This window comes from Alosa pseudoharengus, unplaced genomic scaffold, assembly GCF_046254945.1.
Source record: "Alosa pseudoharengus isolate Yale_2024_CS ecotype anadromous, Long Island Sound unplaced genomic scaffold, YU_APseudo_1.1 YU_APseudo_1.1_scf_1, whole genome shotgun sequence".
Taxonomy (NCBI): Eukaryota; Metazoa; Chordata; class Actinopteri; order Clupeiformes; family Clupeidae; genus Alosa; species Alosa pseudoharengus.
The window spans coordinates 7,022,505-7,141,213 of record NW_027468564.1 but is presented as its reverse complement, the minus strand read 5'-3'; the positions used below and the strand labels follow the sequence as shown (position 1 = coordinate 7,141,213).

General features: G+C 40.6%; 1 protein-coding gene and 1 long non-coding RNA gene across 2 annotated transcripts; one reads left to right on the top strand and one right to left on the bottom strand.

Annotated features, from left to right (window-relative positions):
* Positions 1 to 19,675: 19,675 nt before the first annotated feature.
* LOC143116710 (NACHT, LRR and PYD domains-containing protein 12-like) lies at positions 19,676 to 104,835 on the bottom strand. Its single transcript, XM_076278002.1, has 12 exons — positions 104,769 to 104,835; positions 98,048 to 99,899; positions 93,990 to 94,160; positions 93,398 to 93,568; positions 52,102 to 52,272; positions 51,732 to 51,893; positions 34,672 to 34,842; positions 33,227 to 33,397; positions 32,682 to 32,721; positions 23,128 to 23,261; positions 22,420 to 22,593; positions 19,676 to 19,688 (listed from the first exon to the last, which is right to left on the bottom strand). Exons 2-12 carry the CDS (start codon positions 99,886 to 99,888, stop codon positions 19,676 to 19,678), a joined length of 3,219 nt encoding a protein of 1,072 aa, XP_076134117.1. The 5' UTR covers positions 99,889 to 99,899; positions 104,769 to 104,835.
* Positions 40,281 to 41,681, top strand: LOC143136257 (uncharacterized). Its single transcript, XR_012989283.1, has 3 exons — positions 40,281 to 40,404; positions 41,090 to 41,155; positions 41,565 to 41,681. It is a non-coding gene; the product is annotated as an uncharacterized LOC143136257 (long non-coding RNA).
* Positions 104,836 to 118,709: the final 13,874 nt, after the last annotated feature.

Sequence of the window (118,709 nt, the reverse complement as noted above, 5' to 3'; positions counted from 1 at the left end):
CTTTGTTCATCTAATTGGTTGATTTGGCCCGTCGATAACCAACAAAGGTGGTGATAGACAGATGGTTTATCCAATCAGCTAACCAGTATTTCCGCCCCTTCCGCCCTGAAAAGTTCTTCAATGAAAAGTTCCCAGATGGATATGCAGAGCAAATCCATCTGGCGGAGTCAGGTTAAGCCTTCGCTGGGCCTAGCAAAAAAGCTACTTAGGCTATACCGCGGTGGTCACTCATCTAAACTCTTAAGTAGCCCAGTCTGTAACCTCATACGCTGTGCATCCCATGTTATTAGGCTACCGGCATGCCGACTACAAGGGCAGCGGTAAGTGAAATTTAGTGAAAGTAAGGGGCTGCGATCGCACAGTCCAGGCTAACGAAGTAGGCTAAACAACTTATACAAATAACGAATCCTGATCACCTCTCTCCTGCTGTCTGGGGCTTTTGCTAAATGCATATACAAGCCTTACAGTGAAAGACAGATATCTTCTGATCCTATAACGATAACGAAAGAAATTGTTTATTTTAACACGGTGGAGAAGGATGCATTTGGCGCTGTGTTTGTAACATGTTCATAAAACCAAAATATTTCCATATAACAAACGTGCTTTTCCTTTTAGTCACCAATTCCTCACTATCTTCAGCCATCACGACTTAGCTCCCGCCTCAACACCTAAAACACCACACACCTAAACTGGTAGGGGACGGGCTTCTAAGGCAACATGACGGCATCGGTTTGGTAAAATATGTTGACATTTAGAATGTGAATATACCATAGACTGTATGGAATGCGCACGGCACAGAAAATGTATCGAAATTTATCGAAAATTAAGTAATCTTTGCTGTATGTCCATCGCAAGCGTTGATATCGCGATAACGACAGATTTTAGATATATCGTGCAGCCCTAATTCTTATTGCCTGTACAGTGGGTATCAGTTAAGTTTGGACGGGTTCCTGCATGAATCACGCACCCCATTTTCTCGGCAGAAATGGCACAAACTGCAGTTGACCCAAACAACCACCAGGTGGCTCTTGTGAGTTCTGCCACTACTATTTTTGATGCGACTTGACTTACTGCTTCCATGATGCATCCAGTTTCCAAGTCAGTAGAACAATCAGAGACAGTTGAGCCCATGGAGGTATTATATATAACTGGAGAGAGTGACTAAGTCCCGCCCTCCATACAAATGAATGGTGGAGGCTAGGCTAGTAAATCCGGCCAATTCATAGTCAACGCCATCTTGAACACTGGAGTTCGGATCCAGCGCCAGTCGGATCTGACCATGCGCCAAGTTCCAAAGCTGGAAATGACGCATGGACCAACGTCGATTTTTATTGTATATTCTGTAAAAAGAGTGTCATCCTCCAGTAAGAGGGTGGCGATAATGCACATACATTGCTTGCCACGTAACAAGAAGAAGAAAAAGTTGCTCGGGAACGCATGTGGAGTCCGAGTGGAGTCGCCCTGAAGCGCAACTTAATTTCATTAGTTAACAGTGGCCCTAACTAAGAGCGGTCTGCCGGCCGTCCTGCTGCTGCAAATATGCATTCGAACATTACGTGAAATATCCGTAGTCAAACTATAAATAAACTATTCGGTTTTTAGTGCCATGTGTAGCGCATTTTTACAGTCTATGATTAGTTTTTTATTTTATTGTTTGCCATTTCATAGCGGGTGCTCTAAACGTATTCTAGCTTTGGCCCATGACCAAATCAAGCCAATAATAGCCAGTCGACACAATAATGACGAGCCAGAGCCCTCAATAGCCACCCTGTTTCGAAAAAATGGAAGATAACGCACAGAATGGCCAGCCTGAGTGGACAATTGACCATTTGCAAAAGCCACGCCCCCTAGTTATTGTTACTACGCCCGTCAAACTCAGAGAGTTGTCTAGAAATTCAATCATACAGTAGCATACAGTAGCGGTTAAGACTCTGTAAAAGTCTTAACAGCACAAGAGGCTCTTTTAGAGAGCCACGGACCTAATTCATTTTCAATGATTTACAATCTGTTGAAAGACTGCAGTATTAGTACAGCGGCTAAGGCCAGATTTTTACCTGAATCGTTCAGTTTTTGCAGAAAGCACGAAACTTGGTACAGGTTTAGTACTACCCCTAGTGATCAAAAATTGAAATGGACCCCAACACATAGCGCCCCCTAGTGGCCCCTATCGTGACTTCAAATATGGCCACCAAAATATGCCCTTTTTTTCTACATTTATAATGCTATGCTGCTTTTAACACATAATATGACGTGTCTATAGCATAATTAAAATGGCAGACATGTTGGATTTTAAGGAAGTAGCCATACATTCTGACACTGAGTCAAAAACTGGGGTGCATTTAGGCTGTGTGTGAAGTTTCGACTGTGTGACTAAACCCTGCACTTCCCTGGGCTCAATCCTTCTAATTTGCCCCCTAGAGGCTGGCATGCTAGCAAGGAGGCTAAAACCCATGGATGCTAGTGTCTGTCAAGTCTCTTAAAGAAACATATGCTGCCTTTTGGGAAATTAGCTTTTTTGTCTTCTATCCTAGAGTTAGATAAATTAGTACATACACCCAGTCATAGTTAGATAAATTAGTACATAACCCAGTCCAACACATCCTACTGTTAGCCTAATTCAATTGAGGTGGGTGGGGCCAATTAGCATATGCTAAAGTTTCTTTTAAAGCTTATAGTGATTGTTTGAAAAGGTCCATTTTGTTTTATTGTAGTTTAACATTTTGCATCCCATAAAATGATTATGCCTGTCAATGAAGCTAATTTAAATATGTAATACCTTATGAGTTTAGCTCCCTCCTGACACATTAGGGCTCTTGCTAGTCAGTGAACCAGCACTTTTAGGACACTTGCTAGTCCGTTCAGCGCCCAGTCCTTGGGTGTGCTTTGTGGTGGAAACACCAAAAGCTCAAGACAGGTAAAGTTGAGTATCGTCCGCATAGCAGTGATAATCAAATTCATGGGAGCAAATGGTCTCACCCAAGGAAGTGTGTATATAGAAAAAAGTAGGGGCCCTAATACTGATCCGTGAGGCACACCTGTGGTGAGGTCATGTGCTCTTTAAGGTAGGATTTAAACCAGTCAAGGGCTTTCCTAGACATCCCAGTTCAGATAGTGTAGAAAGGAGAATGTCATGGTTAACAGTATCGAAGGCTGCAGATAAGTCTAGTAGAATGAATACTAATGACTTAGCAACTTATATGAGGACTACTCTCAATGCTTCGGTCACAGACAGAAAAGCAGTTTCAGTAGAATGACTCTTGAAAACAGACTGCATAGGGTCTAGCAGGTTGTTCTGATATAGTAAGTCCAAGACTTGCTTGAAGACCACTTTCTCAAAAAACTTTGACAAGAAAGGAAGAAGGGAGATAGGTCTGTAAAAACAGGAATGGTTTTAGAGGTGGTGGCAAATGATACATTTTCCATCTTTATCCTCCTTTTTTTCACTAGTGTCACTACTGGTAGCACCTGGAGCCTACAAACGTTGCACAGGTAGTCTAACTCCTCCAGAAAGGCACACCAATACATTCCATTGCCAGAAGGATTGCTGTGTCTCCCAGCACAGTCTCAAGAGCATGTAGGAGATTCCAGGAGACAGTTGCTCTAGAAGAGCTGGGCAGGATGGTAGAGGGTCCTTAACCCAGCAGCAGGACCAGTATCTGCTCCTTTGTGCAACAACAAACAGTAAGAGCCCTGGCAGAGCCCTACAAAATGACCTCTCCAGGCCGCTGGTGTGACTGTCTCTGACCACACTGTCAGACTTCATGAAGGTGGCCTGAGGGCCCGATGGCCTCTGGAAGGACCTATGCTCACTGCCCAGCACCGTGCAGCTCAATTGGCATTTGCCATAGAATACAAAATGGGCAGGTTCGCCATTGACGCCCTGTGCTTTTCACAAATGAGACCAGCTTCACCCTGAGCGCGTGACATCATTCAGCATGACCAGTGATGGGCAAGACAACTGCACCCTCACTGCTCTTAGGCATCAGGATGAAAACTTCAGACCCATTGTCTGACCCTGTATTGGTGCAGTGGGCCCTGGGTTCCTCCTGGTGCACAACAATGGCTGGACACATGTAGCGAGAATGTGGAGGCAGTTCCTGGAGGATGAAGGCATTGATACCATTGACTGTCCCCCCACACTCTCCTGATTTAAATCCGATTGAACACCTCTGGGACATTATATTTTGGTCCATACAACACTGCCAGGTTGTACCACCGACTGTCAAGGAGCTCAGTGATGGCCATGTCCACATCTGGGAGCAGATCCCCCAGGACACCATCCGCCGTTTCATTAGGAGCATGCCCCGATGCCATCAAGCAAGGGCCATACGAACTACTGAGCAAAATGGACTAGCTTGCTGAGTCATTTTTTCCACTTAGACTTTCGGGGGGTCTTTGAATTCAGTCCTCTGTGGATTGAACGAAGTGGCATCCTTTTGTTCCTAACATATTACCCAGTCCATATCAGTTTGAATCCTACCTCACAGGATGCTCGTTTAACGCATCATGGCTTGGACAGCTGTCCACACCTCACCATCCCACCACAGGGGTCCCCCAGGGCTCAGTACTAGGCCCCCTTCTCTTTGCTATCCACACCACTTCTTTGGGACAGATTATCCATTCACACAGCTTCTCATACCACTGCTATGCAGATGACACACAGCTTTATCTGTTCTTTCCACCTGATGACCCCTTGGTCTCGGCACGGACCTCGGATTGCCTCCCAGACATATCTACATGGATGAAGGCACACCACCTCCAGCTAAACCTCTAAAAAACCAAACTGCTGGTCCTCCCAGCTAAACCTACTGCTCCCACCTACTCGAATGCCCTCATACAGGCATATGCTACCCCCTGACCGTTGCGCTCTTCAGACAAACATCGTCTAGCTCTGCCACCGGTACGCTCAGGTCAATCCAAACTTTTCATCTGTTGTTCCTCGTTGGTAGAACGCACTACCAGTTCCTACTAGAGCAGAGATATCCCTCTCCGTCTTCCAAAAACTCCTGAAGACCCAGCTCTTCAGAGAATATCTCCTCGTAGCACTACTTACAACTAGCTAATTCTAGCACTTACCACCTGACTTGACTGTATAAAAACAGCACTCACTGGTGCACTTTTCCCTATTGTACTCTACCTTTTTGAATTGTTTTAAATTGTTCTAGAATTGTTGAGAGAATTGTATTAAAAGTGTTAAACTGTTTCCCAGGTTGTAAGTCGCTTTGGCTAAAAATGCGTCAGCCAAATGTAATATAATGTAGATATCCAGCATGATGTTTTTTCCCCATTGAGATCTAATGTTATTTATTTTTTAAAGTGTATAATTTTTTTGAGCAGTGTATAGTAAGAGTTAAGGAAAGAGAAGAAGGTAGAATAATAATTTATTGATGATGGAGGTAGTTACTTTAATTAACCAAGATATAGAATAATTTGCTTATTTTCTTACACATAGTGGCCATATTGGAATCTTACCAGATTATACTTGATGCCTCGTGTATTATTGAGGTTGTCATGTTATAAACTGACTGTTCAAACTTAGAAATAGTTTTTGAATGATATTTCTATCATGAATAACAATAGAGATAGTCTATATTTTCACATTTGGTATCCGCCATATTGGATTTCAAAATGGCCAACATCAAGTTTTTTTGGAAATCATGTCAATAGCTTCCTTGACCCTAAAAATTGAGTGTTAGAACTTAAAAGACTTTTTTATCTGGTTTAATTTTGAAGTTGTATCAACAATTCTATTAAGAATGGTAGCCATATTTTAATTCAACATGGCGGCCACTAGGGGGCGCTATGTGTTGGGGTCCATTTCAATTTTTGATCACTAGGGGTAGTAGTATAACTGTGCCAAGTTTCATGCTTTCTGCAAAAACTGAACGATTCCGGTGCTTAGCCGCTGTACTATATGACATGGAGACACATGTATAAAAACTCATATCTAGCTTTGTTGGGTGACAAACTTAAATGGGAGGCGAGTGTGATTCACTGATATTAATATTAGCTGTGCTAGATAGACTAGCATTCATGATAGGACACTGGGCCATGTCATGTAAGGATGGTGCGTATATAGATGGTGCTGCCAAAAAACGGAAACATAGCCTAAATTGCAGAGCCACTTCAACTTTATTATTATATGGTGAATAAATGTTATACAACTGTGCACAGCCCACTGATCTATAGCACAGCCCCATGCTTCTCTGACGTGATGAAGCTAGCACGTTATTAGCAGCGGTTAGCTAACTATGTTAACGTTAGTTATCTACAATTCTCCTCCAAGTGACAATCATTTTATATAATGCTGGCAATGCTGAAAACAATTAACATCCTTATTTATCTTACTTACATAGAGTTGACTGTGTGGCTTAATCCACAGATGTGATAGAGCACTGTTGTCGTTATGGTTTGCTAAGGAGTAATGCTAACCCTTTGCTTTAAAATAGTGGAGATCTGGGATGAGAGAATTTAATCTAATTTAACATAATTACAGAAAACTTAATCAAGATTAAAAGGCATTTTTCTGTGTATCGTTGTTGTGTTAATCCCACATATGTAATTTGAATACATTTCTATGGAGCCATAAGGTGCAGTTGACAGGCCATGTCTGCCTGCACGGTGCTACTGGACTTGCATTGGCTCATCTTTTCCTGGATCCCAGGATAAATGTTATTCTGTGCATTGTCCCTGCTTCAAATAAATAGATTTCCATTCCATTCCATTCCATCTGCGTTCGATGGGCGGGATTTTGCGAACGGTCAATTACATCCCCAACTCATCTAAAATGTGGTTTCTGGAAATACTTTGGGTTGTACACCGTATATGGTAAAGTAACCGTTAAAGAGAATGTCTGCGCACTCTGCAAAAAAACAGTTTACTTACGCATCCACAACATCCAATTTTCGCGCTCACCTGTCGAGTTACCATCGAAATGAGGCAGCGGAGTCAGAGGCACTGACGGCCGGAGCATCGCCAGGCGTCCATGTATGATTGATTACACACTTTCCGTAAATCCTCAAATTATGTCCGGGGTCTGCTATTTACTTAGGCTTAGGCTGGTATTTGTTTGGGGCGAGGCAGACCTTTATTTCTTACATTGTGTGTTTTATTGTGAGACGTGTGTTTCGTTTGGAGCGACATACCAGGCTATCAAAAGCAGACGATTTTCAGTTTGGTTTGGGATTTAATTTACTTTAGATATATAATAAAACAGTCCTAAATGTTGAGACTGATGGGCACTTAAATATAGGGGGTATTTGATGGCTCACTGTGAGGTTTCATGTAGTTGAAAAAGTGTCGGAATTTCCAGCTGTAGCCTATTGCGAGACAAGGCAGTTGCTTTCACTCATTCATTGAATGTGCGCTGTGCTGTAATGGAAACCTTATTGTGTAGCCTAAGTTGAGTTATTTTTTAATCATGTATGGTGTACTGTTATTAAATTCGTAGGCTGGAATGCCTCGCGGCAACAATTGTGTTTAAATGTAGTAGCATACTGCTTCAGCCTCTGGCTAGCTCAAAAGGGGGCTGCTAGTGATGGGTAGAGAGCAACGTGCTGGAGACAATTAAGGGCTTTATGCCACTGTTGTGCAATTTATTGTCTTTCATCATATTTAGGCTATTTTTGTTCGGGACAAACAACAACGAAACAAGAACAATACAATTCTCTTTATTTGTCATGCATAACCATAATATACATGTCTTCTCATAAGCTCCTCAATTACGCACTGAATAACGTTTGGCTGTAGCCGTCGGATAGGTACCCACCCACCAACATGTACGTGCATGAGAGTTCGTGCCCAACACGGATTTTCGTGCATGGACCTGGTTCCAAATGCTCCATGCAGCGCTATATTTGAAAATGGCGTATGCTAACATGCCGAAGCTAATCTCCACGCTCTTGACCCCCTGGTTGAGCCATTACCAAACATATATGATAATACAATAGCATGAGTTTATATATCTTATCAGGGGGTCGCCAGCCGATTTTGCCGGGGCTTCAGCATCACAGTATGCAAAACATCACAAAACTAACTAAACTAACATGCGCATATTTTTGTATTGCACCATCATGGATTTTTATGCAACGTCACGAAAACATGCGTGTGCAAGAGGCAGAAAGCACCATAGAACAGCAGAGCAGTGCTCTCCATGAAAAGTATAAAATTATTTTTTGTGCTGAAAACTGCACCAATTCGAAATCATGATGGTTAGAGAATGTTCAATATCCCTAACGGAATGCATGTCTTCACCAAAAATGACAAAATGATATATCATTGAGATAGCAGTGGTATACAAAAAATGTGATTGTAGCTTACAGCAGCCGACTATTAGATTAAGTTTATAACGTTGTGGACGCCACCAAGCGTCTTCTGCCCCATATCTGCGCGTGCATCCAGTTTTGTTGATAAACGGTAAAAAATTGTTGGCAATACTAGTTTTCATACATGAGGTTACACTAAACAACGTCACAAACTGCTGCTGCGCTTATCCTCGAAGTGATTTCCCCGATGTATATGCTGTAGGCCTATTCTAGCCTACTGTCAGTGACTGATGCGAGAAGCGGGTTCTGTGTTGCATGCATTTTTCTGACACTTGGCTGCAAGCTCCCCTCCACCACCCCTTCTTTCACAAGCAGTGCAGCTTTCTGAAGCGGTACTTTTTGAAGCTAATGTAACAAATACCACCAATATTGTTGTGTGGCAATAAATGTATCCAGAGTTTGCGCAAGTAGCCTAAATATATAAATACATTAAGGACATAAAATCCTTAACGTGAAAAAGCTTAACGTAGCCTAATGTCCCAAAACGGCAACAAGTCGTTTTTTATGCGCTCATAAAGAAAGTTTCACGTGTCCCAAAAACAGCTATCAATTAATCACCAAACGTTTTATAAACAAGTGTTGCCAGGAGCTGAGCAACACCTGGCAAATTTTTTTATAAAAATAGACCTAGGCCTAATAATGGTTGGAATGGAAAGATGCAAATGATGTTTTTAAAACAAATGCTTCCGTTACGCCGCAGAAGTTTCAAAGTAGTCTACACCCAGCCTAAGCCTAGGCTACTTCAGAACACCTAATCGACTGTCTGTAGTAGGCTACAATTTCAATTCAATAAAAAGATTTCTAAAGGAAAAACGTTGCATCATTACTCCAGCTGGATTCAAACTCAGGACTGCCTGAAAGTTGCAGACCTGTTCTGGAAATACGTGCATTAACCCATTAACCGTCAGACAATGCTAGCTGCTTCGAGTAGGCCTATTGGGTAGGACTGTAGCCTACACTGGTTGCTGTGGCACAGCCTTGAGTGACCGAATTCCTTTTCCTTTGTCATATGAATGCTGTCATTTTGTTAACATAACTGTTAAGGAGATGCTGTAGGCCAGGGGTCTCAAACACCCGGCCCGCGGGCCAAATCCGGCCCGCGTCCTGCCCAATTCCGGCCCGCGACGTATGACAAAATAATTATGTAATCCGGCCCTTGAGGCTATTAATTGCGACAAACAACGATACTGATTAAAATAGACGATAGATCCAGGTACGGTGACAAATCTCATTTGCAGGCCTACTCTGCTCCACTATGTGCAAGACATCCAGAGCTTGATTCAAACCCAAAATCGATGCGCAAAGTTTTCAGGAAATACTACACGCGAGAAACACAAAGACGTGCATATGTAATGACGCGGAAGCGATGCAGGCCATAGTGTTGCAGAAATTGAAGCAGAAATTAAGCAGAAATAGGCCTACACCAAATGTTGAAAAACGTTCACGTGTGATGAAGTCTTAGGTAAGCTATGTTATTCACCTATTCTAATTCTGAAGGAGAATATCCTTTTGGAGATTATGATCGATCGTCTATGACAGTGATAGTCACGGTGCGTCTGTGAATGGAGGTGCGTGTATACAACGGTGTCCACTAAGCATACCATGCTTGTTTTGACCCTCTGCCCAACATAGCTTGGAGGTTGCAGTGGTAATCGTGATGAGTGTCCGTAATGGATGTGGTACAGACAGCAGGGCTAGTAGAAATAGGGCTCTAAAGAACTACAAAGTCACCCGCAATATGATGCAAACTTCTGGGTACTGCAGATTACCCGCGATAGGAACTGTTTAACCAGAATACTTTATTGTAGGCCTATATTGTAGTAATCTATTACTAAACCACAACATCTTAGGTGTTGGTATACATCTTAGGTGTTTTCCTGTTAATTTGTTATGTGGGTAATATGAAAAAAGGAAAGTAAACCTGTCCAGTATTTACTGAAAGGTGCATAATTTGAGGTGCTTGCCATCCAGTGACAAATTAGATGGGTAAATTTACCCCCTTCATAAACTTGTGTTTTACTCAAAGATTTTTACATTTACAGTAGGACTTTATCTGTGACCACTTTCAAGCCATGGCCTTTTGAAATTTTGATATAAAAATCCAATGGTGTTGCTTTCTTAACCCTGATGCCTAGTTTGCCAGGTTTAAAAAAGAGAGGAAATATTTTTATTTGGTGTGAAACACACACACATTCCTGTTTTCATGTTTTTCATTTATTTTATAATTTGTATTAATATTTATTTTATCATTATTTTATTCATAAGCTAAGGTTGCTAGCACAGGTGTCTAAAACTAGATAAAAACACTTGCACTTTCTGTTTGCAGTTTTGTGTGGTATTTGAAAAAAAGAACATTGCATTTTCAGAAATAGCCGGCCCTCCAATCAGATGACGTTGGCAGAATTGGCCCCCAGCTCATTTGAGTTTGAGACCCCTGCTGTAGGCAAAGGCTATATTTCAACCTTGGGTGGGATGTGGGATGGGCCCCTCCCGGGGCGCGAAGATCTACGCCAGATCAAGATGGAGAAGAAGGCCAAAGACCAGACCAGCAAGATGGCGGCGGACCACAGCAACTGTTCCAGTGGTCCTTTTAAGGACTAACCAGCTCGCTGAGCTCGCCACTGCGGAGGATGGAAGACCTTCCGGCCCGGCGCGGGACCTGTGCAGGCGACCAGCGGGACCAGCCCTGCACAGCCGACGAGAGCTGCCAGCGCTGGAGGAAGCGGCCCCGGCTGATGTCGCAGAAGTGTCCGCGGCTGGCAAGAAGTTCCCAGTTCGACGCCGATGTCGATGCTGCCGTCATCCGAGGATCTCATCCATAGAGAGCGCGAACTCTCTGACGACCTTGGAACACCGCCAGCTACGGAAGAACTTCCAGAGCGTCAGCTGCCGGTCGAGAGTGTGATGGAGTCATAGCTGCTAGCAGCTAGTTCGGGAGCTTTCGGTGCTCCAGTTAGTGACCAAGAGGGTAACGTCGACCTGTAGAGCCTTGGGAGCTATCGTTTTGTGGACTGTTGAGATTTGAAGTGCGCACGTTCTGGTTGACGCAAGTCTGCGCAATGTTTTTCATGTTTTGTGTGTGAGTTCCTGTGTGTCCCGAGCCTGCTGAGAGGGTCGGGGTCTCCATTTCCCGCCACAGTGGAGCATCGTTGTGCTCGAGAGACAGCCGACAAAAGTTCTACAAGAGGGCAGCGCGAGGAGGGACCTCGACGTGGACAGCTGACCGCCTGGAGATCGGCACACTGTGGACAGGTGGCAACGGCCACGAGCTGTCACAGTAGCCAGAAGGGGCTACCGAACGTCCAGGGGTTCCAGCGTATCCGGGGGTTCGGCTTGCAGTGGGACTGTTTGCTGCTGTTTGAGGTAGCGCAGCTGCACGGTGGGAAACTGAGGGCCCAAGCGACACCACGACCCACGTCTGGCCGGTTCTGGTGCTTGTTCGGGGGAGAACTGACGTGACAGAGGCAGCCGAGAGCCCTTCCAGTCGGGGGGGGGTTATCGTGCAGCCGGAGGCTTTCCGGTAACTTGGACTAAGCACTGGGACTGACACCGACGCAGCTGCGAGCAGTGAGCTGAGCTGTCATTGCCGGGGACGACAATGGCTCGGGAGGGGGTTATGTAGCGTCAGTGGATGTTCATGTCTAATGTTGAATGAGTGTCTCCCAGAATGCAGTGCGAGTGAATGCTAGAATGTGTAATGTCGGTTATAATAGTTGTAGTTACATTTACCATGTTGTGTATTTGTTAGCGTGTTAGTCTCTTTAGTTGTACCTCATGTGCTTATCCTCGTGTTGATGTGTGTGGTGAACCCTTATTGTGTGTTACATGTGCGGCTGAGACTACCCCTGTGTTGCCCTATGTAGTTGTCTGTGTGCGTCTGAGTCATCCTGTCCAATAAATGGCCGTCCTGGCCAAAGGTGAATCTTGTCTGAGGGTGAGATCGCTACAATATTTATGTTCTGTTAGCAAGTGAACTTCTCATGACTGCCGACAAAGTAGCCTACTGCCAGCTGACGAAACTCTCATTTTAAAACATTACTGAGAGACAGGCACTGTACAATCAAGAAATCTTGCCACTGAATCCAAAACTATGTTTGACATTATATACAAAGCTTATTGGCTACAGTGGACTAGCATGTTGCAGGGGCTGCTAAAAACACAGAGAAACAACACACTGAAAACTCGGCCAATCACAGCCCTTGCTGTCGAACGCTACATACGGTTCGACTGCGGAACGCCACAGCGGACTTATGCTGCCCCCAAGCGGCTGCAGTTGTACTTTTTCACCCAGCTGCGTGAATCACGTTGTTTGTGAATGAAGTGTCCATTCTTAACTACACTGTAGCATTTGCTTATATACAAATGAATGGTTTATTCTTATGGACCAAATAAATCTAAATTGTGTCTAACTTCATTATTAGTTTTTATGCATACTTTTATGTTGTTGGTGAGAAAGAGAATGTGAATTCTGTCAACATTCTAAATCCCGTTTCCTGCATTTTTTTTTACACTGATCACTAAATTTATCATAACTTTTTAAAGGTTAATGATATTCCAATTCAGTTTTTTTGTTAAATAGCCCACAACTTGCTGAACATGTCATACACTCTATATTTTTCTCTATCTTGTAGTTAAATTTTAACGAATTTCGGTATACATTTGGAGAGGATTTTCAAAGACTGTTCATTACTATATCAACATTACCATATGTATTTTACATCATTTGTGACCCTGCAAGGCGAAACCAGTCACTTTGGTAAAATTTACAAAATTAAGTTATTGTGCTCACATGAACGGCCATTAACTAAGCTTTCCAACGATATGCATATCGAGGGTAAAAGTATTGGTAAGATACCCTCATCCAAAGTTGGCATGGTTCTCCTGTCACAATACGCCAGAAATAGCCTGGCCTTAATTGCCTTCTTACGTACTTCCGCTCGATTTTCATCTCCCTCCACGACTCCGTCTGGGATTCCGGCCATTGGCCTCGCTCGCAGCGGTGAATTCGACTCTGCGTCAATCAGCGAGCAGGAGGCGGGAGTTGTGAGAGACGACGTTGAGATTCTGCGCTGTGTTTGAATTGTAGTCCTCGAGGAGTTGGCAATGGCATAAGTTAATGAAGCATTTCAGTCCGTGCTGGCTACGCTTCCAAATATTCAGGAACTGAAGTCCGAACAAAAGGAGTGTTTAACACATTTTATTTCGGGCAAAGATGTCGTGGCCCTACTCCCTATGGGATTTGGGAAACGTTTGATTTGTATCGCGCAGTAGCCTCGATATTAAATTACAGCATGTGTGGCAGACCCGGTATGAATGAAGCGACGTGTTTTCAATGATCACATCTAGCTTTGACAATTGTGATATTGTATCGCCGAGGCTATTTGCCCCCGTGTTGGGCTTTCCCCTGTGTTCCCCTGTGTCTTCTGTGTTCCCAGCGTGTGCGTGTGTGTGTGTGTGTGTGCGTGCGGGTGTTTGTGTCTCCCTCTCCCTCCTGTGTCATAGAATGTTTCAATGAGTTCTGATGTGTTTTGATTGGGGGGAGGTGTCCGGGAGGGAATATTTAGGGGTTCAGATAGGTTAGCGATTGTTAAGGGGAGGGAATAGAATAGGGAGTTCTAAGACGTCTAAATTTGTTTATCGTGGATTTTCTCAAAATAGCACTGTGCGCAAAGTGACTGGTTTCGCCTTGCAGGGTCACATTAAATGTAACTGATACTTCTGATTACAATGGTATGTATATCCCATTGATGGTATGTATTATACTCAAGAAATAAGGTTTTGGTAACACTTTATTTTAATGTGTCTCTGTTACAGTGTACCTACCTAATTAGGTACAGTGGTACAACCTGTGTAACAACATGTACTATCAGATACTATCATTGTACTTGCATTATGTATTCGTGGGTACCTACATATAGTTGTTACATTGTAATACTGAGTGCTTTTACAAAACTTTGCCAATTTGCCTAAATTATCATCAGAGGCAAAGAGCTGACCTGAGACCTGCTGGATGGGGTAAATCTGGTCATGATAGATTTGATATACAAAGCATTCTTAGCTCCAGTCAAGGCCTCATTGTCTTCAGTGTACATGTAACAGCTGTGCTGCTACAACCTTGTTACTCTTTGATACAGTGGAATAAACCTATTAAGTGTACCAGTTAATTTCTTACATGTACATATGACATGTATGTTATGTCTTCAATGTCTTGGAACAGGTCTACTGGTCATTTAACCATCCAAATGATTTCTTTATTGATCTTGAATCTTCATTATTGATGAGATGCTGGAAAATATTGGCCAGAGTGGTTGAAGAACGAATTCTGAAAGAGATCCCTCTGTGGCTATCGGGTTGGAGGTAGACGAGAGCATAGATGTGTTTCTGATAAAAGGCAACTGGATCTGCACATTCGGTATCAGTCAACTGAGAGGACAATAATAAACAACTGACTGGAGTAAACCATATGTCTTTTTTATGTCTTTTTATTTTTCAGATATATGGATGTGAAGGCTGTTACCATTGTGGCAGCAATAAATGAAGTGCTGCAAAAAAAAGAACGTGCCAACTCATAAGCTCTATGGGCTAGGAATGGATGGAGCTGCTGTAATGACTGGTAAGAGTTAACAAAAAGTAATTTTAGTTGCATGAATTTGTTTTAGTTGGCTTGGATATACTATCACACTTAACCCTAGGATATTCCAGAGACAGTCAACTTCCTGGCCATCAAAGAGCAGGTCATTTTAACCTGCATCTCATAATTGTAAAGCAGTACAACTAAATTGTAGGCTGTTCAATCATTGCACATTACAAAACTGCTGAGTATGCAACTGCCTTTATCAGGTTCCAGTAACTATGGCATGCCTGCAGAACCATCTTGTCCTGGTGACTGCCTCAGCCGCTCAAAACACACACACACACACACACACACACACACACACACACACACACACACACACACACACACACACACACACAGAGCCACACACCACAACACAAACATACACACAGGCACACACACACAGACACACACAGACACACACACTGCTATTACCCATACACACATGCAAGCATACCATACTTAAAACATGTAAGTGTGAATGATCACAAATACTAAATAAACAAAAAAACTTACATCTCAGCAAACGTGGTCGTGCTCTGCTTACAGAAGCATGGTAGGTTCTGTAAGAAAAACAAAATGTCACACACATGTTCCATTTGACAGATGTCAACCACTGCTGTTTTTTTCTGTTTGTGCTTTATTATCTGTGAGAAAGTGAACCTCACTTCTCACTGTTATGTACTTCCCCATTGACTATGAACTGCATTACCCGCGAGAGCGGGAGAGTTTTTGGGCATTTGCACATGCACGCACATACAACCGCACGCTCCCTTATAAACATTATGATTGCTTAAACTAATGGTGTTATTTTGTGAAGGTGTATGGCCGGCTTATAAACACAGGGGTGTTGTGTTTAACCCTTTACCTGCCAAAGTCGCAAAATTGCGACAAACAACGTCACTGATTAAAACAGACGATAGATCCATGTACGGTGACAAATCTCATTTGTACTCTCCACCACTAGTTGGCAGACACCCAGAGCTTCGATTCAAGCTCAACTTTTTTTTCTAAATGTTCAGGAAGCATGGGAGAAACACGTGAGAAACACATGAAGAAGGCGTGCATTTCCTCCATAACGCGGAAGCGATGCGGGCCATAGTTTTGCACAAATTGAAGCAGAAATACACCAAATGTTGAAAAAAAAAATCAGTCTCGGGTATTTTATTCATCTATTCTGATTCTAAAGGATAAAATCTGCATTTTGGAGGATATGATCGATCGTCTATTGGCAGTGATAGTCACGGAGCATCTGTGAATGGAGGTGCGTCATTTGCGTCTTTCCGACAGTGTTCACTAAGCATACAATGCATATTTCGACCCTCTGCCCAACATAGCTGTAGGTGCCAGTGGTAATAGTGATGATAGTGTCCGTAATGGACGTGGTATTACACGCGATTACACATGAGAAACACATAAGAAGACGTGCATTTTCTCCATAACACGGAAGCAATGCAGGCCATAGTTTTGCACAAATTGAAGCAGAAATACACCAAATGTTGAAGAAAAAGTTAACATGTGATGAAGTCTTGTGTCTGTTTACCTAGTCTGATTCTGAAGGAGAATATCTGCCTTTTGGAGAATATGAGCGATCGTCTAGTCACGTTGCGTCTTTCCGACAGTGTTCACTAAGCATACCACACTTATGTCGACCCTCTGCCCAACGTAGCTGAAGGTGCCAGTGGTAAAGTGATGATAGTGTCAGTAATGGACGTAGTAAAGACAGCAGGGGTAGTAAAAATAGGGCTCTGAAGAACTACAAAGTCACCCGCGATAGGAACTGATTTGACCAGGCTACTTTATTGTATAGTAGAATAAGGTTTGTGGTTTTAGTAATAGTTTACTATTGTTGGTTTACATGTGACTGCTTTCCTGTTCAGGTGTTATGTGGTTGAAATGACAAAAAAGTAAGCAAAACTGCTCAAATATATGTTCAACATCCAGTATTTACTGAAATGTGCATAATTCGAGGTGGTTGTCATCCAGTGACGTCATAATATGCAAATTAGATGTGTAAATTTACCCCCTTCATGAACTTTTGTTCATACTCAATGATTTTCACATTTACAGTAGGACTTTATCTCTGACCACTTTCAAGCCATGGCCTTTTGAAATTTTGATCGAATGATGTTTTTTTTAAAACCTGGCGCCTAAAGGGTTTTAAAGGGAAGGCCGGCGCGGGGCTAAGTGCCATTAACACATTCGCGTTCATTTTGTTTGTAACGCGGTTAGTCCGCGATTTCATTCACAACACTCAAAACTCATTTGTCACTGCTTATAACTTTATACTTTACCACCTCCATGACATGTAGTGCGGTACCAACTATTTCATGTCCCATTTACTCTCTGTTTCTGTCTAAAATCCTGGTTAACTCATACATACTATTACTCACACATTTCCTGGTTCGCGGTCCAGGTCGACTGTTCCTATGCGGATGCGCGCGGCGCTGTAGGGGCAGTATTTCTCCCCGTCCCAGGGCAGAGGGGGCAGAGGATTGTACACAGGGGTGTTTGGTTTGTAGTAATGTTTCGTATGTATATGTGTGGTGTGAATACAGTAGGTGGTGTAAATGTTGTATAACACGGTTTTTATATAATAAGAATAGTTTGTTTTCATGTAATGTTTATTTTGTATTTAATTAATAGCTTATTTATGGCCTTAGGTTAAAAATAATACCCTGATTGTTGGTATGGTCCAATTAGTCCTGAAGGGGCCAATTTAGCCTAATACTTTGGCCTATTAAAGAGGGCCTCATTCTGCATTAGGGAGGAAGGGTGAGTACTAGCTTGATGTGAGGCTATGTGCAAAGTGTTTTGATTGCTGTGAAGATCGTTTGGAGCTAAAAGCATTGTGCTATTTTGATTTATTTGTATTATTTTGCTTTCTTGAAATTCTGAGTTAAGTATAAATAAACTTTATGATATTTTTTGGACACAAAAGAGCTCTGGTTTCTGTGTTTTCCACCTCCACCACCTAAAGCCAGTGAGCCTACACTAGGGATGGGCGATAAAATGATAGCCATATGTATTGCAATAGACATGTAATCTATATCAATAAAAAATACGTTCGATAGAACATTCGATAATTAAAAGCAACACACACCTCCCGCCTTACGTTGTCCATAAATAAATAGGATAAATATATCTTGCATTGTAGTAGCCTATGTGCAACTCTACCAGAGTAGGGATAGAAGTAGGCCTACCTCAACACAGACTCTCAATGCCCTGTGCACTCTCTCTCACTCTCTCTCTCTCTCTCTCCCTCTCAACAGGCGCATCCCTCCTCAGCATGTAATCCAAACATTCACAATCGTGCAAGACGACTGGCTAAATTGCTATTAAATCCGGTTACCATCATTAGCACACTGCACAAATTTGTTCAAAACTGATGCATTCAAATTGACTGCTAAGTTCTAATCATCTCAATCCCGATGAAAATGGAAAAGTATTTTCCTAGACTCAAACTGGCCTGTCCCAAGGAGAAAAAGTAGCCTATTCATTTGAAACTTTAACACACATGGGGAAACTGAACAGTCTAACCAGTAGACTATGATAAACTAGCAAATTAAGCTACTTTGTTTACAATATTTCCAGGCTTCAACCAGTGCTGCTTTTCATTCAGACATATGTGCACATTTATTTATTTGAGTGTTTTTCATGATTGTGTTGCTATTTGTTTTCCCTGTTTGCTTTGATTGATAACTGAGGTGATTAAAATCAGAGGAAGATTAAGTTTAAAATAAAAGTCTTTAAATGTAACTTTTTTTTTCTTCTGGTCCTTATCTGAAATAGATTAAAAAAAATCAATAATTATCGATATCGACTGATATGAAATACTTATATGGTGATACAGTTTTCAGCCATATCGCCCAGCCCTAGCCTACACATCCCAATACTTGGGGTGACGTTCTGGTGCCTCACATTATCCCACAGAAAATAGTGTGCTGGCGTACATATGTTGCAATAGCGGTGGTAGCTGAGAGTAGAAGCCATCAGGCTGGTGTACTTACAAACTTTCCAATGCCTCGTTTTATGAGTAAAGAACACAGTTGCACTACTGTAGAAGTTTCGTACCATTCTGTGAATTATTAGTGGGGTAATTTACAAGATACTAAGTTGGTTACATTAGCGCCTGCAGACAATCATTAGTTTCTGACAGCGCTACTCGACCAGAGCTCGACCAAGGGAAAACAGGTTCTGGGAGGGTGTTTGGTTTGGGGTCATGGTGCAAAGGACCCTAGAGTGAAATTACTCCGAACCATCGCTTTAATGCATAATCAGGGAACACCTTCACAGACCACCTGTAGGTCACAGACCACATGGACAGTTTAGAGCTAAATCAGTATGTTACAGGGCCCACCCACAACCTTGGCAACACCCTCGATCTAGTCATTTCTAGAGGGATAGAAGTCACAGACTTATCAGTAAATGATATAAATATGTCTGATCATTATTGTGTATCTTTTAATATAGTACTACATACTTAACAAATTCAATCAATTCGAAATTGCAATCAAATCGCGACTATTGGACATTAGAGCAGAACAGCAGTTCATAGCTTTTATAGACTCCATAAATGTAGATATTTTACATCATCCCATTGATCAAATGGTAGAGGCTCTCAATCGCGAACTAGGCGCTCTGCTTGACAGAGTGGCACCCTTAAAGACTAAAAAAAGGCTCTGTAGCAAACTGACACCTTGGATGAACGAAAATATCCATGATCTAAAAAAGATCATGTGGAAAAGCTGAGAGAACATGGAGAAAAACTAAGTTACAGGTTCACCGTGCCATTCTAAAAGAAAAAATAGCAAATTATAATAGAGCTATTCGGAATGAGAGAAGGAACCACTTCTCTAAGGTAATTGCTGAAAACAGTGGAAACTCTAGGGTGTTGTTCTCCACCATTGATAGGCTATTGCATCAAACACCTTTTGATACACTCAGTCAGGCATCCTCTCTAAGATGCGAAGAATTTGCAGACTTCTTCAAAAACAAAGTCATTTCTATAAGGGAGGCTATAACACAAGTAATATGTTTGATAGTACACCCAAAAACAGCCCCCCAAAATTAAGGTTCTTTAGCACTATTACTCAATCTGAGCTTAGTAAAATTATAACTCAAACCGGCTCCTCAACATGTGTTTTGGATCCAATCCCTACTAGATTCCTCAAAAATGTATATGATAGCTTAGCTCCCTTTATTCTCTAATAAATACCTCATTAGAAACAGGTATATTTCCAACTGCTTTTAAAACCGCTGTTGTGAAACCTTTACTTAAAAAGTTGAATCTTTACCATACTAATCTGAGCAACTACAGGCCTATATCAAACCTACCGTTCCTGAGCAAAGTACTTGAAAAAGTAGTTTGTAATCAGTTAAATACCTTCCTCAACGAAAACAGTATCCTTGAAAAATTCCAATCAGGTTTTAGATCAAATCACAGCACAGAAACGGCTCTAGTAAAAATAGTCAATGATCTTAGACTGGCTACTGACTCAAACAAAGTCTCAATCCTTATTCTTCTGGATTTGAGTGCGGCATTTGACACCATTGATCATAGCATCCTAATTCACCGCCTTGCGAAGTGGGTGGGTCTCTCTGATAATGCTCTAAACTGGTTTCAAACCTACATTACTGGCAGAGATTTATATATCAGTCTAGGAGATTATGTGTCTAAAAAACATGACTTGCCTTTTGGTGTGGCCCAGGGGAGCTGCCTTGGTCCCCTGCTATTTTCCCTATATATGCTTCCGTTGGGAAACATCATACGTCAGCACAATGTAAACAGCTACGCAGATGATACCCAATTGTATATTTCTGTGGAGCCAACTAACCCAGATGGCCTTTGCTACCTCACTGCATGCCTAACCTCCATTAATCAGTCGATGAGCAACATTTTTTTGAAACTAAATGACAAAACAGAGGTACTTTTGGTCGGACCAAAACCAAAGAGAGTTGTTCTTAGTAATCTGGGGAACTTGGCGCACCAGGTCAAACCAAAAGTAACAAGCCTCGGTGTCATCTCAGATGCAGAGTTAAGTTTTAAGCCCCATATCAGTAAAGTTACTCAGACAGCCTATTTCCACCTGAGAAACATTGCCAAAGTGCGGCGCTTTTTAACTCAACAAGATGCAGAAAAACTAATTAATGCCTTTATCACTAGCAGGTTAGACTCCTGCAATGCACTTTTCACTGGTCTTCCCAAAAATCATCTAAAGAAATTGGCACTCATACAGAACTCTGCGGCTAGACTTTTAACTAAGACCTAGAAAAGAGAACACATCACCCCTGTGTTGGCTGAACTGCACTGGCTCCCTGTTTCCTATAGAATTGATTTTAAGGTTATGTTAATTACTTACAAAGCTCCTTCATATATCTCTGAGCTTTTAATATCTTATCAACCACAAAGGAAACTTAGATCATCCAATTCTAATCTTTTAATTGTACCCAAAGTGCTCCACAAGCAAAGTGGAGAAGCTGCTTTTATCCATTATGCCCCAAAACTATGGAACACCCTGCCTCTGTACATCAAGCAGGCGAGTTCAGTAAATATTTTTAAAAAAGATCTGAAAACATACCTGTATAGGAAAGCTTTTCGTTAACTCATCTTATCCTGTAGACTACTTTTTCAGATTATTCTACATCTGCTGCCACTGGAGGGTGCAGCCAGCCAGAAGCAGATGGGCTCCCCCTATTAAGTCAGGTTCTGCTCAAGGTTTCTTCCTGGAATATGGGAGTTTTTCCTTGCCACAGTTGCCATATGGCGTGCTTGTGGGGGGTAAAGGGTGCCAGTCTTATGACATGTTATTTTCTATATTTCTGACATGTTGCTGATTGGATCATAAACGGCCCCAGCAATGAAGAAAAGTGAAAGTGATTGATAATGACTGACTGACTATTATTGTGTTACATGCTTCAAATGTAAAGCACTTTAAGCTGCATTCTGTGTATGAAAGGTGCTATACAAATAAAGCTTATTATTATTATTATTATTACTTGTTGGGAACCCTGAATTAATGATTGTTTGTTGTATATCATTCTTTGGTTACTGACAGTGATAATAGGCCTTAAGGATATTAAACTTGGTTAAATTTGATCTACTTCATATAAGTGTCCCGATATACAGAATTAATAGCCCCCTTGTCAGACAATCAGAAAATAGTATTTCTTGTCTCTCGGGGATAAACAGCTCCCTGTCCTTCTGCTCACCACCCTATCTTTATGTTAATCTCCCAGCCTGGAATCTGAACAGTTACAAACAAATAGAAAACTCTTTGCAAAGCTTTCTAAACATTCGACTATGTTTATGACTTGCACAATTGAACCCGGCTCTAAATATTTGCAGTATTGCATGCTGCATCAAAGAGATAATATACTTCAGTGTAAAGCAGCTATTACAATACACATTTGAAAATAGGCCACTACACCCGATATGACATCTAAATCTGCAACACTGGGGTTTATTCCCAAACATACCTAAGTATCACCAGTTTACAGACAGGATCTTCCAGTCTAGCAGATAACAGCTTCAGTCCTGATTCTCCAGGATGATTGTAGCTCAGATCCAGCTCTTTTAGATGGGAGGGGTTTGAAGTTAGAGCTGAAGCCAGAAAACCACAACCCTTCTCTGAGATGAGACAATCAGAGAGCCTGTGAGAGAGAGATTGAGATAGAGAGAGAGAGAGAGAGGGAAATTGTCCTTGTCATTGTTCTGTCCTGCATACAACTGGTGACATTGTTTCAAGCTAAAGTAATTTGTTTATTTTACAACAGATATGTCTGGTTAAAGTATTTATTCATTTCTGATGGGCAGACAATCCTTGAGTGGCCATATCTCAGGACATCCCCACTTGAACATTTTGCTTTTTGCTCTGAATTGTCCAAAGTGAACATTCCATTCATTAACAATGAGAGAGAGGCGATTTCATAACATCACATTTGACAGCTATTGAGTGAGAAAATTGAGTAAATAGAGTAGAAATTACTGTGTGCAAAATCATAGCCTCTCTTATGGATCTTGGCTCTCAAGTGACATGTTGGGTTAATGTAAAGAAATGATAGAAGAAGCAATTCGGCATCTTTCAACTTGACTCATTTGGCTGACCAGTTGATACTCTACTCTTATGTTGTCAAGATTCATCTAACTAATGAGGAAATTTAAGACAAATAAATGTCTGCACCCACCTTAATGTGTATATTTTGCAGTTGGAATGGGACAGTCCCTTAGAGAGAAGCTGGACTCCAGAATCCCCCAGGTCATTGTCACTCAAGTCCAGCTGTTGCAGGGAGTTTGGTGACTGTAGAATTGAAGCCACAATCTCACAATATTTATCTGTGAGTTTACAACCAGTAAACCTGCATAAGAACACAACATCAGATCAGATCACAACTTTCGCCATACTCAGCAGCTGGTCAAATAATTGACTTACACTTATCTATTTTGTGTGTGTATTTCCCCGAGACTAACAACTTTCGTATGTACAATGCACGCCCAACAGGAAGTGAGGTATTTGGGATTTTGTAAAGACTAATATAGCATCAAAGTCCCGCCCCTCCTCCAAGAGAGTTTAGTTTCCGGAAGTAAATTTCCCATTCATTTCTCCCATTGACATTTTGGAAAAATCCATATCTAAAGAGTTTTAGAGCATGTCTTAGGCTAATCAGCTACGGCGTAACTCATAAGCATACAACATATCATTTCAAGTGAAAAAAAAAACGAAGAGAAAGTCCAAAAAAAGTTAAAGGTACAAGACTGTGTACATATTTTCATTTCAGAATGAAGGAACTACTCATTCCATAAACCGCTGCGCCTCACTGAATAATATATAGAAGCAAGGCAGAACTCAACCAGCGCCATTTGAACAACTTCCAACCGACGACAGCACGCAAACCTTTTCCTCCAAACAGTGATTTTTATATAGTGAATGTGCAGTTAATAGCAGTTATTTCAGGAGTAATCGTATAAATAATAGTGTTTTGGTATTGAATGTTATATTTACCATTGCGTATTTTATATGGTGTGTGTGTGAAAGCGGTTAACGTTAACGTTAGCAACATTGTGCAGTGCTTCGTATCTGACTGCCATCCTGATGCATGGCCCGGTGCATGGTCTGCTCTTGGACCACCATATTCAGTTTATTAACTTGCTGTGAATTATTTCACAAAATGTTCATTAAATGTACGAAGAAGTATTTCTAGGTTAACGATTGATGATATGACTCGTACAGTATGAAGGCTACAGTAGCCTAGCTAATGTTAACTAGCATTACCAACCTCCCTGCAAAACTCACCTCACAACTTTGTAGGTCTTGTCCCTCATGCTGGCCCTTACAAAACCCACAAGCTGACCCTCGGACACACAACAGTCAATAATGTGACCCAATTTAAAGTGGTTTTCACCCCTTTGGAGACTCTTGATTTCGTCCTTGAAACAGCGAAATATTCACGGGGGCATGGACGGTTTGCTAACCATTTTACTGCAGTGTCTAGCCGGTGGTAGCATCCAGCTTGGGCTATCAGCTAGCTAGCTAGTTCAAAAGTTTAAGTACTTAATGAGGATATACAGGGCTTTTTATGCCTCGACTAAGTTGATGTTGCCAATAAACAACAATTCATGTTCATAGAAACAACAAGGTCACTAAAACATAATATATTTCATACCTGTGTTGCAGCATGTAGGCTAATGTTATCAGCATAATAATGACATTCTAATGTCTGAAAGGCTAATAATTAGCCTATCGGCTACCTGAAAAGTTAAGTGTTTAAACAGTGTTCTATTTGATGTTGTATTGGCCCTGACTAAGTTTGTGTGATATATAAACCACAATCCTTGTTGATACAAGTACCAATGTTAATCTAGAAAGTTTTTATTCACATTAAGATTTTCGCCATAGGTAGTAAAAGACTCCGCCATCTTGGTCAGGGATTTTCGCTGAGAAAGTTTACGTACTTTCAACCAAAGATTCTAGAGCGGAGCTCTGTTCTAGAATCTTTGCTTTCAACCAATCAGAGGCATCACTGTGGGATTGTGGGATTGGTCAGGATTATGGGTAATGAAGTACTTATCCAAGACATAGCAAATAAAAGACATTTATCTCAAAACAAGGTTGGTGCCCCTTGAATTTTCGCCCTCTATATGAGCATATACAATCGCTTAGTACAGCCGTAGCTTGTTTTAAGTCTACCATGTACGGTTACGTTTTTATGGCTTATACCTCAATTGTCAATGGAGAAATTGTATTGAATTCTTACTTCCGGAATCAGCTGTGGGTGGGACTGTGATACTCTATATGTGATGAAATATGTGATGAATTGTGATGCCAAAAGAGGTTCTTCCCATGGGTGAAAATGCATGAAATTTGGCACACACATCAAGAGGTACAGTGAATACACAGGGATAAAGCCTTGACACTGGGCATGGCCCAGGAACTTCATAGCACCCCCTTATGTCACTGTGACTTGTGATTGGCATATAGTTTTAGATATACACAACACATTTGGTGGGTGTATGTAACTCCTAAAAACAAACAACTTTTGTATTAACATGCCATTAGCCACACCCAAAGGCAGTGAGATAATTGGGATTTAATACCCTTCCACATAAACAATAAATGTGTCTTAATTCACCATGCATGGCTTGAAATGTTTTACATACCACAATTTATTGAATACCATGGTAATGACGATATTCACAAGCCCATAATTTTTCTCTGTATGACATCACAAAGGAGGCTCATTTAGAAGGGTCGTAAAGTAATCAGGTGCGGGTCCACCTGCATACAATCAGGTGCTCCCTAAACTAGTCCTACACATCCTGTAATTAATCGGTTTTGAACCACACTGCTTCCACACTGCTCAATTCTCTTCAAGATAGTGGATTCCATCCACTATAACTATCTTGAAATCTCCTGGCTTCTTCTTCTTATAACCTTTTTCTTTTTACTTTTTTATCAAAAATGAATGCGATTCTAACCGCTTAACGTACAGACATGTTGAAATAACCATTGTGTAGGTCTGGATCGGACAAGAGAGTTATTATTTCAGATTTTTTTTAAAAGTTTATACTTTTTGAGAAATTGGGGATTAAAAATGTTAAAAAGCTCACTTCCCCCCCATAGACTTGAATGGAGGCTGTGATGTCATAATGGCCTAAAGCCAGCTGCGCTCGTTAAGCTCCCAGAGTAGTTCCCGGGCTAATCAGAACACTGGCACAGGTGTCTCAGCTTCTTAGCATACAATCTGGCTCTCCCTGAGCTACATATCCTGTTTAAGTGTTTCCCGTGTGTCAAAATAAAAGTCACAGCCATATCTCATGCTTTGCGCATTATATCTCCAGAACAGCTTGACGCTTATGCTTCAAATTTGGTACAAGTGTTTGTATGGACTCAAAGATGAAATTAATTGATGTTTGTTACGTCCCTCCACTACCTTTGGTGGTGCGGTTTCCTTCATTGTTGCTGGTGCTGTGTCCTAAATTGTGTGCAGGTGTGACCTGTTAGGAGTGGGCGGAGCCACCCCTTTAAATATCTATGCAGCTGTGCAGTCGACGAAGACTTGTAGCTACCACGCCTATTGTTGGTCTTCCTGTGTTGGTCCTATTCTGTTATAGTTAAACTCCCTTTTTCTGTTTTTTGTAATTTACCCCATTGTTTAAATAAACCCCTAGACAAAACGAGCCCAATTGACATTTTTGTCATTCCATGTTGTGGCCAGTGCGCTTGGTCATAACATTTGGGGGCTCATCCGGGAAATGTTATGACCAGGCGCACTGGCCACAACATGGAATGACAAAAATGTCATAGAATCAATGTTGCAGTGTGACGTTGATTCAATGATTTTAATGTTGACAAAGTAATGTTGATTTAACACAGATTCAATGACTATAACGAATGGGTATGAACCCAAAGATTAAGAGATTCAATGTTTCTTTTTCCAGGAATCTCATTAAACATTAAGCTGGCAGCTTTCCATCCACTATTGTAATTCCTCTGGCATTACATTTCTAGTTCAACTTTGTAACGTTTATACTTTTTAAATTATTAATTAAAAACTACTAAAAATTGTCCCATATACTTAACATCGGCCTTTATGACCTCACAATAGGGCTATCAAGCAGTTATGGTTATGGTTATGGATTTAGCAGACGCCTTTGTCCAAAGCGACACATAAATACAAAACAACATAATATTTAAAATTGAACAGGGAACAGATTAGAATGTAGGTCAAATATAGTAAGGAGAATAGTTATAGTACACAATAATATCAATTCAATCAATAGCCTAATAAAAAAAGCAATGGAAAAAAGGGGAAAGGCAATAATAAAACAATAATGTCAATTCAATCAATAATATAAAAACAATGACATGCTAAGACTACATTAAGGAGAATATCAATAATAAACAATAATGTCAAATTAATTAACAGCCCAATTAAAATAAAACAACATAATATAAACCATAACACATAAGCGCTTAAACAACTAAGTATATGTTGAATAGGAATGTCTTTAGACCCCTCTTAAACGACCCAAAACTACCACAGGAGCGGAGAGCACTGGGCAGTTCATTCCACCAACATGGAACCACTGAAGAAAAGAGTCTGGAATTAGACCCAGTTTTCATGACTGGTCGACACAACATACGCTCACCAGAAGACCGCAGTGGGCGGTTGGGGATGTAAGGCTTGATTATTGAATTAAAATAACTAGGAGCAGATCTAGTTAGTGTCTTATAGGCCAAAGTGAGAGATTTAAATTTAATTCTGGCTACTATAGGGAGCCAATAGAGAGTAACTAGGAGAGGAGTTACATGTGTCCTCTTTGGCTGATTGAAGACCAGGCGTGCTCCAGCATTCTGAATCAGCTGTAATGATCTTGTTACACAAGCGGGTAAGCCAGCTAATAGTGAATTACAATAGTCCAGCTTAGAGATGACCATGGTCTGAACAAGAAGTTGTGTGGAATCTTGTGTCAGATAAGGTCTGATCTTCCTAATGTTGTAAAGCATAAACCGACATGATTTTGCAATTACAATCCTATGCCAGGTGTTCAGGCCACCTGCAGCAACTGTCTGTCTCAGGCTTTAAGCATACAATCTGGCTCTCTTAAGACTACACATCCTGTTCAACTGTTTGCTCTGCCCACAACTGTTTCAAAATAAAAGTCCTCACAACAATAATTCCATATTAAATGATTTAACCATTTAAACTATCCACCTATTTAACTGTTCAGCCATTCCAACTATATTAAACCACCAACTACCTAGCAACAGCCTAGCAACCATGTCAAATACCCTAGCGACAGCCTAGCAACCACTTCCAGAGTTACAACATAGCAACCAATATAGCAACCAATGAGTTTAACCTAGCAACCAGCATAGCAACGACCACAACTAAGTTAGCAACAGCCTAGCAACCACCTCAAGTACCATAGCAACAGCCTAGCAACCATGTCAAATACCCTAGCAACAGCCTAGCAACCACTTTTACAATGACAACCTAGCAACCAACATGATTACCCTAGCAACCAGGATAGCAACCACCATAAGCTGGTCATCTACCGCCCTCCAGGCCAACTAGGTGACTTTATGGACGAACTTGACACTCTGCTGTCCTCCATCCCTGAGCATGACTGTCCGCTTCTTGTTCTCGGCGATATGAACATCCACCTTGATGCCCCAGGCTCAGCGGACTTTTTGGCCCTGATCCACTCCTTTGACCTCAAACTGGTTCAAAGCCCACTGACTCACAAAGCTGGCAAAGAGCTTGACTTAATCTTCACTCGGAACTGCAACACAGACACCCTCATGGTGACACCTCTCCATCTTTCTGACCACTTCTTCATCCAGTTCAACGTCAGCCTGACAGAACAGCCTCCGGCCCCTCAGCCAATGGTCACGTTCCGCCGCAACATCCGGAACCTGTCTCCAACGCACTTTTCCTCTGTGGTTGCCTCCGGTCTACCTCCACTTAGCACCTTCTCCTCTCTGGAGGTTAATGAGGCCACAGACACACTGAGCTCGTGTCTAGACGAGCTGTGCCCTCTTACCACAAGGCCAGCTCGATCCAAACACTCTCATCCATGGCTAAATGATACCCTCCGGTCGCAGCGCACCAAACTCAGAGCCGCGGAGAGGAAATGGCACAAATTCAAACTAACTGATGACCTCAAAAACTACCAGACACTCCTGACCTCCTTCTCAGCCAGCATCACTGCTGCTAAGACGGCTTTCTACAATGACAAAATCAACAGCGCTACAGACACTCGAAAACTTTTCTCAACCTTCAAATCGCTACTCAAGCCTCAGCTGCCTCCTCCTTCATCCAGCCTTACTGCGGATACCCTCGCCTCATTTTTCACAAACAAAGTGGCGGCAATCAGCAGTCAATTCTCTACATGCCCACACAACGCATCTGACTCGGATACCGCACTCCTACAACCTCTAGGGGCTGCTGGAACATCTTTTTCAGCATTCGCGCCTCTCTCCGAGAGTGAAGTATCTAGACTCCTGACATGTAGCCGCCCTACCACATGCTCGCTGGACCCTATACCTATGAGCCTACTTCAGTCCATCAGCCCGACCATTGCACCAGCTATCACACATGTGATCAATGCCTTGCTGACCTCCGGCACATTTCCAACAGCGTTCAAAATGGCCCGGGTAACACCGTTACTTAAGAAAGCTTCTCTCAACCCTGCTCAAGTCGAGAACTACCGCCCTGTCTCACTCCTGCCTTTCCTATCCAAAGGCATTGAACGAGCAGTCTCCAAACAGGTCTCTGACTTCCTTTCACAGAACAACCTTCTGGATCCAAATCAGTCGGGATTCAAAAGTGGCCACTCTACCGAAACGGCTCTGCTGTCTGAAACAGAAACCTTAAAAGAAGCCAGGGAGACCGCTCGGTCATCAGTACTCATTCTGCTTGACCTTCTCTCTATACTCGCTAACATGGGAATCTCCGGTTCTGCTCTCTCCTGGTTTGAATCCTACCTCACAGGACGCTCATTTAACGTATCATGGCTTGGTCAACTATCTGCACCTCACCATCTCACCACAGGGGTCCCCCAGGGCTCAGTACTGGGCCCCCTTCTCTTTGCTATCTACACCACCTCCTTGGGACAGATTATCCGTTCGCATGGCTTCTCATACCACTGCTATGCAGACGACACACAGCTCTATCTGTTCTTTCCACCTGATGACCCCTTGGTTTCAGCACGGATCTCGGACTGCCTCTCAGACATAGCTACATGGATGAAGGCACACCACCTCCAGCTGAACCTCTCAAAGACTGAACTGCTGGTCCTCCCAGCTAAACCTACCATACACCACGACATCAACATCAAATTTGACTCCCTGTCTGTTTCACCTACCAGGACTGCAAGAAATCTAGGAGTCGTTCTCGACAACCAACTAAACTTCAGATCATGTTGCCTCAGTCGCCCGGTCATGCTGTTTTGCACTCTACAACATACGGAAAATCAGGACTTACTTGACTCAAGATGCTACCCAACTCCTGGTTCAGGCGATAGTCATCTCACGACTCGACTACTGCAACGCCCTCCTGACAGGTCTCCCAGCCTGTGCAGTGAAACCCCTTCAGATGATCCAGAACGCGGCGGCGCGCCTGGTCTACAACCAACCAAAAAGGGCACATGTTACCCCGCTGCTCATCCAGCTACACTGGCTACCTATGGCGGCCCGCATCAAATTCAAGGCTCTAACCCTTGCCTACAAAGTAGTCCGGTTCTGCTCCCACCTACTTGAATGCCCTCATACAGACATACACTACCACCAGACAGCTGCGCTCCTCAGACGAACGACGTCTAGCTCTACCACCGGTACGCTCAGGCCAATCCAAACTTTTCTCATCTGTTGTTCCTCATTGGTGGAACACACTGCCAGTTCCTACAAGGGCAGGGACATCCTTCTCCATTTTCAAAAAACTCCTGAAGACCCAGCTCTTTAGAGAACATCTCCTCTCATAGCACCACTTACAACAAGTCTTGCTGATCCTAGCACTCACCAGCCGTCTTGAACTGACACGTAACTGTTAAAAACAGCACTCACTGATGCACTTATTCTTACTGTACTCTACTGTTTTTTAAATTGTCCTAAAATTGTTGTGAATTGCTTTAAAACTTAAATTGTTTACCATGTTGTTAGTCGCTTTGGCTAAAAATGCATCAGCCAAATGTAATGTAATGTAATGTAATGTAATAACTACCCTAGCAACCATATGATTTACCCTAGCAACAACCTAGCAATGTCAACCTAGCAACCACCATAGCAACCAACAGGATTACCCTAGCAACGAGCATAGCAACCACTTAATTTGGCATAACAACCATCATATGTACCCTAGCAACACTATTGTAACTATATCTGCATCATATTTTTTGCATTTGCATGCACTGGTAATTCCTTGGGAATTGCATTTCTAGTTATTATTATTATTATTAATATTATTATTATTATATAGTATATATTATATAGCATCATTATAATAAATAAGCAAATGGCTACCATAAATATTGAGTGGGTTATGTGCAAACACTGTATAGATCAGTGGTCACCAACCTTTTTGAGCCCAAGATCCCTGACCTCGCCCTGAACAAAGGCAAGATCTACCTTGAAGCATCAAGAGAATCAAAGCTAAAATACTTCCTATTTAATATATGAGGCCTTTTTTAGGCAAATGTATCAGGTCAAAAATAGGCTATCACATCCTCCACCCCCTTATACAGGCGTCAATGAGATAACAACACTTTAACATAGTCTTTACTTACATGATTTTGGTTTTGATTTTCTAATTGGAGTAAGTGTTTGTGACAACGCGTCATGATAATGTTTGATCGCTGTTTTGATATGAAGCATCTTTCACGTAATGCGCACTAGAAAGTGAAAGTAACCTAGGCCTACAATGCACTCCGTGTCTGTAGCTGTCTGTGCATGTCCGCAATCGATTACATTCTTCAAATGGAGAACAAATTCCTGATCGCTAAACTTTTGTTTTCATTTTCTGTCACTTAGCAGTTGATGTAGAATCACCTAGCATAATTTGACTTCAGCGGTGACAAGTCCTGTTGTGAGACACAGAGAGAGAGAGAGAGAGAGCACCTGCAAAGTGGTGCTGTGCGCAAGTGTGTCTGCATGGGGTTACGTTCGGTTCAAGTCAGAAGTTGGTCCGTCCGGTCCCGCATTCACGCCGCTCCATTATTAGATTAATGTTATCAGACAGCACTTTAAAATGTATGCAGGAATTTCTCGCATTATGATGGCTAGAGTCGCTGGTCTTGAATAAATCATGCGCTATACCCGCAATCCCGCGCTGAACATGTGGGAATTTGGTGACTGTGTTTTTAATTTTGCTGTTATTCTCGGGATCTACTGGGCAAGTCCTAAAGATCTACTGGTTGATCGCGAACGACGGGTTGGCGACCACTGGTCTAGATGTTTTGTCATATCTCCTCCCTGATGAATCAATCAATGTTCGCTTGTAGCTGGTATAATATGGTCTAGCCAAGGAAATTATACTTAGTAGTAAGCTCTGAGACTAATGTTACCTCTCCAAGCAATCTGTGAGTCCTCCAGTGACAATACTTGCACCCACCTTAATGTGTGTATTTTGCTGTTAGAACTGAACAGTCCCTTAGAGAGAAGCAGGACACCAGAATCCCCCAGATCATTGTTACTGAAGTTCAGATGTAGCAGGGAGTTTGGTGACTGTCGAACTGAAGCCACGGTCACACACAATTTATCTGTAAACTTACAGTCATCAAGTCTGCATAAGAACACAACAAAAGATACCATGAATAAATGGAAGATATAGTGTTTACACAGTGCCCTGATAAATAAATAAAAATCAAGAGACCTTTCACCAACTGTGCTGAAATCGTTCACGTGTACACTATGGCCACACCCACCCACAAACACCCACATCCACACACGCAAACATGCACACATGTACAGTGTACACACACACACACACATACACATGTACACACAGTATATTGGCCTTACATCAGCCAATATTTACCTTGTTGACTGGTATCGGCTTATATGTAAATACTATGACAGTACGATGATGGCAGTGGGTGAGGTCTGTAATGTCATATCAATTCTGCACTAGCTAAATGTTGTGTTAAGCAAAGACTGGCAAATTCAGAGTTAATGCTGAAGGGTGAACGATTTGCATATGTTATTGTTTCCCTTCTGTGTTCTCACCATAGCATACAACAACAACAACAAAGTAAACAAATACAAAAAATGCATGGCCTTACACCAACCTTAACGTCTGGAGTTTGCAGTGGGGACTAGACAGTCCATTAGAGAGAAGCTGAACTCCAAAATCTCCCAGGTCATTGTGACTCAAGTCCAGCTCTATCAGGGAGTTAGGTGACTGTAGAACAGCAGCCACAATTCCACAGGACTTCTCTGAGAGTTTGCATTCAGAAAGTCTATATAACAACATGACAAAAGATCAAATATGGCAGAAAGATTTGTAAAGTTATAAGATGACAGTACTGTATATAAGCAATTTATTAACGCAACTTTATGGCACATTATCAACCACAATCCTGTAGTGAAGATGGAATTTCCCACTTCATCAAGATGTGAAAGTGTGCACCATTTTGCATTTTTTAAACACTAGAAACAGTAAAGATACCTATTTTTAATTTAACAAACTGTTTTAAAAAGGACATTACACATCAATGTGCACATCTCTAAAAGGTCTGCCATAAATCAAAACCCTGAAGAAGCTAAACTCCAGAATTTTGCAAGTCATTGTGACTCTGCTCTATCAGGGAGTTTGGTGACTGTAGAACTGGAGCCAGAAATTCACAGGACTTCTCTGAGAGTTTGCATTCAGCAAGTCTACAGAACATGAAAAAAGGTAATAGACAGACTTGTACAGGCTGATATATTTCAAGAGTGACGTGAGTGTAATGAACTGACTGTATCTCTCATGCCAGATAAGAAAGAGGAAAGGATAAGAGAAAAAGGATAGAAACAGTATTGATATAATTATATATATATATATATACATATATAATAAATAAGCAAATGACTGTGACGTAAATATTGGGTGGGTTATGTGCAAACCAGTGTTGCGCGGGTTTGGTAACAAGCGGCCCGAGCTCGCCCGATATTTTAATCAACCCGACCGCAACTCAGACCGCGAATATTAATTAAGACAAAATTATACCCAAGCCGCGATCCGACCTGCTTACCGGAAGTGATGTATAATAAAACCAAACAACCTATTCTCTGTCAAGCATGTGCTAGAGCAGGAGAGCAATCTCCCATCATCCTCAGCTGGGTAAGCATGTTTGTGTGTGTGTGCGCCCAAATGTGCAAGAGTGTCACATGCCACAGCTGTGACGGAACACACACATCACGGATCTGGTGTGAATGTGGCATTAATCTGAATGATTATTTATGGAAATAAAATTCTCTTTTTTGAAAAAACTCTGATTTCTGTCTCAATTTTATGTAGCGGCCTCTGAGCCGGCCGTAACAATAGTCAGGAGACATTATTCTCCTGTAATGACATACATCGGACACACAAATCTGAAAGGTTGTAATACGATGTAGTGCAATGTGTAATGTGGCTAACTTGTAGAGATGTAATGAAAGGAATATCGGCCTAACATCAGACAATATTTGCCTAATTAAACAAACAAATAAACATAATATCCATAATATGCCACACTATAATCCTTATTCCAACCTTAATATCTGCAGTATGCTGTTGGAACTGGACAGTCCCTTAGAGAGGAGCTGAACTCCAGAATCCCCCAGGTCATTGTCACTAACGTCCAGCTGTAGCAGGGAGTTTGGTGACTGTAGAACTGAAGCTACAATCTCACACAATTCTTCTTTGAGCTTACAGTCAGCAAGCCTGCATAAGAACACAACAAAAGATAACATGAATAAATGGAAGATATATTGTTACACAGTGCCCTGATAAATAGATAAACAATTAAGAGCCCTTAACCAAAAGTGCGGAAATCATTCACGTGTAGCCTACATTATGGCCACAACCACCCACAAACACCCACATCGACACAAACACACACACACACACACACACACACGCACACTCACCTGAACTATTTTACTATGCTGTAGTGCTATGTATGATGTAGCTAAATTGTAGGGGGTGCAATGAACAACATATATTGGCCTAACATCGGCATCAGCCAATATTTACCTTGTTGAGTGTATCGGCTTATCTGTACATACTATGACAATACAGTGACAGTGGGTGAGGTCTGTAGTTGAGAGTAATTAACACCCTTTTGAACAATCAAAGCTGTGCTACATCAGAGGGCGGTCTACGCTGATTAATCATTAATGAAATGCGAAACAGCTGCATTCAATTCCAATCATCATAACAATAGGGGTTATTGCTGAAGCGCCAGTGTAAGCGTCAGCACTCGTTTCAGCCATTCTCGTTTAGGACAGACGTGGTCAAGATGAGCAAGTTTACCTGTGCAAGACAAAAATGTGCCGCTCCTGCATATCAGTTATCAACGGCCATCGCAGAAAATGGCATCATGCCAAAAGGGCCAGAAATCTAGCTAACCTCCAGCAACTTAAACGGTCCTCACCTACAGAAACATCCTTCTCCATGGGCTTGTGGAACTGGCAATCCGCAGTCAACAAAGCTGATTTCATTGCTGGCTATGCCAACCACCTTTCTTTGGAACTCCTTGCTCTCACTTTTGACCTTGAACTGGTTCGCAGCCCACCTACTCACAAAGTTGGCAAATTGCTTGATTTGATCCTCACTCGGAACTGCACAGACACCCTCATGATGCCTCTCCATCTTTCCGACCACTTCTTCATGTGGTTCAATGTCAGTCTGACAGAGCAGCCTCCGACTCCTCAGCCGATGGTCACGGTCCGCCGCCAAAATCTGCAACCTGTCTCCAACCCACTTCACCTCTGTGATCGCCTCCGGTCTACCGCCGCTCAGCACCTTCATCTCTGGAGATTAATGATGCCACAGACTCGCTCTGCTCCACACTGAGCTCGTGTCTAGACGAACTGTGCCATCTTACTACAAGGTCAGCTCGATCAAAACACTCTCATCTATGGCTAAATGATACCCTCCGATCGCAGCACACCAAACTCAGAACCGTGGAGAGGAAATGGCACAAATCTAAACTAACTGATGACCTCAAAAACTACCACACACTCCTATCCTCCTTTACAACCAGCTTCACTGCTGCTAAGACGGCCTTCTACAATAACAAAATCAACAGTGCCACAGACACTTGGAAACTTTTCTCAACCTTCAAATCGCTACTATCTTTCACGGAGATTTAATCATCATTTTGCGTCAATAGGTGTAAATCTGTCTAAGATAAGTCAACCTCAGGGTGTCACCTTCAAGCAATTTCTTTCTGGTAGCTACATTCATTCATTCTTCATGAAACCAACAGATGGTACTGAACTCCTCAAGATCATTTTGGACTTGAGGAGCTCATACACCGTATATCATCATGAAAGCCATTGCTAACATCATTGTAGAGCCACTGGTTCATTGTATCAACCTTTTCTCTACTTACTGGCACTGTACCCAAAATGACAAAAATTGCCAAGATTATTCCAATTTTTAAATCTGACAACAGAAATGATATGAGCAATTACCAGCCCATATTAATCCGACCCAGTTTTTTTAAAGTAATGGAGAAAGTAGTATACAATACTCAGTGGCTATCTTGATACACTAGATATCCTTGTTCCCTCTCAATACGGTTTTAGAAAAAAGACTGTATGGCAATACTTGACCTAATAGAACAAATTAATGAATGCACTGAAGCCTTTGATACCATTGACTTTGATATTTTGTTGCATAAATTGCGTCACTATGGTATCAGAGGTAAAGCACTTCAGTGGTTTCGAAGTTACCTATACGAGAGGGAACAGTATGTCCATGTCAATGATCATAACTCTACCTGTAAGCCCATACTCTTTGGGGTCCCCCAGGGTTCAATTTTGGGGCCACTCTTATTCTTTCTATATATAAATGATTTTGTAAATTCCTCCAAAATATTTCATTAAATTATTTTTGCCGACGACACAAATTTGTTCACATCACACAGGAACCCACTTATTGAACAAGATTCAAATCAAACAAAAAGTTTAAAAATATTGATCACTGCCTGATTAAAATGAATGGCCTGGAAATAAAAAGAGTGCATGCCATTAAATTCCTAGGGGTCCACATTGACGACTCTCTCAACTTTAAATGTCATATAGACCATCTTGTAAACAAACTGTCCAAGTATGTTGGCTTGTTCTAGAAGATCAGACATTCCCTTCCTCTGTCTGCCCTTCTCACGTTGTAGAAAACTCTCTTTGAACCTCTTCTTAACTATTGTAATGTGATATAGTGCAACACCTTCACCAGTCATCTTAAAAAACTTGTATCCTTGCAAAAGAAAGTCATACGGGCCCTGTCCTGGTCAGAGATAAATTCCCCCACCCACCCTCTATTTCACCGCTTTGAGTTACTAAGATTGGCTGAGCTAATTGATCATCATAATGCCTGTCTTATGTTTCAAATTGTCAACAGGCTCAACCCTAGATTGTGTAGTCTTATTACCATCTGAAGCCTCCAGCACACATACCAAACGAGAACTAAACCACTCATAGCAGGTAAATGTCATCGATATGTGCACGCCAGTATGAGCGTTGCCTGTAGGGGGCCGCAGATTTGGAACAGGATTGATGATGGCCTCAAGGTGTTGCCCTCTATCTCCAACTTCAAAACACCACTAAAAATAATTTCTTACCAACCTATATCTAATATAAAACTGTTTCCTCATTACATGGACTACTGGGATGTATGTGCATGATTGTATGTGTATGTAATGTTAAGTATGTATGTTATGTTGTTTTGGTGCGCTTCACATGCATTTACTCATCACCATCTGGTCACAGGTGGTAACTGTTTATACCATTGTCTGTACCACTACCCTTTCATGAACCATGGGCCCCCACCTATAAGCTTTCCTAGCTTCTTTGGGGGACCCATTCACTCAACCTGTCTGTCTTTGTACCCCTACTGGTTTATTGTAATGTTTGAAGTGGTATTGTGAATAAATTCAAACTCAGACTCAAACTCAACACACAGCTGTCTCCTCCATCCAGCCTTAATGCGGATACCCTTTCCTCGTTTTTTACAAACAAAATGGTGGCAATCAGCAGTCAATTCTCTACATGCCCACAAGACGCGAAGACTCTGATATTGCGCACGTACAACCTCTGGCGGTTGCTGGAACATCTTTTTCAGCATTTGCGCCTCTCTCAGAGAGTGAGGTATATTAGACTCCTGACATGTAGCAGTCCTACCACATACTCGTTGGACCCTATACCTACAAGCCTACTTCAGTCCATCAGCCCGACCATCACACCAGCTATCACACGTGATCAATGCTTCACTAACCTCTGGCACGTTTCCAACAGCATTAAAAACGGCCCGGGTAACACCGTTACTTAAGAAAATGTCTCTCAACCCTGCTCAAGTTGAGAACTACAGTCCTGTCTCACTCCTACCTTTCTTATCCAAAGGTATGAAACGAGCAGTCTTCAAACAAGTCTCTGAATTCCTTTCACAGAACAAGCTTCTGGATCCAAATCAATCTGGGTTCAAAAGCGGCAACTCTACCGAAACAGCTCTGCTGTCTGTAACAGAAGCCTTAAAGGATGGACCAATGGTAGGTGACCTCCTGTTTGTGTCTCCCACCATGGCTGAGGACCAGAACGATGCTCTCCAGCTACATGAAGCCTGCTCATCTGTCACTGTTCACACGGCTGCACCGACGCTCATGCCTGCTCCTCAGGCTCCGACGGTCCACCCAGATCCTAACCCTGCTAGGACCTTGGAAGCGTTGACGGCTCAGTTATCAGTGTTACTTGATTTGTCTGCAGCTTTTGACACAGTGAACTATGGCATCCTTCTTTCTGTTAGAATTAGGTATTTCCGGATATGCCATTAAATGGTTCAAATCCTACCTTGAGGGGCAGACTTTTAGTGTCTCCTGGCAAGGGCAGCTATCAAAAACTCACAAGCTGCCGACTGGTGTACCACAGGGATCAGTTCTTGCCCCCCTTCTCTTTTCCATTTATATCACCTCACTAGGCAAAATAATTCACCCTCATGGGTTTTCCTATCACTGCTATGCTGACGATACACAACTGTATCTGTCTTTTCCTCCTGAAGACTCCACCATAACCGCCAGGACTGAATGACATTTCTATCTGGATGAAAGGCCGCCATCTGCAGCTTAATTTAGCAAAAACCGAGTTGTTGGTATTTCCAGCCAAACCAACAATTCCCATCAGATAAATGTCCTGTCTGTCTCACTCTCTGTGTCCCCATCTAGTTTTGCATGGAACTTGGGTGTAATAATTGACAATGGACTAACCTTCTCAGAGCATATTACTGCAATAACCAAATCATGCAGATTCAAACTCTACAATATCAGGAAGATTAGACCCTACCTTACACAGTATTCAACACAACTACTAGTAGAAACTGTGCTCCTCTGTACAACTAGACTATTAGTTAGTCTCCCTGCATGTGCTGTGAAAACATAGCAGATGATCCAGAACACAGCAGTCTGTCTTATTTTTTCACAGCCTAAGAGGGTACATGTAACACCTCTTCTAGTATCACTACACTGGCTCCCTATTGAAGCCAGAATTAAATTCAAAACCCTGACTTTGGCCTATATGGTGGTCTCTGGGTCAGCGCCAACTTACCTCAGTGAGTTACTCCAGATATATACTCCCTCTAGATCACTCTGTTCTTCCAATGAGTCACTTTTATGAAGAGTGAATGTCACCATCAGGTCTCAAATGCCAAATGTCATTCGTTCTGCCACTAGTTTGGATTCTTTTAAAGGTCTCATTCACTGAGAAACCACTTAATACTTGTTACTTTCGAAATACTATAGCTCACTCCAAGTTGCATATGCATGCTGCACGTGAAAATTATCTTCTACCCCCATTGCCCGCATTAGCCAATGAAAGAAAATACACGGAAAAACAAGCGAATCAGAAAGAGCCCTTCCCAATGACACCGAAGGGAAACTGATTATTCATGGCCTCGCCCACCTTGGCTTGTGACCGCCTACAGGAAGACTGGAAGATTTTACGGCTAGGGGATTGTCTCTCTGCAGCTAGTAGGAGCTAACAGCAACTCGTGCCTGTGTTATTTGTGGCAATAACACATCAATGTTGCATGTCTTGCCTTAGAAACGAGAGTTGAGGAAGAAATGGTTCGGATTTATCGTTGGAACACCACCACCGAAGTAGTGCAACATTAGTTCTGTGTTCCAATCATTTAGACCAGACTCACTGCCTACAGTTAGAAAGTGGTTTTGCATCGATGTTCTGAAAACCTGGTTCTGTACCGTCATGACGATCGACCACCAGCTCACAGGCTGTAAGTACAAACAAACTTTTCCACCTAACGTCTGTTACAAAATAGCATGTTCATATTCTTCACGTTAGCATGCATGAAAAGGGTACAAGCTAGGCTTAGGCTAGCCTATATTACAGGAGGCTACACCAGGCACGTAACTGAAGTGTTCTGTTGACGTGTAAAATCAGAGAATGTCTAATAGGAAGGGCTCTGGTAAAATCCATTAGAGGAATGGTCTATTTTCCCGAACGTAGCCTACAGGCCACTAACACGCCAGGTGTAGCTACTTCCATTGATTAGGCCTATTGGAAGCTATTGTTGAGTAGCCTACATAACGCGAACGGAATGCTTCAGTTACGTGCCTGGTGTAGCTAACGTTACACTCATAAGAAACTGACCACACTACCCAGAGATTTAGCTTGTTGAACCTATAATCTTCTAACCTAAGCGTTAAACCACAAATAATAATATTAGCAACAATATCTTATGCTCAACTAAGTACAGATATTGTTCTAGTCTAAACAGGGAAAATTAAAAACACAATACCCGTGCACTATTAGGCTAAGTTGCTATCACTAGAGCTCAGGTATTTACACTTCAGTCTAATTTATGTCTTCTTGCCATTATTACATTGACCTTTGTAGGCCTACAATGATGTTTTGTTTGATTACTTGCTGTTTACTTAGTGTTTTGTATTGTCTTCCAGAGCACATCCTCATGTCAGGCTACACAGCTTTCTAGCCTACATTAGGTCATCACGTTAGAAGCAAAGGTTTGTGATCTAACTTTTTTTGTTGTGCTAGTTAGTTTCTAGAAGTCTTTTTCTAGTAGGCTAATACAGGTTCTTATGTGCTTATCAATGTTTGGGAAAGTCAATTCATGGGTTTCTTCAGGTCACTTTCCACAGGTGTATAAAATCAAGCACCTCGATTATGAATGCAGACTGCATGGTGCTTGATTAATACACCTGTGTAAATGGACCTGATGAAACCCATGAATTGCATAACAGATAAAATTGATATTACCGAATGTCTTCTTGTGGGTGTGCTACTTAGTACATCATACACCTTACCGCAGTCACTAAAATATTTTTGTTTCCATTGTGCCAGTACAGTTTTGTGTGAGAGAGTGTACTATTAGTATCTTGTAACTTGACAGTAATACACATTTATTTACTTTAGGTACCCAAACAGAATACTTCATGAAAAGTATGAGTATTGATACAAGCACTTCGGATACACCATGGGCATGGGGGCCTGCTACCTCTACTGCCATCAAGCCTGTTCATCCAAGGCCAGCTAGAACACCTCGGGTTGATCAAGATGAGGAGGAGGATGAAAGTGACATCTCCACAATAACACCTGATGGCTCCACCTATGGCCCAGCGCAATCAAAGAGCAATGTAATAGAATCATCATAGCCAATGAATGTGTTTTGTGTGTTGTCTCGGATCCCCAGGACAATACAAGCCGAAACAACAACTCAGACCTTTTCCCCTAAATAATCCCAGCACCATCTTACAAAGGATCTGTAGGCCAGATGTCTGCATCGTCTGGCAAAAAGAGGACATTGTTAATTCTGTGCATAGTTTGGATGTTCTTGTTTTGTGTTTGCATTATTTTAATAGACTGCATTATTACTATTTGTCAGTGTTTCACAGACCACCTAGCAAAAAGAAAAAAACAGTAGACCTACTTCAACAGTATATTACACAACAGGCCTTCTCACTGAACCACCTTGCTTATTGTCTTTGCACCTTGCTTATGGTGTCAGAGGATTCATATGATTTAAACTGGCATAGGTTACATCAGTGTTGCAGAACTGTTTGGATTTACATACAAGTTGGTTCAATATTGCAAACAACTCATCTATTATATTTTACCACATCTACTTGTGGAACACTGGAGATAGGCCTAGCTTGCAGACCACACTTTGAGTACCACTGCTGTATGTAAATATAATAAAGGTATTTATTGGAAAATTGACCTGTTTTGTATATTTGTTTTAGGAGTTTCATCAGTTTTTGTCCCTTTTAAGCTAAAGGTTTATCTTACCTTTCATATCTTCTATCTCACGGAGGGCCATAGTCGTCATAGTCGAATGTTTAGTGCATTTTGAAGGGAGTATATTATGCTAAGGCAGACTGGTTCTAATCCTGGGTACAGGGTCATACAGACAACAGGGGTACTGGTGTTGCCCATTTTTCTAACCACATGAGCAATCCCCTTACGAAAAAGTAGTATAGGAATATTTGGGACAAAATATTATAGTAATCTTATAGGAATAATTATTATAGGAACTAGATGTACCGCAGAGCGGTACAAAATATGACCGCCGCCCAGTCCAGCACATTTTTTCCACAAAAATAAATCACGCTGAAAGGCCTATATGATTCTAACTGTCTCACTAAATTGCATTATCCACACGTACTCAATTCTCACTGATATCTGCTAGACAACAAGTACCAAAACATGATTAGTTCATAGATTTCACATGTAAAATTAATTTTATACAACCCCACCTCCATCTTGCCTGTTCATAATTCTGAGAAATTCTTGAATTGTGTGCATGTGTGCATGTTCATGTTTATGTTGTGTGTGTGTGTGTGTGTGTGTGCGTGCGTGTGCGTGCGTGCGTGTGAGTGTGCGTGTGCGTGTGCGTGCGCTTGTGTGTGTGCCTGCGTATGTGCCTGTGCAAGCGTACATATGTCTACTGTGTGAGTATGTGTCATACGTATGATTACTGTGAATGTATGTGTGTGTGTGTGTATCTGTTTGTGCACATGTGTGTACATGAAATGGGTTAACATGACCCCTGGAGGCAAACATACGGAAAAAAATGGTCATCCTAGTCCCTACAGTTCTCAAGATATTCACAGAGAACTGTGTCTGCCCTACCCTCCTTTCGGGGGTCCAGTCCAGCGGGGGGGCTACAGATCAAAACGAAAAACGACGGTTCCATGCTATCCATGTGGGGTTACATGCCCACCAAGTTTTGTGTACCCCGGTCTTTCAGTGTCCCGGGAATCATTGTTGGTGTACGTCACTAAATGTACACATAAATTATTTTATTGTAAGGCCCCCCATGAACGAAAGTACACAAAACTTGGCATGCATTCGGAGGGTGTCATAATGATCCTACACTTTTAATTTCGTGCAGTTTTGACCTTGTCAGCCAGAGATATTGTGATGAAAACACCTAATTTTTTGCTTTTTAATTTTTAACTAGGTGGCGCTATTCATGAAATAAGTGGTAATGGGATGGGTTGACATGCCCCGTTAAGACCAACATACATAAAAAAGGTGGACCTCCTAGGCCCTACGGTTCTCGAGATATTCACAGAAAACTGTCTCCGGCCACCTACAGGCCAGTTGGTGTATAGTAACATAAATTAATTTATTGTGTGGCCCCCCATGAACGGAATTCCACAAAATTTGGCGTGCATACAGAGGGTGTCATAATGATCATACACTTCCAATTTCGTGCAGTTTTGACTATGTTAGGTCACAGATACCTTCAATTACAACACCTCATTTTTACTTTTTTGTGTTTAACTAGGTGGCGCTATACATGAAATGAGTGGTTATGGAATGGGTTGACATGGCCCCTTGAGATCAACATACAAAAAAAAAATGGTCCTCCTAAACCCTACGGTTCTCGAGATATTCACAGAAAACTGTGTCTGCCCTACCCTCCTTTCGGGGGGTCCAGTCCAGCAGGGGGGCTACAGATCAAAACGAAAAACGATGGTTCCATGCTATCCATGTGGGGTTACATGCCCACCAAGTTTCGTGTACCCCGGTCTTTCAGTGTCCCGGGACTCATTGACGGAAATTTGGGCATGCGAAAAAGAAAAAAAAAAAAAAAAAAAAAATCTGACTAAAGCTATATGACCGCCGCTTCGCTGTGCGGCGGTCATAATAATTGGGACATACTGTAGAAGTACTACTAATAACTAATATCCTGTAACCGCTATAGTTTTTCTATAGTAGTCTTATAGTACCTATAGTATGTCCAAATACTAGTATTCCTATAAGATTACTGTAATATTTAGTCCCAAAATACTATAGTAGCCTATAAGATTCCTATAGTAGGCTACTTTTTCTGTCATACATGAAAACAACTTGAGTAGGCTAACCTCTGCCAATGTCAGGCTATCAAAGCCATTCTCATTAAGAAGTCTTGCAGCACACATTCTCTGCTTCTGTAGGCATTCTGGTACAATTACAGCAAAATATAGCTAGGTAGGTGTGTTTGCATTTAAATCTATATATATATATTGGGCTATGACCAAGTGGTCTTTCAATGATAGTATCATGGAATTCAAACCATAACTATCTATTCCGATAGCATTAGCAGGCTAGGTCAGTGGCTGAACTGCATTTAGGGTGCTTACCTGTGTTGTGAAGTAAAATATCTACTAGGAAGATTGCAAAGACTTTTGACTGTGTAAAGAAATAGGTCTTTATTTTAAAACGTTTCCAACTGTTTATTACTTGAAAGCAAGATGACGATTGTCACAAACGTTTACCTCTTTTAGGAGAGATTTTAAGCTGACAGGCAATTGTTACCATTCTATTAAACCAACGTTCACCGACAAACGATCGGAAGCGGTTCTTCTTCCTACTCGATACTAGGATCAAACACATGAAGTTGTATCTCCGAAGACATTTTGTGCAACAGTTTTGACTCGAGTTTTAGCCAGGTTTTAGCACTGTAAAGTTGTATATGGAGCATAGCACAGGCAGAATCGGATGAGGACGCACTGGAGGAAGCGTCACAGTACTGTTAGCCAATCAGAGGTGAATTCATTAGCATGTCATTAATATTCATGACTAGAGGCGAAATCCAGTCGTTCCTCCTCGCCCACCTTCCCCACCAAACTAGAACAGCATGAAACAGAGGCAGGACAGCATTTTTTTTACCAAAACCGGCTCACAGGGCATTCATCAATACTACAGACCACTGCAAAATTAATGAAAAAACGATGAGATGAGACCTTTAAAAAACATCTGAAGACACATCTGTCCAGTATTTCTCTGTTTAAACTGTCCTAGCTTTTTTTACGTTTACGTCTGTAGTTGCCTGCACATATATTTTGGCAAATTCATATTTGTCTTTATAGTTTATCTTTTTCTTACTTTGTTTCTTAATGATGGTTATGATGTCTTTTTACTTTTTTAACAATTCTGTACAATTCTGTACTTGGTTGTAAAAAAGTTTGCCAAATTATCATATGTCTTTTATGGGTTGTTTTACTTTTTCTAAATTATTTGTAATGATGATCATGACATGTGTTATGGTGAAATTAATGTCCATCTTCATTTCTTGATATCAAAATCCTGTTTGTACGTTGCCTTGGATAAATGCGTCTGACAAATAAAGTAAAAGTAAAGTAAAAGTAAAAGAAGCCAGTCTCAGTCATCAGTGCTCATTATGCTTGACTTATCGGCTGCCTTTGACACAGTTAATCACCGAATCCTTCTCTCTATACTCTCAAACATGGGAGTCTCTGGCTCTGCTCTCCTGCTTTGAATCCTACCTCACAGGACGTTTGTTTAACGCATCATGGCTTGGACAGCTGTCCGCACCTCATTCTCACCACAGGTATATACCACCTCTTTGGAACAGATTATCTGTTCGCATGGCTTCTCTTACCACTGCTATGCAGACGACACACAGCTCAAACTGTCCTTTACACCTGATGGCCCCTTGGTCTCGGCATGGATCTCGGATTGTCTCTCTTCATATATCTTCATGGATGAAGGCAAACCACCTCCAGCTAAACCTCTCAAACTGAACTGCTGGTCCTCCCAGCTAAACCCACCATACATCATGACATCAACATAAAAATTGATTCCCTGTGTGTTGCACCTACCAGGGCCACAAAAAGTCATTCTCGACAACCAACTAACCTTCTCCGATCATGTCGCCTCGGTCGCCCGGTCGTGTCGCTTCGCACACTAAATCATACGGAAAATCAGGACTTACTTGACTCAAGATGCTACCCAACTCCTGGTACAGGCAATAGTCATCTCACGACTTGACTACTGTAACGCCCTCCTGACAGGTCTCCCAGCCTGTACAGTGAAACCCCTTCAGATGATCCAGCACGCGGCGGCACGCCTGGTCTTCAAACAACCCAAAAGGGCATGTTACCCCGCTGCTCATCCAGCTACGCTGGCTACCTATGGCCGCCGCATCAAATTCAAGTCTCTTAACTCACTGAGTGCCAAAAACGTAATATTACGTTTTTAGCTTTTTTTTTATTACGAAACTAAACACTCTAACACACATTATATGTGATTTTGGGAACTCTGTGATGAATGGAAATAATATATATGACGATCGAAAACTCATGAAAACGCACAATCTGGACATTTTATCTGGACATTTTACATCCGCTTTGGGTCGAATCAGTGACGCATGCACGTCAGCTCAAAACCAGGCCATTTTCGTGGGTCTATGACTAGGTGGCAGTCTCGCCAGGTCTCCTAGGTCACTTCCCGGAAACTTTACAGGCAACACCATATTTCATGAAAGACGTTATATATCGATTTCTAGAAAAAAAACAGCGATTTTGATGAAAACTAGCCACTGTTTAGCTTGGGATTTCTCAGGAACAGAGGCGTGTAGAAATACACGGTTTGCACCCACTGAGAGCTTAAAGTCTCACCTTTCAAACGAGCCATTGTATGTGTTCATAGCTATAACACAGAATATGCTGTGGCTGTACAAAAATCATCAACAATGGTCTAGATTGCTGGCACTCTAGGACAAAGCTTCCGAAAACAGCTTGGCATTCAATGAGTTAACGCTTGCCTACAAAGTAGTCTCCGGTTCTGCTCCCACCTACTTGAATGCCCTCATACAGGCATATGCTACCTCCTGACTGTTGCGCTCCTCAGACAAGCGACGTCTAGCTCTGCCACTGGTATGCTCAGGTCAATCCAAACTTTTTTCATCTGTTGTTCCTCGTTGGTGGAATGCACTACCAGTTCCTATCAGAGCAGGGACATCCCTCTCCCTCTTCAAAAAACTCCTGAAGTCCCAGCTCTTCAGAGAACATCTACAATTCTGCACTAGCTAAATGCTGTGTTAAGCAAAGACTGGCACAGTCAGAGTTAATGAGAGTTATGAAAACCTGAACGACATATATAACGGCATATACAGTGGGTCCCTGTTAAGTTTGGACGGGTTCCTTCAGGAATCACGATCCCCATTTTCTCGGCAGAAATGGCACAAACTGCAGTTGACACAAACAACCACAAGGTGTCACTTTGGTGCCACTACTATTTTTGATGCGACTTGACTTACTGCTTCCATGATGCAGTTTCCAAGTCAGTAGAACAATCAGAGAAAGCTGAGCCATTACCAAACATATATGATAATACAATAGCGTGAGTTTATATATCTTATACCCTATTTGTCACGGTTACTTATAGATTTGATAGTGAAACGATAAGCGCATAAGAGCATAAGAGACTTTCAGCGGGGGCACGGGAACTTAAATTGATCACGGTAGTTTAAAGCTTACACTTGACAAAACATTCTAATATGAAAATGTAGATGCAATTGTTGTAAAATGGTGCAGCTCCTTTAAGAAAGCACCGTGTGCAGGGATGGAGAGAGAGAAAGCGAGAGGGGATAGGCCTATGTGTGTTAGAACTTAGCGTGTGGAAAAAGTACGTGCTGTTGAGACTGGAGCGAGTCATATTCAAAATAATGCAAAAAAAAGCAATTATCCTCATTCATTGCAACCAAAGCATGCCTGCTTGCCGACGTTCAAACGAAAAAAAATATCAAAGCACCTTTTGCGTTTGTATGTAGCACGAAAAAATTTTTAAACAGCTGGACAAATGGTTTAGCTAATTGATTATATAACCTGTACACCAGCAATTGTTGAACATTTACCTGTACAAGTACATTGACAGTAGCCCAGCCTAACAGCATGTTGTAGGCCTACTGTAGAAATTTCACTTAATTTGCAACCGCAACATGCCTGCTTGCCAACGTTCAAACGACAACGAAAAAGATAATAAAACAACAAGAGGGTTGAGTCTGAATGACACTGAGTTTTTAGACACTGAGTTTTTGTAGTTAAGAAATATTTTCGTATAAAAAAATGGTCATTCTTCAATCTCCTTCACTGACGCCTATGGAAAAGGCTTAACGTCCCAAAACAACGATCGATCAATGATCATCAAATTTCTCTCTCACATTGCTCCTCATAACCATCTATAAAAAAGTGTTTTTTCTTTTCTTTTTGAGCACATCCGAATCCCAGGACATAAGGCACTGGACCTTATAATAGGCTCGAGATATAATTCCAAAGGGGGCAGATATGGGCCACTGCACTTAAAACTTAAAAAGATGAAGCTTTCCGAACTTTGAAATTGCGATCAGTGACTGGCATCGGGTGAACGAAGCTTTTCGAAGTTGAACAGGCTATTAAAAACTATTTGCGCACCTCCATGTCAAGGAGATACTGGGCTCTCCCTTCTATGAAAAAGACGTTAGGCTACCTGCAAACTGGCCTATGATTTCATTGCTGAGTTTGCGGCAAAGCAAGAAAATGTTTTTTTTTTCCTGAGTCAGGATATGGCGAGTGTCATTTATTTGTCCAATGTTAGCCTATAGATACAGACCAGTACATCTTATCAATAGTTTGAATGTCGTGTGTGTTTCTGCTCATTGACAAATACCGTTCAGCACAATGATTCATGCCCAATTAATTCCCCCTGTTAAAGTGTTCGCCTTTGTTACACTATTTGGTTTCGTGATGTAGCCTAGCCTATGATAAACACCATATGGCCAAATATGTGACTCAGCTAATGTTATAGGCTAAACAATTGAATTTCCCCTCTTAAAGGCAAGCTGGTGTAGCTTATTAGACTAGGCTACTATTAAAATACACCGACGGTAGCCTTGGCTATGTGTAAAGTAAGCTATCGCATGATTTCATGCACGTAAGTGAAAAGGGCCTTGCATCTGTCAAGTTCGCACATCCCCTTGCGACGGCCCTGCAGCGACGGCCCTGCAGCTCCTCCTAAGACAGCGAGGAAAAAGTTAAAATACGCGATAAACCCGGGAAAAGTTGACAGGTTTGTTTCGGTCGCGGTGATTATTTGTGAAATTGTGCAAACGACAGCCTTTTCAAGGCATTTGAAGGAAGGAGTCGTAGCATGCAAGCTCCCAAATTGACCCAGTAGCCTAAGGCATCAATAAATTGTTGGGACTGGGGAGGGTCATGCGTTTTTTCTCAATCACTTTGGAGGGTCATAGAAAAAATTCTTGCTGGCGAGGGAGGGTCACATCTTTTTTGACTTACGCTCCCAAAACTCCTCCGGTAGCCCCTTAATTAAATAAATAACGAACAGTCCCTAATTGATTAATAGCCTAGGCCTACACCAGCAATTGTTGAACATTGACCTGTACAGGACATTGACAGTAGCCCAGCCTAACAAGCAAATGTTGCAAAATACATCAAAAGACGCAATTAATCAGAAATAAATAATGTAATCTGCATCGCTTTATTTAACAAACTGCAAGCAACAAGTGCATTGAGTTCGCTGTAAGGCCAAACCCAAGAGCAAAGCCTATCTGTTAAGGCAGTCGATAGGCTATATAACAAGCTGTGTGCCTGGAAAGACGATAGATGACGGCTCTGGTCATCCCATACCCTCCCCCCAAGGCCTGTAGCCTAAAACAACTCGTTGCCTTTTTGTGACATTAAGCTTTTTCACGTTAAGCCCCCCTCCCCCATCCCCTTCTTTCACAAGCAGTGGGGGAGCACGGGGCACAAAGTAACACTTTTTGGTAGACAAAGGAGGGTTCTCCGCGCTTCTGTCGTTTGGCCACAATCCGTTGCAACCAGGCCAGGACAGATATTTTAGAGAGAAGGAGAGACGCCGGTGCAGCTCAGATGTCTTCTTAATTTTCTTTATTCTTTAGTAAAATGTGCAGAACATTATTAAACGTTGACTAACATTTCGATGTGTCGATGTTTTTACTAACGAACATCGAAAAGTTAGTCAAAGTTTAATAATGTTCTGCACCTTTTACTAAAGAATAAAGAAAATTAAGAAGACATCTGAGCTGCACCGGCGTCTCTACTTCTCTAACACTTTTTGGCTTTGGCTAAATATTTCTTAAATCATTTGAGTTTCACTAGTCACATGTTTTAACAAGCAACACTTGTTATTGAACTAATAACAGACGTGTGTCGAAAATTGACTTTATTTTCCATACGGAGAAATAACATATCAGAGTCTAACCAAGGTCAATCTTGCCAAAAAAGCCCTCAAACCTGAAAACACATGAGGCAAACGTGCAAAACATCACAAAACTAACTAAACTAACACGCATATTTTTGTATTGCAGTCATTGTAGCCTACAGTTGTAATAGCGCGTAACAGTCGTTTTACTCCCCGGATGCGCTCATTATAAAGAACGTTTAACGTGTCCCAAAAACAGCTATCAATTAATCACCGAATGTCTTATAAACAAGTATTGCCAGGATCAACACCTTGCAAAAAATGATAACAATAGGCCTAGGCCTTTATATGGCTCTGCTCCTGCCTAGATTCGAACTCAGAACTGCCTGAAAGTTGCAGACCTGTTCTGGAAATACGTGCATTAACCCACTCGACCGTCAGACAACGCTATCTGCTTCGAGTAGGCCTATTGGGTAGGATTGTAGCCTACACTGGTTGCTGTGGCACAGTCTTGAGTGACCGAATTCGTTTTTCTTTGTCATATGAATGCTGTCATTTTGTTAACATTACTGTTAAGGAGATGCTGTAGGCAAAGTCTATATTTCAACCTCGTTAGTGTAGTAAAAAAAAAATCAGAACTATTCACAAGGTTTCTGGGCAGCATATTTATGTTCTGTTAGCAAGCGAACTTCTCATGACTACCAACAAAGTAGCCTACTGCCAGCTGACGAAGCTCTCATTTTAAAACATTACTGCGAGACAGACACTGTACAATCAAGAAATCTTGCCACTGAATCCAAAACTATGTTTAACATTATGTACAAGGCTTAGGCTACAGTGGACTAGCATGTTGCAGGGGCTGCTAAAAACACAGAGAAACGCACTAAAAACTCGGCCAATCACAGCCCTTGCTGTCGAATTCGTCTGGTTCGACCGTGGAACTCCACAGCGGACTATGCTGCCCCCAAGCGGCTGCAGTTGTACTTACATTTCACCATTCACCATGATCGTGAATGAAGTGTCAATTTTTAACGGGGACCCACTGTATAATTGTTCCTATCACTATAGCATACAACAACATTCAGTAAACAAATACAAAAATGATCAGGAAATGCATGGCCTTACACCAACCTTAATGTCTGCAGTTTACAGTGTGGACTAGACAGTGCTTTAGAGAGAAGCTGAACTCCCAGGACATTGTGACTCAGGTCCAGCTTTATGAGGGAGTTTGGTGACAGTAGAACAGCAGCCACAATTCCACAGGACTTCCATGAGAGTTTGCATTTAGCAAGTCTACATAACAACATGAAAAAAATAAAACATTACAGAAATGGATAAGTGGAAGGGATACTGTATAAACAGTGCACCACTAAATCACCATAATCAAGAGAGATTATTCCCCTGTAATGACTAATGTACATGTGAATGTACACACACACACACACACACACACACACACACACACATAAAAAGATCAGGACATGCATGGCCTTACACCAACCTTAATGTCTGTAGTTTGCAGTGGGGACTAGACAGTCCCTTAGAGAGAAACTGAACTCCAGAATCTCTTAGGTCAATTTGACTCAGGTCCAGCTCTATCAGAGAGTTTGGTGACTGTAGAACATTAGCCACACTTTCAAAGCACTTATCTGTAAGTGTGCATTCAGCTAGCCTGTAAAACAACATGAAAAAAAAACAGATATTATAGAAATAGATACATGGAAGGCACTGTTTACAAGGTGCACTCAATAAATCAGCACAACCAAGATACATTATTCCCCTATAATGACAGTACAAGGTGTAGTAATAGATGTTGATTTTTACTAGTGCTGTTAGTTAAACGCGTTATTAATGCCGTTAATGCAAACCTATTTTAACAGTGTCAATTTTTTTATCGCGAGATTAACATTATTTTGGTCTAACAAACTTTGTAGTTTTTTCACATGCTGTTGCAACAACTAGTAACGTTAGAACAACTACAACACCACACCAGATCCAGCTAGACCGCAAACTAAACAATACGCACTGACGAATGGAATGGAACGTTGTATGGGCTGCACGTACACGCCCCCTTTTAGGGGAAAGATGACTGTTTGGATATAATGGAGACCTATGCTGCATCGAAGTGGGGAGCGAAAAGGGCTTATATACCTACTAAATCTTGAAACAAACGTGAATAAAAGGCACAAAATAAGGTTGGTGTAAGAGTTATCCTTGTGTTTATGGGATCAATGTGACCATTATGTTCCTATTTGTTGCTCTTGCAGTTTACTAACAGGAGTGTCATGAATGTAGGCAAAGTCAAACTGCCCATGGCTGACTATAACTAAGTTCGGCAAGCTTAACTTTACATGTCATAACATCAACTAAACATAAGTCACACATTCATTTTATCACTTGTAATATGAACGAGCCTAGCTGAATGCACACTTACAGATAAGTGCTTTGAAAGTGTGGCTAATGTTCTACAGTCACCAAACTCTCTGATAGAGCTGGACCTGAGTCAAATTGGCCTAAGAGATTCTGGAGTTCAGTTTCTCTCTAAGGGACTGTCTAGAAATTGGCACTCATACAGAACTCTGCGGCTAGACTTTTAACTAAGACTAAGAAGAGAGAACACATCACCCCTGTGTTGGCTGAACTGCACTGGCTCCCTATTTCCTATATAATTGATTTTAAGGTTATGTTAATTACTTACAAAGCTCTGAATGGCATAGCACCTTCATATATCTCTGAGCTTTTAATATCTTATCAACCACAAAGGAAACTTAGGTCATCCAATTCTAATATTTTAATCGTACCCAAAGTGCTCCACAAACAAAGTGGAGAAGCTGCTTTTATCCATTATGCCCCCAAACTATGGAACACCCTGCCTCTGTACATAAAGCAGGCGAGTTCAGTAAATATACCTGTACAGGAAAGCTTTTAGTTAACTCGTCTTATCCTGTAGACTACTTTTTCAGATTATTCTACATCTGCTGCTATTGGAGGGCGCAGCAAGCCAGAAGCAGATGGGCTCCCCCTATTAAGTCAGGTTCTGCTCAAGGTTTCTTCCTGGAATATGGGAGTTTTTCCTTGCCACAGTTGCCATATGGCGTGCTTGTGGGGGGTAAGAGGGTTAAGGCTGCCAGTCTTATGACATGTCATTTTCTATATTTTTGATATGTTGCTGAGTGGATCATAAACGGCCCCAGCAATGAAGAAATGTGATTGATAATGACTGACTGACTATTATTTTGTTACATGCTTCAAATGTAAAGCACTTTGAGCTGCATTCTGTGTATGAAAGGTGCTATACAAATAAAGCTTATTATTATTTCCTACAACTAGGAGATAATTGGCTATGTTATACTAAAGTTCCACAGTTAACTAGATAGCAAGCTAACCGTTTTACATGGGACATTATGGTAAGTGTAGCTTTGAATGTCCTGTGAATTAACCCTTTAGCCGCCAGAGTTTTAAAAAAATAAATTGGATTTTTACATCAAAATTTCAAAAGGCCATGGCTTGCAAGTGGTCAGAGATAAAGTCCTACTGTAAATGTGAAACTCATTGAGTAAGAACAGAAGTTTATGAAGGGGGTAAATTTACTCATCTAATTTGCATATTATGAAGTCACTGGATAGTAACCACCGTTAATTATGCACATTTCAGTAAATACTAGATGTTGAACATATTTGAGCAGTTTTACTTTATTTTTTGGTCATTTCACCGACATAACAAATGAACAGGAAAACAGTCACATGTAAACCAACAATAGTAAACTATTACTATAATCACAAACCCTATGCTACTATACAATAAAGTAGCCTGGTCAAATCAGTTCCATAACGCGGATGACTTTGTAGTTCTTCAGAGCCCTATTTTTACAACCGCTGCTGTCTATACCACGTCCATTACGGACACCATCATCACTATTGCCACTGGCACCTACAGCTATGTTGGGCAGAGGGTCGAAATAAGCATGGTATGCTTAGTGGACACTGTCGCAAAGACCAGAGGTGGAAAGTAACAAAATACATTTACTCACGTTACTGTATTGAGTAGTTTTTCTGTGTATTTTGTATTTTTTAAGTAGTTTATAAAATCGGTATTTTAAATTTTACTTGATTACATTTTGAGTGAAGTATTGTACTTCGCTACATCAAAAATCCCATCCGTTACTTGAGTAAAAAAAAAGGTTAAGACTAACGAAAACAGAAAGGGAGAGGGAAAAAATCGCGCCCTAAACCACTAGCCTAGTGATAAAGATCAGCATGTAGCCTATACAACAGGACTGAATCAAGCTGGCGCCATGCAGTCTTTCCGAAAGTGATGGAGATGGAGCTGGATCACGAGATGCATCAGATTACATGTGTAGCCTAACCTATGAAAGTGTATTTTCCGCTATTTCAATGGGTTGTCTCAGTTCGTTTTAACACTAATGAAATATTGCGAGGAGATCCTGTGCATGCACTCTAAAAAATACTGGGTTATTTTGTCAACCCAAACGCTGGGTTTAGGCTGTCAGGTCATTTTGTGGGGTTGTTTTTACTCATGTTGGGTTATTTTCTGTAACCCAGCTTGTTGGGTTGATAGTTTGGGACAGTGCCCCTCCTCTCTCCCACCTGACGTGGAGTACACTACCCAGCACAACAGATGATTGGCACGATGTCTTCACAACACACCGCATGATTGGCTCAATGTATTCACAACAAACCACATGATTGGCTCAATGTATTCACATGTCAACGTTTTGCCGTGGAAGGGTTGTGATATGTGTAGACAACTGCGTTACAAACTAACCCCATGCATTACTATGGAGGATTTTTTGAGTGCTGTATCTCCTCATTAGAAAGTCTCTGGTAAAACTAGTTGTTCTGGTACCCCCCCCCCCCCAAAAAAAAAAAAAAAAAAAGTAACTAAGTAACTTTTACTTAAAGTACATTTTAAATGAACTACTTTTTACTTGAGTACATTTTCAGATTGGTATTTTAACTTGTACTTGAGTAATATTTCATCAAAGTATTGGTACTTTTACTTGAGTACAATATTTTCTTACTTTTTCCACCTCTGGCAAAGACGCACCTCCATTCACAGACGCAACGTCACTATCAGTCAATAGACGATCGATCATATTCTCCAAAAAGCAGATATTCTCCTTCAGAATCAGAATAGGTGAATAACAGATCCAAGACTTCATCACACGTGAATTTTTTTTCCAACATTTGGTGTATTTCTGTTTCAATTTGTGCAAAACTATGGCCCGCATCGCTTCCGTGTTATGGAGGAAATGCATGTTTTCTTTGTGTGTTTCTTGTGTGTGGTCAAGAGTACAAATGAGATTTTACACTGTACTCGTGTCTATCGTCTGTTTTATTCAGTAATGACGCTTGTCGCAATATTGCGACATGGGCGGTTAGAGGGTTAATAACTAGATGTAACGTCAACGTGTGATTACTAGCTGTCTTTCCCATTGGAATCAATGATATAATGTTAACTTGTTTTCCGCTAAAATGGGGCGTGATGCAGATTAAATGTATCTTTATGATGATGCGCTGTTAGTAGGCTAGGCTACGTAAAGGCATGCTGCACACACTTGTTTGGGCTTACGAGCCGGCTAAAGAGTAGTAGGCTGACGCATTAAGTGTGCCGCCAAAGATTTTTTCACCGTCACTTGTTCTGTTATCAACAATCCTCTTTGGCTGCTACTATTTTGACTTTTTGGCTTTATGTAGCTTTGATGCACCGTTTCTTGTCCTCAAACTGCCAGACACTTCCTAGTAGCAAATATTCTTTACTTCCTCCTAGTCCTCCTCCTGTAGTCGTGAACTCCCAGCGGTCGGCTGAATGGTGTTTTAAATTGCTGTGGACACTAATGCCGACATGAGTGCGATGCACTCTGCTTTCAACATTAATTTACATTAAATTCCATTCTTTTCAACTGAACTCAAAGATAATGAATATAGTATGAATAAGTTATAGTATTTATACTTATAGTATTTTCTGTTTGTTATGGCCTTTATAATGCATGTACATTTTGTGCATGCACTTCTGCAGTAGCATTTATTTCAGTTTATATCAGCTATATTTCTGAAGGCCTGCTGCACATCTTTTGAAATTTGATTTGAAATAATCAAATAGACCTACGTCTAAAGTTAAGTTAATAAAGTAGGCTAACTTGCTTTGCTTTCATTTGAAGCCCAATCAAGATACACAATAATTGCTTTATATTGTTAATATGGACTCCTTGAAAGTTAAGAAATGCAAAATAATAGAATTTTAATCATGTGATAAAATATGTGATCGTGATTAATTATAGGAATTCAGCGATTAATCGTGATTAAAACATTTAATCGTTTGACAGCACTAATTTTTACTTGATGCTGCATTTAGATTCCCTGACACATTAATGATCCACATATTACCTGTAGGCAAGTAGTACTATTCTTTAATTTATGCAGTTTGTTATGCTTTCATGTTAAAGAATGCATGACAAATATTAACCTTTCCGGATTGGACTTGATTGGATTGAATTGGATTGGACTGGACTGGATTTTAAGGTCACCGAATGTATTGTGTGTCCTCAAGATGTACCCCTAAGTCCACATACAAAGTTTGGTTTAAATCGGTAAAAGTGTTGATAATTATAGCACCCCTAGTGGTCAAAGCACACCAAATTAAGTGTGGGTCCTTAGGATGTGTTCACGAATCAACGTACCAAGTTTGGTGTCGATACGAAAAAGTCTTCCTAATTATAGCGCCCCTAGTGGTCAAAGTACACCAAATGTATTGTGCGTCCTCAGGATCGGGTCCCGAGTCCATATACCAGGTTTGGTTTCAATACGTAAAGGCGTTGCTGAGATATGAGCTAATTTCCTTTATCTCTAGCGACCCCCTAGTGGTAGAAGGTCACCAAATGTATTGTGTGTCCTCAGGATGGGGTCCTATGTCCATATACTAAGTTTGGTTTCTATATGTGAAAGCATTGCTGAGATATGACCCTACTTCTTGTGATTACATCGCCACCCTAGTGGTCAAAAGACTCCAAATGTATTGTGCATCTTCAGGATGGGGTCTCAAGTCCATGTGCCAAGTTTGGTTTCAATATGTGTAAGCATTGCTGATATATGAGCCTACTTCCTGTGATTATAGCGCCTCACAGTGCTCAAAAAGTACCAAATAGTTTGAGCCTCCTCCTAATTGGGTCTTGAGCACATATAGTAAGTTTAGTCTTGATACGAGAAAACCTTGCTTACATATTACTTCACTTCCTGTTTGGTGGCTTTGCCGACAATTTTAATTGGCTGTTACGGGCGAACGGTTTTAGATTTGAAGAAAAAAAGCAATAACTTTTTTGAGGCTTGCTCTGAAGATCATCTGCATCAAGTTTTCGTGAAAATCGGACAAACTTTGTGACCTGTGAAAACTTTTAGGTGTTTTTGATTAAATCCAATATGGTTATGGTTATGGATTTAGCAGACGCCTTTGTCCAAAGCGACACATAAATACAAAACAACATAATAATATTTAAAATTGAACAGGGAACAGATTAGAATGTTGGTCAAATATAATAAGGAGAATAGTTATAATAAACAATAATATCAATTCAATCAATAGCCTAATAAAAAAGCAATGGAAAAAAGGGGAAAGGCAATAATAAAACAATGATGTCCATACAATCAATAATATAAAAACAATGACATGCTAAGACTACATTAAGGAGAATATCAATAATAAACAATAATGTCAAATTAATTAACAGCCCAATTAAAATAAAACAACATTATACAAACCATAACACATAAGTGCTTAACTAAGTATATGTTAAATAGGAATGTCTTTAGACCCCTCTTAAACGACCCAAAACTACCACAGGAACGGAGAGCACTGGACAATTCATTCCACCAACATGGAACCACTGAAGAAAAGAGTCTGGATGGCGGCCATATGGCGGCCGAATCAATTACGATGACATCACAATTTGGCTTGGGTCAGCCTATGGACCAAGTTTGCCATTCTTTTTGGAAATCATGGACTCATATGGGCTAAAAAGGAGAGGGCCTATCCAAGTATCCAACCTATCCAACTTGTTTTAGTGCTCAGTTCCATTCCCGGTGTGGAGGAGCATTAGTGCCTATAGCATGGGCATCTTGCACATTTGGCAAAGCACAATCAATTCTGAATGATGTATACAAGTTTTGAGCAACATATACTGCCATCCAGGCAATGTCTTTTCCAGGGCTACCTTGAATACTTCAGGAAAACAATGCCAAAATGAATTCTGCACATATTTAAATAGTATTTCTCCATAGAGTAAGAGTCCAGGTGCTAAGATGGACTGTCTGCAGTCCAGATTTGTCAAATTAGGTGCATAATGGAATGAAAAACATACCCCATACAGTTGAGCAACTGAAATCCTATATCGGGGAGTAATGAGACAACATTTCATTCTCAAAACTGTAGCAAATGTTCTCCTCAGTTCATAAACATTTACAGAATTTTGTTAAATGAAGAGATGAAGCAGCACAGTGGTAACCATGCTCCCGTCCCAACTTTTTTTGAAACATGTTGCTGGCACCAAATTCAAAATTAACATATTTTACATGAAATAGTCCAAATTTTCATTTTCAACATTTGATATGTTGTCTATGTTGTCTCCTTTTCGCTGCTAAATATGGGTTTACGAGACTTGTATATTATCACATTCTGTTTTTATTTACATTTTACACAATGTCCCAACTTTTTCTGTTTTGGGGTTGTATTCGTGTGCTGAAATTTCTGGCATTATACATGGTCTGAACTACTGCCTCTAGTGGCCTAAAATGAGTTCAAAGTGCCAGAGTGGCACACCTGATATCAATGTCACTATAAGTACAGTTGAATCTGTTACCAACACCCGGATGAAGGTCAGTGGGCCGATACGCATTGGTGTTTTAATGCTTTAGCTCTAAAAAATAATAAAGGCTTTTTAACTTTTGTATCCCACTGAGTGCCTGACATGGATTGTTTCCAATAATTTTTTGATGAACTTTTAACCCTCTAAACGCCCATGTCGCAATATTGCAACAAGCGTCATTACTGAATAAAACAGACGATAGACCCGAGTACAGGGTAAAATCTCATTTGTACTCTTGACCACTAGTTGGCAGACACCCAGAGCTTCGAGTCAAGCTCAACCTTTTTTTCAAAGTTTTCAGGAAGCACGCGAGAAACACGCGAGAAACACACAAAGACGACGTGCATTTCCTCTATAACGCGGAAGCGATGTGGGCCATAGTTTTGCACAAATTGAAGCAGAAATACAGCAAATGTTGAAAAAAAATTCACATGTGATGAATTCTTGGATCTGTTATTCAACTATTCTGATTCTAAATCTGCCTTATGGAGAATATGACCGATCGTCTATTGACTGAGTCACGGTGCGTCTGTGAATGGAGGTGCGTCTTTGCGACAGTGTCCACTAAGAATACCATGTTTATTTCGACCCTCTGCCCAACATAGCTGGAGGTGCCAGTGGCAATAGTGATCATGTCCGTAATGGACGTGGTATAGACAGCAGGGGTTGTAAAAATAGGGCTCTGAAGAACTACAATGTCGATAGGAACTGATTTGAGCAGGCTACTTTATTGTATAGTAGCATAGGATTCGTGATTATAGTAATAGTTTCCTATTGTTGGTTTACATGTGACTGTTTTCCTGTTTATTTGTTATTCAATTCAATTCAATTCAGTTTTATTTATAAAGCGCAAACAGCAATAAAAGGTGCTTAACAACAGCACTTAGAAATAAGATAAAACAAACAAAAAAAATGTGGGTGAAATGACAAAAAAAGAAAGTAAAACTGCGGAAATATGTTCAACATCTAGTATTTACTGAAATGTGCATAATTCACAGTGGTTGCCATCCAGTGACGTCATAATATGCAAATTAGATGAGTAAATTTACCCCGTTCATAAACTTTTGTTCATACTCAATGATTTTCACATTTACAGTAGGACTTTATCTCTTACCACTTGCAAGCCATGACCTTTTGAAATTTTGATGTAAAAATCCAATTAAGTTTTTTTTAAACCCTGGCGGCTAAAGGGTTAACCCTTCCAAGAGGACACAAGGGATAGCAGCAGCGCTCCAGCTCCCCTTTGTCTAGTAACATTTAGAGTTGTTTGTTTACAGCATCTGGTAATAGATTGTATTGTTCTGTGTGGAGAATATAGGAGTAAGGAGCTAATGGAGCTAAGAAGTAGGAGCTAATGGCTAGGGTTGGGCACCGAAACACGGTTCTAATATGGCACCGGTGCCGACACAAACGGTAGTAACTGCATCGAATAACAACGTCAATTTCGGTGCCTCATTTCGGTGCTTAGCGGTTTTTTTCCGAGGCATCACTGCATGTCATGCGCCATCTCTAACGTCTTGCTCTGATAGCAACACATCCAGATAGTTAGCTAACATGATAAACACTGGATGTATTACCAGAGGGGTATTCCAGAAAGCAGGTTTACTTGCTTAACTGGGTATGTTAACCCAGAGTTAGTGGTAAACCTGGGATTTCAGTTCCAGAAAGCTCAAATATGATCAGGCTATGTAAGTAACTATGGTAACATAGGCTCTGAACTTAACTGGGTATGTACACCCAGAGTAAATGGTAAACCTGGGATTTCAGTTCCAGAAAGCTCAAAAATGACCAGGCTATGTAAGTAACTATGATAACATAGGCTCTGAACTTAACCTGGTAGGGGGTAGGTTTTGTTCAGGTTATGTTCAATTATGTTCAGTTATTTCAGTGCATGTTCAACCAGGCCACACTTGTCACACAATGGCGTTTCATTTTGACGAAGGTCCGATTGACAAAGAAGCACAAAATCATGTAGGCTAATATTCATCCGTGCAATTCACCGTGAGAGGGCGATAGACCACGACATCACATGATAGCCTATCCATTCTTTTCTAAACGAGTTTTTCAAGAGCGCTAGAGTTTTTCAGCTGAATCCTAAATATAGGCTATAGGCTTGAAAAGCATTCTCCATCCCTACATTACGCATGGTGGATTATAAAAGAATAAAATAAATCTTTAATGTAGGCTAGCTAGCCTACACCATAGTGGACATTTGTCTTTGGCCCACCAGAGACAGATGGACAAACAACATCTCAGACACATTGAAGATATAATTAAAACAAGTACAGTAGCCTACAAAAAAGGGAAAACATATAGAAAATTAATAAATATGTTTAAATAAAGACTGCATAACAGCTGTCATGCAGGTAGGGCTATGCGTGTTGTCACTAAGTTTGGTTAAGAATGCTGATGGCATTTGGGATAAAATAGTTTTTAATAGGCTACACACGCGCTCTCCGACTGGGAGTTGTTGTAGTGTTGGTAGGTGCGTAAAGTTTGCCTTGCGCTAAAGCAGTTCATTCGTTTTCATGGACACAAACCCACGAGGATCATTAGTACTTAACTGGCAGGTCAGCATCACTTATTAAGTTTTCCAAATGTGCACCGACGATATGCTGTCTTAGCTGGTGAGCTTCAATTAACGGGCTTTGGCTTTTTCAGAATGTCCTTATGGTCGAATGGATAGGTCATAGGCCACTTCTCTTTTTATATGTGATTATGCTTCACATCTTATCACAAACGTGGAGGCGAAATGGCAGGGCCCAGTAGGCCTACACCAGGGATTCCCAAACTGTGGTACTCGTACCCCCGGTGGTACGCAAGCTGCCACTAGGGGGTACGCGAGATGAAAAGGGCAATGGCGGAAAGGAGTTAAAAATGATTAATTAATACTCTAATTAATTCATAAATAATACATAATTTCGAATCAGGTTATAATTATATGGAAAGGAAATAATTTGTAAACTCTATAATAGGGTATGTTTTCATTAAAAAATAAGCTACACACAATAGGCTACACGTGATTTCCTGCGGGTGTTGTGTGCCTTCTGGTTTCTCCACCTACTGGTTTCCTTGCGCGTGCATGCGCTGCAGCAGTTTGTCAGACATTCACAAACAAGTTGTTTTAGGCGGTTTGATGTCGCTTTTCATACGCCATGAGCGCTCGGCTACATTACAGCCACTCGGACAAAAGACATGTAAAAAATATATATGTTTTGAAAACTAGCATTAAACTGGATTCGATCCCGCAAAAGCAACATATGCGTGACTCTCTCCAGCCTGATTCCCTACTCCTTGAGCCAACTCTACCTGGCTATTACGCGATACAATTAACTATTGTAGGCTACCATCAATTAATAACGTAGGCAACACCCAGGTAACATGTCCAGGCTATCTGAAACAAGTGGTTGCCCTTTATCTAAAACAACTGGTTACCTTGGGCTGCTACGGTCGTCAGTGCACTGTGCACAGTATGCTACTCTTTGTGGTTGATCAACTAAAAATAAAAGATGTATTTGGTGATGACGTTATTGTAGGCCTAGTAGACCTAAATTCTGAGAAATTAAATGGTACGAGAGAAGAAACGATCTACATAGCGCACCAGACCGCGATTTCTTCAAGGGTTGAATGAAGGGGGTTTGCAAAAATTAGCATATTTTTCAAGTCAATAAACATTCTTAATTTTCTTATGTCTTTGTCAGGGAACATTTGACTTTTCAAAACCACAGGCCTGGTAGTCGCTCAGACAAGGAGTTAAGGCAATACCATTTGTGTCACCTAATGGAAGACAAAATGTTGCCACGGAGTTGCTTGCGTGGTTAATTGATAGGTGATTTGATGACGATGCTTAGAGAAGCTCAAAGAGATAATGCGCTAAATAGGTCGGTCTGATAGGTGTGCGTATTTATTGCAGGTTCGAATCCAGTGTAATGCTATAAAGTGTGCAAAATTATAGCCTTTATTTTACAAGTATTTTGTACGAGTGGTAGTAGTGTAATGATCATGGGATAGATATGAAATGCGACTTCAAATCCGTCAAAAACAACTTGTTTGTGAATGTTTGACAACTCCTGCAGCTGTGGTGAGCAACGCGAGCACGCGCAAGGAAACCAGTAGGTGGGAAAAACCAGAAGGCACACAACACGGGCAGCCAGAATATCTGGCGCGTTAGTTTCGTTTAAGTATAGGCTAGGTAGAAGGCTGTGTAAACATGGAAAACTGGCTAAAAACAGGGACACTGTCCAAAAGGCCTAATTAAAGCGATCGAAGAGGAGAAGCGAGAGAAACAGAGCAGGACACAGGTAACGATGGAATGGGATGGGGGGCAGACTAATGAAGGTGGAGATGGAGCGCAGGGGGATAAAAGAAAGAACAAGACAGAAAAGACTGCGCGAAGAAAATGAAAGTATGATGAGACATATAGCCCTAGGCTTCACGTGGATTGGGAGACAGACTGCCCAGAGCCACAGTGCGTGGTCTGCAGTGAGATGTTACCTAACCATTCTAATGTGGTTCTCCACACTGTTTTTTTTTAACGTGAGAGCTCATAGACCAGTTGCACATTTTGATTATGTTATCATGTAGGGCGGCTAATTAAACAACGATGCCTGGAATGCGTCAATAGAATGAGTTACTTTTTTTTGTGTTGAATGGTGGGGGTACGCGAGCCGAGTCAGGATGTAGAAGGTGGTCCGCTGGGAAAAAAGTTTGGGAACCGCTGGCCTACACGATGCCAGGAATGATGTAGCCTATCCGGGAGTCTAATTTGAGCGACACATTTCAACAGGGTGCGTTAGGGCAGGCCTACACCTTACTAGAATATTCCACTACAGACTTATTAATGTGTAGGCTGTAACTTAATGTTATATGTGCAATTACAGGAGAACTTGATGGGTATGCTACTGGGGGATAGAGGATAGGCTACCCATGCCTTCCGACATTCATCACCCTTCCGATGCTGGAGCGCAAAGGTTTAACTTGGCCCACAGCTGCAGAACCCGCGTTAAAATAGAAAATTACATTTGTGATTCTCAAGGAGGCTATGGCCCACTCAATCTGTGACAAGGTAGGCTAGTTTAAGAAAGCATCATTCAAAGCAGTCAATACAATACATAATGTCCACTAAATTATTTAATTGTGCTTTTGACACAGGCTATCCTAAACGTACGCATTTACACGGTCAGTTAGGCTATTCTCTGTCAAGGAAGGTCTCGTTCCTTGGCAGACGCTCAAGTATTGCTCTTTTTTTGTTATCACAGTTCTCTCCTCCTCGTAAGCCTCGAGGAGAACTTGCTACTCCGCCTCTGAAAAATACGGTGCTCTTCGTTTCGCCGGTTTCACTCATGGTTTCGACTCTCAATAGATGATGCCTACTTTTCAACAGTAGGCTAGCCTATAGTTACACAATATCCTTGCGCTAACTGACATTTATTTGAAATGGTATCAGCAAAGTTGTAAGGTGAAAACTTTATTTCACGGTGTGTTAAACAACATAATAGCATATTAATCTTTCATGTGCATGAGGCCCATATAGCATCACAATGAATATGAAAATAATGTTAAAAGTAAGCTGGCAAAAACATAAATATGTAGGTTACATACCTGATGTCACTGAGCTGTCAAAGAGGCTACGAAACCATCTCCATACGTTATCGCTAATTAAAATCAGCTGACTGGTGTTAGCGCATAGCCACAGTTGCTGTTAAAATGTCTACTAGGCTAGCGCTGGGAATCTAAACACTTCAACACCGACATGTAGCCTAACATGTTCAAAACTACTGCGTGTTATGGGTTAAGACATGCAATTTCTTGAAGCATTTGGGAACACACTGAATTAATTAGAAAGTAGAGTCCCTGTTAGATTTGCTTGCTTTCAAATGCCGTTGTCCATGACCTGGCAGTTTTATGGCAAGCGGTTTTAACATACCTTATGGCAAACCGCCTACACTGGGTATAATAGGCCTAAACTTGAAAGCAGAGTGTGCATGCATGGCAAGCTGTTTTAACATTTAAATGTATTGTAATGATCTGAGCCTAGCTGTTGATGACTGTGCTCCCATGATGCTGTTCGTTTGATGTGTTATGTTGAATGTTAATGTTAACCATGCAAGTTACCAATGTTGTGCGTCCTGACTGTCGTGTTTATGTTTATAGTTGATTACAGTGTTCATAACCGGGTCTAACTAGTATGTGTTTTAGATACAGCCTAAGATAGATGTTTAGTGCTGGAGCATAAGGGCCAGGTCTGGCCCGGAATTATGTGTTCGTGTGTTTTGGTGCGTAACCAATAAAACCATTCTAAGACAACTTTGCAAGATTGTTACAGTATTATTCGTAGGAGCAATAAGATATTGATAGAAAATTGAATATAACAGTCCAATTTCATGTTCAAATGTGTCTTATTAATAATAAAAAAAGCAATTCATGCTTTAGACCATTTTAATTTAAAACATTTTTAAAACAAAGTACCGGTTCAGGCACCGTTTCGGCACCGGCACCGTTTTAAAAGTATCGATTTAGCACCGGTATCGGATAAAACTAGCCCGGTTAAAACCAGACCCTTCTTAGTCGTAACTGAGAGTGGGTCTGGGGAAGGTTCGTTCACAGCCCATTTCCAAAGGGCGTTCCCAAACGGACGCCGATCAAAATGCCTCGGACGCATGGAGAGGCCAAAAACCAATCAGAGCAACGAAAGAGAGTGAGAGTGACAGAAACACAATTTGCAACACTGTCTGGTTGTAGGGAGAAGCAGGAAGAATTAACCACTTTTTAATTAAACGTAGGCTAATTTACAAAGACATCGTGCCACACTGAAAGCTAATATTTTGTCACTAGCAATTTACATCTGCCCTCTGTCAAACACAATTGCATTTTCAGCTCTGAACAAAACCGTTCACGTTCAAACGAGCATTTTGTTTCATTCGTCCTTTCTGGCTGACCGGGCCATAGCAGGAATGGGGGACGAGAGACTGAAACGTTCAAAGCAATTATGCCGGAATTGTTTCAAGGCAAACACTGAAGTGTAGCATTCGAGTTATGCTTGCATAGCACACCAATTCAAAAGTAGCCTATGTGTTTTTTGTCGGCTACGTGTCCAGCTATAGTCCTATAAATGAACAGAATATCAAACCGTTTTCAGTAGCCTACCACTGTTGCAGATATCACATAGGTATCCCTTTACATACATGTTTGTAATGTTGCATATTCCAACATAAGGAAGCAGTTAAGAAACTTCTAACTCCCTGTCTTAAACCAACGTAATATCAGCTTCAAACAAGCAGCAGTTGTCATGGTTGATGTTTTTTTTTAAAAGCCCCGGCTTCTTCAACTGGGTGCGCTATCGTCATCGTGTAAAGCCCGCCTAAAGGATTCTGATTGGTGCCTCGATCTAGCAAAATTGGAAATGGGCTAGAATGGGTTCTTGGCCAGACGGACTTTCAGAGCGAATCTCGAATTTGCCGGAAGTACGTCTGGGTTTTTCCCAGGCTAGGATAAAACCCAAACGAAACCCAACCCTACTAATGGCTAATGAATACAATTTCATGTATCCTCACTTATGTGAACGGAACCGTCTAAAAAATGAATACATAATAATCCAGACTGCAGGTTGATCAGATTAGGTTTCCATTACTATAGAGTACATACTGAAGTGCTTCAACTTTGCAGTGAGGATCCTCCAGTGTAGCAGATAACAGCTTCTGTGCTGATCCTCCAGGAAGATTGTTGTTCACGTACAGATCTTTCACACAGGAGGGGTTTACCATCAGAGCCAGAGCCAGACAGACATAACCTTCATCTGACATACCACACTTGCTGAGCCTGAGACAAACACAAATACACATATACATGGGTCATTCTTCAATTAGGGGAACTTTTATGTGCCCAGGTTATAAATTCATGTTTGAAATACTCAGTGGTGGGTAGAGTACTGAAAATCTCTACTCAAGTACAAGTACAATTACTTCCTTCAAAATCTACTTAAGTAAAAGTAAATATTCCAATTGGACAAACCTACTCAAGTAAAAGTAAAAAAAAAGTGTAACAGGTGTCCAGTGGAATATTGTTCTGTGGTGTGATATGATTTTGTTTTGGTCTTTTATTTTGGTGTTATGTCTTTGTGTCCTGATTTTATGCTTGAACTCTTCCTTTGCCTTGGTGTTGTAAAATGAATGAACGTTACGTAATGAAGGTGTATGGGAGGTGTGTTGATGAATGCACTTTTTAAAAGGACTGAAGGTGGCAGGCGGCCGCTTTGTCTGGGAAATGCGTGAGTCGGGAGAGCACGCCACGAACGCCATTAACGCCGAGTTGGTGAGCTATTTGAAGTTGGATATCATTGTGTGTAGCCTAGTTAACACAGATCATTTAGCCTAATAATTAGTGCTGCTGTAGTTGGAGAGGCGGCAGGCAGCACAGTTTCCCGACCCTCGCACTTCCCACCTGGGTAAATGTATGCTGTTGCTTATTATTGCAAAAATACTTGTGTTATTTAAAGGATGCGGTTTTAATTGCGTTTGTATGCCATATCGTAAGGGTTTCATTGCCCCCAACCTGCCTTGTTTCACATTTGCAGTGCTGTGTGTATTGTTTGCTCATCGAGATTTCCTACTGGTGTGAGAGACTGGTGTTATTCATAAGCATATTAATGCCGTGATTTATGAGCGTGATTCTTGTGGTGTTGCTTTACTTTTTACACGTTGTCTGCATGGTTGGGGGTGCTTGAACCTTTGGGTTTGTGGTAGTACAAGCCATATGTTTCTAAATGATGTGAATAAATTATATAAATGATATAATCCATTGTCTGCCTTTTTGAAGCCACTGATTTACCAGTTCCAGGTGATATAGCTTAATAGCTGAATTTAATAGCTTTTGATACCTGTGTTACAAAAGTACTTCGTTATTAAGTTACTCAAATTACAAATTACTTTTCATTTTTGTATTGAAGTGCTTTGATCAGTGAAAAAGACATAACGGCCCCTATTTTGGCGATATAAAACACATGGTCACTAGCGAATAGCTTAAATAATAAATAGCTTTGTCCAGTCCATTCGGGGTGGTTTTGTTATCAAATGTCAGGCGCAAAAAGTCGGCTCTTATGTTTCTAAATCAGTCATGGGTGTGTTTTGGGCGTAACATCCTTTAAACCAATCAGAATGACACCTCTCATTCTCTTTAGAACCAAGCAGTGCAACTTCAAACAGTGCATCGTTATTTTGATAGTCAGCGGCGCATTTGAAGGTTAGGGTTAATGCGTGTAATTGAACTTCAGCTCTATGCATATAACAAAAGGCAAGAGCTTTGTAGGAACACAAGTACCAATGAAACATTAACCAGGCTGGCAGAGGGAGGGGGAGTAAGAGAGAGAGAGAGAGAGAGAGAGAGAGAGAGAGAGAGAGAGAGAGAGAGAGAAAAACACCCAGAACATGATAGCTAGAACAAGTTACCAACCATTACATTTGATTAAGCAATCTACAAAATCCCATACAATAATTGCTGCATTTATTCAGCAAGGTACATTCTGTTGTCAACCCTTCCTGAAGCATATATTCTACTAGTTATACCAGTTTTTGGGAATAACCCAAGGAGGACCCAAAATCATATGGAGGGCTACTCATTTGAAACAAACAGACCCTCACTCCTATTTTTGCAAGGGTGATCCTCCTAAATAATAGGCCTATGTGATTTTTACATTTAAGTTATCAATATTATGTAGGCCTACGTGCCTTTATATATTAAGCAACTGTATTTTCATCTGATTTGTCAATACTTCAATATCAATATGCAACACTGCCAACATTTTTGTTCAGTTTGTTTATTTCAAAGTTTCCATGGGGAATCTAATCTAATAAATAATGAAATAGTTACAGTTATCACAAATCTGAAATCTCTCCATGATCTGACAAAAAAGGTTTTGTTTTTCACCAGTTAATAGACAATCCTATTGCCATGCATGCCACAAGATGCATTGAGTCCTTGAACAATCATACACAAACTGTATGGGATGAACACGGAATAGCCACAGAACTTTTGCAAAGATATGCTTCCATTGGCTACACCAGAGGAGCAAGCTTTTTTCTTTTACTGTCTATGTGTGCGTGCAGCGTGTATGTGCTCCGCTTCCGTTGTTATTTAAAGCTGGAATGGAAAGGGATTCTGAGCCAAAGTTTAACCTACCATTTAAGCTACAATTTGCAAGGTATCATCAATATTAATTTAATGTTACAGATGTATGGTCTACAATTAAATTACTATTAAACATTTCCACAATGGAGGATGTTTTGTGATCTGCAGGCAACCTGTTGGCTATTTTCAGAAAGTGTGCAGCGGGCGCCTCATAGTCATTCCGCGGGCACCATTTTTGGAGACCCCCTGAGTTATAGGCTACTGTCAAGGAATAGCCTACTGCTGGGTTTGTTTTAGGTTGAAATGCAGCTAGTACTAGTTCGCTAGGTAGCAATACGAGAACCACTGATAGAAAACAATGCAATTTACCTCAACGTGTTTGCGAAGGTTAGATGTAGAGGTTTTGAAGGCTGATATTGTTGTAAGATTAGGGTGACGCATTAAGCATTTCATTATACTGTTGTCTTCCTTCCTTCGCATCGGATGGAACCATGCGTGGATCTACAGGGTGGCAAAGGGTGGCAGCTGCCACCCCTGGGACACAGTCTTGCCACCCCTGTTGCCACCTCATTTATAAATCAGATAATATTTGTTTAAGTATATTTTATGTTCATACATGTTGGTCTGAGAACTGTGAGAAGATGTGAAACCCGCACCAAACTCCTCTCAAATAGAAATCGCAGATTTAGAATCCCCCGCCCCCTCACAATGGTTTCAACCATCACCATCAGCGCAGTGACCCCCGCGAAATTTCACCATTGGCAGCAAGTTGCACAGTGCATGGAACTAGATGTCAACGTCTGTACAACGAAATTAGTCTACGTTATTTACATCCGCAAGACTTTGTCTTATCGAATTTTTCGATGATGGTCAGGTCAGATAATAAGGGCATGCGTAGCTTGACGTTAGTCTATTTGTGTGTGTCGCTATTTTATAACCTTTGATTGTAAATACTGCTGTCGATGTCAACCCATTAATACACGTGATAATTCAACATGGGTTCTCAAAATTGCCATGCATCCACTTTCCTAGCATCTATGACTATCCAATTTTGCCCGACATGACAAATCAATCTAGGATATCTAATCGGTGTCAAGCTGGTGGCGGTTGCGTTTTTCTTTTTCCTTTCTTTTCATGGTGTAAATCAATCTACACAAGTAAAAGTACATGACTGAAATTCTACTCAATCACAATAAGTAAATGTACTATTTTCAAACAAACCTTACTCAGAGTAGGCTACTACACTAGGCGTTTGATGATGTCAAAGCACATCACATATGAAGCTTAGTGCATGAGATGTAATTGCTTAGATTCCAGTTAACCCTTTAGTCGCCAGGGTTTAAAAAGAATAAATTGGATTTGTACATCAAAATTTCAAAAGGCCATGGCTTGCAAGTGGTAAGAGATAAAGTCCTACTATAAATGTGAAAATCATTTAGTATAAACAGAAGTTTATGAAGGGGGTAAATTTACTCATCTAATTTGCATATTATGACGTCACTGGATGGTAACCACCGTGAATTATGTACATTTCAGTAAATACTAGATGTTGAACATATTTGAGCAGTTATACTTTCTTTTTTTGTAATTTCACTGACATAACAAATGAACAGGAATACAGTCACATGTAAACCAACAATAGTAAACTATTACTATAATCACAAACCCTATGCTACTATACAATAAAGTAGCCTGGTCAAATCAGTTCCATATCGCGGGTGACTTTGTAGTTCTTTAGAGCCCTATTTTTACAACCCCTGCTGTCTATACCACGTCCATTATGGACACTATCATCACTATTGCCACTGGCACCTCCAGCTATGTTGGGCAAAGGGTCGAAATAAGCATGGTATGCTTAGTGGACACTGTCGCAAAGACGTACCTCCATTCACAGACGCACCGTGACTATCAGTCAATAGACGATCGAACATATTCTCCAAAAGGCAGATTTTCTCCTTCAGAATCAGAATAGGTGAATAACAGATCCAAGACTTTATCACACGTGAATTTTTTTTTCAACATTTGGTGTATTTCTGCTTCAATTTGTGCAAAACTAGGGCCCGCATCACTTCCGCGTTATGGAGGAAATGCACGTCTTCTTCGTGTGTTTCTCGCGTGTTTTCGCGAGCTTCCTGAAAACTTTGAAAAAAAAGGTTGAGCTTGAATCGAAGCTCTGGGTGTCTGCCAACTAGTGGTCAAGAGTACAAATGAGATTTTACACTGTACTCGCGTCTATCGTCTGTTTTATTCAGTAATGACGCTTGTCGCAATATTGCGACATGGGCGGTTAGAGGGTTAAATCTTCCAGTTTCATTGGGTGGTAGATTTCAATTATTTGCTGGTAGATGAACCAACAAGCTGAGGCCAGCACAGCAGTTTGTGTCCTCAAGAAATTAACATGTTGCTTGTTCACTCGTGTTTGAGGTTGTTTCTTCATAGGAGATTTATAAAGGTACTTTAATACAGTAACTATACATGTACTTCATTATTCACCACTTTGTGAGTGAGTGAGTAGCCTAGATTGTGAATGGCAAAACATAATTTGGCACTAAAGATCAGGGACTGAAAACAGAATGATTTTCATTTAGGATCGTTCTGAGCAAAAATTATTTGATATCATAATATTATAAAACCTTTTCAATGCCCATTTAATTAACACATCTTAACATGACAAGAAATTGTGTTGGGCCATCTCAAGCTATGCATTTATTTTTTACCATTCACTTATTACATAGAATATTGTAGGATAGTAACAGAACTGATGGTAACAGGACTGATGATTTCATGCTAAATTGCTCCTTTCTAGCTAACAGGTCAAGGTTAGGGAGGCACATGGTATGTAATCTGAAAGGTTATTACTTCTAGATATAGGTAATATCAGTATTGATAAATAATTGTTTATATATACACTTTAAAAAATGGTAACAGGACTGATGTTGTATGCTCGCCCCTCTCTCACAACCCTGATAAAACATGAAAAATAGGACATTTAAGAAGAGAGAAAGTTACCCTTTCTTACACTGTGGAATCTGCTTCTTCTAAATGATGTCACTTCCTTGAAATTATGTCACTTCTAGTTTGTACCATTATTTTATAAGGGGTTTTAATGAAAGTAACAGGACTGAGATAGAAAACATATCTATTTATGTCAAAATCATTGCTTAACAATGAGATTACACTTAAGACTATATAAAACTGTGAAAATTGTATCATTTTACCAACATTTTACAACGGAGAAGTGCTGTTGAAAAAGAAAAAACATAGCGTGGGACGAGCCAAAATCAACCAAAATCCTTACCCATAGCATATATTTATGTGATTTTAATCATTAGGGCCCGAGCACCGAAGGGCGCAAGGCCCTATTGTTTTTGTAAGGATTATTATTAGGGCTCGAGCACCGAAGAGCGCAAGGCCCTATTGTTTTTGTAAGGATTATTATTAGGGCCCGAGCACCGAAGGGCACAAGGCCCTATTGTTTTTGTAAGGATTATTAGGGCCCGAGCACCGAAGGGCGCAAGGCCATATTGTTTTTGTAAGGATTATTATTATTATTATTATTAGGGCCCGAGCACCGAAGGGCGCAAGGCCCTATTGTTTTTGTAAGGATTATTATTATTCATTAGGGCCCGAGCACCGAAGGGCGCAAGGCCCTATTGTTTTTGTAAGGATTATTATTATTATTATTATTATTATTATTAGGGCCCGAGCACCGAAGGGCGCAAGGCCCTATTGTTTTTGTAAGGATTATTATTATTATTATTATAGAGTATTATTATTGTTATTCTACTTTTTTGCTGTCCTGTTTTTGAGGTAGTTAACATGGTCGAATACTCTTGAAATTTGGCACACACGTCAGGTGTCACGCAACGCAGTTAGGTACAAGAGCTTGACCCCGGGCGTGGCCCAGGGACTCGCTAGCGCCCCCTTAGGTGACTGATCCCGTGGTTGGCAAATATTTTGAGGTGGTTAACATGGTTGAAAAGTCTTGAAATTTGACACACACATCAGGTGTCACACAAAGCAGCTAGGTAAAAAAGCTTGGCCCCGGGTATGGCCCAGAGACTCGCTAGCGCCCCCTTACGCCCCCTTAGATGACTGATCCCGTGGTGGGCATATACTTTCAGCTACACACACCAAATTTGGTAGGTGTTTGTATCTCCCCAAGATGAACAACTTTCGAATGTACAATGCATTAGCCACGCCCAACAGGAAGTGAGGTATTTGGGATTTTGTGCAGACTAATATGTGATGAAATATGTGATGAATCATGATGCCAAAGGAGGTGCTTCCCATGGGTGAAAACGCATGAAATTTGGCACACACATCAAGTGATACCAAGATACACCATGCATGGCTTGAAATGTTTTCAATTTCACAGGTCATTGAAGACCATGTTAATGATAATATTTACATGCCCATAATTCATGTTTGGCATAGCGCCACCAACTGGCAACAGAAAGAATGACAATTACACTGATGTCACATGATCAATTTTAACATACTGCTCCTAGACGGTTTGTCAGATTCATGTGAAATTTGGCAAACATTATGCCAAGATGTCGCTGATGTTAAATTGTGAAGGGATTTTTGATATGTTATATTTTTGATATGATTTTAATATCTCACCACATGAAGAGGAAATGTGTCATAAATCACAGTTCATTGAATGAATGGTCTGAAACTTCTCAGGTTAATAGATATCATGATTATGATGATATTCAGACACCCAATGGGCCTGCCTGGCATAGCGCCACCTTCTGGCCAAGCTGGAAATGTGCCAGAAATGCTCTGCTTTGAATAAATGGTCTGAAACTTCTCAGGTTAATAGATATTAGGATTATGATGATATCCAGACACCCAATGGGCCTGCCTGGCATAGCGCCACCACCTGGTCAAGCAGTAAATGTGCCAGAAATGGACAATTCCTTAGTGATTGATCTGAAAGTTTACAAACATTTTGGATATCATTATTGTGATGATATTCACATGTGTAATTTTCATGCCTAACATATGGCCACCATCTGGCCAACCAAAAAGTGTATCAGAAATGTTCTTTGCTTAAAATGAATGGTCTGAAATTTCTCAGGTTAATATATATTATGATTATGATGACACCCAATGGGCCTGCTTTGCATTACGCCCCCACCTGGCCAAGCGAGTAAATGTGGCAGAAAATAAAATACAAAAACAAATAGCACACGCAACAAATATGTACATTTCACAAACGCACCACGTCGGTGCTTTGTTGGATTCCGAAATATCACAGGTTGCGGCCCGGAGGTAATCGGGCCCGCCATTGCCGCTTGCGGCTATATTTTTACATTACCTTTACACTTAGTGCTGGCAAGGCATTGAACTGGGCTTCATTCGAGGATTCCAATGGTACCTCATTCATGAAAATCGGACATACTGGTCAAAAGTTACATGCACACACCTTCATATACACAGACAGCCCAGCCCAGCCCATTAGAGCTCTGCCAGATGCCTCAGAACACTGCCAGGTGCAAGCTTAAGGCGAGACACTACAGGTGAATAGGGTAAAATTTTTAACAAGCAGATATCACTATGAAACTTCCCCAGTTGATTACTTACATTAATATGAGAAAAAAAATGTATTACAAGTTTGCTGTAATTTAATGTTTACATATGCAAATTAGGCATTCTCTAATTAAATATGCGCTAATTTGCAAACATTTTAAGGCACGAAAACTGAGCATTGGATACAGCCAGGTTCAAAATTATGTTTTCATTGTGTTCAGATATTAGATGGGAAAACATTTACAGAGGGATTTATGAAATATCACGAGAAGGCTAGCATCAATACAAGCATCAATACAGTAAAGTCAACAGTAAAGAAGCTGAAGACGCGAGTTAAAATAACTTCAGGAAAAGCGATATAGGCTATGGGAAATATTGGAAAAAGTTCTTAAAGAAGATGACAGTAGTACAAGTTATGGTCTCTGTAGGCCTACTTCTTGCGAAGCCATTTAAAAGTATGACAGCCAAAACGGGCAGCCTGCAGGAATAAATGTTATGGCACAGATTACACAGCCATATCTACCGGTATGTAGCCTATAGGTTCGCGCATGCATAAAAGTTACCTTAGTTCGTTGTGTTTGTGACTTTAAACAGTGGATGTGCTTTAGTAAATGTGCTTTGTGCTTCATTCAGCATTATAATGGTCATATGGGAGGTGAAAAACAGGAATATCTTCATAAAAGGTGAGTGTTACTAGTTAGCTAGCTAACATTACCCGTTTGCTAATGTTTGGATGTTTGTAACGTTAGCTATAAGTTACACAAAGTGACATCTGTTTCATCGTGTGATGAAGTCTTCATCTGAATATGTACACCCTGCCTGCCGGCGAATGACAGCTTGATAAGTAGTTTAAAAAAAAAAAACGTATGCCAACTGTATCATATATGGCTAGCAGGATGCCTACCTGCTTATCCACTCCACATAGCATCAGACAAGAGCAGTTGGGGCAGCGAAATGCGTATAATCCTGTTAGCAATCTGTTAGGTTGTAATGTAGTAGTGATAAGTGTACGACAGTATGCATGCAAAGTAACTGTAAGTAATAAGTAGACGCAGTACAACAGTAACGTGTCATTCATTCACCATGTAATCTTCTTCTCATATCATATCAAATCACGTACAGATGATAACGCGTTCTCGCCACCTACTGGCGAACGTGTAAGCTCGTTTAGATAAGATTACACGATTGACATGAAACATAACATCAGCGAATCATAAATCTGAAATTATCCATTATGTCAACTGTCTCTATGACAGGAGACTTCATGACCGTCACTTAGAAGTGAAACCCAGCTGGACGCACAGCTTGCAGTTCGTCTGATTTGTCTACCCACGTGTTGCCACATGTAAACATATATGGTAACCTAATTTAAAAAAGGAAAGAAATGTGTAGCTTTAAAAAATATCTGTTGTAGGCTACTGTGCTTGTGAATTATATACTTTATCTAACTAATACCTTTTTCTATGTTAGGTACATCATTCCTACAGCTTGAATGAATCGCCTCTGACAACTTTGCTGTGGAAAGGAGGGACTGATTCGATTTGGCCACTGCACCTGTATCGCCGGGTGAAGTGTGCTCACATGTAGTGTACATCAGGAATCTGTAATGCACAGAAGTTGTTTGCAGACTACTGATCTTAGTGTTTTGAATTGGAGGTGCAGTGTCTGCAAACAGGAATTGGCAAAACGCAAGCGTGCACAAAGAAAACAAATGAAAAGTGCTAAATTTTGAATTGCACTGTTAGACAGACAATTACAGATTTATTCCATAAATAAATAAAATGCACATACATAGATAAATAAAACAGATGAATACAAATAAATACAATGCACAAAGGTATTTAAAGTGAAAATGTAATAGCCTACATATATTATTGTAATATATAAAATGTCATATATTCATTATTATTATTATTTACAGTGTGTGTTTGTATAAATAAATCATTGCATATTTACATTGTAGTATTGTAGTATTTAACCAGAAGGAATGATTGAGGGTGCCACATTTGTAACGGCACAACACACATGGACTAGGCTACTTTGTCTAAAACTGTTGTTCGGCCTCCCCATCCCTTAGATATGAATAATATGACTGTTCCTTGTGGGGATATGCCTATTAGGTATTTCATGGTGTGATGATGTTTATAGGTCGAATATGTTTGTGCTCTTGCTTCTAAGTCTTTGGGTTTTTCTATAAACATTTCGAAACAATCAATTATGCAGGCACACAGGCCCGGGGTGGGTAATCGGGAGAATCGGGAGAATTCCCGGTGGGCCGCTTCACTTTTGGGCCGGTCGAGGAAAAAAATATTGACATTTGTCACTTTAGTCTAACTTCTCTTAAAGTAGGCTACACGTTCCGCATTCTGTGCATGGCACCGTTGCCTCTGCATGGGTTGTAGCCTACCGTGTGAGGGAGTTCTCCCCTCCCAAAAAGAGTTGGTTGGGTCCATATAGCCCGTCTTTTCCAAAAAAGTTTTCTCAGATACGGATAGCCGGGCCGGCCCTACAGTAGCCATAAGCGTCAGGAAGGATGGATGGTAGAAAGAGGCCAGGAGGGACTGAAACGGCCAGGCAACTGGTAAAGAGAGATAGCCTATAGGCAATGATTAGGCTATTAGCAGTTATTGGGCTAATATTGGACGTTTGTTACGTTGTCAAGCTATTTGCAAGCAACATATTACATTTCCTAAAATATTAGCCTTTTGTATTCGATTCATAGACTTTGCAGTGTGCAAATATTAATAACAAAACTGAAGTTTGATCTGTGTAGGCCTATGCGGTAAAAATTGTAGCCTCTGAGCAGCAGATCAACCAGTCGACCACTGAAAATGATGAGCCCGAAATTAGTGATGAGGAGGCCATGACTACAGGGACAAGTAGAGAGGATAAATTAAAGTTATTTAATGTAAGAAAGAGCAAAATATGTATGCTACATGATGAACCTATATGCCTTGTTTGCTTAGAAGAGGGTGTAGTAAAGGAGTAGGCTAAATCACCAAACAACAATATAGCCTACCCATGCAAAAAACATGTAGCCTAAACATTAGTTCAATGCCTGGAAGCGTGGGATAGGCTACATTTCAAAGGCTTTCTTTCTTTCTGTCTTTCTTTCTTTCTGTTTTTGTTAACTTGTGGAATAGTGGAATATTTTTAGTTAACTTCTCAGTTGAAGTGAATTAATATAACCTTTACACATTTGTTGAACCATGGTACTAATAAAAACTACAGGATAGTAAGAGCTGAAATGTTGCTTCATTTATCCAATTTCCACCACTATGGATAACGTGGGCCGGTCTTGGGCCTGAAACTCCCGGGCTGAAAAGTGGCTCCACTCCGGCCCTGCACATCTAGGGTAAGTTTGTCTAAATATCATGGGCATTGACAGCCGAAGCTTTTCTCTCTGTGGCCAAAATAAAAATGATGGGACAAGCTTTCCATGTCTTTCTCCCTTTTCCTCCTTTTGGTGGCAGGGGTGTGAGAGAAGACAGACGGAACCCAATCAGGGGAGCGGGTCATCAGATTTGGCACCTGAAATAATAAAATAAGATAATATAAGAGATAAAACACGTTATTGCCACACAAGGTTTTGGGTATTTTCAACATTGAGTCTTGTAAGGTTAGTTCCAGGTCTTTCTAGTAACTATCTGTTAGCAAGCTAGCTGCATAAGGGACTAGGATTAACTAGCTAAATTGTGTGAAGCAGACAAGTTTTTTTTTTTTTTTTTAAATAATCGAGCAGTAATAATTCCTCCGTAAATAATCTAGCTCTACTGTTGGGTCATCTCTGGTTCTCATTGAAAACCATAGATATCACAAACCTCAAAACAACCTATCACACAACTTTTGTTGTTGTTAGCAAAAGACGACAGCTGTTAGCCTAGCTTAGACTCATAACACAAACAGCTGACTCGCGGAACCAGCTGGTGGTGTTGATTGACGAAACTACAGGGTAACTTAAGACACGATTAATTACATGATCATATACCTATTGTATTCAAACAAATGTTGAAATTACCTTTGATGAAATGATCACTGCACAGACGTGTAGGGCCTATACTGTGAAGGTTGCCAGGTCCCATTTCCTGAAACGATTTCACGTCTGATAGCCTGTATCCATAGTTGTCTTCTCTCTGAATTCTCCTTATCAGATCCGGTAAAAACATAACCCCGGCTTATCTCCTCGGCGGTTAGTACATCCAATCGCACAACAACTATCTGGCATGTTATTTACACCTCAAAAAAACAACTTTTGTATAGTAAAACTGGCGACGTCCTGGCCAGATCCTAGACTAATTTACTGGATTTCCTTGCTGGAGAACGACGTTCTTGCCCGCCAGCCAGTGGTTGTGACGTCACGTGCAAAGTATGAATTAGAGCTGTGATGTCACAATCGGAATTAGAATCCTTGAACATTCCGCCATTCATTTCAATGGGGCCCAAAAACGCCGAAAAACGGGAATACCGCGAAAACGACAAGGGCCAGCGACACGAAAGTAACAAGCAAGTTACACCGGTTCGGGCCTGAATTTGAAGTTGAGTTCGAACTGCGTCGATAGCTCAAACGGTCTAGGAGCAGTAGTTCGGCCAAAAAGTGGATGTAACTTTTGTAACTTTTGACCAGTATGTCCGATTTTCATGAATGAGGTACCGTTGGAATCCTCGAATGAAGCCCAGTTCAATGCCTTGCCAGCACTAAGTGTAATGGTAATGTAAAAAAAGATGAGAAAGCGCTGTCTCATCTTTTTTTTAAAGCCAAACCATGTTGATACAGGTCATTAAAAATATATATATATATATATATTCCAAATCCATTCAGCCCAGTTCAATGCCTTGCCAGCACCAGTTGTAAAGGTCATGTAAAAAAAGATGAGACAGCGCAAAGTATTTTCCCAATCCATTCAGCCCAGTCCTATGCCCAGCCAGCTCCACTCAAACCTAGTCATGTGTACAGTTGTATAGATTATTACATTGAGAAACACACTTTCATACAGATATTATGCACATCCACGCATCATTACTATTCAAGTTAAGTTACTCATCATTGCCCGGCAAGAAGTCCACAATCAATTCAATTGTCTTGCCACGATCTGTGGAGCTTACAGACAATGTTATATTACTATAGGTTCTGTATGCTATTTAAAGCCGACCTAACGATGAGTCTCTTCATGACGGTGTGTTGCAATGCATTCTGGGTGCTGTGCTGTGATCCGACGGCTCGTCACCTGACCCACCAAACACAACGATGCTTGAACCAGAGCGCTTGAACTAAACGTAGTAAAAATAAATAGCTACCAAGGCTCCAAATAGCAACACACTTACACCGTAGCATAATGAGGGTATCTACATGTAAACCGAAGCATTCAGAACTGTGTAAGTCTACAGGCAGTTTATTAAAAAGAAAAACAGTACCGTTCACGTCTCGTTCACACAGACGGGCGCAATCTTGAGACAACACAATTCTCTGACACAACTCTCTGGGATGTGGCGTAATCTCGCGTGAAACCTTGTTGCCAGAACAGCAGGAAGAGGTAACAGGATAGCAGCACGAAAGATACACAGGATGCACACGGAATTCGAACGAATTTGAAGACATCGAAGAACGAACCCTTTTAGTTTGATGGACGTCCTTATCAGTCTATGGTCTAACTTATGAACATGTCGGGTCAACGTCAATGATAAGTAAGTTAGGCTAACGTAAACGTTAGCTATTTGCTGTTGTCATATGCTATATGCTTTACGTGATGGCCATTTATCACACTGTTTGCAATGAAGTGAATGGAGTCATTTTAGGTACTACTTTTACGAGGTCTGTAGTTCTGTCGAAATGTATCTTATCGTTGAACAGACTACTATGGTTATCTTCCTTAGACTTCGTAGATGTAGTTACTACAATTTGGAAGCGAAATTTGAAGTGTAAATATGGTTTTAATGTGTAAACAGAACTACCGCGATTTTGCGAGCTAGAAAAAAGGAAGTGCAGTGAATGGAGTCATTTTAGTTACTACTTTCACAATGTCTGTAGTTCTGTCAAAATTTATCTTATCTTGAACAGACTACATGGTTATCTTCCTTAGACTTCATAGATGTAGTTACTACAATTTGGAGTCGAAATTCGAAGTGCAAATATGGTTTAAATGTGTAAACAAGACGCCTGATTAATATATGTTAATGAATGGGCACAGTATTATTGTGTACAGTAATGGGCTATCAGTAGTATGTAAACAGTTCATGTGTTCTGCGATTTACATAAACTAGTAAACAACAGAAATGTTAAAAGCTGGTATTGTGTTTCCTGAATTCTTACATTCAGGCATTCAAATGAAATGTAATTAAATAGCATATATATACTCTATCAGTGTATGATGCTTGCATGAGGGAAGCATCCCAAAACAACGGCACCCATATAATTGCTGTTGTTTTGAGAAGTATTTCTCATGCAAGCATCATGCAACAATGCAAAAACAAAGAAACTAGTGTAGGCCTAATTATATTTTACATTAGTAAAGCAGTACTCTGATGTGCATGCTTTCACAAACTTTTGTGAACAATCTTAGCACTTTAAACATTGACAGTTTTGAAGTGCATGTATAGCAATATAGTATAAAAAGAATAATTGTGATATCATTACAATTTGATAGGGGTTGGGAGGAGGGGGTGGGTTCATGTAGGTGGGCCCTATGACCCCAAAGTATGCCTTGACTGGGCCTCAGGTCAAAGAAGTTTGAGAAATGCTGATGTAGACGACAAAGCAGCAAGGAGGCGTCGTGTGATCATTTAAACAAGTTTTATGACAAGGTCGATGAGGGTGGGAAAAATCGTACATTTCTGTGCAAACTTTGCCCGCACTTCAGTCACATTGTCTTTTAAGGCGAGACACGGCAGGTGAAAACATCTTTTTTTCATGCACTGGTCAATTTCGAGATTTTGGGCTAATTTGCTACCTTAGCATGTATTCTTTCACACTACTACAACAACAAAGCCCGATTTACACATTTAGGTGTTTATTTCATTACATTTTGTCTACTCGCGCCTGTATATTTCTCCTAAATTCACCAAAAGTTAGTCTTCTAACGTTTCATGCTCTACCGCGACCGTGATACAAAACATAACATGTGTAGTACCGTTGGAAAGCTCTGTTTTTCCTGCATGACGTTGTGCTATCCAAATATGGACACTTCCTTTGTAACCGCAACCAATCGCGAAAGTTCAAAGGCGAGTCTAGGCTGAGAACGGAATCTCTTGGCTGTGTTCCAGGCTGTTTTCTCAAATTGAGTTTTTATCATTTTCCAGTAGAAACATCTCAGCCTATGTAGCACCTATGTACACCAAACTTTCCAGATATACACTTAGCAGTATTCTGAAGATATTTACAGAGGGATTTGTTAATAAATCATTCCTGGCCTGATTTATGTGACATTTTAATCAAAAATATAAGGCAAAATCGATTTTTTTAAGGCTATGGACAGTATATTCTGATTTCCTAGGTAATGAAAGCAGATATCCTGAAATCCCTCTGTAATTTTATTTTTATCTTGTATGCAAACAAAATGAAAGAATAATTTTGTACCAGGCTTTATCATATGTTCAGATCTATCTACCGAAAATATATGCAAATGTGCGCATATTTAATGAGATAATGCCTAATTTGCATAATTAAACATTCAAATTTCAAAAACTTGTAATACATTTTTTGTTCATACTTGTGTAAGTAATCAACTGAGGAAGTTTCATGGTGATGTCTATTATTTAAAAATTTTACCCTATTCACCTGTAGTGTCTCGCCTTAAGAAAATGCAGTCCTTTTTTCGGTTCCAGCAGCCAACAACCTCAGAATTGACCCTTCAGGCCTCTCAGGAGTCAGCAGAAATTTGATTGCCTTTAAAAAATCTGACTTCTTAAAAAATCTTAAACTGGCTGCATTACGTGATTATTTCTGAGATTCTGATACGTTTTTAACCATGACCTATACACAGTTCTGGTTTGAAAATGTATCTCTTAAAATAATCACTTTATGCAGTCAGCTTAAGATGGCTTACTAGCAACTAACTAATTACCCTAGCAACAACCTAGAAACCACCCCTGTAATGTCAACCTAGCGACCACCATAGCAACCAGCATAGCAACCATGTTATTTATGCGTTTTAGCTTATTGGATGTTGCGTTAATGCAGATAACTTTTGATCCTTGTGCCCGATTTTCATAAATGAGGTACCGTTGGAATCCTTGGATGAGGCCGAGTTCCATGCCACTGATCAAACCCACTCTTGCAGTTCCTCGGAACCGCAATTCTAGTTTCATTTACACCTTGTATGCAAACAAAATGAAAAAATAATTTTGTACCTGGCTTTATCATATGTTCAGATCTATCTACCGAAAATATATGCAAAATTGCGCATATTTAATGAGATAATGCATAATTTGCATAATTACACATTTGAATTTCAAAAACTTGATTTTTTGCTCATATTTGTGTAAGTAGTCAAATGAGTAAGTTTCATGGTGATGTTTATTATTTTAAAATTTTACCCTATTCCCCTGTTGTGTCTCGCCTTAACCCTTACAAGCCCGACCGTTCTAATTTCGTTAAAATTTCAACTTCCCCGTAATGCTGACAACATAGGCTTTAATTTGATATGACTGGTTAAGAGGTTTATGGCGCGAATGTTTTTGGATACTTGAAGATGAGTCGTGAAAAATAATTTCACTTCAGTCGCTTCATTTGATGTGGACAGCTGCGGACGCCGTCTGTACACTTTGGGAGATTACATCGACTGATACTCATACATCTGGATAAACTGAGGTAAGATATATTTTAAATCAGTTGTAGTTATGGTTAATCTTAATTTATAGTCCTAAAATCATGTTATTTGACAGTAATATGCTTTTCATTAGCATCAACATTATGGCATAGCGGGGCTCACGTTAGTGTACCGGAATGAAAACTTTAGCTAGCTGCATTACTCTGAACGGTTTGTAATATTCTCGTTTGTTTTTGATGTCAGTTGTTTTCATTTAACAATTAATTTAAAAACCTCTAAGTAGCCTATATAACATGTAAGTAAGTTTGTTTTCTAGTACCAATTTGCATGTTAGCTAAGGATAATGTTGACAGGTAAGTACAGCATATCAAAGCTGAATAAATGTGTGGGCTGCATCTAACGTTACAGTAGACATGAAATAAGTTGATCAATATTTTTTACTCCTCGCAATATGTAGTTATAGAAAACATGGTGTGAAATCACATATTCTGTCAGAAATGTTTTAATTGCCTTTTGTCAGGTTGTCACCTCGCTAGGCAGTTTTATCAGTAGTGAACTAGCTTGCTTGCTAACCTCTGACTAAATGACACATCAGATGTGCTTGCTTGGTCGAACATTTTCTAAGATGCATGACATGAAATAGACTAAGCTATTTTTACTCCTCAATATTTAGTTATAGAAATCATGATGTTAAATAATATATTCTCTCAGAAATGTCATCAGTCACTAGGTGAAATGTAATCTTTTTCTAGATGCCAGCCAGGCAATCAGATTTAGGGTAGCTAAACCCTTGTGTAAAGTGTGTAATAAAATTACTTTGCATTTTCAGGTCATGCTATTTTGAGTCCTCCAGAATGCGTCAATAGTTCAGTCTACAGAACATCTTCTTGTGTGTGTGTGTGTGTGTGTATGTGAGTGCACATACACACACGCATCTGTAGTTTTGGGATTTTTTTTTTGTATTACATTTATGGTTTTGTTGTTTCAGATGGAGGATGACAAGTATGCAGACCTTCTTGTCAGCCTGAAGAGAAGGAGGCAGCTGACAGCTGATGAGCTTGAGCTCATAGCAGCTCATCAAGCTGAAAACCATGAGGGAATGGAGGAAGAAGAAGAAGACCTTCTTGACCAGGAGCTGCTGAGTGACGGGGGGGAGGAGGAGGAAAGTGGCCTGCCATCATCCTCAGTCTCGTAAGTATTTGATTGCATGTATTATATAATACTTCTTATGTAAAATGTCAACATTTCTATTAATTAATTTTATTTGGTGGGGTTTGGGGTTGATTAGTCATTCTCCCGTAGGTCCTGTGTCAGGGAGGAAGCGCAGAAGTGTAGATTTAGGTGGTGTACGTAGGGCAGTGCATACTGCCACTAAAACTCTGCGTGAAATAGACTTTTTTATGTTGTTTTTCACTCATGCTGTTGTGTCAGACATATGTGGCTTTACAAACCAGAGGGGGTGGGAGCTTGTGCTTAGTAGGCCGTCGTATGCAAATAGTGCAGGGACATGGGACGAAGTGACCCCATAAGAGTTTCACAGGTTTTTGGGGCTGATCATTTACATGGGCTTCACTTCCCTCCCTAATATACACCGCTACTGGGGAACCAAGTCTTTGCAGGGATTGTGGGCCAAATTGTTCATGTCGCGCAATCGTTTTAAGGCTCTGTTAGCTGCTCTGCATGTAGTAGATCCAGCTACAGAAAACAATCAAGATCGTCTTAGGAAACTGCGTTATTTGATGGACAACCTAAAAAATAAATGTTTGGAGTTATTCCAGCCAGGTCAGCACCTTAGCATAGATGAATGCATGGTAAAATCCAAAGGTCGTTCAGGATTTAAGCAGTTTATGAAAGGGAAAGCAGTTAGGTGGAGTTTTAAACTGTGAGTGATCGCAACATCAGATTCAGGTTATACAGTGGGCATCGCTTTCAAATGGCCACTTCAGTCGTGCATTATGAGGCGTGAAGCTGCGTGAAGCTTTAGTACCACTTTCAGCCACTGTGCGTCGCTCTGCCACTGTACATCGCTCTGCCTGCCGCCACTTCTGAAAAAGCAGGAGGCTACCATTAAACATACTGTAATTGTTGCCGAGAGGAATCCCAGCCTACGAATTCAATAACAAAATAAATCATGCATAATTAAACATTACCTCGATTTAGGCTACTTGGGTATGGCTTAAGGCTTGACTACACGGTGGTAGCGGAAAATCAAAATCGAAATTTGCTGTCTACATTATTGTCAGTGTTGGGGGTAACGCAACTACGCAAATCAAAACAGTGGTGTGATAATTGAGCCAGTAGAGAAATAACTGTTCAGAATTAATCTGTAGCCTTGGGTAGGCTTCTGCAGAAAACAATGTTGGCGATTTAATACTATCTAGCGACGTTTGTAACAGGCTACGATATAGAGGCTTAGACAACTATGACCCACGTTTTGGTTTCGTAAATTAATTTGCCCTACTTCTTGACTGCAATGTAGTCAATTGACTGCTTGACATGTCATTTTTATTTTTCTGTACAATAAACAAATACATCTGCTTTATGCCACAGAATTACATTCATATTTGGAACTTACATAGTCCAATGCATCGTTACACTATGTTAGTGTTTCCCAAAACCATAGTAGCAACGAACAATCTCAAAACCACTATCGTAAAGTTGTGTAGTTACAACTACACCTCTCGACCTGTGGTAGAATGCTAATAGAAGCATAGTTCCGGGGATCTTCATGTCAAAGACGTCACTGACGCCAGCTATTTGTTTGCAAATGAATAATTATAAATATATTTACGTTTTAATTGATATTTACACTTCTAACCACCATACATCCATATTTTATGCCCAAGGCAGAAAATACATAAATTAAAAGTCAATTTGCAGCCATGTGCACGTAAGTAAACCTTACCTGCAGATAATAATAAGGTGGTGCACACTTTTTGATGAGTCAGTTGAGAATATGTAGCCTTTGATTTTCATAGAGGGGGTTCCTTGTTAGTTTACGCAAATCAGGCCAAGGAGGCTGATTCTGATTTTGATAATATGATCTGCACAAAAGATAAACTTAGGTAAACAACGATGTGAATATTGTTGTCAAAATCTTAACCCAGATTCAAACTCTTGGACAGGGGACTGATAACTGCTGCGCAACGGCGGCTGTCATCTGCCGGCCTTAACGCAATGCACCAGAGAATTATGTGCAGGTGCCCTTTCACGTGCTACTAAACGTCATTAACCACCTTAGTCCAGACTACTGAAGTTTGGAAACAATCATGGTCCAAACTTACAAAGTACTATGTAAGTACGACAGTTTTGGGAAACAGTCGTAACTTACATGTTGGTTAGTTGAATGATGCATCCTGTTAGTAAAAAGCTAACTTTTACAACTTTTAAAGCTAATTAAACTGCTTATAGGCTATGCCAAAATAGTTTCAACATTTTGAATATCAGTGTCAGGTGAATTAGGAAATGTTCTCAAAGTAGCCTTATGGCTGAAAGCTGCTTGGGATCCCCCCTGTCAAGCAATAACCATACAAAAAGTTAAAAACAGATGACATGATGCGCGTCACTGACATAATGCGCATAATGAGCCTAGATATTCCAATATATTCAAATATATGTGTTTATTTTAGAAGGGATATTCAAATGTCATTTTTGAGCAATTTTGACAGCCCTAGTCCACTGTAGGCTACCCCAATCGTCTATTAACACCTTCCACCTAACCCCGGTGAGTGGGGGTCGCTATAACGCGTGTGAAATAGCACCATTGAGTAGCCTATGCGAAATAGCCTTAAAATCGTTCTGGTGTTGTGTGCCTTCTGGTTTCTCCACCTACTGGTTTCCTTGCGCGTGCATGCGCTGCAGCAGTTGTCAGACATTCACAAACAAGTTGTTTTAGGCGGTTAGAAGTCGCTTTTCATACGCCATGAGCGCTCGGCTACATTACAGCCACTCGGACAAAAGACATGTAAAAAAATATATGTTTTGAAAACTAGCATTAAATTGGATTCGATCCCGCAAAAGCAACACACGCGTGACTCTCTCCAGCCTGATTCCCTGCTCTTTGAGCCAACTTATACGTTACGCGATACAATTAACTATTGTAGGCTACCATCAATTAATAACGTAGGCAACACCCAGGTAACATGTTGTCCAGGCTATCTGAAACAAGTGGTTGCCCTTCATCTACAACAACTGGTTACCTTGGGCTGCTACAGTCGTCAGTGCACTGTGCACAGTATGCTACTCTTTGTGGTTGATCAAATACAAATAAAAGATGTATTTGGTGATGACGTTATTGTAGGCCTAGTAGACCTAAATTCTGAGAAATTAAATGGTACGAGAAACTATCTACATAGCGCACCAGACTGCGATGTCTTCAAGGGTTGAATGAAGGGAGTTTGCAAAAATTAGCGTATTTTTCAAGTCAATAAACATTCTTAATTTTTGAATGTCTTTGTCAGGGAACATCTGACTTTTCAAAACCATAGGCCTGGTAGTCGCTCAGACAAGGAGTTATAAGATAAAGGCCATACCATTTGTGTCACCTAATGCAGTTCAGTGAATTAGCAAGATACCATCAGAAGCCAACAATCATAAAGCACCTGTGCGCGCGCTCTCTCTCCCCTGCGCATGAAGCTGTCTGCGTGTTGTAGGCTAGATTTGCGTGAGTTCTTTCTATCTGCTTTACTTTTGTGAGTTGCGACCACCTAGGCTATGTTATAGACGTTCTATGAGGTACCAGCTGTGTCACAAAACAATAAGCTTTGTCAGACTACTTTTAAAATGATATTCAGGGCTGAAGACCCGACAAAGCCTTGCGTTAATTCTTCAGGTGGGAAGTGTCAGGAATTTTCATACGAGAGACGCTCTCATTGGTGGTTAGTATATGGAGTAGGGGATTGACAGCAACAAAGCCAATCACATTATGAGAGATGCTGAATTTAACATTAACTGCGATGTTTGATTTTAAATTAATGTAAATTTAGCCGGGACTGTAAGCTGGCACACGTGGGTGCTTGATGTTTTCCGTGGGTGCTCGAGCGACAGAGCATATCGCCGCCTATGACAAGCGTATCTCGCGGTTGCATCCATTACAAACAAACATGCAATGTGAACATCTGGGATTGGGGAGAGTACTAAATGCTCTACTGAATAAGCACGAAGTCAAGCCTTTAAATGAAAAACACTCTTTAATAATCAAAAAAATAAACGCTAATGAAGTAAACTTGTGACCATCAAAAATCGGACCGCGAGGGAAGCTGGCCAAGTCGAAGCACTGCCCACTGTACTTTAGACTTTAATATTTACACAGGTGGTCGTGATGGTCACATCTTGGATTTAGCCTCAAAAGTTGTAGAGGAGCTAATACAGCCATTTAGAGATAGTGGTCAAACCATTTGGTTTGATAACTTCTACACATCACCAACCCTTATGGTTAAACTTAGAAAACGGGGCCTAAATGCATGCAGAACATGTAGGATTAACCGTAAAAAAATTCCGGACGACTTAAAAGATACTAAAAAATGGGAGCGCAGGGCAAGTCGTGAGGACATGAGGTGGTATAGAATAGAGGGTAATGTCTTAGCAGTACAGTGGAAGGACACTCGTGCAGTAACCTGCCTGTCAAATTTCCACAATGCGAATGATTCGACTGATGTATCTAGACTAGAACTAGACTCAAGAGCAATTCGGTTTGGGACAAAAAAGTTGTACGTTTTGTGGTAAGTGATTACAACAAATACATGGGGGGCGTTGGTCGGACCATGGGCGGACTGGCCATCTGGCATACTGAGCATTTTCCCGGTGGGCCGACGCACCTTTTGGGTCGATAGAATAGGCTATATAATTATTATTTTGGCCAACGATCGGCCCAAAGGAAGGACAATCAGCGGCCCTTTGGTTACATTTCTATTGACACTGGACTGATCCAATAACAGCTCACGTCAGGCCCCACCCCTCCCATTTTGGCTCAGAGCCAGGATTCTGTGAGCGCACCAAAAGTTAATCAAAGTTGCCTACACAAAATTGCGGCGGGTGCCTGTAGTGACAATTGTGCAAAATTAACACCAATGTAGAAGCTTCAAAAATGCAATATTGCAAGTAGGCTAGCATATGTCAGCAACATGTTGAAGTTTGTTGAGTTTGAACGAGGATGTAAGCAAGCATACAGAGCAGAGGGACAGTGAGCAGGTGGTGGAGAGTACGAGCCTATTGAGGCTACATGATAAGAACTCACTCACTGGTGGAGCAGGTAGGCTATGTGTGACATGCCATGCTGACGATGATGATTATGATGACTTATTAATTGCGATAATGTAATGATATGGTAATGATAACATAGTAAGGCCGTGCTGTGATTACAATAACAAATAGCGCAACTTAAATTTTCTAAATGAATGATTTGCAAACCCGGACAGCAAAAGAGTGACAAATCGACGTCAATTGTTGGTCAGATTGATCAGTTTCCGTCAGACACCCAAAATTCAACATCGATGGCATGAGTGGTGGTTGGTCTCTCAAAGTAGAGAAGGTTTCTATCTTGGAAGGGTTATCATGGTAACCCATGGGCTAAAAGACTGTAGACTGACGGAAATGTAAGCTACAAAACGTAAAGTCATGCACAAGCCAACTAAGCTATATATAACCTATACGATAGGCTACTGGAACTGGAAGACACTAAAGATAATTAGTTCAGGTAGCATACTGTTCCAAAATGTACCAGCAATGTAGGTAGGTAGTATAGCCTACAGGAATAAAATATTTCCAGCCCTGTTTATTTCGTGTTGTCCTACAGTGATAACTGGTATAAATTATATTAATGTCTACAACAATCTCGGTAATTTAACTCTTTACACATAGGCTTCAGTATTTTTTTGGTGCTGCTGTCAATTAAGCATTGTATAGTTTAAATGTAGCCTATTTAATAATATGAAATTATACTTTGAATTCAAGCAGAAACTGTGTGCGTGTACATGTTTATGTTCATGTGTGTGTGTGTGTGTGTGTGTGTGTGTGTGTGTGTGTGTGTGTGCTTGTGTGTGTGCCTGCATATGTGCCTGTGTTTGTGCATGTGCATGCATGTGTACATATGTCTACTGTGTGAGTATGTGTCATACGTATGATTACTGTGAATGTATGTGTGTGCGTGTGTATCTGAGGCCTACATCACTTTCAGTGCTCCATGACAGTTGAAGGGTAATGCAAAGATTCTGTATTTAATTAGGTGTGCCCGAACAATTTGAAGAGCCGCTTGGGCCAAATATGCCAGGGCCGATTTTTGGTCTCAGTCCGCCCCTGGGTCGGACCAAATGATAAGTACATATTGTGTACTCCAAAAAACAAAGAAGTGGTGGAAAACGCTTTTTCTCCACTTTGTGGACATTGCCGTCGCCAATAGCTTCTTATTATTTCAAGACTGGCAGCGCAATGCAGAATCTAGTGTTGAGCCTAGGTTAGGTAGCTACAGCCAGATAGACTAGAGAAAATCTATCACGACAGCTGCCAGGCATTTCCGTCGATACAGTTTTTCAGCCTCGGCCTTCAGCTCCTCCAACTACTAGTCCGTCATCTTTCCATCAGGTACATGTTCCTGTACAGCAGGAGCCACTGAGAAATTGTTGCCTATGTTATAAAAAACTTAAAAAGCAGCATAAAACTAAAGTAGCTTGTATGGCCCCCCGAGTGTAATGGTAGGCGATTTTGTTTTAACCAATTTTCTTTTGTTTTAAACAAAATTGCTTTCAGATTTGGCATTCTGCAGAAGGGGATGCGTTTCGTGATGAGCCATAGGTCTTCTGTGTTCAACCTTCCGGTTCCCTGCCCCCCCCCCCACCCACCCTTCTCTGTGTAAGTGTGTGTGTGTGAGTTTGTGTGTATGTGTGAGTTTGTGTGTGTACGTGTTTTCTCCACAAGCTTGTTCTACTATGTGATCTACTTTCAAATGTTTAGACTACATTTATTTACATTTATTTTACATTTACATTGAAGTTGATTGTATCTCTAGCTTTTCATTAACTAATATTATTTTATGTACATAGTTTTCATATTACACTGAATTATATAAGAAAGTTTTATCTGTTGAATCACATGTGTTTTATGTCTCTATTCCAAAATGGTCTTAAATAAATACATATTTACTTCCTGTACTAATGGTAATGTTATGTTTATTTGTTTTGGACTGGTGCCAATCTTTTTAAGTCAGTCGGAGTCAGTCTTTTTCTAGTTTTGCCATTACGACAATATCAAACATGTTTGATATTATCCCAAGTCTTTTTAGTCGTGGCTCATGCAAATAGTGACGTGAACAATATAAAAACCAATAGTGAGCTCTCTCCAACACCAAACAGGAAGGGGCAAAGTAGGCGACAGCTGTAGCCTATATGATTATTTGTTATTTAATTTCTTATTAAATTATTAGTCGGCTATTCCACGTGACATAACAACTCTATATCTGTTAGGGATGTCACACATGAAAACAATGCTGCAGAAACACGAAAATATGACTTTGACATGAATAGGCTATCAAATGAGTTCCTGTTGATATAGTGCACGATGGAAATAATTTAAAGGAATCTATAAGCAGTCTTGTAAATAGTGACCCTGCATGATCCCTAGTTGTTGCAAAATCATAGTCTGGGACTAGTCTGGGACTCAACAACTCTATTACTTGTCTTTAGATGTGAGAGGGTATGAGACTGTAGTCTTTCAAAAATCTTTTCCAAATCTTTGGTAAGTCTGTCAGTGTAAGGAGGGCTTTAGGTTACATTGTCTGTGAAATTATAACCAGACTTCTTGCGATGCAAAGCAGAAGAATCAGCTGCAATGTATTGGAAGTGACTGATTTTCAATCCATAGCCACTTAATGCTTACTCTGGCTGTGACAAGACAGCCTACAAAAGTGTGTCAAATAATATTAAAGTATATTAAATAAAATATATTTGAACTGGGCTTTTAAAATATGATTAGCCTACAGAGGGGGGGGAGCATAAACAGGCATAAAGGATACTTTTGTATCCCTTTAACCCATTCGCGCTGGATGCTGCATGACGCAACATTGACCCTCCTGCTGGATGCTGCGTAGCGACACATTGACCCTCCCGCTTGATGCTGCGAAGCGCAGCATGCTTTTTATTTCATGCTTCTAGGTGCTACAGAGGCTTAGATATTACATTTTGGTAGACATTGACAATTTTTAGTATGTTTTCAGAAAACCCTCAGGAAATAAGGTTATTTAGTCTAGAATGCCATAGGATTCTATAGGCGTTTTTAGCAGGCATTTTAGGAGTAAATGGGTTAAAGGGCCATCAAAAATATAAAAATGTACAAAAAAGCAACTTGTTACTTGAGTAATTTATTAGCAAAGTACTTTTTTACTTTTACTTGAGTAGATTTCTTAGTTTGGAATATTTACTTTTACTCAAGTGATTTTTGAAGGGAGCAATTGTACTTTTACTTGAGTGTTGATTTTCAGTATTCTACCCTCTCCTGCTCACACCAACCTTAATATCTGCAGTTTGCAGTTGGGACTAGACAGTCCCTTAGAGAGAAGCTGCACTCCAGAATCCCGCAGGTCGTTGTGACTCAGGTCCAGCTCTATCAGGGAGTTTGGTGACTGTAGAACAGTAGCCACAATTCCACAGGACTTCCCTGAGAGTTTGCATTCAGCAAGTCTGCATAACAACATGAGACAAAATAAAACATTAAATAGGTGGATAAATTGAAGGGATACTGTTTAAATAGTGCACCATTAAATCAACATAATCAAGAAACATTATCCCCCTGTAATGACAGTACACCAATCTATCACATGCACACTATCCCTTCACACACAGACACACACACACCTGAAAAAATTTAGCTTACATGTACGATACTGTATTGACCTATCAGCAAATAATATATGACATACGATAACAGTGGTTGGTGTTTATCTGTTATGTCACATCAATTCTGCACTAGCTAAATGTTTTATAATGCACAGACTGGCACATTGTGAGTTAATGATGTGAAGGGTCAACTAATTGAAAATAGTTTATTTGTTTTGGTATACAAAATTAATGGAAAAAATGTCATTAAATGCCTCACACCAACCTTAATATCTTCAGTTTGCTGTGGAGACTAGACAGTCCCTTAGAGAGAACCTGGACTCCAGAATCCCCCAAGTCATTGTGACTCAGGTCCAGCTCTATCAGGGAGTTTGGTGACTGTAGAACTGAAGCCACAATTCCACAGGACTTCTCTGAGAGTTTACATTCAGCAAGTCTGCATAACAACACAACACCAGAAAAGATAAAATATTGCTGGTGTTATACGGTATCTGGCTATTTGTGATGTTTGTGAGGCTCTACTTTGTTGTTTAATAAAGGTTTACCACATGATTTGTCAGCGTTGGAAGTGTCAGATTGTCTGCTATATGAACTGGATCATGAATATGGCACCAAATAAATAAATAGTTAAAGGTGCTCTAAGCGATGCCACACGTTTTTTAGGCTAAAACATTTTATGTAAAAAAATGTGATCTCTCTGGACAGCCCAGGCTCTCAAAAACGGCAACAAAAACAACCTGGGCAAACCTAGCCCATAAAAACATAACAAACTGTTCCAGCAAATCACAGACGAGATGCACGTTTAGGAGAGTCTCAATTGCACGGAAGCAACACGAGAGGGAGGGGGAGTAAATGGCGAGCTAGCTCTCTGTTTTGTTTGAAACTCAACAGAAGTGACGTTACCCAGCATCACTTAGAGCACCTTTAAATAGATTAATATTAACTCCACGTTGGTCTTGAAGCACTACTAAATTAAACTGCTTTCATGATAACCTATCATCTACCTGCTTCTAACCTATCATCTACCAGCTGACGGCTTGCCATGAAATTTGCTTTATTTTAGGGCTGTCAATCGATTAAAAAAATTAATCGAATTAATTACATACTTAATTAATCTTAATAATGAATATTTTTTGCTGTGAAAGTATTTTAAATATTTAAATTCAAATGAATCATTGAAAAAATCAGCATTAGTGACATTAAAGTTCAAAAACTCTTTTATTATTATTTTCACTGTTTAAATAACGCCCATAATAATCTATGATATGACCTAATATGCTGAGGAAATAAATTAAAAAGTGCTTCGGGAAGAAGTTTTTTTTCACATACAAGGCATTTCAGGCCACAGATATAACCTAGGGGACACAATGAAAATAAATGAACACTCCCCCAAATGTCAACACTATTTCTTTGCATTGATGTGCGACTTATGAGTTGACGAACTCTGGTGATATGCAAATCCCTTGCTGCAGACATTGCAGAGGACTTTATTTTAATCACTTTATTTTTATAAACACCATCAGGCCGTTTTTTACAAATATATGTTTCAATCAATGATCTAGGCAGCACATTTTCTTCTCTCTCTTTCATTTTACAGTCTAATGGATACTGACTAGAACGGCTCGGGGTCAAAGGTCATACGGAATCGATTAATCTGCGCTATTTTTTTCTCAGTTATTTTTTCTCAAATTAATTAATCGAAATTAATCAGTTATTTTGACAGCCCTACTTTATTTATACAGGGTTCGTACACCTATTCCAAGATCAAATTCGAGCACTTTTCAAGCACTTTCAAGGTCAATTTTCAAGCTTTTCCAGCACTTTACAGCGGTGGCAAATGACATATTATACGAATATACTAACTCAAAATGATTTTTACTTTTTTTATAATTTAGAGAAAAATTGTGTTTTTATCATTTAGACAAAATTGTGTTTCTTAATAGCAGGAAAAGAAATTAAAGGAAAACTTAAAAATGTGTCACCTGTCTGGAAGTAGACTTTGCTTGCTATCTAACTGGCAGTGTCAATATACCAAAAAAATAAATGAAATAAATAAATAAAATAAAACAAGAAAATAATCACTCAACAAATAACTATTCTTTGCTGAATATGTGAACTCAAACTAATGTTAAGGCTCACTCTTTCATGACAGTGAAGACTGATTATGTCTCTTTCTTGCTTACAACGGCATGCAGACAAGCCTACATCTTTTATATGCACATATAAAATGCTCTTATATATGCACATATGCATGGTGTTTTAATGTCCTTTCCACTTGTAGGGCCTATAAGCATGAAACCACAAAACTGAGCTGAAGTTTGAGACATGACCAAGGCCGTAACCAGGATTCAAATACTGAGGTCAGGGGTGTTGATAGAAATGTTGCCCCCCGCAAAATACTATGGGGGTCTGGGGGCATGCCCCCAAGGAAGAAAAATGTGAAAAATAACCCCTTAAATGATGACTTATGGTGAATATTGCGGAACTAATAGATACATTGACATAAATATAATTTATACATAACAGGCATATGTTACATTTATAAAAGAGCAAAGTAGCCTTTATATGCCTATGAAAGACTTAACGTAATGTAAAGGCTATCATGATAATTTTGCTGTATGACGTAGAAACATTTGTTCAGTTTATAACATGTTTTGTTTATAACTTAAACCAACACACTTTTCCACAATATTCTACTTTTTTAGATGCACCTGTATATTTCAAGAGCCTTTTCTCCAATTGGTGTTGAGGATAAATACTGATCTCTGCTCCATCTTTAATCAAGAATGCTCTGCTTCTCCTCATCAGAGTAGTGAATGTTGCATTTATAAATTGCAGGGTCAATTATTTCCCTCTTCTCCTAACTCTTTCTCCTCATTTCCACATTTCTGCCTGATTTCCCTTCTCCTGTCTCCTGTGTAAATAACTGACCAATAATCAATATCATGCTTAGATAATATCCATATAAATATCTACTAGTATCTACTATCTCTGCTACTATCTATATGCTACTATTGGTCCAGACTCTGATATCTAATTTGCAGTGCAGGTTAGCTAGCTGCAACTCCACTGAATTTCAGCATAACATTTTGAGTAGGCCTTGAAATTAGCCATTGTTCAGGTCTGACGATTATTTATTTTGGACAATGGATTTGTGGGTATTGAAGTTTATTTGAGCTTCATGAGACATTGTGTTGCGTTCGTTAGTTAGAACATAGCTCCGCGATAGCAGAGTCAACTCTAGCCTACTTTCGTTTTGACATGTCAGATGTATCTACAACTACGTGTTGCGTGACGGTGCGTTGATGCAAGGATATTTGTCTTCTTGGCTATTTTCAGTTAATAAATAAAACGAAATTTGAAGAAAGAAAGGTGACCTCTATGGTAGATACGGTCATACATGACTGGTGCGGTTTTGCATTCACATACCATAAAGTTTTGTCTCCCTCTTCAACCTAACTCTCTCCTTGTCTTGATTGGAGCTAAGTAGCCTATTCAATAATAGCCTATGTTAGCTTTAATGGCGACCTAGCTAGCAATGCATCATGACCCTACATGATTTCTTTTCAGCAGTCCGAAATAGCTGTTTTCTAACCAACGCTCATTAAAACGGCAACCTCACTTCATGTCATCTCCGACTGTGTGCAGGGGGGCGTTGTCACGCATGAAAACAGACTGGCAGATCCATAGACTGGGCAGATCAGTGACACACGCAGAGGCGCAAGCGAGGATCATGGTGGAGAAGTTTTAATTGTAAACTCTCCGACTTTCTGCATCTAATAGGCTAAGCTAACTATTCCGTCAGATAGCTATTTGTGTCATAAGAAATACACTTACAATTTTAAGCATTTTTAAGCACTTTATCCAAAATGCAAGCACTTTTCAAACCTTGAAATTGCAACATTAAAATTCAAGCATTTTCAAGGATTTCAAGCACCCGTATGAACCCTGTTTATACTATTAAAAGAGGTCAGCTAGTATATGTTATTATATTTGTAGGCAGGTTAACACGGCTGATCTGGATAAAGGGACTCAATAAGTAAACAAAGAGACATTATTAACAGGTCATTGATATGGACACTACACATACACCAGAAATATTTGACTAATTTCATGTAAGGTGATAGACTTAAGTATAATTTGATGAACTAATCAACAACAATCATATAGTGAAAACTGAATGTTTTCCCACTTCTTCTAATCAAGACTATTTTGCCTTTAGGCATCTCTAAATGTGTTACACTAGATCAGTAGAAGACAGCACTGTCTTCAACATTATATTTAGTCACAATAGTTAGCACAGTCTCTCCATCACAAACTCACCGTGCCTTTTTGCAGCACCTCACAGCTGGGATCAGTCTTCTGCGTCCCTCATCCGATGTGTTGTATTTCTTCAGGTCAATCTCATCCAGTACCTCCTCAGACATCAGAAGCATGTGGGCCAGTGCTGAACAGTGGGCAGGAGACAACTTCTGTTTGATGTTCTTTGTTGATGACAAGTATTTTTGAATTTCATTGTGCATGGAATCATCCTTCATTTCAAATAAGCAGTGGAAAAGATTGATGCATCGTTCAGGAAAGAGACCTTCTCTGTTGAGCTTCTTCATGTACTGACATGTTTCCTTGATGCTTTTTGAGCTGTTGTGGGTGCGGTTTAGTAGACCTTGCAGAAGTCGGTGATTGCTCTCCAGAGAAATGCCCATGAGGAAGCGAAGGAAGAGATCCAGGTGTCCGTTCTGGCTCTCCAAAGCCTTATCAACTGCACTCTTAAGTAAAACATGTAAATTGTCTTTTAATCCTAGTGCTGATTTAAGAGAAAATAAAAATGATGGTTCATCATGAAGTTCATCTCTCTGCTCATCACTGATGAGGGATTTCAGAGCTTCAAGGTTCTTAGCCAAATACGAGTGAAACACAAACACAGCTGCCAGAAACTCCTGGACACTAAGATGCACAAAGCAGTAGACCTTCTTCTGTTGAAGTTCCACATATTCTGTCTTGAAAATCTCAGTGCACATGCCAGAATACACTGAGGCTTCACTGACATCAATGCCACACTCTCTCAGGTCTTCCTCATAAAACATGAGGTTGCCATTCTCTAGACTCTTGAAAGCCAGTTCTGCCAGTTTAAGTAGAATTTCTTTCTGCGATTCCAAGAGCTTCCTCTTATCTGTTTCTTGTCTTTCTTGATATTTCTGATCCTTTCGAGTTGTCTGGACCAGCAAGAAGTGTATGAACATCTCAGTCAGAGTTGTGGGAATTTCTTGGGTGTTGTCCTGTCCAAGCATCTGCTGAAGTACAGTGGCTGCAATCCAACAGAAGACTGGAATGTGGCACATAATGTGGAGACTCCTGGATGCCTTAATGTGGGATATGATTCTGTTGGCCTGACTTCCATCACTGATTCTCTTCCTGAAGTATTCTTCCTTCTGTGGGTCATTGAAGCCTCGTACTTCTGTTACCTGGTTGATGTACTGAGCAGGAATCTGACTGGCTGCTGCTGGTCGTGAGGTTATCCAGATGAGTGCCAAGGGAAGCAGAGTTCCCTGAATGAGGCTCGTCATCAGAAGATCCACTGATGATGTTTGTTTGACATCAGACAACTTACTGTTCTGTTCCAGATCCAGAGTCAACCGACTCTCATCCAAACCATCAAAGATAAACACAACCTGACAGTCTTTGTATCCTTCACCATCATTCAGCTCCTTCAGCTCAGGGTGGAAGTCCAGCAGGAGCCTGTGAAGACTGTACTGATCATCCCTGACTAAATTAAGCTCACGGAAAGAGAGGGGAAACATAAATTCTATATCCTGATTGGCTACCCCATTTGTCCAGTCAAGAATGAACTTTTGCACTGAGACTGTTTTTCCAATACCAGCAACACCTTTGGTCATCACAGTTCTGATGTGCTTCTCCTGTCCAGGTAAGGGCTTGAAGATGTCATTGCAGTCGATTGGTGTGTCTTCTGTGGTTTGAGATCTGGATGCTGACTCTACCTGCCAAACCTCATGTTCCTTATTCACCCCTTCACTCTCGCCCTCTGTGATGTAGAGCTCTGTGTAGATCTTATTGAGGAGTATCTCAGCTCCTGGTTTGATGATGCCTTCAGATATGTTCTCAAACCTCCTCTTCAGACTGGCTTTGTGATTCTTTATAACTCTCATCAGATCCTCATCTGTTAAAAATGACAAAACAAGTAATTAAAAAGTCACAATAAAAGTCAATAAAACATAATACTGAAATTATTCATACACACATGAACTCAGTGTAAATAGTCCTATTTAAGTATAAGTACAGTGGGCAGTGCTTCGACTTGGCCAGCTTCACTCGCGGTCCGCGCGTGGGATCACGCGACTTTAATTTGTATTTTCCCAGTGAGACGCTGCAACAACCCAAACAACCGGTAGATGGCTCAAGTGAGCAGGGTGTCTCGTAAAAAGAAATGGAGCCTGGAAAACCCTACACAGACTTCACTACAGACTTTAGCAGACTGGTTTAGAAATAATTTAATAGCCAGAAATATGCTTGCCCTGCCCTAATAAAGAAATATTTGGTTAACTGCGAGTGAATCCCGTTTGCAGCCATAGAAGAAACGCAGGACAAATTAAACATTCTGGTTTTCTCCGAGTGCAACGATGACAGACAGACATCATTTGGACAAAATATAGAGCATATTAACCTCCATTGCTCAACCAAATGCCTTCCTGTTACGTCCTGTTATCACGGAGTTACAGGCGATAAACGATTTTTGATGGTCACAAGTTTACTTCATTAGCGGTTTATTTTTTTGATTATTAAAGAGTGTTTTTCATTTAAAGGTTTGACTTCGTGCTTATTCAGTAGAGCATTTAGTGCTCTCCCCAATCCCAGACGTTCACATTGCATGTTTGTTTGTAATGGATGGAACCGCGAGATACGCTTGTCATAGGCGCCGATACCGTGGGTGCTCCGTCTCTCGGGCACCCACTGAAAACATCGAGCACCCAAGTGTGCCAGCTTACAGTCCCGGCTAAATTTACATTCATTTAAAATCAAACATCGCAGTTTATGTTAAATTCAGCATCTCTCATAGAACGTCTATAACATAGCCTAGGTGGTCGCAACTCACAAAAGTAAAGCAGATATACTACAACACGCAGACAGCTTTATGCGCAGGGGAGAGAGAGCGCGCGCGCGGGCACTGAGCATGATTGTTGCCTTCTGATGGTATCTTGCTAATTCACTGAACTGCATTAGGTGACACAAATGGTATTGCCTTTATCTTATAACTCCTTGTCTGAGCGACTACCAGGCCTATGGTTTTTAAAAGTCAGATGTTCCCTGACAAAGACATTCGAAAATTAAGAATGTTTATTGACTTGAAAAATACACTAATTACACTAATTTTTGCAAACTTGATTCGCGTAACATATTAGTTGGCACAAAGAGTAGGGAATCAGGATGGAGAGAGTCACGCGTGTGTTGCTTTTGCGGGATCAAATCCAGTTTAATGCTAATTTTCAAAACATATATTTTTTTACATGTCTTTTGTCCGAGTGGCTGTAATGTAGCCGAGCGTTCATGGCGTATGAAAAGCGACTTCAAACCGCCTAAAACAACTTGTTTGTGAATGTCTGACAACTGCTGCAGCGCATGCACGCGCAAGGAAACCAGTAGAAACCAGAAGGCACACAACACCGGAACGATTTTAAGGCTATTTCGCATAGACTACTCAATGGTGCTATTTCACACACATTATAGCGACCCCCACTCACCGGGGTTAGGTGGAAGGTGTTAATAGACGATTGGCGTAGCCTACAGTGGAGTAGGGCTGTCAAAATTGCTCAAAAATGACGTTTGAATATCCCCTCTAAAATAAACACATGTATTCGAATATATTGGAATATCTAGGCTATATTATTTGCGCATTATGTCAGTGATGCGCATCATGTCATCTGTTTTTAACTTTTTGTATGGTTATTGCTTGACAGGGGGATCCCAAGCAGCTTTCAGCCATAAGGCATTTCCTAATTCACCTGACACTGATATTCAAAATGTTGAAACTATTTCGGCATAGCCTATAAGCAGTTTTATTAAATTTAATGTTAATTGTAAACAAACGGGCTACTTGGTGAGGCTTGGCCTCACAGATGCGCTCGTGCCTTAAATGGCAATACAAATCTTCACGATAGGCTGACCGCCCGATTCACGTTGGCTGGGGGGCGGGGGGGGGGGGAGGGCAGCAATAAGACATTTGTTCCCAATGTTCTATGAATTGTTAATCCCTGCCCCCAACTAAGGCAACTTTCCACCTCTGAGACAACTGAAAAGAAGTCTAGAGGACTCCTAACTCCTAACTCACTAGACCTACTTACTGTAGGCTGCGCAAACCACAAGCCTGCATTCGAGGCAGGCCTTCTGTTGAAGAATTTTATATAAATCCTGCTACCCCCGATACCACAGCTGTGGATAGTGTGGCATGCTCACGTTTTATGTCTCCTTGCAAACTAGGCCTATAGCCCAACCATTTACGTCTTCAAAAAATAACAACTTGCCAGATATGCCTTCATATCTTTGGGCTTCATTCAGCATTTTGTTCTTCCACTGGAAATTACTCTACATTTACTGCCTGCTGCATCCTTTCTGTTTGTATTGTTTAGAAAATGTTTGACGTCTTGAGTTAATGCATTCATTGTTTGCTGGTAACCAGCCACAAATAGCCAACAGATTCTTGCGTGCGTTCTCTCCAAAATGTGCCCGTTCTATAGGCTGGCCAAGTGCGTAATTCTGCGGCATAAAGCAGATGTATTTGTGTATTGTACAGAAAAATAAAAATAACCTGTCAAGCAGTCAATTGACTACATTGCAGCCAATAAGTAGTGCAAGTTACGAAACCAAAACGTGGGTCATAGTTGTCTAAGCCTCTGCTGTGAGGCCAAACCCATGAACAAAGACGCATTGATATCTGCAATATTTTTTTTTTTTGGCGAAACAAGCTCACAGCCGAACGAGTCAGCACTGAAGGGAGAGGCAACTGGCATGTGTTCTCCCCACGGGCCAATGGATGTACAAGTTTTCTCCTGTGTCTACGATATTTAATCCAGTGTTTTGTCAAGTTGCAAAATGCTATTCGTTTTAACAATTTTTTATGATAGTACCCTATACAAAAAGTACTTCATACTATCTTAATTGCTTTATACTCAATAGCCTACTTGACCAATGGCTATTGCATCTGTCTATTGAAAGTGAGAATGTGGCATGTGATCTACTGTGTAGGCTTCATAAAATAAAATAAATAGATTGCTAATGGCCTACAAGCTGATCTGGGGTGCGTTTCCCGTACAACTACGGAGGTTAGCTTTTTACTAACAGGATGCATCGTTCAACTAACCAACATGTAAGTTACGACTGTTTCCCAAAACTGTCGTACTTACATAGTACTGTAAGTTTGGACCATGATAGTTTCCAAACTTCAGTAGTCTGGACTAAGGTGGTTAATGACGTTTAGTAGCATGTGAACGGGCACCTACACATACTTCTGTGGCGCATTGCGTTAAGGCCGGCAGATGACAGCCGCCGTTGCACAGCAGTTACCAGTCCCCTGTCCAAGAGTTCGAATCTGGGTTAAGACGTTGACAACAATATTGACATTGTTGTTTACCTAAGTTTATCTTTTGTGCAGATCATAAATCAAAATCAGAATCAGCCTTCTTGGCTTGCTTTGCGTAAACTAACAAGGACCCCCCCCCTCCCCCCCTCCATGAAAATCAAAGGCTACATATTCTCAGCTGACTCCTCAAAAAGTGTGCACCACCTTATTATCTGCAGGTGTGTGACTTTTACTTACGTGCACATGGCTGCAAATTGACTTTTAATTTATGTATTTTCTGCCTTGGGGATTTTAAAATATGGATGTAGCCTATGGTGGTTAGAAGTGTAAATATCAATTAGAAATCTAAATATATTTATAATTATTAATTTGCAAACAAATAACTGGCGTCAGTGACGTCTTTGACATGAAGATCCCTGGAACTATGCTTCTAGCATTCTACCACAGGTCGAGAGGTGTAGTTGTAACTACACAACTTTACGATAGTGGTTGCGAACGTTCGTTGCTACTATGGTTTTGGGAAACACTAACGTAGTGTAACGATGCATTGGACTACGTAAGTTCCAAATATGGATGTAATTCTGCGGCATAAAGCAGATGTATTTGTTTATTGTACAGAAAAATAAAAATGACATGTCAAGCAGTTAATTGACTACATTGCAGTCAAGAAGTAGGGCAAATTAATTTACGAAACCAAAACGTGGGTCATAGTTGTCTAAGCCTCTATAGCGTAGCCTGTTAAAAACGTCGCAGAAGCCTATCACACCACTGTTTTGATTTGCGTAGTTACGTTAACCCAACACTGACAATAATGTCAATGTAGACAGCAAATTTCGATTTCCGTTACCACCGTGTAGTCAAGCCTTAAGCCATACCCAAGTAGCCTAAATCGAGGTAAATCGAGCTTTTTCAGAAAGGGCGGCAGGCAGAGCGATGTACAGTGGCAGAGCGACGCACAGTGGCTGAAAGTGGTACTAAAGCTTCACGCCTCGTAATGCGCGAATGAAGTGGCCATTTGAAAGCGATGCCCACTGTATATATACTCTTTTGATCCCGTGAGGGAAATTTGGTCTCTGCATTTATCCCAATCCGTGAATTAGTGAAACACACTCAGCATACAGTGAACATACAGTGAGGTGAAGCACACACTAATCCCGACGTAGTGAGCTGCCTGCTACAGCGGCGCTCGGGGAGCAGTGAGGGGTTAGGTGCCTTGCTCAAGGGCACTTCAGCCGTTCCTACTGGTTGGGGTTCGAACTGGCAACCGTCCGCATACAAGTCCGAAGCACTAACCAGTAGGCCACGGCTGCCCCACTATTCACTAATACAAAATAAATAGATTAATAAAAATATAGTAATAATTTGCAATTGTTCAGTTTGATAACATTACTTTACTTCTCATAAAACCAGATAAAATCAATATAATTTTTAAAAAAATCTAAAATGTATACTCACCTAGTTCCCTCTTTCTGCCTGGTGTATGTTCAGTGTGCAGGTGTCTTCTGCTATTGATTAGGCCTGTGTGTTCACCCGGGGTGCTCATATCTGTGTGTTCATCCAGAGGAGGCTGTAGAGGAGGTTGGGTTCTGCATGTCTTTCCACACTGGGGACAGGCTTGGTGTCCTAGTAGTCCAGGCTGTTCCCAGTAGCTGCTGATGCACTGCCTGCAGAAACTGTGTCCACAGGTGGTGATGACTGGGTCCCTCAGTACCTGCTCACACACTCCACACCTGGACTGATCCTGGGTCAGATCAGCACTTAATCTGCAGGGACATCAGACAAAGAACACTTGGACTAATTGCTCAGTAGATAATCTACTGATTAAAATATGCTCCATTATTCTATTCTGAAAACAGCTGCAAGTCCAAACTTACTGATTTAAAGGATCCTTTACATAAAAGACAGAAACACCAGACCTACTACTACTACTACTTAGATTGAATAATAAATAAATAAATTAAAATTGTAATTTTACAAGACTAATTCGTAGAAATTCCATTATACTAATCTGTAGAGAACTGAAACAGTCAATGGGCTCATCTTTGGGTTGTAAGCAGAATTACGCAAATATGAACAGCAGATTAATTTCCTAAAATGTCCAAAACTTGCTTATTGTGCTGCAGACTGCACATAGCATAAGTGGGTTACATTCAGATTCAAAGAACACCTTTTTTCAGTTTTCAGTTTGGCTATTTTAGGCCCTAGGCACAAGCCCTGACCTTCCACTACCCCTAGACACAAGCCCTGACCTTCCACTACCCCTAGACACAAGCCCTAGTGACCTTCCACTACCCCTAGACACAAGCCCTGACCTTCCACTACCCCTAGGCACAAGCCCTGACCTTCCACTACCCCTAGACACAAGCCCTAGTGACCTTCCACTACCCCTAGAAACAAGCCCTGTATGTTCTGGTCAGTATGTCAAAGCCAAAGTGAGGTTTAGATTTTTAGAGGGCTTGTTTATGTTGTGTGTGTGTGTGTGTGTGTGTGTGTCTGTGCCTCTGTGTGTGTGCGTGTGTGTGTCTGTGTCTGTGTGTGTGTGTGTGTGTGTGTGTCTGTGTCTGTGTGTGTCAGTGCGTGTGTGTGTGTGTGTGTGTGTGTGTGTGTGTGTGTGAGTGTTTATGTGTGTGAGTTTTTGAGTGTGTGTGTGTGTGTGTGTGTGTGTGTGTGTGTGTGTGTGTGTTGGGGGTGGCACGGTTCACAAAACCCATGGTTCGGTTCGTACCTCGGTTTTAAGGTCACGGTTTTCGGTTCTGTACGGTTCTTGTTGTTATTTTTCCTTTTAATCTCTAACACTTCAGAAATATCATACTTCAGCATATGATGAATAGCTTAATTATCCACCATTTAGGCTACAATATTAGTATAGTTATATCATGTAATCATGCACAAACTGAAAGAATTTACTTGACTTTAAGCACATCATTAACACCATCTCTGAGGAAAGGTGAGATTTTGATACAGCAAGAGTGAATACATTGATTTCAAATTGCTTTTCATTTATTTGGCAAACAAGTAGAATATGTTATTGCCATCTACAGGAACTTCTGTGCCTTTGTAACATACTAAGATTGACTGAAATACTACGGAATATTTTATTTCTACACATAGCTTAACCTACCCGAGCTATGCAAAATAGCTTCTAGGCTACCACATAACATTGACAAGCCTTGTAAATGCACACTTTCTCTACCGTCTCCGCCGAATTTGAACGCTCCTCTAGTTTCTCTCAATTTGCTCACTGAAACGGAACGTTAGATCTTCCATGTGAGGAGGACCCAACACACTGTAATATTTTATTTTCGAGGGCTTTTGAGATCTAGGGTTATTACCTTTCAGTAAAATTAGTTATTATTAGCCTACTACACGTCTCCCCTTAATTGTTGCAAATATAAACTTGGTTGCAATTTCCAAACAGTTTTTGTGAGGGCTACTTTGCTAATATTTGGGAAACTGCAAGTAAGGGCCTGCGGCCACACAGCCTAAGCTGCTAAAGTGCCGCGAGTGCGCAGCAAATGAACTTCAGAAACAATACATTTCAGCTCACAATATTCAGACCGGCCCATCCTCCCGAAGCTCCCGATTAGTCACTCCAGGCCTGTACTAGCATAATTACGTGTTGCACAATGCTTGCACACAGTCGCAGTTCTACAGTGGGTATCAGTTAAGTTTGGACGGTTTCCTGCATGAATCGCGCACACCATAATCTCGGCAGAAATGGCACAAACTGCAGTTGACACAAACAACCACAAGGTGGCACTTGGGAGTTCTGCCACTACTGTTTTTGATGCGACTTGACTTAATGCTTCCATGACGCAGTTTCCAAGTCAGTCCAAGTCAGTGACAGTTGAGCCATTACCAAACATATATGATAATGCAATAGCGTGAGTTTATAAATCTTATACCCCTATTTGTCACGGTCACTTATAGATTTGATAGTGTAACGATAGCGCACGGGGGGCACGGGAACTTAAATTGATCATGGTAGTTTAAGCTTACACTTAAACTTTACACACAAAACATTCTAATATGAAAATGTAGATGCAATTGTTGTAAAATGGTGCAGCTCCTTTAAGAGAGCCCCGTGCGCAGGGATGGAGAGAGAGAAAGCGAGAGGGGATATGCGTGATAGAACTAAGATGCATGTGGAAAAAGTAGACGTGCTGTTGAGACTGGAGCAAGTCATATTCAAAATAATGCAAAAATAAATCTGCAGATAAAACCAATATCCTCGTTCATTGCAACCGCAACATGCCTGCTTGCCTACGTTCAAACGAAAAAGATCACACTTTTTGTGTTTGAATGTAGCACGAAAAAAAATGTTTAAACAGCTTGAAAAATGATTTAGCTAATTGATTATAGCCTGTACACCAGCAATTGTTAAACATGTACCTGTACAAGGACATTGACAGTAGCCCAGACTAACAAGCATGTGTTGCAAAAGACATCGAAAGACGCAATTAATCAGAAATAAATAATGTAATCTGCAGTGCTTTATTTAACAAACTGCAAGCAACAGGAGGGTTGAGTCTGAACGACACTGAGTTTTAGACACTAAGTTTTCGAAGTTTTAGAAATATTTTTGTTGTAGTGTCCATTTAAAGTCCAAGTTCCATGGGCCGTGAACAATGTAGAGCCTGGTTGGATTAACGCACCTCTTCGTTTACGTTGCAAAAATAATTTATTGTCCGTGTACAAAACATAATCATGAATGAAAAGTCGTTGTAAATTAGTCCATGGATATGATCTTAAAGGAACACGCCACCCAATGTCAGTAGTAATATATGTTCTTACCTTAACTTTCACGAGTTGAGTCATACCTCTCCCGTGTCGGTACGTGCACTCAAACGCTCTGGTGCGCGGCTGGACTGTGTTAGCATGTTGCTATGCTAGCGGGCTTTGACGGTAACTAAGCGTAGAAGTAATCAGAAACATCCACGTTTTCCCGACTTAAATACAGTTGCACTAGTAGTTGATAGAAATGCTACGGCCACGCAACATGAAACGTGGCGATTTTCCAAGCGAATAAACCGGAGAACTACAATGTGTGGCGCAATAGCACTTGGGAGTACTTCGACCTAGCGTAGTAGTATTGTTAACACCTAATTGTAGAGTTTAGAATCCATGCTGGATCGACCCTCAGCCTCTCCCTCCCCTCTGAGCGAGAGAGAGGCAAAACACACTAGAGATGCGTTGATGGGCTATTATTTCAACCATAACTGCATAGCAAAACTTATCATCCATCAGCCATCCATCAGCACCAAAGTTTTTTGACCAATTTTCGAAACCACACCCGCCCACCATCCGCTGGTTGTTTTAATGTACGCTATAGCCTATGGGTGATGCAGCGCTGCTGACGTGAGGCTAGAAAGCCCTTGCCTGTTCTAGAAAGACTGATCTAATGCAGCAAATATATAAAAAGGCTAAAGTCGTACATTGGCTATGTTGAAGCCTATCCCCAGAATATCAGCAGCAAACTCAGTCTCTGTCTCGCAAAACAGTCTCCAAATAAAACGCACATCGGCCTGTTGCCTATTCTGCCAGCTTGTGACAATATATCGTCCAAAATGCTTGATTGCATTGCATTCTCCACATTTTTAGCTAATTTTTCATGTACCACATCAGCATTTTTGTTCAGTGAATCTTTTGTAAATTGCTTTACAATAGCGTCGGGCCCTTGTCAGCAGCCTTCGGCTTGCCTCTTGCCACTATTCACTCCTTGTCTTCCGATGTCATTTCTGAGTCATCTACAGATGTTTACACACATTCACCTCCCTAAATAGAACCAACTTGACATTGACTTCAACCTGTGTTATATCCTAGATGAGACTGCCTGGGTTATTTTGTTTCGATATTGGCCTATATATAAAACACATAATTGTAGCCTACCATTCAGGGAATAGGCATTTAAAAGAGAGACAGAGTGATATGACTCAGAAATGACATCGGGCGATGGCAGTGCGAGATGTTCAGAACGTAAGAGCTAAAACTTCTACAAACTCAATAACATCCAGCGGAAAAAGAAGGTAGGGCCTACGAAAAATAGTCGGAAAACTTAGATGTGTAAGGCAAGCAAGCAAGTTTGGCGGTTGTTACTAAAAATGTGAACATGCACGTTGTGCGGTGGACTTTCAGAATGAATGGAGTCTGAGTTTCTTTAATATCGAGGCGTCATATTTGTCCGATGGCCTGCTATAAAATGCTGTCTGTCTGAAAAAGACGCGCTCGTGCAGTCAAAATGAATGGGAGTCTTCAGAACAGGCTTGTCAGTCACCCTGACATAACAGTGTGTAAAGTAGCCTATAATGTGAATGACTTGTTATTTTATCAAGGATTTCTTTCTTTTTGCAAAAAATAAAGTACAATAGGCATTAATTAGTAGGCCAGGAGCATGTTGAAATTATGTGGCAAATTGCGTTTTTTATTACAATGATAAAATTGTAAAAGGATGTGACCGAAGCTGAGGCAAGCCAGGCAATAGGCCTATAGGCCCGACGGTAATTGTAAAGCAATTTACAAAAGATTCACTGAACAAAAATGCTGATGTGGTACATGAAAATTTAGCTAAAAATGTGGAGAATGCAATGCAATCAAGCATTTTGGACGATATATTGTCACAAGCTGGCAGAATAGGCAACAGGCCGATGTGCATTTTATTTGGAGACTGTTTTGCGAGACAGAGACTGAGTTTGCTGCTGATATTCTGGGGATAGGCTACAACATAGCCAATGTACGACTTTAGCCTTTTTATATATTTGCTGCATTAGATCAGTCTTTCTAGAACAGGCAAGGGCTTTCTAGCCTCACGTCAGCAGCGCTGCATCACCCATAGGCTATAGCGTACATTAAAACAACCAGCGGATGGTGGGCGGGTGTGGTTTCGAAAATTGGTCAAAAAACTTTGGTGCTGATGGATGGCTGATGGATGATAAGTTTTGCTATGCAGTTATGGGGCAATTCCATGGAAAATTATGTTTTTTGTAACATCCATAACGCCAATAAAATGTGATTGTATGGTATGATGTGAATGATTACATGAAATTTGAGCATTTGCTATTTTTGGCTGAAGAATGTACATGAGAAAAAATGCACAAAAAATTAATGTTATCATTCACATCATACAAATGCCAAGGCATTTCACTGGCGTTATGGATGTGACAAAAAGTCAATTTTCCGTGGAATTGCCCTATGGTTGAAATAATAGCCCATCAGCGCATCTCTAGTGTGTGTTTGCCTCTCTCTCGCTCAGAGGGGAGGGAGAGGCTGAGGGTCGATCCAGCATGGATTCTAAACTCTGTGGTGGATAGGATCTACAATTAGGTGTTAACAATACTACCACGCTAGGTCGAAGTACTCCCAAGTGCTATTGCGCCACACATTGTAGTTCTCCGGTTTATTCGCTTGGAAAATCGCCACGTTTCATGTTGTGTGGCCGTAGCATTTCTATCACAGGGTATATGCAGGAATCATAGAGTTGAATTTACTACTTTTTACTACCTTTTTTACTACCTCCACAATATTTTTTACAACCAACACGACATCAAGCAGCAGCCCTTTTTTTTTGGGGGGGGGGGTATGCAAAGCGCCACTTAGCCTACTACTTGCTATAAGGTATAAATCAATATTAGGTACACTAACAATTTCTAATTGTGATCATTAAGTATTGTCATTGTCAACAACAATGCTTTTTTGTAGTATCGAGTTGAGTTTCAGTTGTCCTTAGCCCTAATAAGGTGAATAATAACCTTAACCTTGGCACTTCTTAAAAACAAATGACACTTAAAAACCAAACATGTGTGGTCAAAAATTAAGAACAAAAAAACCACAGACCACCCCCCCCCCCCCCCCCAAAAAAAAAAAAACCCCTCCAGTCTAAGGATAGGCCCAGAAATCTATGGATATATAAAACCATTATTATTTGTATGGTATTGTTGTTGCACATTTGACACTAAAGCAGTCTGTGAAAACATGCACATCAGTGGGCTGCTTTACTGATGCAAAATTGAAAACTATGATTTCATTGCATTACTCAGTATGGTTGCATGATGCATGCATGATAAATACTTCCCAAAACAACAGTAATTATAAGGATGACATTTAGGAGTGTAAATCAAGTTTACACAATTCGATACAATATCGATTCTTTAAGCCAACAATTTGATTCTTTTCAATACTTCAAAATGTGTAGCAATACGATTTGATGCGTTGCTGGGGTCTGTTGTCGATAGGAAATGATAGATTTTGGTTAATTTTCATGGATTCAAATGCCAATATTATAGGCCAAATAATGAACAATGACTGTGGAATCAGGTAGGTTACAGACTACAGTTTTTTCTCTTACACCCCCCCCCCTCCCTAAAACCTCCTGTCACTAGCTATTGAACTGACTGATCAAGTTTTCATGGGCTATTGAATGCTTTAAATGTGAATGCCATAAACTTAATTCACCATTAACTAGATTATTGGTTCTTCACGCAATTGTTATCTAAATGCAGTGTTTTGTAGGCTATTTAAAGCATTTCACTCAGTTGTGGTGTAGGCCTACAGTATATCTTGAGTGATCGCTGTCCCTTTAAATGTCTGGGACTTTAAATTACGTTTTAACTCCATGCTGTTTTTGTTGATCGACAATAAATGACACACGCACTTGCGTGGTTAAAAGTGAATTGTTTTCACTCGTTTTCTTGCAATTCCCACGTAACATTAGATACTACAGTTAGGTCTAGGTTACATTTAAAAAAATGTTGTCGATTAGGCTATGTCAGTGACTAGTTCGAACTTTGTTACTGATGGGCTAGGTGGAATAATTTCATTATTGCACGGTTCTGGATGATCCGTCAGATGGCAGCGCCACTGTCAGCTGAACGAAAGCTAACACACTAGTTAAGTCCACAGTTGTTAAAACTTCCAGCTGAAGTAGCCTAGTGCGAACTGAGAGAGTTGCCTCCTAACGGAGTGAGTGTAGCTTATATTTTCTTAGCTGCTATCAGAGTGATAGGCTAGCCTACATCTACCGCTCCTTTGCTACATGAACAAATATTATCAGATCAGTGACAGAAGCACCGGGCATTTGACCAGCAGGCCCATATGATAAACACGCTGCTCTGGTTCCTCTGGTAGCCTGCGGTAGGGCCTAGATGACGTGAAAAAAATGAGAGTCGCCAAAAAGCATCCCTGCATCCCCCGCCCGAAAAAACTCTTCGGATCTGCACGATTCATATAAGTCGGCCAAAGGAACGTGAAGGAGGCACCGAAAAGCGCGCTGTTTGCATCCCTGGTAATATCAACTGAGGCGAAAATGTTGTTGGCGTCGCTGATAGGCTGTCAACCACGGAACTCTACACAGTTTACTTTTACGTCATTGCTATCAACTCCGACTGATTCAGGTCCTGTTAGCACGTATACATTTTTTTAATTAGGTAAGATGAAGTTAAAACATGACACAAATATTAAGCAAAAAATGTAAACTCATTATATATTGAGGTGGTGATGAAAAATGTACTACCAAGTCAAATTGCATTTATTACCTTTTACTACCTTTCAAGGGCCTTAATTTTGGTAGATTCTATTTACTACCTTTTACTACCGCGCGGACACCCTGTATCAACTACTAGTGCAACTGTATTTAAGTCGGGAAAACGTGGATGTTTCTGATTACTTCTACGCTTAGTTACCGTCAAAGCCCGCTAGCATAGCAACATGCTAACACAGTCCAGCCGCGCACCAGAGCGTTGGAGTGCACGTACCGACACGGGAGAGGTATGACTCAACTCGTGAAAGTTAAGGTAAGAACATATATTACTACTGACATTGGGTGGCGTGTTCCTTTAACGAAAAAACTGTTTCTAAAGTGCTAGTAAACTAGAGAGTGTGTTAATCCAACCAGGCTCTACATTGTTCACGGCCCATGGAACTTGGACTTTAAATGGACACTACAAAGTAAAAACAGTGTGATTCACCCAACTCCCATTATCCGTCGGCCTCAAACTAATACCTGTGCCCGACGTCATATACCCTTTGCCCCCTCGTGTCACATCAAAGATGGCAGACCATAACACCAAGCAGGGAAATGTAGTTTAAACCCATTCCATGTTACAAAACCAAATAATAATTATTTCAATGAAAAGTACGGAATGGCTATAACATTCGTAATAAAAATTGTCATTTAACCAACTAGACTGCATTTCCGGTGGGAACTGCTAAGTGTGCTTGCCCTGGTGCAGTCACCAATGTGAGCAGACAGTGGAATATGCTATGCTGAACCTGGCTTGATCCAAGCATTCTAACAGTGCCTTTCAGTGTTGGAGCAGTGGCAATATCTCAAAAGCTCTAGGAGAGGGCTATACAACTATTGGCTTGCGGGGTGAATGTGGTTCGTTGGATTTTATCTGTGGCCTGCCTTCAAATTTAGCTTCTATGACTAAGATCAAATCAATAAAATAAAACGACAGCAGTGATTGGCTGCAAAAATAATGTCACGCGTCTTGCGCCTGTCAAACTGGGCTATCAGGTAACCTACAGAAGAATTGAAATTATGAAATATGACCAAGGCATTAAAATGCTGCTTGTTTGTCAGGATACTTTTTCACTGATTTATTGTAAAAATATGAGCTATGAGTGTGAATGTTATATATTCCATCCCCTAATTCTGTTTTACTGGTTTATTTGACAAATAATCTATATGGATTTGCTCTATAAAGACCTTATGTCTGTTTGTGATTGTTTTGAGAGCCTATTGATGTATCTCAGAATAAAGGAATGTCCACAACATTAGTGATGTTTTTTTGTTTGTGTGAATGAATTTTACTTAACTCATTAAATGTAGCTGGATACTCATGAACGCATGTCTCTAATAGCCACAATAGGAGTAATTTTTGTAACACTGTATTTTGAGTGGCCCATAAAGACCCAGTGGATCATGAAAACGTGCCAAAATTCACATTCCTTGCTTGTTGTTGGTACATTAATCCAATTCAGATTGCCTCTTATCTGTGATGTAAGAGTTCAGTACAGGTTTAAGGTCTGGGGCAGGGATTTGACATTCTGTGACTTCTACATTGAGGCTTGCTTAGCAGCACTGTCTGCATTCTCATTTCCCCTCAGACCAACATGGCCTGGGACCCAGCAAAAACCTACACTCAAGGTCTGGTTCTTTAGACGTTCTAGTTTATCAAGCTCAGCTTTGGTTGTATACTTTTTGCGTGACATTATAGCCTACTGGAAAGATTTTTAATTGCAATTTAATTTAATGCAATTTACTTTTACGATTAAATAAAATTAATTTATCCCTCTCACCCATAGTTTTCTATTTATTTACAAATGTACATAGGCCTACTGTAATTACATTTATACATAGTTATTCTACTGATCTTCATACTATTCATCCTGCATATATACTTATTCTTACTACTCTTATAATGTTGTTTCTGCACTACAATGACACTGTTACCACACTGCACATAGCTGTATGTTATGTACATCTGTTATATACCGGTATGTGTCATATTGAATATCCATATTTATTCTGTTAATACACTGCATATATCTATATTATTCTTTCTACTATTATAATGTTACTGCTACATCTACATACATTATTCTACTTATTGTATGAGGTAACTGCTAATACACTGCACATATTTAATTCATATTACTCTAAACCACCTTCTGTAAATCAACTGCAACCTATAGTACTGTCTACATTGCACTATATTTCTTGACCTGTCTCTGTATATTTCATCACCTTTCTATACTTTGCATCAAATTGCATGCATACTGTAGGCTACATGCATCACAGCTAAGATCTTTGGTTGCTATGAAGGCCAGTCGTTCTAAATGGATGGCTGCTATGGCCAAAGGCCAGTTCTATCTCTGCCGTTGTCAAGCGGGTATATTATTGTAGAATGCTGACTAACCTTATCTAATTTGAAACATCTCTATTTTACTTAGCCTACTTCCATACAGTGGGTCCCATTAAGAAGTGGCCACTTCATTCACGCTTACCGTGATTCACGCAGCAATATTATTAAATTAATCTGTCACCATATGTCTATGCCTATGTTTGCAAAGAGGAGAACATTTTAATTGTATTCACAATGAAACGTTACATTTAATGTACATGTTGACAATGAGTAGGCTAGTTTTGGTTGTTGTTGGTGGTGTTAGGCTACTGCATCCCTTAGTTATGCCTACAATGCAAAATTGTTCCCTCGCGATTGGAAGCAAAGCTTCTAGAGCTCTGTTCTAGAATCTTTGATTGGAAGCTCCTGTAGACGCATTTCAAAATAGATTATCAGGGTCTGGATTTTCCAGGCTAATTTCAAAACATCGCGACGTGAAATCAAAGATCCTTTAACCCTCTCTGGTGAAATGCCACAAAAAGCAATACCCACTCAGGAGATAAGTTAACTATTTAACATGCATAGAAACATATAAATAAATCATAACTGTGATGTCAATTTTCACCGCTATACTGACTATCATACTAGATATCAAATACATAGTGAAAAGACAAAAGTTTGTTGGCAGACTTAGCTAGCAGTCTAAAAACAAAGTAAACATATGCTAACATTCAGTCCCTCGTTGGCATTCATTAAACTCTTCATTCAAGTACAACTGGTAGGCTACGTAATTAAAAGGTTCACGTCTAACTTACTTGGTTCATCAACGTACACCTTCACAAACTGTATTCCCGTCGTAGGCTACTGATATTGCAGTCATGAACAGCCACAATGCAAACTCATTACCCCAGAAATAAAATAATGTGCCTTCTCACGTTGGTCCTCTGTGAAATGTAATACAACACTGCCACCTAGTGTCTTGCATTAACATTAAAAATGTGAAATGGCCGCTGCCTACCCAGAATGCATTGCAAGTATTTAAACATATTAATAATGTATAATCTTCCCTAAATATATTAATTAGCATACTTTTGTACATGTAAAAATTAGAATAACAATCTCCCTTCAACTTTTGTACTTGTAACATTTAGAATAATACTCTCATATAATGATAATTGGGCAAGTTAGATTTAAACACCATTACAGTGTACTGCAAGGTATCGCTGGTATGAATATCACATGGTTCCGCTTCAGAGTCATCTGTAAGTCCATAAACACCCATGGCATGATACTGAATTGAAGTGCGTGGCAAGGCTGGAATGATACTGCGTGAAGCTGAACAGTGTGGAAATGGTGGAGAAACAGGATGGCTGGGGCTGGTAATGCAACATTGATAAATGTGTATGCCAATTAACCTGAAGTTTTAAGTATTTCTTTTTTTTCAGATCTTGTGCATCCTCACATTGGAGTCCCGAGTTCATGTACAAAGTTTGGTTTCGATATGTGAAAGCGTTCCTGAGATAATGACGACTTCCTGTTCGTTTGGCTGTGACGGGCAAATGCTTGTGAAAATCCTTCTAGTAACTTTTGTGAGGCTTGGTCCAAAAAACTTAAGAAGAACAATAAGTGTGCTGCTTTGCAAGCACACTTAATTAAGGCTGAAAACATGTAGGCTACATGCAACCCAGCAGAAGACTATTATATTGGCCATTACCAAACACAATACAATAACGTGAGTGTATACAGTGGGCATTGCTTCGATTTGGCCAGCTTCCCTCGAGGTCCGCGCGCGGGATCACACGGTATCACGCGACTTTAATTTGTATTTTTCCAGTGACGCTGCAACGATGCTGCAACAACCCAAACAACCGGCAGATGTCTCTTGTGAGCAGGGTGTCTCGTAAAAAGAAATGGAGCCTGGAAAACCCTACACAGACTTCACTACAGACTTTAGCAGACAGGTTTAGAAATAATTTAATAGCCAGAAATATGCCTGCCCTGCCCTAATAAAGAAATATTTGGTTAACTGCGAGTGAATCCCGTTTGCAGCCGTAGTAGAAACGCAGGACAAATTAAACATTCCGGTTTTCTCCGAGTGCAACGATTATAGACAGACATCATTTGGACAAAATATAGAGCATATTAACCTCCGTTGCTCAGCCAAATGCCTTCCTGTTATCACGGAGTTACAGGCGATAAACGATTTTTGATGGTCACAAGTTTACTTCATTAGCGGTTTATTTTTTTGATTATTAAAGAGTGTTTTTTCATTTAAAGGTTTGACTTTGTGCTTATTCAGTAGAGCATTTAGTGCTCTCCTCAATCCCAGACGTTCACATTGCATGTTTGTTTGTAATGGATGCAACCTCGACGCGCTTGACGACAACCAAGACATATAGCCCAGCAGCAATCTAGGGACGGTTCGTTATTTATTGAAGGCCCTCCGACAGAATTGTCAAAAAAGACATGACCCTCCCCTGCCAATTGTCGCTGTCTTCCGCCCGCGCTGCTTTGCGCCAATAGAGCACTGTGATACTGTGATAACGTTCTTAAATCAATCTTTCCCTGTTGAAAAAAAAATTCACGTGTGATGAAATCTTGGGTCTGTTATTCACCTATTCTGATTATGAAGGAGAATATCTCATTGAATGCCAAGCTGTTTTCGGGAGCGTTGTCCTAGAGTGCCAGCAATCTAGACCATTGCTGATGATTTGTGTACAGCCACAGCATATTCTGTGTTATAGCTATGAACACGTACAATAGCTCGATTAAAAGGTGAGACTTTAAGCTCTCAGTGCGTGCAAACCGTGTATTTCTACACGCCTCCGTTCCTGAGAAATCCCAAGCTAAACAGTGGCTAGTTTTCATCAAAATCGCTGTTTTTTTCTAGAAATGGAGATAAACGTCTTTCATGAAATATGAAGTGTTGCCTGTTACTTACTCGTGTAAACATTCCGGGAAGTGATCAGTGAGACCTGGCGAGACTGCCACCTCGTGATAGAGCCACGAAAATGGCCTGGTTTTGACCTGACGTGCATGCGTCACTGATTCGACCCAAAGCGGCAACCGAGTTATGATAAAATGTCCAGATAAAATGTCCAGATTGTCCGTTTTCATGAGTTTCACGATCGTCATATAGTTCATTTCTATTCATCACAGAGTTCCCAAAATCACATATAAGGTGTATTAGAGTGTCTAGTTTCGTAATTTAAAAAAAAAGCTAAAAACGTAATATTACGTTTTTGGCACTCAACGCATGGGAAGGAAAAACGTAATATTACGTTTTTGGCACTCAATGAGATATCTGCCTTTTGGAGAATATGATCGATCGTCTATTGACTGATAGTCACGGAGCGTCTGTGAATGGAGGTGCGTCTTTTTCGACAGTGTCCACTAAGAATACCATGCTTATTTCGACCCTCTGCCCAACATAGCTGGAGGTGCCAGTGACAGTAGTGATGATAGTGTCCGTAATGGACGTGGTATAGACAGCAGGGGTTGTAAAAATAGGGCTCTGAAGAACTTGAAAGTCACCCGCGATATGGAACTGATTTGA

Coding starts and splice junctions, on each gene's coding strand:
- LOC143116710 (XM_076278002.1), bottom strand. CDS start 99,888: ATGAGAGTTATAAAGAATCACAAAGCCAGTCTGAAGAGGAGGTTTGAG. Junction 33,398..34,671: donor AGCATACTGCAGATATTAAG/GTTGGAATAAGG, acceptor GTTGTTATATAG/ACTTTCTGAATGCAAACTCT. Junction 23,262..32,681: donor CAGATAAATTGTGTGTGACC/GTGGCTTCAGTT, acceptor AAATATTGTGAG/ATTGTGGCTTCAATTCTACA.